The sequence below is a fragment of the Balearica regulorum genome, chromosome 7 (assembly GCF_011004875.1).
Source record: "Balearica regulorum gibbericeps isolate bBalReg1 chromosome 7, bBalReg1.pri, whole genome shotgun sequence".
In the NCBI taxonomy this organism is placed as follows: domain Eukaryota; kingdom Metazoa; phylum Chordata; class Aves; order Gruiformes; family Gruidae; genus Balearica; species Balearica regulorum.
Window position 1 is genome coordinate 17,303,161 of NC_046190.1, and position 121,896 is coordinate 17,425,056.

At 36.1% G+C, this 121,896-nt stretch overlaps 1 protein-coding gene across 1 annotated transcript; it reads right to left on the bottom strand.

Annotated features, from left to right (window-relative positions):
- Positions 1-27,029: 27,029 nt before the first annotated feature.
- DNTT (DNA nucleotidylexotransferase) lies at positions 27,030-121,179 on the bottom strand. Its single transcript, XM_075758203.1, has 11 exons — positions 120,977-121,179; positions 117,378-117,552; positions 110,922-111,047; positions 100,178-100,348; positions 98,859-98,930; positions 95,726-95,849; positions 94,883-95,015; positions 63,986-64,088; positions 54,433-54,693; positions 52,917-53,000; positions 27,030-28,228 (listed from the first exon to the last, which is right to left on the bottom strand). The coding sequence occupies exons 1-11, from the start codon at positions 121,177-121,179 to the stop codon at positions 28,142-28,144; spliced, it is 1,539 nt and encodes a 512-aa protein (XP_075614318.1). The 3' UTR covers positions 27,030-28,141.
- Between the last annotated feature and the right edge of the window lie 717 nt (positions 121,180-121,896).

Genomic DNA, 121,896 nt, shown 5'->3' on the forward strand with positions numbered 1-121,896 from the left:
GCTACAAAAGCTAATCTGGAATGGATCTTAATGCAAGTGTATTTTTACAAAATCATCTTCTTTATGTCAAATAGTCTTGAGAAAATAAAAAAGAAGCAGTATTCCTAATAACCCTGCACACCTAAAAAGACAGAATACACTAAAGTATACAATTCCTAGTTTAAAATAATCTTGCTGTAATACTTACTAAGTCTAAAATACATTTTGTTAAAAGCAGCTAGATCAAATACAATCAAGAATGTTATTATGTCCTCTTTGTTATTCTTTATGACATTTTTATTGATGTTTTATTTAATTTGCATTTAAAAAATTCTTTTAAAAGGTATTATTTGTCTAATAGGTATATATTGTCATGTTAATAAATAGTTATTACTTTTTTGTTATAGAAGTATTACAATGCATGGCTCATTAGCATTATAATTGTCCTTAAAAAGGGACCATACAATGGAAATGAACACAGAAAATATGGAAAAGGAAAAGCTTAAACTACACATCTATAAAGATTTCTCTAAGTCTAATTTTTTTCTTTGAAAAAAAAGCAACAATGGCAAATGGAAAAATTTATGATTTTAAATTCTAAATTCTTATTCTATTCTCAGCATGTTGAAACGTTGAGCTTTGCTAGGAAAAGATTGACAATATTGGAAATACATGCTTTAGAGATGTAATGAATTAAAAAAAAAATTATGAAAGATGTGAAAATACAGAGGCCCTTCTAGCAGTTGCAAACAGGCTTGATATCATTGCAATAGCTCATTTTTATGTCTGGATGAGAAAAAAGGCTGGAGCTATAGAAGACCTCCAAAATGTGCTGTAATACAGAGTCAGAACAAGGAAAGTTTTGTGAAATACGGTCACAAAGGCAGGTAGGTGGTATTAAAGAAGGCACTTCATGCATTCTTTTTCATTCCACAGTGGTAGAAAAAGATAGGAGTATTTCTAGAACAATGGAGTACAACAGCTAACGCTTCTACACAGTAAACAAATACCTGATTGTCAGTACATATAAGTTATCAAAACTGTGGAAAGATTAAAAGTTTCCAGACTTGTTTCTATTAGACCCAATGAAAATGTATTGTATTAGAATCAGATATTAAAAAAAAAAATAAAAACAAAACAGTATCTAAATAGGTGCAATATGTACAAGCATCCTAACAACCCAGACCAAAACATTTTTTAAAAGACAATAGATTTTTGAGCTTCACTTTTCTGGTTTATTTGGTGTTTTGAGAGCTAAATATGAAGCAAAGCACTGAAAGCTTTACTATGTCAGCAATTAGTCAACAAGTAAAATAAAAAACCTAAGTAGGTATTCTTAATAATGTATTTGTTTAATCTTTTACAGTAGCAATAAACGAATAATGTAATTCCTTAACTTCACTTTTTTAATTATTCCTTGATTTCTGCTGAGATTATCTTCACTATATAAGTTGCCACATATCCACGTTTACAGATTTCTATAGGCCGTGTTCCTCTAAAGTGTTTATGTGAACCTTCTTCCTTTTTTTCAACTATAGCCACTGCCAAACTATGCATTTTTGCATGCCAAAAATAAAAATATTGTATCATCATATAGTTTGTATGCTACTCTAAAGCTTAGTACTTTTCACACACCAAATTTCGAACGGCAGTATGTGAGCCAATGTAGTGCTTCCTCAGACCTGTCTGCAGAAGACAGGAAAACAACTGTATGACCAGTACCATTTGCCACAAAGACCAGGTACTGTCAGTTTACCAAATTCGTTGTTTTTGTGTAACACGAAGGCTGTGGGAAAATCTGAAGCCAAACTCAAGTGTAAAAACAAGTCACCATCTATTTTGTTTTTTCTTTCCTGCATACAATTTTGACTACAAAAGAAATGTACTGCAATCGTGACTATTCACTGCAACAACTATTTAATTTTCTTTCCATTTATATGGGAGAAAACCCAACCCTTTAACTACTGTCCTCTCTATAGCATGATGCCACAGATCCTAATTGCAAAAGACTCCAACCTTCATCTCCAGTGAGTTGGTAGGTATCATTTCCACAAGAAGTGAATATTACTTAGTTTCTTCTTTTAGAATTCTAAATATTCAGTGGTGATATTTAAATAATTCTTCCTTCCTAAAAAGATTATGCTTTGCCATATGGTCAGAAACAAGTTTCATAGCCTCTAGTAATCAAATCTTCATTTATTGGACTCCATAGAGAAGAAAAAACATCAGTAAGCTAAAGATGTAAAATTTCTTTCAGACTAGTGCTTGTATACGTTACAGCCAGAAAATCAGTCAGCTCATTCTAGATCCTAAAGGTTCTCTCCATTTGATTCTCCTAAATCATCTTAAATCAGTTTTTCAAATTAAACTTTATCCAGAATCTAATACCTTTGTCAGTTCAGAGTGGTACGACATGACTCCTTGTCAAGTTTTCAGTAAAAATCATTGTTTTTACAGCTTCTCTCTGCTGCCTCTGGTTTATCAATGATTTATCTTTCCTTTCCAAGCAAGGAAGAACCATTTAAAAGTTTGGTGTGAAAAACCTTTTTTTAAAAAATAGAATACATGGCTCTATACTTAATTTTCTTCATCTATACACCTGGGATAATACTATCTACTCAAACATTACTCACATATTAAGAAGCTTTAGAGGCAATGAAAGTCCCACTGGTCATTGGTATTGCTGCTTCTACTGCTGCTGGTAAGAGAAAGAAGTTACTAGCCTATCCTACAAGGCAATGTCATGTCTGCCAATTTACAGAACCTGCAGCAGCTGGAAATGGTAATTGTGAATCAGCAAGAGGAATTTGCCATTATAAACTGTTTCCTTCTCATGGTTGATCAGTATTAGTAAAGAGGTAAATATGTATAAGCATGAAGTCTGGCCCTTTAAAGCAACAAGAAAACGCCCACTGAACTCAATGAAGTTGACATTTCACCCTGGACATGACTATACACTGATGACTAAGACAGCAAAGTAGTCTTAAGTTATACAACATAAATGTAACGCTGCACCTTAAATGCCACTCAGGGCCCAGGTTTTAACCTACACAGCCATTTCAGCTATTGTAAATGAAATCATCATCAGAATGTTTAGCACCAAAGTTTTCACTTCTACCTTACTTCCACCATCAGATTTCCCACATGCTAACTTTCTAGCTTTTTATTTCATTTCCCTACACTTATCTATTTTCCTTTTTTTTCCTACTCTTTATTATACTTCACAGCTTTGAGACTGAGGTTTGCAAAATGTTAGTTATTTTTACAGAACAGTATGTGTAAGTACACACAAGTAACAAAAACCCACAACTTTCTACAATTTTGGATTGCAAAAACCTGCCTTATTTCCCCACATGTAAGATCTTTACACATCTAAGACTCATCAAAGCTGACTAATCTCAGCTTTGCTTACACAATCAACTCCAGAAGACCAAGCAGAAGAGGAAGTATAAGTACAAATAGTAGCATGAGGGAAAAGGAAACAACTGTTCCTTGAGCAGAAGGAAAGTAACCTTGGTGAAGGATCAAGAAACAGTTTCCTGACAAGGTCATGTTATTTCTTACTTTTAAAAGCCTTTTGACACAATTTTTGAAATAATTCTTATTTTATTTTCAGAATTCTTCAACCAACACCTCTGTAGATATGTTTCTTCATAAGGAAGTCAGGAACAAAAGAGACAATATATTGCAAATGTCTTTTAAAAAAAAAAAAAAGGAAAAAAAGCTGTTTCTATAAGCTCCTCATTATAAATCAGGTCTAAATAACCTCTAAAACCCTACATGATTGTATGGCATTACATGCAGTTTCTTTTGTCATTTGTTGGGTGCAATTGGCAATTCACATCTCTTCTGGTAATGATATGCCACGTAAATATTTCATGCCATAATAATTATGCAATCTCTATTTGTCTGATAGTGGTTGCTTGGTATATAAGTACAATTTTCTGGCACTTTGTAGGCTAATTTGAACAACTCAGTATACCTTGATCAGCATAGGAAATACAAGTGGTTTATATATATCTCCGTGATATAATTCCCCTCAAAACAGACAAGCTTAAATTATCCAATCTGTTGCTAGCCAGGTTTCTGAACAAAGCAGAAATCCATACCATTATTTTATATAAATGTACACTCTGTTTTTGTCAAACGCTGCTCTTGAAAATAGGTATTTGAACATCATAGAAGTTTTGCAGTCGGTACATTACACATGAAGTAGATGAATTCCCATAGAAAGACTTCATTATTTTCTTAATTTCTACTGGGAGTCACAGAGGTGCCCTTTTCTTTGTCTTTCACAAACAATTAACCTTTTGCCATGTATGCAATTGGCTGAGAGCAATCCTAAGTGGCTCAGAAAATAATTTACAGCAGAAACTCTACAAAGTTAATTAGTAGTAGTCTAAGAAGGTTATTCATATATTATCAAACTGAGAAAGTGGTCAGCATGACCCTCATGGAACTTTAAGCTACAGCTGAGTTTTGTTTTCATCAGCTGCAGAGTATAAATGCTAATCAGGCTGAAGTACAGATATAGGTCTTGTAGCCATGCTTATTTTAAGTCTGAATGTTACTGCTTCTGAAAGTACAGGTAAGTATAAGCGTGCAATGTAAATAACTCTATGCTATTACTCACTTTTTATGTTGCAAAAAACACCCAAAAAACCCCCCTCAAACAAAACAACCAAAACCAGAAATATTGTTCTTTCATTTTAGTTGAGAACTGTTTTTCTTGTTACTGTTTTTCATAGATCAGTTCATTCAGGTTTTTACAGGTTCTTTCTGCCTAAAGATAAATACCCTTTAGAATTAATTATAAGCATGTATACTTCCAAAGGCAGAATCAAGGCATGGAGAACAGAGTCTCAATTTTAAGTTTGGCGAGCCAGAAAGGGAGCTCTCAGTGCGGTTACTGCATCTGAAGTGCACACCATTAGATTTCCAAATACCTGTGCTGGTTGCCATTGAAAGCTCACCATTAATTAACAGTTATTTGATACTTCCTTTTTGTACCTCAAGTGTGACTATTAGCAGTTGGTCTATTATATGGAATCCCTTTCTACCCTTGCATGCCTTATATGCTCATTTAAATTTAACTGACAATTCCACTTATAGACTTACATTCCCCATTTGGGGACATAGTTGTGTAAGTTGCTGAGTAATTAAAGGCAACTCAGAAATCTTAAAATCTAGCTCCAATGGCCCACCACCTTCCCAGGCTCCATCCAGACCACAATGTCCCCAAGTAGGGCTCCTCGTTTAAGGGAGGACCTGTTTTGGTGTCATGTGGAGCCACTTGGCTCCCACACATGGCCACAGGTTTGCTGGAAGGACTGAGAGAACAGCTGGTCTCCCAAGAAGAGCCAGGCCCTGACAGGAATTCAGCTACGGCCATGGCACCTCCACACTGCTAAATATTGTAAAGGCCCTGCACTGCAGAGCCAAAAGGTTGATACCAAAATTGTTTCTTCTGAGGGCGGGGAAAAAAAGAAGAAAAGTACCTTCTGCATGGGCTGCTCCCATCCTGGAATATAAGTGTGGCAGCAGACTGTGCAGCAGCCACCAGAGCACAGGGAACCATGTCTTCACAGAAAGATTTTTTTTTTTTTTTTTTTTTTTCTCCATTTCACTCACCCATGGCCAGCAGAGCCCACCAGCTGGGCCTGGAAACAGCCCACAGTGGCTGGGGCCTCGCCACGAGCCTCGCCAGCAGGAGACAGTCCTGTGGGCAGCTGGGCCTCCCCAGGCTCTGGCGGCAGGATGAGCTCAGGGGCTGCTTTGAGCTGATACAAAGCTTCGGGTGAAGAACATTCTTGAACTTAGGAAACGCTGGGTCAATGGTACTATGGGTTACAACTCATCACCAGAGTTCTTACAACAAAAATGGATACCTGACTAAAAAGACTTTTGTTCTTGGAATGGGGATTTATTCAGCAAAGGTCTCCAGCCCGTCCTGCAAAGGAGGTCAGCATGGATGATCCCAATGGCCCCTTTTGGCTTTATAATCCATCAGTCTACAAAGTCTAATTAAACTTAAGCATGTGATGAAGTGAATTTGGGCAGCTGCCCAAAACAGCTCTGCTTGTGGCTCGCCATATGAATGACAGTTATCTAGTGAACAATTTCTCATCACTTAGCAGAGAGCCTCTTAGACTCTTTCTGCAACTGACTTCCTATCTCAAAATCATTTATATTATAGTTTAAATAACTTCTACTATAAACATTGCCAAGCTGGGTCAGCATCTCTGTGGTTGTTCCTTACTGGAAAGTAAAAAAAGACTGATCCCTGGTTACAGAAAAACTCAAAAGATCTGCCGTATTAAATCATTGCTTTAGAGAAAGAATTAATCGCTTTTAAAAAATACTGAACCCTTGGAGATTTCTTTTCTGGCTCTGCTGAGATTTTTAAAGATTGAGTATAATAAGCATTTCTTCTTTCCTTTTCCCAGTCACAAACTGAAGAGGAAAATGTGTTAAACTGATTCTAGTATAAGAATTGCCTTCCACTAAAGTTTAAAACACAAATGAACAAAAAGACAATACAAAGGAGAAAAATCTAATATAAAATAAATCTTTAAAAACATGGGGAGAATAGCAGATATACAGGGTATGTGAAAGGAAAATGTTGGTTTGGAAAGTAGGAAGACGACGATAAAATTAGGTCTTGCATCTACAGACCACATAGCACTAGATTGGAGGTATTTTTCTGCATTTGGAATGGTATAATTTCTTTTTTTTGCTAGAAAACTGATCACTTGCTGTTGACTTCCAGAAGAGTATGAACACTTTAGCAACAAAGGTAAATGGTTCATCAACTTGAGTTAGTTTAATGAATGCCCAAAATAACAACCTGCTCTGAACTTGGTATAATTAGGTATTTTTCTGGTTTCACACAGTATTTTCTTTTGTGAAGCTGATTTTGACACAATGTGCTAGTATGCCAGTGGCAGGGGACTGGCTAGGTGCAAAAAGCATGTTCAATGGCCAATTAACAGTCCACTGTAAGCATATCCCACTGATTCGAGTGGCTTTGGCTCCGGTCCTAAGGCTCTAATCGTACCATTTACAATCTGTGCTTGGACCTCCCATCCCCTTGCACATGCCCAGGGTCAGCCCTGCGAAGTAAAAGAGACTGCATATGTTCATACATTTTAAGATGAAGTATCACTGCCTAATTTATGGATTTTATTGATTTATATAGGTGCTGAGTTTGACACCTGCCTGTTTTGTCTGCTTTTCTGAGCAATTCATCATTGCAGATTATGACTGTGTTATGTACTCATCTAGGGAATTAGCAGGGGTTTTAAGCTTCCTTACCTTTCATGTTTGCTTTTTAACACTCCATCATACATTTATTTTACCTCCAAACAAACATGTTAAGCCTAAATTTCTTTTTTTTTACATAGTAACACAAAAAGAAAATATTATTTATGGATACTAATGTTGTTTCCTGGCAAAATTATGGTAGTGCTCTGTCTGGACTTCATTGCTAATACTTAGGAAATCCTTGTGAAGTCAATACAAATATTTTAAAATATTTATTAAAATACTCAAACATGCCACAGATTGTTTTGTTCCACTACATTCCATCGTTCAATCCATTCACATCCAGTGGAATCAGATGCAAGGAAGATATGTGGCAGGCTTTCTAAATTACCTGTCAGAATGAGGGAAGGAGACATTAGAGAAAGAGCAAAAGACATGACAGGACATGACTGGAGTGTGTACTGTAGTCCTTGGAAGAAGATTGAGGCCAAACTACCAAAGTAATGATCTGGATTAAATATACATTAATGTCACAAAGAACTCTCCTTATCTGCTTAAATCAGGGGACAAAGGTAACAATAGAGAAGACCTGTTTGGGAGGAAGTTGGCTAAAACCTATTGGGAATTAGAAACTACAGCATAAATGGATAGACTGCTAAATGGAACAGAATGCTAAAAATTTAAGAATTAAATTATCTTCTGCTTAATTTTAAGCATCTTTCAGAACAGATTTCATAATGAGTATTTTCTTTCATTCAAATGCACTCGTGCAATGTGTTTTATGTACACACTTAGAACACATCATGTGTAGCAAAATGTACATAAAATATATGTAGAAAAGTTACTGCAGAAACACTGAAAATGAAATGGAAGTGCAGTTAGTACTAATTACACCTTCAAACGGATGAATCTGAAGGGAATTTACAGTTTTACTAGAGCTCTGTAGAAGGCACTTCAATTTTCTTCATCTTACCTAAGCAAGCTGTCATCAAAACAGACCATAAGCCAGGATGTCAGTTCCTAGCCAGAGTTTTCTGTGGATTCACTAAAATCTGCGAGTTTTAAGGAAATTAAGTATTGTAAAGGCTACGCTATTCTTCAGGTTTTACTAGTACTTGAAATCTGTGAAATCAGTTAATTTCCTATTGTGGTAACAAATTGCAAGTAATTTTTTTTTCCACCTATTGTAGCTCTTCCTTTTTTCTCCTAGCTGTTTTAACATACAGGTTTTTTTTTTTTTTTCCTCCCTAAAGCCCTAGACAGGATGTACTTAATCTTAACATGTAATAGAAATGGAATTCATTGCAGTATTTTTGAAAGTAATATAAGCACCTGGATGACTTAGCAAAACAAAGCTCCAAGATTTCCATTCATAACAATGCACAGGTATTGGAATGTCATGCAAAAGGTTATATGCAGACTGTCAGATGCCATTTAAGCAAGCAGTTTCTTTCTTTCTCTTTACTTATTGTAAGACAGTCACCAAGTAGGTCCTCATGTTCTGAAGCACTGCAAGAGAGCAGGTTGGTCCAACTCCTTCAAAGAATTGGAGCATGCATACTTGATGTTTGACAGTATTTGTACCTCTCTGGTATTCTCTTTCCATCCATCATTATCATCAGTTCATTGCCTCCCCTCAAATGTGAGAGAGTACATCTCTTGTCCGTTTGCCAAGAAAAAGTCACTGTACAATGTATTCAGAGTGATTTATGAGCTAAAAAGCAAAACAGAGGCACTGAATAACCACACATACACGCAGCAATATCATTTAATCAATTACATTATCCACTTTTATGATACACTTGTGAATTATGTTCTTTTTGCATGTATAATTAGAAGGTAGAACAGATGGTGAAAGCTTAGTTTAAAGGCCTTAGATAAACTTTTAAAATAACCATTGCTGCCAAGTGATCATTCACTGTAACAGGATATATTTTTCATGAAGCTATGTTTTTGCCGTGGTCTAATACACTAGATAGTAATGAGACTGTAAAAACATTACTCTCCAGGGTCTTACTCTACCAGAGTTCATTGTAATGGCATGTGAACATGGAGTGAAGGATTAGGGGTGGCTCTAAGGTACATTGTCATCTCTCATTTAAGTGTACTCTAAGGAATCATCACTCTGAATAATCAAGAAGATCAGCTTTGAGAAGCCAGCACTGCTTTCAGAGAAAGGAAAATGATATCCTAATATGTAAGTATTAATGGTTAATCATATTTAATAATCATATTTTTGGTTAAATCATATTTGCTTCTCTCATCACTGTACAGCACAGCCTACATCTGGTGTGAAACATGAATCCCAAGATATAAAATACATTCTGAAAGCAAAATGATATTCTGGCACTTCTTTATGTGGACTGGTTTTTTCTGCTTTATACACTTTTGGTAAAACAGAAGTATCAAATTGTGTAATTTATTTTATTTTCTCTTATCAGCTGTTCTTCACTAGTTTATATTGCATTCATGCTCTGTGAAAGCTTTAGTTTTAGTACTTGTTCATATCAGAAAGCATTTGTAAAACAAGTTTGGTGGCAGTTTAAAGTATAACAGCTCTTTGTCGCTGGCTTCATTTGAAAGCAAACCTGTGCTTTTATATGGTTGTCTTTTTCTGTTTCAGTATAATCTACTTCCAAAGCAGGTTAAATACATTTTTTATAGGGAATGAATGCAACAATGAGCCCATGTAAAATAGCTGTATGGGATATTTCCTCACATACAGAATGCCTGGGACAACAATGTAGTAGTAAACAATGATTTAATCTTTCACTTGCTTCTAGGTCATCATGGTAGTATGTGACCTTGGCAAAGATGCAACCACACCCTTGGAAAGTTCAGCCATTGCTGCAGATGCTGACTACCTGATCAATGTGTTGGTGCAAGAGAAAGGTGGCAGGGAATGGGGGTATGAAATGTGTTGATTTTCAGCAAGCATTATTAGATACTAAGCCAAAAAATGTACAAAAATTTTTGCATGCTTACTTAAATCCCAGGGGCATATCTGCGAAAAAAAAGATACTTTTCCTTTAAAATGCTTTAGAAAGCATCCAACTGATACCTTACAAAACACTCAAAACAAACACATTTGGGTGAATCCTCTTTTAAAATAAAGCCCATTATATCTTTGCATTGATTACAGAACTGAGAAAGCAGCACATTTGGAACCATAATACTTGCCAGTTTGCACTACTTATTGTACAAAACTAGGAAAGTTATTTTAACAATTATTTAAATATTTACAAAGATATGTCTTAGATATTTATACAGTTGACCATGATTTGGTTTTTGTACTATAGCAAAGAAAAAAAAAGCCCAACCAAAAACCAGCAGATGCTGATTCTGTCATTTTGTTATTTTTAAGATTATGCTGATGATGCATTCATTTAAATGGTCCTCAATATATCTAAGCACAGTCTATGAAAAGACCAATAAATAACTAGTCCTACTATTTATTAATTTCACTGAAACTACAGTGTAGTGGTTGTTCATTAACATCCCAGAAGTTTCATAGCCTATAATAAACCAAGATCTTTCCAGCCTGTAACTTTTCTTATACCTCTCATACAACCTGCCTAGTGAACAGAGTCTATCTTGATGCCATGCCCCCAAAATGTTTCTCACAGTCATATTTCTCATATCATAGGAATGGTGAAATGACAGATGTACCACATATTCCAGGAAAAAAAAAAAAGGTTATTTTAGAAATGTTTTAAATACTAACAATCATTAAGTAAAAGATTCTTACTGCCAGTTATTGCCTTGTTGGGCATGTTGTACATTCAAGGCACTCCTGCCGCTGGTAGCTGTTCTATATTGTATTATCTAAATATCATGTAAAGCAAGCTGTACACTATTGGATAAAAAATAATTCCCTATCTCATTACTAGAAATCTAGCTGGTTAATTTCACAAAACAAACAATTAAAACCCCTTTGAAATTGCTGAACTAAATTATCTCCAGCAATAGGAAAATTTGCTTTAGGAAGCCCAGACAGCAATTGCAGTTCTAGATAAAGTTCAATCTGAGGCAAGTATGCAGAGGATGAACAAATGCTGCAGAAAATCACCGAATTATTCAAGAACTCTTCAAACTTGACAGGATCCTTCCTGTTCCTTTTACTCTTGCTGCATACATCAACTTAGTTGTGTCCTTTTTATTCCTGATTCAAGTAAGAATTACAGATCAGTGGATCCTCTACGTGCCAAGAAATGAACTAAAAATACTATTTTTCAATATTAGGTGGGAAACCAAATTTGTGGCACTTCAAATTGATAGAATTTGTGATAGATATGATAAGCATACCAATGTATTGAGCAAACAAGCCTCTGGAGCAAAGAGTTCTCGAATGGCAAACCAAGAAAATCATAAATCTGGAATAATCAAACTTTTTTATTTAACTATTCTTAGAACCGTTGCACAAATTTTTAAAAGCTGTTTTTTAAACCATTGTTCAAAGGCTTATTCCGTTTTTCCCCCCAGTCCATTCACCTGCAAAAGCTATGTTCTGTTTGTTCTGTAAGTCTGAACATAGAGGCCTCATGAATAAAAATGCTAACTAATATGTTAAAGATCACAAAATCCTTTAATCTATCTGAAACCATTTTCATGTTTTATTCAAAACCTTGCTGTGGATCAGAGAGAGATTACTACTTGTAATGGGAGATTCCCAGGAGCCTTAGAGTCATCCATTTCTAACCCTGAAAGTTCACAACCTTTTAGCCTGCAAAACTGTCTCAGACCTTAAAACTAATTCTAGTCTGAATAGTCACTGATCCTTTAGTGAACAAGCATGACTTTCTGTCGGAGGAGGTAAGGGAAGAATATGATAGTGGAATGTTTTAAAGACCATTGTGTCAGTTGTTTGAAGCTTCTCAGATTTTGTGTACATTAGTACACATCCCAACAGATACGGATTCATGAGCCAAGAACACACAGCACGGTTGAAGTTGTCTTCACCGCTTGAGTATCTTTCTTGTCCAGGTGTCGAAAGTATTTTTGATAAAACTGAAAAATTTGTCTTACAGAAAACTTCAATGTAGGTTTTAATTCATGGTAATTTAAGTGTCCGAGACATGAGACTATGAGTCTTCTTAGGCTTCTGGAATAATTTGTTTGCATTCTCCATGTTTGATGGGTACACTAAATCCCAGATGGAGTTCCATCCTGCCTTCCATAAGTGCAGGCTCATTACATCTCAGGAGGCCTTTCTACAAGAACAAACCAGATACTGCAGGATAAAAGAAAAGAAAAGAAAACAAAACAAAAACAAAAAAAAAGCTAGTGCTCGCTCATAAAGGTGATCTTTTAACCCAATAAGTTTGGGGGTGTTTGAGGGGGAGAGGGCAAACAGAAAGGGCTAACTAGCACATAGAAGTCTTCTCATACCTTTTGAGTCCTTGGGTGCACCTACACTACTGGATTAGTCCAGCTCCAGAATGACTTTTTGGAGCAAATTTCCTACTCACCATACCTCATCTTGCAGGAGATGCTCTCCAGAAAGGTACCTAATACATCCCACCTCTTAATGTGGATTGAGTCCAAGGGAGCTAAGCCAGCATATAGTTTCTAAGAAAGATTCCTTCAGGAATAATTTTCAAGTATATAAAGTACAGAAGAAAAGAAACAGAAGACAACTGGAGAGCACAACCATAGGAAGAACAAAGGTCATTTCCTCTGGGACAAGGATCAAAGTTCTGTTTCATATGCTCTTGAAACCCTGTGATTAATTTTCAAAGAAGAAAATGACAGCTGTTTTTGTTCCTGTGATTTAAGTGATTGTTCCTTCGGTAGATTTAGAAAATAACGTAAGCATAGAGCACAAGCAGGGAGTTATCAGCACAAAGCAAACTTGTCAGCATGATTCTGTTCAGGATTCCTTCCCACAAGGAAATAGTAATCGTTTTCACCATCATTTCAAACATTTTCAAAACAGTAGCTATCCTGACAAAGTCTTAGTAGTATGGTCCAGACAAAAAAGACTTGGTCCAGTCAGAACAAGTGTTTTCTCAGCATGGGCTAGTATGTCAAAGACAAGACTAAATTTCAAGCCCTTTTCCCTGGTTTGCTGCTGGATACCTTGAACAACTGATTGTTATTGTGTGTCTCAGTTTTATAATGTATGTAATGAAAATAATTCCAATTACACTGTAAAGAGGTTTAAGTATTAGTGAGCTCTTAAATGTCATCTGTTATCTTATAATGCCCTGGAGAATAGTCCACATGTTTAATGTTTTGACAATTCAAATTTCATTTAAAAGTTTCAACTGTTACCACAAATGAAATGTTTAAAAGTATACAACACTGTTAGGACTAGCATAGAGAAGATAAAGAGAAGCAGAGAAACACAGCACGTTTTGCAATGTAACCTTTCTTTCAGCTTCCTATTTTAATCTTCCCCCATTTTAAAATCTCTCATTCCTCCTTCCAGACCTATGCTTCAGCTCTTTCATCTCATTGAGAACTGCCTTGTGTCTCCATCACAGCTTCCAATTCTCCCTGCGTTAGACCCACTCTAGGACCATCAGTGCATATGAACTAGAAAATAGTTTGCAGATTTCTGAGATACTGTGGAGGACTATAACCAGCATCTAAATCCAGGAGCTGGCTGCCACTGAGTTCTAGCAATAAGGAGACCAAACAGATGTTTCGTATTACACATTATATATTCATATTGCATTCATATTTTATTGCTTCTTTTAACAATGTTTTAAAAAAATGAAATGAGAGTGACCTGAAAATGTCTACAATTGATAGATGAGTAGAAAGAAGTAGAACATAAGCCAAGAGGAAACAAGAGCAGGGCTAAAACCATCTCTTGTGGACACCAGCTGAAAATGATAGTTTACCATACAGCCAGATTTCTCTTTATTAGAAATACAATCTACTTAAGTATTAAAGCCAGAAACCATGGTATTGCCCATGCCAAATAGCTCATAATAATTTAAATTTAACTACTGGGTATAATACATGCACAGTTTGAATACGTATGTAATATTCTCACCAGTTTCTCAAAAATATTTTGGTAAAGAGGAATTGATGTTCTGAGGTAACTGCTGTTCTGTTTCTTCACCAGTTGAAAATAACATACTGTATTATTTATGTTATATTCTTAGCTTTAAAAGTTGTACAAACAAAAGCTAATCAACCTGTCATCTTTCACATTTTAAATATCCAACAGTCTATTAGAACCATGATCCTCTGGAAAAAAAAATATGTAAATTTTAAATATACTCTTGATACAAATCAAGGGAGGTAGCAACACTCATGACTTCAGTGTTTGCTGTTGGTGTGATATCAAGAAACAGAACACGCTGCCACTTCTTTTTAATAAAAAAGCTCTTCACAGACCTTAGAGAATCAAGTTTTATGCATACAATAAATAATGCAGCATTTTCAAGTGCAGAATGTAACTAAGATGAAAGCTACAGAAAAATCCTCCTCCATAACTAGAGGTAAATTGCATAATGCTTATTAATTTCTTTGATCCCATTTTAACCACTGAATCTCATATTTGCAATGGAGGCTTCCAACAAGCCTTACATCTACTTTGACTTTGCAATGTGTCATTTTTATCTTAAAACAAATTGAGAAAAGAGAAGGATTTTTGTGATCACATAGGAGGAGACATGGCAATCTGCCATACCAAACCATATCCAAAATCTCATCCTATACTGGATGAGAACTGCCCCACTGTCCCATCTGTTGCAGCCCTGCAAAAAGACAGGCTGACACCTTGGTGAATTGAGACCTGGAGAATCACAGCCGTTGCTTTGATTCCTTATGAGCCTTTCATTTACTTCACATTTTTATTTGTATTTAGCTTTATAGCAACTTGCTCTCTTCAGGCCTGATTTACTAAAGCATTCTTTTTAAAACTTTTGTTCCTCCAGCTCTTCTATGTCCATTTTCCACTGTTGTCAGCCATATAAGACAGCCCTTCATCTTGGCCTGTCAACTGCCAGCACCTCTGCTCTCTCCCAGGAGAGAGCAGCTTCTTGTGAATTCTATTAATGCCTCACTCCCCGCATCCCCTTTGCTTCTTGGATTTCACTCCCTTGTCTGTTTTCTCAGACTTTCCTCCTTCATTTTAAAGATTGTCAAACAAGATTTCTGACATATTCTACAGATTCACAATGATCAAGTTGTATTTTGCATTTCCACAGCAGTCACCAACACCTACTATTCAACACACACTTTCATGTTTCCTGCCAATGTAAACACCTGTTTAAGAAGGTCCCCAGATTCAGAGTGCAACTTACATTAAGTAGTATAAAAAACACAGATCATATAGCTACAGTTTTATTCTTGTTTCCTCAAGCTGAAATATTGCAGTAATAATTTATAAACTTTATTGCTGATAATTTTTCTATACCTTCTAAATTTTTGTCAAATGTTTTTGATTACCATTTTGCTTTGATTTGCTCTTAGGACAATCACCAACTTAGAAATCTTCTATATTGTGTAAGCTTTCAATTAGTTGTCTTTTGCATCCAAAGGCTGTATCTCCTTTAAACCTGCTATGAATTATTTCAGAATTATATGACTGAGCAAATAGAAAAATTTTAAAATACTTTGATTTTTTAATGCACTTCTTTGTGTTCTATCAGTCATCACCATACCATAGGACTAATGAGGAGATTTAAAGTACTTTCTTTTTCCTACACTGCCTATGTTAGTCTCATCTAGCTGCAATTTGCTGTCTGGTGGTCAGTTTCTGACCTTGGGCTGTTGTGGGAATTTTAATTTCCTACAGAGCATAGGCTCAGCTCTAATGTCCCTCAGAGCATTCCATTCTTGGCCCAGCACGGTTCCTAATCTATATGCTGGCACTTAGAGGCCAAATTCTTTGGCAGTGTTTCCGTGCCTCTGCATGGATGCTAATACTCAACTATATCTTTCTTCAACACCTTCTGTCCCTCAGGCATTTTTATTGTTCTTACATCATTTGTCTGATTTCTGCTACTGGATGTGCTGTAACATTTTCCATCTAAATTCAACAATAATAAAAAAGCAAGTTATTCTTACCGGCAAAGGTTGTTTTGCTGCTATTTTTCTCTTTAGTACATAGCCATTCCAACATTCAGTCCAAACATGAAAAAGAGAAGAGAGCTGCTAGTCTGGTGATTGATATTTAAGGCTTATGTCCATTCTATGAACTAATCTTTATTTCAACTAAGATAGACAGACCACTCTTATTATGTGGGTATTGATATCTTGGGCTGTGCTTTTATTTCTTACAGCAAGATAGCTGTGAACCTGTCCATATTTCCAAACCTATTTTTTGACAAATTGGAGCTTATAAAAAACACTGTTGCCTATGTCTTCTCTGGAATTTTCTAAACCATTCATTTGAACAGTAGAGTTTATCTCTGTTTGTACAGAGGAGACCTGAAAACATATCTACACCCCAATATTTTAAAAGTGAGTACAGAATAAACTACAAGTCCCAGGAAAGATTGACAGAAGAAAAACTTTAAGCTAGGTCTACTAAGAGAAGATGCATGGCTCAGTTACATCACAGATAATGGGTTAAGAGTAGGTACTTGAGCTAGAGCACTGGTAGTACAGCTGAGGAAACCATGTGTAGCAAAGGGTTTAGTTCACACATGGATCCCTTTTAGTACTTTGCATATTAATCCATTCATCGTATGTTTGGTCAGTCAGTTCTGTTGCAGGTGACTAAAAGTGCTAACTTACACTAATACAAAGATTTGCAATGCTCGCTTCAGTTGACATCCTTAAGGATAAAAAGCACTCTCAGATAATGGATACATGGAATCAAGAGTACCACAGGTATTAGCAGTACCATGAAGAACAGCAGACATCAGTTTCATCCAAATAAATAGTTTAAACATATTTTGTCTGCAGCTGTCTTCCATTGCTACCTGTGGCCTGAATATGAACAAGCAGGAAAACTGAAGAAACGGAACAGTGGCATGCAAGGACAACACTGGATTAAAAAGCTTAAGAGCTGTTTGAAAGCACTGTGGAGACTGACTATGAAAGCATCATAAGAGTTCTTGCAGAGAAGAATTATAGAAGCCCAAATCTCCTTCTTGAACAAGGGTTCCAAATCTTTTGGATTACTCCATGATGGAGTAACGCCAGCATTGTGCATACCACAGAATGGCTTTTATTCCCTGGCAAATAAACACCAGCAGTTTAAGATGCTTAAACAAGCAGAAACTGCAAACTTTCACTAGAACAAACATTAGTGTGACTTGTTTAACAACAGATTATGATAAATTCCTTCTCACAATGGGGGGGGGGGGGGGGGGGGGGGAAGAAAGCAAGAAAGAAAAAGAAAAGGTTTAAACTGAAACAAATATCCAGATAATTTTATAAGTTTTCTGCCTTTTAAATATATGTTCAAATATGCATTTCTGCATACTTAAGAGTTTCTAAATGTATTATAGCCCTTTGTGCTTTCCATGAGCTGACAAGGAATGAATGGAGAGTTGTCAAGGAAATTTCTAAAGTACTGTTGGTGCTACCCTCTTCTATGACAGCATATGGATGCAGAACAGTGATGTGCCGAGACTTTCACCTCTACCTCAGCTGTCCCACTCAGTCATAAAAAAAAAAAGAATTTATTTGTCTAAGCACTTAAAATCAATTGAACAAATGAATCTGAAAACAGGATACTCTAAATCAGAAAAAAAATTAATAAATTAAAGCATTAGCTTTTACAAGAGCTAGGTTTTAGATTTTGTAAGATTAGATTAGATTTTATAAGGGTTAGCATGGCCCTTAGAATTCTAAAACTACTGCCCATTTTCCGTTTTAATATTGGTGCATCACACTGAAAATATATGGTTATATTTATGTGTTGGTGCTATTTATCATTATTAAAATGCAACAGTCTTCTTTATCATTCATACACATGAATATACATGTTTCATGATCATGATTTTCATCTTATAAGCCAGAAAATACAGCCAATTCCAATAATATAACAAATTGCAGTGTCATCACCATCATGAAAATTCAAGCACAGAAGCTTTTACTGTAGAGGAGCACATTCACCTATGTCCATGCTATGTTAAAGCATCTCATAACCACAGATGATGATTGCAGCAGCCTGTCAGTGACTGGCTTCAGCAAAAGCCATCTGGATGGGACATGGCGCAATAATTTCCTTCACCATCTCAAAAACACTTGCAGCTGAGCTCTTCCTCTTTTCAACATAAGAAAGTAGTTGAATGCTTCTAACACAATAGATTGTCAATGTCCAATTTATTTATTCCATACAGTATCTGAACATATTGCATAGCACATAAGCTCCACAGTTTACGTTTACCAACAGATGTTTTTCTTTCTGGAGCAGATGGTATATTGAGTGTACCATGACATAATTCACATTTGCATTATCAGTCATGAATGCTAATGCATTCCATAAACTGAGGTCTGTGTTTTGATAAGATATTTTTAATAGCCATAGCATCTTTGTAAAAATCAATTAGTTTGATAATACAATCAGGGAACCAAATTTTTTTTCCTCAGTTGCAGAGAAAGGTAAGATTTTTCTTACTTAAATGTAAGATTTATGAAAAGAACAAGAATAAAAGAAAGGGGGCAAGAGACATAACACTTTGTTATTACCTTTGTTTGATCTGTGCATACTTATTCTATTTCTGGTTGTTAAATATTCAACTTCAAAGGAGGAATTACTTTTGTAAGAATTCCTAATTTTCTAAGCTATGAGCTAATTCTGAGTAATGTATTCTCAAAAAGAAAACTTGACAAACTTACTTCATGAAGTCCTTACAGGCATAAATAAAGTGAAATAATTGCAAATTGATCAATATGTTGCCAGATAAAGTTACTCACTTCACTATTCTTGGGTATGATGATGGTCCTGCTAAATAAATAAATAAATAAACAAACTAAATTATTTGGATTTTATTCTCAATTTACATAATTTTTCCATTATTTTGGGACCCTGGAATCCAGAATGCTGCTCAGAAGTGTCTGGAATACCCTGCTAAGTAACTTCTAAAAGGGTTATATCAAATAATATGTGCAGGTCCCAACAGTATTCTGTTTTTACAGTATCCAAGATATATTTTCACATAAATGAACTCTGTTTGCTTCCTTTCTGATTATGATTACAGATTTTTCTTGATTCAAACAAACTTCTTATTGTCAGATTACTTTTTTCTTCCATAAATTTCATCCCACACAGACCTTGCAAGGGTAATCCAGTTCTTTCACTGGCATAAATGAGCCCAGCCTTCTTTAAAGACATTAAGCCTTTCATCAGTCTAAAATTGGCACAATGTGAGCTGAAACAGGTCAGAAGCCTAGAGTCTGGTTTCTGCTGGGTGAAAGCAAACATCTCCTCATACATCTAAGTCAATCATTGCCCAACACTCTGCTGCTGCTGCTGCTGCTAGGTGTCTTAATATTTGTTTATACAGTTTGCTTGGATTTGCACAGAAATTACTAGCATGTCTAACTAAACACTAAGGAGTTAAGGAAGTGTTATATTAATTGTGAAAAAAACCAGATCAAAGAAAGGACACAGGAGGGGAAAGACCACTGGTCTGATGCGGCACTGCAATTCTTAATACTTTCTCAATCAGCTTTGTATGAAGACCAAAAGCTAAAAACATGACTTTTGCAATTTACAATAAGAAATTGATACAACGGCAAGAATATGAATCACACATATAGAAGGCTAATAATTTTAAGCTTAAACTTCTGTTCCCTTAGAGGACTGTGTGGCATCCTATGATTAATATATCACTGTAATTATTTGAGATTATGTTGTCTCCTCTCTGTCTGCTTTCAGATAAACTATTTGCAGGGAAATTAAACTAGCACTTAACATTATATGCAGTTTGTGTGATCTTTTTGAAGAGATAAAAAGGAAAATGAGCAGTTTTCCCCATCTACACAAGCAAAGTTTGGAGAAAATAAAGAGAAGAATTTTGGAGAGGGAAAAAAAATAAATTAAAGTTGTCATGGGTGGCTAACTTAAAATGGTGATGCAATTTTATTTTCACCCAGTCTAAATCACATTTAACATGGCCTTGCATACAAACTATTGAAGACATTTCTCTGTTGATAGAGATCCAGTGTCTCTAAAGTAAATTTACAATTTTCTTGCTCTGTTACTTCAATCAAAATCTCCATAGACCTACTAGTTTTCAACAACTCCTAGCTCTTGCTAGTATGGTAATTTAGATTTTAGTATCAATATACTAGCTAGTCTGGGGGGATTCTGGTGAAGAATAAAAGGTCTTGCTACAAATAAGAGTTACACATGACAGTATTCCTTTTCATATAGTAAACCTCTGCTTATAGAAATTTATTTTCTCTGCTCTTTTCTTACAAAATTCATGTCTTAACATGATCTACTTCTTAAAATAAATGCTACTTTTGAAGAGACTATTCCCCTTTCCCACCAGTAAAAAATAATTACCCATAACAGTGGTTTGTCACAACTAGCCCATTAAGACAGATGTTTATCATACTATGACATTTTATGTCATTTGTTTATCTTGAACTCAATTAATCTAGTGTAATTTACTTCAGCTCTCAGGTGGGCCTCCATTATTGTTTTACAAATATTACAACCTTATCTTAAAATTTGTAACCCGTAATAGCTCATCATTACTCATTTTCATTATTCTCGCCCATTTGTCTGTGGCTAATTTGTCCTACCTTATGCATCAAAGTTTGGTTTTGCAGGATTTAGTCTGTTCTCATGCTACTGGGCATAAGAAGTACTTGCTTCGAGGGGGATTTACCACATCTCAGTGAGGTTCTTTTGATTGCTCAGGGACTGGAATAATTGTAACATTAAGTTCATCTCCGACATCACACCTGTCCATCCCTTCCTTATGCTAGAAGAATGTTTATTCTATGTTCAGCCTTTCTTCTTTTTAACAGCTTATAATTCTTGATTAGCTAGCAATTTTGTATGATCATTAAACTTCAGTTCAAATGTTTCTTGGAGGCATGTTTTGTGTTTATTTGTGGTTTGTTGGCTTTAATGTATAGTCATTTATCATCTAGTGAGGATTGTCTTAGCAGCCATCTGTCACTAAAATTCACAGTGGAGTGGCCCGCTCATCTACACTTTCTTTCTCACCTGGGTGCTTTTGAAAATCTTTCCCTGTATACACACATGTACCAGAGTGGCTTGCAGCATCATTTTTTAAATATATGGTTCATTACGCCCCACTTATTTGCGTCCGACAGAAATTTGCTTAAAGATGTTCATATCCCACTTTCTGGTCATATGCAGTCAAAGGGAACCTCTGGATCCTTCAGGCAAGTAGGTGAAGAAAGGGATTGTAAGCCCCTTCAGCAAGGAGTAGGAGGACAGCACTTGTTCTGTAGTTGACAGTGGAGTTCCTCAGATACATGTCCTCTTCCCCTAATGAAGTCACATCTGTCCTGGGGCAAGGAGCAAGACAGATCAGGAGAGAAATATCCATATTCCCTTTGTAATTCTGATGTTTTTTCCAGTTACATACCGATATTTGTGGTATTTGGATTCTTTTTTAGTGTTGGTATCAAGAAAGATTCAAATTATATCATCCATCATTTGTCAAGTGCCCTGCAACAGCTACAGCCCAGCAACTAGTCTGGAGGGTTTCCAGAACAACCACTTCCCACTCACGTACCACCAACACAAAAAATAATTTCTAGCAGCCTTTAACACACTTAAAAGTGTAATGGAAAAGGCCCAAAGGCACCAAATTATATTTCTGATACCATGGTTTAGTTTAAAACATAGAAAAACAACTCATATATCATAATATAGTTTAAATCAGAACACAAGGAATTCAGGATCACTAGAAGTAGATCCTAGCCATCCTGCTAAACAGTGTCTCTTTGATCTTTTGCTTTTCAGAGTGTATTTCCTGGCCATTGCATATTGAAGTATGGGATTCGTAGAATATAGTTATGGAATCCACAGGACCATATGGTCTTTCAACCCATCCTTAGGCTACCAAAATTTGAACACTTTCAGACTTGTATCATCAGCAATAAGTTTCCAACTGCAGAAACACTCCTACTTAGTCACACAATTAGCTAACCTTGTCAAGCTCCATTTTTGAAGCTATATAAACTCCTCAGCTTCTTTACCCAGCTGTGAAGACAATTCCAAATCATCTCTCTTTTAGTGGTTAAAAACATACAAAGATTACCATTTTATTTTCTAAGTGCTGGGAAAAGGTTTTTATTATTTGCTACTTTTCCCTCGATGTTGCAACCACCAATTTCTGGAATATAATCTACACTTCCCCTGCCAGAGAAATTACCTAGTCTTTAAAAATGAAGACTTTTCTTTCTATTTTATATTATGTCTTAATGCATAACTTCCTGAAGAGAAAAAGACACTGAAGCTGACAGAAAACTTAGGATAATGTGGATAGAGTGTGCATATATATATATAGCAACAAACACATGAAGTAATACTACTCCTGCTAGAAAGGCTTGCTTTATTTAATAGAAATGCTTCTGATTTGGTTTCATATAACTGTTTTTCCTTTCTAACTTCAAAAATAATGGTAAAGGGATCAGGAAGCTTTGCCATTTCCAAAAAAACATGAACATGTTGATTTTGGATAGAACACAACACAAAAGGCAGTATACGGTTTAGCAGTATTTTTTTGCTGCACAGTCACAAAGGAATTAGAATCAAATGCCTAAAACAATAAGAAAAAAAAGTAGCTTGTTTCCCAAATAAAGTGTGTTTACTTACTAAAATACAGCAAACTGGGAGCCGTCATACTTACCCAACTCATGATCTCTCTCCCCATGGTCAGTCACCAGCTGCAAATATGATTGATCCTGAGCAACCAAGTGATGTAACATTTACCCAAAGCACCTGGGATTCTGGGATATGTAGTTCAGTATCCCCCACAATGCAGCTCAGATGGATTGTCTGTATTTCCAGTAGTATTTGAGAATACTATTTGTTTGGAGGTATTAGGTGAAAAATAGTGTTAGATTTCATGAGTGTTGCCTATAATACACATTTATTGAAGAAGTAATTAGATACATTTTTAAATTAAGTATTCTGCGGGGGTATGAACAGCATTCATGGAGGAAAACCTTTTGTAGTTATGATTTGACATTGTATGAGGTGATACCAGAAGAGAGAATACTTGGCTCCAGCAAAGCACCTTAGGCCAGGGTGGCACAAAGTACATTTTCACTGCATTCCACACAACCTTCAAACAAGGAAAAGACCATGCAAACTGAAAGAAGCAAAGGTCATGCAGAAGATGGGGGACAAAGAGAAGTTGGTGAGATCAGCTAATTAGCTGAGTTTAGAAGTGGAAAGCTCTGAAGCTCTGGCTCAGCCATAGCTATACACAAGACGTTTTTATGGATATGGCCCCTATTGGGCCCTTAAAGGCAAAGCCAGCAGCATTGTCTCCTAGCTAGATTGACAACCATGCCAGCAGAAGCTTAACCTCTATGGAAGGTTTTCAGAGCTCCCTGTCTTCATTTGTTTATGTGACTTCTTCAGTTAACCTTTTAAACCCAGGACTTGATTATTTTAACTGCACTTGTTGAAGGAAATTTTATCATGTTCAACAAGTGAAAGAATACTTTTCATGCTACCGCATAAAATGGCCTCACCTGAGAAATCCAAGCAATTCTGACCATAAGCTATAAAAACCACATTTCATTTGGGAATCATAAGGTATGCAGATCTTTGGGTTTAGGGTTTGGTTGGGGTTTTTGTCTGTGTAGTTTGGTTTGGTTTGGTTTGGTTTTTTGTTTGTGTGGTGGTTTTTTTTAAAGTTCTGCAGTTATTTATGTAAAATAGCAACATTTCTCAGATTTCCAGAAAGTCTGTGTAGCTTCAAGTTTATGCCAGCTGTATGAATATTTAGGTTGCCTAGATTTGCAATTTTGTAGAGTTGTGTAGATGCAATAAGCTCTTCCTTCAGCATATTATACCACCTAGATTCACTGATGACATCAACTACACTATTACCCACTGATCTAAATATATCTCATTGCTTTTGCCTTAAGAGATTTGTAGAAAAGCATTTGTATGATTGTGCATTTGGGTTTGGGATTACATTATGTTGCCTATAAAATGTATCTTCTACCATGTTTGTCACTGGAAAACATTATCTGGGGTATTCGACAAATCACAAGTTCTCACAAACCATGAAAGAAATACAGTGGTTTTCTCTTTAACTTTTACCTGGTTTTCCCAGAGATAGAGTCACTGATCAATTTTTAGAGAGTTAGTATGTAGATGCTTATAAAACCAATCATCCTTCTCCTCTTACTACTTGCCAAATTGCCTTCGTGTAGAAGCAGGGGAGGAGGGACAGATATTTTAAAAGTCAGCCTCCAGGGACTTTACAACTGAATTAGTTTGATATGATTTGTTTCTGATTAACAAGTTACCAATAACTTATCACTTTATTTTCCTCTAGGTGCTTAAAAAATGAAGTCTATTAATCATTCTAGCAATTTAAGAGATACTAAGTGCACTGATCTGAACTTCTCTCTTCCCTTCCTCCTATTATAAACATTGGTCTATTCTTTTTACAAGTGTTTGCCCTTTTCCAGGCCCTCAGGCCTCACCTGTCCTTCATGAGTTCAGAAGCACCGTTACCATTGATTCCAACAGTTCCATCACACTGTAGGGAGTTTTCAGTACTCCCATGGATCCAGATATGCTCGACTGATAAAGGTTTTCTTTCCTTTAACCTCTTCCATTCCAGTTCTCTCACATGACTTCTGTCTTCTCTAATTATAGTCTCAGTTGACTAGCACCATCAAGAACAACTGAAATCATTACAGGGCTGAGAGTGTTCAGAATTGTAGGAGTAGATTTAATTGATGCAAGAAGCATCATGTTATGATTCAGAGTTTGTTTACTAAAAACTGAGTTTATGCTTTTCTGGCTCTGCCACTGCATGCACAATGAGTTTGGCTCCTTGGCATACAGTAGCTATGGTAGTGACTGGGGTACCACCTTCTTCAGTGGAGTTGTTCATAATAGAAGCTATCTTCTTTGTAGTCAAACCATCTTGGTCATCTAATCTGACCTTCTGTTTAATCTAACTCCTCATTTAACAATTCGGTATTTTTTATAATAATTGATCCAGTGAGTAATGCTGGTTTTCATTCTCTGTAAAATATATTCTTAAAAAAGTTCAGAAAAATTGAGGGAAAGAAAAGAATAAAGTGATATGCTGTTTTCTTCCAATCTTGCAGGAGTTGACAGAACTTGTGTTTGGTATCTTCTCCCCCACAGGTGGTATAATTATAAGTGATGCATAGGCAGGCAAGATGGGAGTTATGAATTTCAAACATTTCTTTATGTGGAAATCAGAATGTTTCATATTTCCTCTGTGGCTTGAAGTATGCAGAAACAGCACAACTGGAATGTATAATTCCTGATAAATGTTGGCCAAGTAGTGAGTATATTTAGATAAGGTACTGTAGGTTTTGTTCTCTTCCACTAGGACTGAAAAATGTCATTGCTACTTAAGTGTCAGCATCCTGATGCAAAACACAGAGAAGGTGCTTCATACATCAGCACAATAAAGCAGGAAGCAATGCCAGTGCTTTCTAGTTAGAGCAATTTAGAAAGTAGTGTTATATTTTCAGCTCAGTTAGCAAAACTGCACTTAAGAAGGACAGTTTTATTGGCACAGGCAAGAATAAAACTCTATGCTGTTATCACATTTCTCTGACTGAGGTTTTAGAATAGTTTGTGATGCAGTTCTCTTAAAAGTCCATTCCTCAGTTGAATGGAACGAGTAAACAAAATCGGCATACTTTTTTTGCTTAGTACCAGAACTGTCATGTAACTCTATCTGGTAGAAAAAGTCTTGTCTACATTTCTACTAATGGCATCAACTTAGGTTTAAATTACAGAATTTAAATTGCTTGTACCATAGAATTAGGATTATCACATATTATAGAATGGATTCATAGCATAGCATGCATTTCTTGCAGTAAGTCTGATAAAGCCATTCTTGCTTAGCTTTTATTTCAGGTTGTTTGCTAAAGCTTAGGAAATCTCCCCACTACCTGTGAGCCAGATGGATGTGTTTATTGAATGAGATCCTTGTAGCAAAACCTGATCCTTTGTTCAGAAATATGCTTCATTTTCCTACAATCACTTTTGGACCTGGTCCTGTAACATTTTACCCTGGCGACTAAATGCATAAAATTGGATAAGAGTATTTTTCATGAATACAGTGGAGGAGATAGGAAGTGGAATGATAAACTGTATCCTAAAAGATCTAGGCAAAAATAATTATAATTTAATGTGAACTGATATTTTCAAAGTGGTTTTATAGTACCGAGTGTAACCACAATAATGAATTAATACATCTCACAAAAATACAGCTACTACCTGTTTTAACAACCAGAAAGAGGTGGTTGCATATAAAACTGTACATTGGAAGTTTTGCTAATACTTGTACTATCCTGTCTACTGTACTAATAAAATCATTCGTTGGGGAAGCAGCTTCTCAGAAGTTCCTATTTAATTTTCTCTTACCAGCAATAGCTTTGGCACCTGCACTTTAAGTCATTCATCCTGTAGTTAAGCACTACATTTCTAAAAATTGGTATATTTTATGTATGTGTAGAAACTTCAAGTCTATGTTGCCGTGGAGTATTGCCATTGTTTGAATATGAGAAGCCATTACTGTCAGTAATAATTGTTGTGCACAGTCCTGCACTGCGTTTCTCCCCCTGTCATGCCAAGATGTGAAATCAGCCTTAACAGGGAAAAAAAGTTCAAGCTTTTAAGAAATAAAATGATTTGACCACTCTTGGTGTTCTTAATCACCTTTATTCTACAAATGACAAATGAATGGTCAGTAAGTAACTTCATGTACTAAAGCACCAAATGACCTTGTTCATTAAAGGATAAATGTATTACAGATTCTTCATCATCACTACAGTCACAAGAGCTACCTGGAAATTTTCTGAAACTAAAATCTCTCATAGGATTACTTTTATCAGAAAGTCTCTCACATCTCCAATTAATTTCTGACCAAAAAAAAGAGGGAATACCATCCTAGAGCAGCCAATAGTCGAACAGCTCAGGTAAACTTCCATTCCAATGCATATATATCTACTATATAAATAAATTTCCAGCTACCTAATTTGAGCACAGACAATTAAAAGCTTTCACCCCAGAGCAGCCGTGAGCCTGACAGCTAAAGCAGTTGTTTTCATGCAAGTTATAATGCAAATTCCCAATTGAGGATCATCACGTCACCACTTATATTTTCTTTAGTCCAAATCAGTAATCCAAACTTACAGTATGTTTTCTTCTCAATTCAAGATTGCTGCTGAGTTATTCCACTTTTACTTCTCCAAATCCCTTCCTGTGAAATGTTTTTAACTCGCTGCAACTTGTTTATGGTTTTTGTAGAGAGGTGGAAAAATATTACAGCTGAAACTTCAACTTGCTGAGACTGCCAGTCTAATTACTGCCTAGGTCATTAAGCCTTATATACAGCAGCAATTTTATATATGGATTCAGCAAAACACTTAAGAAATACAGTTAAAGATAAGCATGAGTTTCAGTAATTTTTTTAACTCAGCTCAAATATTTTGTATTATTTAGGTATTGTCATAGCTGACAGTATTTTAACAGGCAAGTATTATTCACGGGAATGTTAAATTCCTATCACAAGCAAAAATCATACCAGTTTCAAGTTTTCCCCAAAACACAAGCTCTATCTTGTTGTTCCCATGTAGAATTTAAACTCTTCTTTTCTACAAATATCAGCATGTATAATAGCTTATAACTAATATATTTTAAATTTTTTTTAGTTGTCATAGAGATGCATATAATATATATATCTAAATCAGTCTGCAAGATAGGCAGAAAGACCATTGCTGTCAACTGATGAATGTACTCTGGCAAATCGTTTTAAGCATTCCTTTCCCATGGTTCAACATAATCCAAGCCAAGATGTGCAAAGATTTCTTCCTCACTTCCAGCTTTGAGAAAGATCCTCTGTGAAAGAATAAAAAAAAAAAAAAGGAAGTCAATAGGGATGTTAGAGGGAAATTTCAATTAATGTATTTTACTGTTTAAAAGGAGTTAATTTTTGACAGTTCTTCCCATTGTATCCTCTACAGAATACAATGTCTTCATCAGTGTGCTGTCCTTGAAATGTGAAGGCAAGTTAAAAAATAATTCTAATGCTGCTCGATGCTTTTAGTTCTAATGACTAGTTTAAAACTCTCTGTTTTGATTTACTTTTTCAAGACTCTGTGCCCAAGTATTAGGACTAGAACTCAAATAAAACCTACATTTCCCTTCCATGAGGGTCAATAGCTTGACTTTCTTAATAAAATCATCATTGTTTTTAAAATTAATATAGTAATGGTTTCCATAAATGAATTCAACCTAATTTAGTGGTCACACTAATTATTAATAGCCAAGCATTAAAAGCATCAGTGCTTTCCAAATTTCTAATACTTACAGAAGGCTTATCTGAAAAGACAAAATATTCCATCTGGAAAAAAAAGCAAGCTGAAAATGAGGGATCAACAACTGCAATTGTTGTTTTACACACACACACACACACACTCTCTCTCTCTCCTAATGAACATATTACAGTAAAAATCAGTTTTGTTTTTTCATATCTGTGCTTCTGATAATGCAGGATAGTATTCTTGTGCAGGAACCTCCCACAAGCTGTACCTCCCCTAAGATGACTGATATAGTGAAGTGCATGGCCTTATGCATTCCTTTCGTCACTGAAGTATGATATTAATTTAAAAAGCTGCTAAGGTAGATGAACATTAAAACAGTGAAACCTCACTGTTTTGAGGAGTTTGGAAACAAGAAAGAACTCATTTCTGTTGAAAAAGAATACTTAATATTTCAGCAGTTCCTGAACCATTTGAAGTTAAGTCTCTGATTGTTCAGCTCTGAACAATCTCAAACTCCACTGTCATGAAAACTTCAGGGTTAAGGTTTCATAATCTTCTAGATTTACTTTCTACTGTGAAAGAGGAGAATCTCTCTAGACAACTCCCCACTGATGAATTCCACGTAGTTGGGAAAATCTGTGACTACTGTAAAGTTTAGGAACGTTTATGCCAGCACTACTGCTTTCTCAGCTGCCAGCTGCTGCATCCAGGTGGGCTGTGCTGTCCAGCATACCCCTGGGAATGGGTCAGGAAGAAGAGTCCTTAACTAGATCAGAGCAGGCCCATGGTATGATGGAACAACTTCTGGCACCAGAGATTCATAACTTTTCCTTCTTATTCCTCTGTGTTCTCTCCTTCTTGCTCTCCTTCACTCCCTGATCTCTGTGGTGCTCCCTGTCTCTTATTCCCACTGAGATCAGATAAATCAAGGGACTCAGAAAGCAGCAGGCAGGCAGATTATTGAACAGGTACATACATCCTGCTTTTGGTGACTGAGACTCCACTCTTTCTCCTTTCAACACCCCTGTTACTTATCAGTCACCAGAGAAGATGATCAACATTGATAGGAAAGACTTAAGGATGCACCTTGGCCGAGCTCTATGGCACCAGAGCACGTGAAGGCTACATAATGCTGTCTAAGCTGCTGTACCAATGGAAGGAAAACAGAAAGTATGGTCAGCCAGAAAGAATAAGCAAAACCACTGGGGCCAGGGCAGCCTCATGCTACCCCTGAAATATGCTTGGGCATCAATAAAATTCACCTCATCAGTGGGTACCTACTGACTTACTGTTATTCTCCACCAGTCCCATTCTTTTCAGTGCCTCATCCGTATCGCAAGTCCTGTCGAGAGCCACTGTTTTGCCAAGGCATAATAAAGAAGTGAACCCCTGAAGTTAAATGTAACATTGACTGTCAGCTGGACTCAGGGATTCAACCAAATCAGAAACCTGTTTCCATTTCATTGTAGGGCATTTGAAATTTGAAGTTCTAAGTCCAGTTCTACAGAAAAGGCCCATCTTTCATTGACACTGTTCAGCTTCAACAGCCAGAGTAGTCAGGCTGGCAGCTTTCCTAACAGCTATTTTTCAATGCCACAAAGTAGAATGAAAGCCAGTTTAACTATGCTAGAAAGGTTATGAAGACTAAATTGAATGGTAGAGGTTAGATGCTCCTGAGTGAATAGAGCCAGAGGCCATAAGTGTTCCCATGGGCTTGGGAGGACAGAAAGGACAGAACGCCAGGTTCCGATTCTGCTCTTCCAGAGTTCCCAACCACCACAGTAGGCATTTAAGAGCAGTTCTGGCTGATATCCTCTTGAATCCATTCAAAGTTACTAAGACATTAATCTTTCTTAGCAAATTATTGCTACACAGTGAATTAATAAAGAACATTTTCACTATTTTATTTGGAGACAGTTCATCTTTAATTAGACAAACACAATCTTAATAGGCAAATAATTAGAGTCAATGGTAATTATGGCAACATGAAGTAATGTTATGTGTTATTAATAAAAATGTATTACAGAATCAGAAAGTAACTTTTAAAATTGTATCTGTTTCTGTAATGTCCTGTTTCAGTACCTACAGTGCAGTCTTCACAAATAGTGCCTTGCCGTGCTCAGAAGCTACTTGCTTATCACATTAACTCCTTGGCATTTACATTCCCCAGATTTGCATTTGCAGAACTGTTGTGTATCAATCACTCTTTACCCAAACCAAACCCACCGAAACAGTCTTTCGCTGTAAGGTTAGTATATATTGTATTAAGCTCTATTATAAAGGCATTGATTTCAGGCAGTGAGACATTTCATATGGATCAGAGATTTGTTACTCGAGTGCACAGTAAAAATACTTAACAAAGTCTATGAAGTTGTTTTCACTTTCCATAATGAATTCCACTTATATAAGATAATTTTCATATTCAAACACACCATATCAGAAATTTCAGGGAATAATGGCCCATTGCTTCAGGTACTTTTTTTTTTTTTAAATCAAATCAGGACAAACATGGTATGCCTTTTTGCTTTGACACTTGCACTGTAAAAACAGCCTCCAGTTTCCTAAGGTATTTTATTCTCCACCATAAAGTTCTCAGCATATGAATATTTAGACTCTGAGACAGTGCCCCAGACAACTACAGAGTATTGCTGGAGCATGAAAAGCTGAAAACAATCGCATATCCATAATGAACTGTCAGTTCAAAGTTGTGTCGGCAACAGCAAAGATTGCTTATAAAGCACAAAAAATATTCCTTTTTCCTAGGAAGTTCAAATGTCAGATTCTGGAATAAAAGGAACCTACAAAAAAACCCCAACTACTGACCAGGGGAAAATTGATCCTTTTTCATATAGACAGGACTAGAAAAACTGGTAGAAAAGAAAATATTGAACAGAATAAAAGAAAAGGAAAGAAGACATTGATAATTGCCCATCAGGTAACATTACTGGAGATATTTTGTTCCTAGAGTATGTCCTGAGAAGACAGGATTTTAGGGATTTTCTTGGGTTGGGGTTTGTTGTGGTTTGTTTTTTTTTTCTTTTGCTATTACTCAGAACAAGAGGGCAATCCATACACGTACATTATTGCAAAAAAAGTAAAACAAGAAAAAAAGATCTTACACTTGCAGAGAGATGTTATAGATACTCTTTAATAGAAGCTCTTCATATCTCTGGGACCCCAAATTGCATCCCATTTCTTTTGTTCTGTCACTTTATGTTTTTCTGCAAGCAAAACTCATTTCAATTGCTTGACAGGGAAAATTTCTAATACAAAGTATCTGATGCTCAATACCATTCTCAGTAGCTACAAGCCATGTTTCTAAATGAATCTCTAGCTGATATCTGCCAACTGCTTTAGCAATGTGAGTGTTATTAATGTTAATCATAACCTATGATTTTGCTTCTTTGTCAATCTATGCAGAGCTTATACAGTGATGCAAATTTGATTATTGCATTCACTACTGTTCTTTCTCCCTTTTTTCTTTTCTTTTTGCTCAAGAGAAGTAATGAACTGCTTGCCCAGTTGTGAATTTTTTTCAGCTTCTTACTGATATTCAGCAGATCCAAGACATACCTAGTCAACATCAATCAAACTTACAAAAACAATGCTCTGGAGCAGCTGGTATCACTCTGCTCTCATCCCATTTAATCAATTATGTTATTTCAATGGATGTAAATATTACATTTGTGGTTGCAAACATGACCATTAACTACACCTAATGTAGAACAGCTGCCATCCAAATGTTTTCTTATGTGAACTACTACCTCTTATTTTTCATTTTGGCATTAATGATCAATAATACTTTTGATAAAAGAGAATCAGAGAGTGAAGGCACAGAGCTAGCACTGCTTGATGATATCCTAACTGGCACTGCCAAAGTTCAAACAGATGTTATACTATCATTGTCACTTGGTTTCTTCTCACATTTTAATACGATGAAGCTAGCAAAACAAAACCATTACTCAATAATGTAGAATTCTATATTTAGTTATATAAATCAGAATTAGCCAACAGCACATATTTCTTGGGGGGGGGGGGGGGGGGTGTCAAATAACAGTTTTAGTGATTTTGTTTAAATGTCATTTAAATAATTGGAAAAAGTTGAATGCACTGGAAAGTACCTCAGACCCCTTTCTCTCTTCCATTTTTGGAGTACCTCCATGTGTCTCTTTAACCTATTTCTTGAGTTCAACATAAGTAGGTTGACCCTATACATCAAGATAGGAAATCTTAAAATATGGTTAGCCATTTGTCCAGTGAAGATGCAGAAGAAAAGATCCAAAAAAAATCAGAGGTTAATGGAAATTACTATGCACAAATTCTTGATTTTCATAACACAAAGGATCTTGCTATTATATGAAAATTTAGACCACTGGATATGCACTGTTCGTGTATTAAGCAACCTGTACTTTCACTGAGCCTAAATAAATTCTTTAGGCTTTTGAAATAAAACTATACTGCTTAGACACCCAGCCCACACTTGTCTCTACTGTGGCCATCCATCGTCCTTTCCACTGTTTGGTCAGGAAGGAAAAATACTGCAGTGATAGCAACCTCCTGACACCGCATTGAACAAAACAATACTTTGCTGAGGTTGCTCACTCAGGAGACGCAGAAGCTGTTGCTCTGCCCGCAACTGCTCTGCCAGCTTTGTGTACACGAAGTTCTCGAAAGCAAGTCTACTCATGCTTTCCATCAATATTCTCTCAGCCTTCTTGAAAGGCACACATTTAATCAGATTCTAAGTAGACTGATATTCTACTGTTTATTCCCAAATAGCTTGGTAATAATTGTCCATTGCAAAATACCAAATTGAGTAATCTATTATAATTGAGTAATACTATAAATAACTCTCAGCCTGTCACCATGGCATTTCATTACTATTTTCCCCATCTCAAGATGAACTTAGGAAGTTAGTTTGAATACAAGTACCTCAAAATAAAAGCCAGCAGTACCGCGTGGTTAGTTCCAATAAAATAGGATTTAATGGTTCTGAACCAGCGGAATCTGCTGGAGAGCAAAATACTCCAGGTTGGTATGTACAACGTATGTACAGTATGTACATGTGCAACCCCCTGTTCTGAAGATGAGACACATGGAAATTTGATTCATTTCTTTATTTAAATCCTTATCATGCTTGATATTAGCTGAGAAACTAGAATTAACTATGAAGTTTCCTAGTTGATTACTGGCCCAGCTCCATTTTATACATTATTTGAGAATTATTCTTGAATAAGTCATAGCAAAATGGTGCCCTTTCAAAGACCAAACAATTTTCTTCCGTATTCCATTTTTCCTACTCTTCTCATAGTGCTGACTTTTATTTGCTGTACAGGTCTAATTCAGAAAGAATGCAGTCATACTCCAGTGGATTTCATTATCCCTTGGAAAACTATGACATTGTGCAGGAGGCACCCACTGTCTTTTTGCAAAAGATCCTGAAGGGCCATAATCATTAAGGTCTGTCTGGACTCCTTCTGACATACTGTTTCATCAAATTAATTGGGGGAAGAGGAAGAGGAGACACAGAATATTACCAACAGTATATTGTTAACAAATTACAAAACTGTTTGATACAACTTTGCTTCTCAACGAGTATCTGGGAATGCCGTTAACATATACATTTATTCTAACCTTTTCTTTGTATCCTGATAATGTTGCATGCTTTAAAATGGCAAAGTCTTACATAGGGTAAGTAGGGTTGTTCTCATTTAATTTTAGTTTTCTTTTACTAATTTTTGTATGGTGTTTCACATGTGACATCTATTCACATAAGTTTATAATAATAATTTTAAATTATTAAAATGAAGATATAATGACAATATGGTAATATCTAACTTTGTAGTAATTCCAGTATACTGAATGATATATACCAAGCAGTCCAAACCCCCATCACTTTACATGTCTGGAATTATTAGTGGCAGTAAGCATGACAATGATAAATGAACAACAGAAAAGAGGAGGACAGACTGTCATTTGCAAACTTGGAACTTAACTGTTCATTGTGCTTAGACAGAGACCATTCTAAAAATAATTTCTGTGGGTGAAGTCAATTGTAAATGAATGATGGTAACAACAGGACTTGCTCAATCAACCATAGTATAAGATACCATAATGCCCCTTAAATTTATCTTAACGTGTGAAGATGTCATTAACGTGACAAATACATATGTCATCATTTGTGCCAAGTCAATTAAAGATTTTTAATTAAAGATACTTGGAACTAATGCAGAGATGATGCTACTTACATTGCTTGCAATAGCTTCTAAGATGTGAAAGCACTTCTCTAGGTATGAAAGGCCACCACATTCAGTGAAGCAGTGCACCTTAACACAAAAGACCTACAATTTACAGAATATACTAAGATGGCTTATTAGATTAAAGGTGCAAAGCTATTAAACTGCTCACACTCCCTTTTTCTCTGATTGCATTTGCTCAGATAACACTTATACCCTGTAAAAAAAATAAATAGCTATTAATTAAATGAATAAAATGAGCTTACAGAAAGAATTGTGAAAGCAGAAACATAAGTCATCCATCAAATAACAAATACTTTCCACGTGCTTGGCAGTGGGAATGTTCACATATGTTTACCTGACCTAAGCATTACCCTATCTATTCTCTGCCACTGGGACATATTTGCTAGAACAAGTAAGTGTTGATGCTCCAACACTGGACACAAGTCATACCAGTACTGCAGAAAAATTTAGGAAGATGCCACTTTCAATAAACCAGCCTTTTATAACATATACCTTACAATGTAGGTATATTTTTCATTATTTTATGATATATGATTTTCAGATTGTATTGACCTAAACTCCTGCATACAGTGCCGAAGATATTCAGCTAACAAGGGAGTCTGATCATTGTATCAAAAATCTCTGCACAATACACGTCCACAAAACAATACATTGAAGTCTTTTTGTTGTAACATTTCCTGCAATTCTTGTATTGACTGCAGCTATCTTCTGTACACGATGTTCATATTTTGTTGAGTTCAGAGCAAGATTCTGACAATAAATGTGTATAGCATTAAATTATTTATAATCTGTGAAAATGTTAGAAATAACAATAATTAGAAATAAGCCAAACAAGTTGGAATAGGTCCAAGTAACTGTCAATTTTATGGGAAAATTTCTATAAATGCTAAAACAATTGGTGAATTTTTCCTAAAAATGTAAGAGTAGTACATAAAATTGTTTCTTGATATATGATTAAGTGTAATATGTGACAACAGCCTCAAGCAGTTTCTTCTAACCCACAAGACTGAGGAGAAAAGAAATAAACAGACATTTGAAAGCTTGAACTAGTCACATTTTCATTTTTTGTATGATCAGAATTGCAAGGAAAAGAGTTTTGGGGCTTGCACTACAAAATTCTTTAAACACAGAAGTGAAATGTGCCTGAAAGGTAAGAAAAAAAGAAGGAACAAAGAGGCCAGAAAGCAAGCAATATGTTACCTTAGCTGTTAAAATTTTGAAAAAAAATAATAATTATTATAGTAGAAAAGCATGCATATTTCTGGCTCAATTCTATATGAAGTTCATATGATTCAATGATTCAATTCTGCTGTATGGATTTCATCAACTGGAAATTAAAAGTCCTTAGGCACACACCTGATGGTTTATATCAATATAATTCCCATTGTTTCCTATTTTCAAGAGTTAAATGTTAGTTCCTGTGACTGACAGTACACAAATTTAGTAAGAGGAGAAAAGAAATTTCTCAGTGCAAAATTAAAGACAGTCCAATGTCACAGGCTTTTTCATTTGACTACAGTGAACTGCATGGATTTCTGGTGAACCTTAGCAAACAAGCCTTGTGAAATCATGCAAGTTTACTGCTGCTTTTCACCTGGGAAGCCTGCTCTGCCTCACTAGTCTAAATATCTCCATTAGCTCACAACCAAAAGAAAACTTGAAAACACTGAGGTCACAGAAAAGTCAGTTTCTGGAAAGGAAAGCATATTTTTCAAAAAAAAATGTCGAGTTCCAAGGCCAGCCACTCAATGCACTGAAAACAGATGTCTAGGAATTCTTGGATGTAACAAGTACAAGGACCACTGTCAAAGAAACTGAGTCAGGAAAGCCCAAGAGAAGACAAGACAGGCAGGGAGAACATATGTTCTGTTTTAGCTACGCACTTACATCTTCTCTCAGAAAGGTCACTCGGAAGAGAGGTAATCAGATTATACAGACTGATTGATGAAAAATTATCCAAATACACTCCATGGCACAAGTAGTTGGATGTTCTATTTATTGACAATTAAGTTATAGCAAGGCCCAAAATAAACACTTTGAGTTGATTATGTTCTTGATCCCCATCAACTTCAATTAGGTTTATCCTGGAATCATAAATATGGAGATGCTAGTAACATTTTCTAACAATAAGTAAAAAATAAAGGAGAGAAGGACAAAAGGGAGGATGTCAGTAACAGACTAGCGAAAGACAAAAAACAGGGTGGAGGAGAGTGTTACTGAACGATTGACTTAACATGACCTCCTAATGGTGCTTCCTGTGCTAACACTTCTTACAATACTGAACGTGCCAATGAGCTTCTGCCGTTCAGCACTTTCATACTGACAATGAGCGCAACACATATAATAAGTCAGGGAGGTTAAACTGAAGAAAAGAGTGAAAAGAAATTTTCAGTGGAATTTCAGTTCTGAACTGTTTTTTAACTGTAAACTCAGATTAAAATCTCCAGTAAAATAAGTCAGAACATTTAACTCCAACCAAAATTTACAGAACCACACAAATTTACTCCAACCACCAGCCAGTCAAAAAGCAAGAACAAAAGGATGCCTAGAATAGAAAATAATGGAAAGAGAAGGTGGGGGAAAAGCAATAGCCTAGATAAACTTCTTTGGGTCTTAAAAAAGCCCTGCAGCAGATTGAATAAAAAACATTAACCTGTTTTTGTTTTATCTTAATGGATTTCTGAGAGAGTGGGTTTCTGAGAGGAAGGTGCAGGTAGTGCCTGCAAAGTGACTCAGCAAAAATAGCAGCTGCAAGGAAGGGTGAGGAAGGATGTTGCAAACTTAGTGTTTCAATCGCTTCCTATTCAAAACTTGTTTACGCGCAAAAAGACATTTCCACCTTCCCCATTATCAAAAGCAATCACTTTCTGGAGTGATTTCTTGCAGACAGAGCTTGTGCGTTAATTGGGCCAGCTAATAGCTCTGAAAGGTATAAGCCACAAGGTTTGAAGAAACCTATGAGAAAATGCATGAAAACTCTCCGTGGCAGTAAAAAGGAACAGATTTCAAAGAAAAGAAACATTTTGCTGAGGTTATTACCATATGCTTGTGTCTATATTTGAATTTACTAACAAAGCAAAATTACTTGATTAGTATGATTTATAATAATATAAATGATGTGAGCGAAAGCTAGCCTCTCTCAAGCATATTTCTTTAAAATCTTTCTTGGGTGTCTAGCTGCATGCTATTTTCTACCCTTACTATGTATAATTCAAGTCAGTGAGCATAACCCTAGCAAAGATGGGGCTGTGATTTTATTTTATGTGCTATATGTCAAAAAGGAATACACATGGTACTATATAGAGTGCTAACTAAATATCTAACAGGAGCCCAGTGCTTCCATAAAAACTTAAAAATTATTGACTTCAGTAGCATAATTTGGTGATATCAATGTTTACCCACATTATGATTCTATTTTCTTTCAACAGCTAGACGTGCGCCTCCTCAATCCATGTATTTATGGCCATCGATAAAAGGGTGTAGCCCCTGCACCAGGATTTCTATCTGTCATTCAAGTCCATCATGTTGTGCTATGTAGCCTACCTTCAGCATTGCAACCAGCTCCACTCCCTCTTTATTAAATTGTAATGACCAAGATGAAAACATACTTTGCAAGCACTGTTCAGGAAGCCAGCTATCTTCTTTTCCTTCTCTACGCTACTGTTATACTTTACAAGAAATGTTGTACATCTTTGGTGGAAAACATAAATCTACTCAGAGCTTCAGTGTAGCAAATAGCTTTGCATTTTACACCAGTTACAGACCCAGAATTGTGTAAAGTAACTGTAAAGAAAGTGTTACAGAAGATCCATAAATTCCTGCAGTATACTGACCAATATGAGGTAGAGAACCTTCAATCTACAATGAAAGTGTGGGAATACAATGTAACATCAATCCATAAAATGACGGCTACTTCTCTGAAATCATTAGCTGACTCATTAGGGTAGGCAAAGCGCTAACAAGAATCACTGTAATCAGTAACTTTCACAGGGAGTTAAAAGATTTTATGGAGAGGGAGGATAGAGAATAGAGGAAGCAAAACCAAAAACAAAAGTCTAAGTAAAGCAATTTCCAGATAAAAATGCATACAATCCTGTCACTATAGAAGAGGTTTCAAATCATCGTATTCTATGGTTATCTTGTGCAGCATGAATGCTGTCAGAAAGTAACATCGACAAATGAAACTTCTCCATGGTCCTGAAATTCCTACTGTAGCCACCCTCAGGGGGACGGCATCTTATTCACCACTAGTCGATGGGACAACGTTCTCAGAATAAGACACTGCTTGATAAAAAAAAGTGACAGAATCAAGCCCTAAGGAATTGTGTAGTAATTATCCATTAGAATATTTTACTCTGAGTAGTATTTATCTTCATTATGGTCAACACACACTATCTACATTTTGTGGATTGCTATAATATCTGAGCATCTATCTTCTAGTACTTTCCTAAGCAATACGACTAACAACTTTCAGGTGTTTTTCCTTTCTTGTTCTATTTTTTTTTTTAAGACGTTTTGTTTTAAGACTGGGTGTTGATGATTTTTGTTTTGCTTGTAATTAGACATTTTACTAAATATTTATGCTATGTTTATGAATGAGACCATCAACAGTACAATTTCATGATAATTATAGAACATAAATGCTGAAGTACTAATTGTGCTAGAAATGTGAACTATTTCATCAAGTTCAATAATAATATTCCACAGCACTGTGTAGACACTGTGCATTTTCCCTTTGATGGTATCATAACGGTTTTCAGTAGCAAATAACCTGAAGTGCTTCTGACATTATATTATCTCAAAATGTAATTTTCATGTTTAACTGGTATTTTCTGTAGCAATATTCACATCACCCTGTCTGCTTTAAAATAAAAATTAATCTGCTCCTAATCCAGCTACAAATAAGATGATAAATAAATCAGAGAGAAAAAAAACGACTCTTTGAAATGACATTATAACAAACCATGATTGAAAAAGCAGTATTGCAAGCATTACCCATTGACTCAATACCCTCAGGCAAAATCATGTGTAATGGTATTGATGCAAAATAGTGCAGTGGAATTTATTCTAATAATTCTGGGTATGAATAACTTTTGAAGGTAATAGAAGCCAAAATCATAAATTCTCATTTCATCTTACCACTGGACATGACCTGTGCTTTTAATCAGAAATTCTATACTTGAATGTTTCTCTTACAGCTATTCTCTAACTCTAGTTATAGGTTTATTCATAATAAATTTCTGAACAACAAAAAGTAGATTCACTGATTAAAATAGAATAATCAGACTAATATTAGGATATTCTAGGCAGTTATTCTATTAACTATTTTATAACATGAGTAACAAAATGTCTTCAGGCTTTCTACATGCAAAGTGCCTGTTACAGGTAGGTTTGATGAAAGAGAAAGAAAAAGACCAGTGCTGAAGAGCTGACACTTTGGAAAATAAAATGGTAAAAAATTTAACATTATTTATTGACTTAACAGAACAAGCACTTTTTTATTTGCTAAAATTTAATTTGCAAACAAGACCATGCTGTGCATAAAATGGGATATTCTATGTTTAAAATGACAGATATGTAGTTACTTGTTGCAAAACACTATGTGGCTATGCATCCAATCTCCCATTACAATTTTAATAATTAAAAATATTCTACAATAAATAGTGTAATACATTACAATCCAGACTACAAACTGTTTTCAGTTCTGGACACTCAAAGTGAAGAGAAACTTGGAACTTCCTATCTGACAACCCAGGCAAAAAAATTAACATGTTAAATAGCACATTGTTGTAAAAAGAAACAGAGCTTCCTTGCAGATAATAGGAATTCTCTACTTATTGCCCTCTGTAGTTCTCTGACAGCCTGTGTCCTACCACAAAGTCACTGAAAATATTAACAGGGATTACTTCCTTTTCCACTTTAGCTATACTTCTGTTTTGCTCTAAGTCTGTAGTATTTACAGTAGCCTGTTAAGTTGGCTTATTTTATTTTTCTTTATAAAGCTTCATATGAATGAATGGCAAGAAAAATGCAGTATCCTTGATTTTATGAAACAGAGTTCAGTGTAATTCATATGGGATTATAAACAAACCACTTCAAAAGAACATTATTTAGATTGCAAAATCAAAGACCTGCAATTTAAGCAATCCCAGAATGTGGTTGTTTGTATTTTAACCTTAATTCAGTTTTCCTATGTATATGCATTGAGACTTCTTTTTCTCCAAAGAAATACTGCTTTCTTCAACTCCTGTAACATATCTAGGCTTCTTTCACTAGGCAGGAAATATACTGTGCCACAGGGCTAACGAGTATTTGCTGACAGCACTGACATTAATCTCGGGTTGCTGACCAGTGTGAGATCAATCAGTCTTAGCAAGTTGAGCTTTTACAATCTGTATCTGTTCCAGCTCCCTCTCTTCCCCAGTTCCCTATACTCATTTGTAGCCTTGATCTCTCCCCTCAGATTTCTAATGTGACTTCAGGCTCCACTCATGCCATATCCAAAATGAGATAAATACAGTTTACTCAGTTATTTGGGGTAATTGAAAGTTTACCTGTTTCTTGTTGCCAGCTTAGAGCATTAGCCTCATGAATTTTAACTTATTTTTTAATCCATCAAACTTCATATCTCTCCCCAGTCATTATTTTTTCATGCCCCTTTTATAGCTCAGTCTCTTCAACCAACTCAGACTCTTTTCCACAATGCAGCTGCTGATCAAATATACCCTTTCCCATCGCTTTGTTCAGCCACTCTGCACTTCCTTATCAAATCTATACATCTACCACAGACTTCCCATTTTCACTCCCACTCCATACCCCATTTTCCTCTCTGGTCCTTGGCTCTTTCCTTTTCCATATTCCTCTCTACCTAGCTTCTTCTCAATCAGTTTCTTTTTTCTTTTAACAGAAAATCTGAGACTGCGTTACCTGCCCCACATTTAAGAACTTACCCAAGCATACTGATGGAATAATTGAATTAAAACACTTGAAAATGGTTGGCTCTGTACTGCCCTAGAAATTAAAATGAATAAAAAATACAGCCAAAATATTTTGGATCTGCGCCTACTTATGCATTTTGAGAGGTCTCTTTTTTCATTAGCAATACAGGTTTCATTGAACTGTTCAGAAAACACACAGGGCAAAGGAAGCAACAATTAGGTGCATTTATCTTTGTGTTAGATGTACAGCTTGCTATTACAAAGGGGTTAAATTTAGCTAAATATATATATGAATTACATGCAGATTTGTAAAAACAAACTATCATATGCTACATGTGAAACATTTAAACTTTTAAGATTTTCCCCAGAACACTGGGGAGAAGCACACTTTGAAAGAAAATGCATAATCATTTTTTAATTTACCAAGAGGTAAGAAATGTAGATTATTTTACTTCCCAATTTTTAAAAATAGACCAGGTGCAAAAAGAACAAATCCTCCAAATCACATATGCAATTTCCACTTTCCTGAGAGAGAGCGAGAAGAATTGGAATGTAGATGAAAGTATGTGCATCTGTTTACAATGACTCAGTGTTTAATTGTAGTAATGATTGTGTGAACAACTGATCACACTGGAAATCAATATTATAAACTTTGGATCTTTATGTTTACTTTAGCTTTAATCCAGTCATTATTGCAGACATCTAAAGTAAACTCTGCAGCTGCAGCATGTTTAATTCATCAAGATGTTCTCAAGGCTGACTGTCTCACTGTTATAACTTCATAATTTTAGAGCAGCATCTGCCAAAATAAGACTATAACATCCAGTTTTTAAAGAATCATAAAAAAATGTCTCTTTAACTGTGCAAGTAAGCTTCTGAGGGCATCTTTTTTCAGTGAAAAGTAGTGTGGAGTAAACATTCTCAGATGACACAAGAAAACTGATTTTGAGGCTATTAACTGTTGAATACACAGTTCAATGTGTGAATATTACACATCTTTATGTTATAAAATGAGGGTATAGAATCATAGCCAGGTCTTCTTCCTAGTGATACCTGGTTTTAAGAAATAACAATTTGGGTAGTGACAGAAAAGAATCAATGCTTGGAAAACAAAGCTGGTTTTTTTATTAGGAGACCTGTTTACAAAATTCTGGGAAGTGCAAGTAACAACCCAGGCATCTGCAATCAGTCTGGCTTCCTCTGAGCTGTTCCCATCCCCTAAGCCAAGCCACCACATGAATATAACTTTTCCGACCAATGTGGTCAATGTCAGGTGAGACATTTCAAAACAAAATTAACTGGCTAAGTAGTATGCCAGCAACACAGACTTATACTCAGCCAGAGGAAAATTTGAATGTCATGGGGGAGGCTAGAAGTTCAAGTATGTTGCCAGGCATGACTGGATGGGCTGCCTGCTGCAAACACTGTGGTTGTCTGTGAAACAACTACTTGGGCAAAAGAGAGGCAGTAGCAGAATTCAGCATGCTTACAGACCCCCTCGAGCCAGCTCATAAGATCATTACAGTCATATAATAGTCATTTACCTGGTCTGCAATCTCATCTTCATTTGGCTCTGCAGATGCAAAGACAGACAGGACACACCCTGCCCGAGGAGTCAGTTAAGGATTTTCCTAAATAGGAATGCACTCTGTAGGCAAGTGATTAAAGACTGTGCAATACTGATGATGACGATTGCATGCATGTGAGCTTCACAGTGTGGAAGAAATCCCACGATAAATTTCCCCTTACATGCTTATACTGGTTTCCCAGGAAAACTGAATATTCTCTTAAGAAAAAGTTGGGAGCATAGGGGTTTGCTGTTTTCATTGTAACTGCACAGCACTTAATGTTTTGCAAAGCTGGATCCCATTATGAAGTTTGCAGAGCATCTTGTGAATTTACTATTCAGAGCAGTTATATAAACTGCCTCTCCTGCTATTCAACAACTAAATAACATTTAATGCCATTCAAATTCACACAATGGTTTTTAAATGCAAAATTGTCATCAATCATATACAGTCTTCTGCATAGTGTCATTTTTTTCCAATATTTCTTTAACAATAGAAAATATTAAGGCAGCTATTTCCCATCTTAAATTTTCATAGGACATAAAACTAATAACTGCTTTCTGCTCCAATGACTCTTCAAAATAACACTGAGCTTGCGACCCTCCTCTTACAAAAACCCAACAACCTACAATGTTAGTACAAGAACATTCATATGCTAATAATTTAATCAATCTATTATACCCTAGGAACCTCAGCTACTCTTTTACAATAAAAAGCAATGCTAATTATTTACATCACTTCATTTTGCTGCCTTGAACTACATAAAGTAATAATTGGACTTAGAAGTGATTTTCTGTAATATTGTGAAAACATATAGGTTTCTACAAGATAAAAATCTAAATCTACAAGACATTCAATCCTCAGATCCCACAACCAGCTCGAGAATCTCCACTGGGTAGTGGTGTGATAAAGGTGCAGGAAAGAGACACTTTATACATGGCTGTTGTCCAGCCATGAAGCTGTTCCACATGCCACCCCTAGAAATCTCACGCCATGAAACAGGAATAGAGAAAAGTCCCTGTGGCAGCTTAATGCATCTAGCCTATGCTACCTCTCGTTCAGTCTAACTCCCACACGCTCACTTATACACTGAAAAGATAACGATGTAAGGAAATATATCATTCAGAACTTCTGGTGCAGAGCAGTTGAAAGTAGTTCCTGGTTTATGCAGAGTCTTCACCTATGAAATGGGAAATGATTACAGCTCTGACACTGAATACAACAGACTTCTGCCAGGCTCTTTGGCTCTAAGTAACTGCTGAACAGCAAATGGCATCAAGTATAGTGAATATAAGAAAGGACAGAGGAATAAAGAATCCCACCACAGCTGAAATTGTGTGAAGTACCGTCAGGATGTTTTAAACATCCTTCTTTATTGTAGCTACAAGGAATAGTTTCCAAATAGTTACCAAAAGGTAAAAACAACCAAAAAGCAGCTTATTTTCTGACAATATGAGTTCTGAAGTATTTGGTAATGGTACTAGTTTGAAATTAATTCAAACAAGAGAGTTTAGTTAGGAGGTAATAGTAAAAAAGTTTGATAAATCCTGCATTTTAAAACCTGACATTTATCCGTGATATAAGTGGTAGGGCTGGGCTTTGCATAGCGCAATAGATGTTTTAAAAGCATCTTCTGTACTTAAGTTTGGGCATCCTCACACCAGTCTCTACAGAGAAACATGATATATGGATTCTGCTGGCTGAGAATCACTGGAATGCAACTTCCTAGAATTCCCAGAGAAAAGACAGTTCTAGGGAACATTATTTCTACTTAACACATGTATAGCCAGACAGACACAATATGCCATTGCCTTGTGAACAGATCTATTCAGTAAAACACTAATGATTTTTGTTTTGTTGGAATTTTCCTGCTCACTGAAACCTGGGTGTTCCATAAAAATGCTGTAATTATCAAAATATTGCCCTGGAAAGAAACCCAAACAATAGAATCTAGTTTACCAGGCACTTTTATTGAGCTCCTGCCAGCTTGCCCATCTTCTCAACTTACTTGACAGGCTGCTGGGAGCCTGAGTTCAAATAAGTAATTCTAATTACATCAGAGCCCGGGTCCCCAGAGCATATAGGCTCCACGAGCGCAGAGCAGCCAGCCAAGCCGAGTGCCTCTGAGCTTGCAGCCCCAAGAGCTGTCTGAGCTTTGGAGGTTTGGAACAGTCTGATCTGTGGATTGTTTCCAAAGTTGAGATTCAAAAAGCATTTCCCTTTGCAGAAAGTGTCAACATTTTAACTTTCCCTCTGATTAAGAGAACAAGCAAATTTTGAATTACCAAAATTCTTCATTAAACATTTATTCTTTTTCTCTAGGGAAAAGCAAAATGCTGAGTGATCAAAATCTTTCATTTGTTTTTGTGACTAGTTTTTGTCACAGTGGTTAACTGCTTACCCTTACTGTAACTTTGCATTGTGAGAATTAGGTTTTACTGTTGGGAAGTGAGATCAAGGAAGGTTAAATGACCTTCTTAAAACTACAGAGAAAATTTGGCTACATGCAGGACCCAAGTCGCAAGCTAACAGTCAAATCTCTGGACCATCCTCAGGCCATATTACATCAAAGCATGTGCTCTCTTCATCTCACACAATTGTCACTTCATTCTGAATGTCAAAGTGCTTTCTTCCTTCTCATGTCACCTTTTCACAAGTCAAATCAGGATTAAAAGATGGATCAGAAAACATTCAGAGAACATGAAAACCTGAAAATTGTTTAAATCCACCCACCAATGTCACGTGTCTGAACAAGTGCACGATCCTTTGGCTGACTGTAATCATGTCGGTCTACCAGCCTGACATGATGCCCTGTTACAAAGTGATAAAAACCAAGACATATGTACTAGGCAAGAACAGACCTACTGTAGAGTAAGAAAAGGTACAAAGAGAGCAGGTCATCTCCAGACGTTATTTCCAGTCTGCATGCGAATGCCTCCCACACCTGCTAACAGCTGTTCTTGCTTCTGTTCTCTGTTGAGCCAAAATACCAGCAGTATGTGCAAAATTTTACACACACATTCTAGAGTGCTTTGGCTGTACGTTGGACAGTGCACAACCCTGAAGAATCAAATGGATAAAACATGACATTCTTTTCAGCCTGCTCATACAACCCTTCCTTTATGTGCTAACAGTTATCCAGGCTGCACTTCCTCAGCAAGAATGGAAGTTTGTGGGACAACTGTCTTCACAATCATCTGTATAAACACATCAGATACCAATGACAGACATAGTGTCACAACAATCATGTGTGCCAGGTCTTTTGGAAGCTGAAGAAGGACCTTTTATATCCAGTGACTACACATAAAGAACCAGAGAGAGCTTCATTCAGCCAGACTGCAACAAATCTACAGCTGTTTATTAGGTATCTGAATTGGATCTTCGAATGGATGAGCTATGCAGAAGAACAGGATCACAACAATCTGGTATTTATGAACTGCAAGCTGCAACCTCAGATAACATCCAGGGACACAGAGTCAGGGGGGAAAAAAAAAAAAGAAGAAAAAGGAATCCGTATGTTCCTATGGATTTCTAAGAGTAACAAGCGTCAAAAAGGTTTTGCAGTAATGCCAAAGAGCAGTTAAAAGCAAATGTCAGAATAACAGAAGTTAAAACAAAATCAGCTTAACGGAAAACCACAGCTTTTCTTGATGATGAAATTTTTAGAACTTGAATTTCATTTTAGTACTTACAGTCTGGAATCTAAGCTATATTTAAAATGGGTTCATTTTAATTTCTGTAGAAAAACATAGGTTATGTCTTCCAGAGCTACAGTAGCTCTCTAGGTAACTCACAAGGACCTACTGGATCCCTTTGGTACTGGGGTAAGGAAAGTAACTTCTCAAACTGACATTTTACAGTTGTAGCCACACTTTTTACAGTCATTCCCTGGATTTTGAAGTGGTATTAATAGCACACAGGAGAAAGCAGGCAGCAAGATTGGAGTCTACAAAACTGAATGAAACTATGTCAAATTAAGAAGAAATGGAGACTTGAATGAGATTAGTCATAGAGACAAAGTAAAGGCATGGAGAGTACAGACAGATAATAAGGCATTATATTTTGGTGAGGCAAACAACAAAGTTAAAGATGATGCTAAGTTTATAAGCCAGCTGGACCGTAGCATTTCATATTCTGGAGAATGAGGATGTTTTTCCTTAAGTAATATTCTTACTGAAGGAAAAGAACACACTTGAATCTGAGCGCCATTTCATGGGAGAAGGGGCATGCCACATTAAGCATTACCCACCCTCTTGGTGAAGAGTGCAAAAATCCAATACCATAGAGTCAGCTTCAGACACTCTCCACAGTGCCCTTCTGCATGACAAGGATACTCTACTCCAGCTAACAGTGCCAGAGTTTGGTAAAGGAGCAACCAACAACCTTTACGGTTCCTGAATCTTATTCCAGGTTGCTGACACTGTAAAAGGGGAGAAGCACTCATGCTTCAAGGACAGCTACTCCTTTAAGAATAAAAAGCCTATGGTTCGCCAGCCAATTTAAAAATCACTTTAAAAATAAGAAAACATTAAAGTGAAAGTAAATCACACATTTATTGCGTTCTCCTGCAAGCAGGTGATAGTTACTCAGCTTAAAGGCAGGTGTTTAAAAATAAAACAGGGTTTGGAGCTGTATCTTCTTTAGTTAGATCCAGTAGATCTCTCTCCATTTCACCCAGCTAAAAAGCTGTCAGGATGTTGTCAAAACTGATTAATGACTGCCCTAGTACATCACAAACTTTTAATCATTGCAAAGAAAATGCCATTCAAATCTCAGTATGTGGCAAACCGTATATATACAGGCATACATAAAATCTGCAGTTCAGACAGTGAACTGATGACCACATTACGTAAATAAGTAACAGAGCTCAGTGCTTATGGTCTTATTAGCTCCTGGTTAAGTCTAGACACAATGCATGTTGTAACTAAAAATTCTTTATAGTGGGGTTCAAGGGATAAATGACCACAAATCCAACATGGAGGAGTGTAAAAACAACCAGTGATGCCATTGTTTCCAGCTTAAACACCTTAACTTTTCTAAGGAAAAGCCTATTCCTCAGCTGACCTGATTTATGGTTCACGCAGAAAAATGAAATTCTTTTTTGTAAAAGCACTTCTAGTTTACCTAGAGAGCGTATTATTCATTCATTCATGAATCAGGGAAGTTTTACTGTGAGAATTTTATCGGCTTGGTTCATAAATTTGTCATGTCATTTGTAACCAGTGCAACAGCAATAAGACACTGGGAATATACAATTTCTCTTTCTTCCTGATGGCTGATCAATTAAATCCTTCATTCCATAAGTGTGGGAATCATTGTAAGATTTGATCTCCAGCTGATGTAAATCACAGAAACGTCATATTTCAAGCTGGTGTATACAAATGCTGATTCTTGTAACTTTAGGATACAGTTCTACAGAGACACAAATTTGGGCATCCAGTCATTTTTTTATGAAAAAGAAGCTGACAGATAATTAGTAGTAAAGTTTCAATTTTTGTTGTCACAATTTTACTACCAAAGAAAGATCTAAAAAATGCCATTTTATAAATCATTAGTTCGATAGTTGGACACTATCTTCCAAAACCCACAAATAAATGAAAAAGATTCACACTAGAAAAAAAAATTTAAAAAATCAAGGCTGCAGAATAATTTCACAGTGTAACTTTGTAACGAGTCCCTGGAGGAAATATCTGTTCCTTTTGTTCCCCTCTGCAAAGCTATGTAATTGATTCCTAACTGCGGTGTTAATGTTCCCTATTCCTGTCAGAATCCCTTTGGAAATACATTAAAGTAACCAGGACTCCCTCCTGGTGCAACCCCTTGAACGCTGCAATCTCGGATTCTCTGACATGCATCACATTTCAGGCAGTGGGCCACAGTGGAAGCTCCAGTGCCAAAGGGCTGATAAATATTAATACAGAAGAATAAAGTATGCCAAATTATATACAGGAACGTAGAGCAAACCAGGAAACTGTTGTCTTTCATCATAAAAGACAATCTCTTATAGGCACTGTTACGTCCCATCAAAAAAAGAATACAAAAAAAATCAAAGTATATTTGCTATAGCATGGTTTATTAACTTCTTATACCAGCTTGCAAAATTTTAAGGGACAATGAAGTGTTTTCAAAGAAAAGATTTGGTCTTCATCAGGATCCAGAATTAGTTTGACTCCCTCTGACCTTTCTATTGCTTTTGCTGTACACACACACAGAGAAATAAAAGAAGAATGAAGTGGAAAGGATTTGACCCAGCTCCTGAATTATACCCCAGTGACTGTTACAGAGTCGTGCATGAAAGTTTGTGTGTCTGGACAGAGCCAGTGACATCAGCTAATGTCTCTTCAGCAAACAAGGAGAGAAAAATGGAAAAAATGTGATTCAGTTTTTACCTATGGTGCCTAATTAACCTTAATTAAGGTTGTGTTGAGGGATCTTGAGCAGCTTGCACAAGGGATATCTGCTGCCTGCTTGTTTTTAGATTTGAGAAAGCTTTCCTTTGAGAAAAGATTTCCTACCGCAAAGACAAATGTTCTTATGAAATACATATGTTCATGTTCCAATCTAAATTTAAGAGACAGTAGAGATGAAACATCCATGGTTTTATTGTTCGCCCCCTAGCCAAGTGGTTTTTAAATAAAAACAGAATTACAGTAAAGAAGATTCTCTAGTCTTCATAATTAAATTCAGAAAAAAAAACCCCTAAACATTTCACAATTTGGTTATATGTTCCCTGAAACAGCACTAAAGCTACTGATTATTTCCATCACTGATTTTAAGCTTACTAACCTTGTGACCCTAAAAATTAATCAACCTTGGCAGCCACACAACTTACTACAAACTTCTCCCCTTCCACTATGGCTCATCATCTCAAGTTTCACAGTTACAGACACCATTGCTCTACTATGCACATTCTTGACCTTATTACACACTGGGTGGCAGTATGGAAGGCTTTTTGTTCAAAACGTCCTTTATGACAATAACTTAATACAAAATAGCAAAGTTAAAAATAAGAAAAAAAAAATTTGAATGTAACACATTAGATTATAAATAGTAGAACACTTAGACAGAAGGGAAAGTTGTGTGTGTCTCCCTGCTTCTTGTTGGAATGACACTACTTGATAAAAGAACTTGGTTTAAGTAGATTATAACTTTAGTGCTGCCTGGTCTGAAATTTCTCATATTGCATATCTGTCTTAGAATTTTCTATCTTTATGGAAAATTTCAGCTAATGCAATTTAGCTATTTCTGAGAATGCAGCAGAGGCAAGAACAGTATTCTGCTGTGTCACCAGATTAACGTGACTTCTTGTTTTGAAATCTGTAGTACGTCTGTGTTTTGCAGCAGAACATAAAATTTGGAAGCAAACTGGTTATGTCTGGGATTAAATGAGAAAAGGGAGAGTTAGATATTGTTGGAGGGGGATGACAATGGACAGACATTCAAAAGCAAACAGAATCCCCCTAGAAAGGTACAATTGATCCATTCATGTCCTTCATTCGATACATGGAAGTCCTAGATTAAGGATTTAGTGATCAAGACAGTTGAAATTTGCCCTGGAGGTTTTTTGGTTTTGTTTTGTTTTTTCCCCTTGCCTTTGTCATAGAATTCCTGCATTATAATAAGTAATAAGGAAAATTCTGTATGTCTTGCTTGTCAGTCCTCTCACTAATTCTGTTTCTTCAGTTTTGGTCAGTGCAATCAGGAAATGTAAGTTGAGACTCAGACACGTAGAAGGTCTGGAGATTTGGTTGCAGCTACAGCTGATGGCTTTGAGAAACATGTCATGGATATATGTACACTATGTATTTTTCAAAGTCCTGAGGCAGATATTCAACAGAGAATATTCAGGCTAGACACTGCAAAAGGGGTCCTTCAAATCAATGGATTTTTAGGGCCTCAAATCTTTCTGTGATTCAGTTCTTTACTTGAAAATTTGGGAAGACAAGAGCATCTTTCTTCCCAGAGGGCATTGGCAAGATAAATTCATCATTTGTCTGTGAAACATCTTGGCTAGTCCAGTGAAATACACATGGAAACTCACATTTTCTTCCCCAGAAGGATTTGAATGGTATGTCAGATATAGAGTCTAAAGACAAAAAGAAAAATAGTCCCGATGCTGTTCATGAATGAACAGTGTCCATTCTGCATCACTGAATGCCTTGGGGTTCTGGGTAATATATATACACACACATATATATAAAATCATATGTATTTGTATACCAGGCAGGCAAATTTTGCTGCACACGAAAAATAACACCCACATTTCTTAATAACTTTGTATTTCCCTAGTGCAGTTATCTGTAACACCCAAAAAGCTATTTAACAGAGCACATATTAACTTGCAGATAATAACATTTGCTATATTATGTTGTGGCAAAGAGTTTATGTTTTGAATGCATACAAAATATAAAAGACAGGCAGAAAGACACTGACATCATTCCTTAGTTCATAAAGAAACTTCCCCCTTAGACATTTGATAGCTTATTCATCTATTATGCAATTTTATATTTTCTTCTGAAGCATCTAGTATTGACAATTGTTGGAGACAGGATATTTGACTAAATGGGTCATTAGTCTGATCATTTCCCCAGGTTTGTATGTGAACTGAGTGAGGATGCTATAGCATCTGAGCCTGACAAGCACATATGGAGACAGCTGAAATGGAGTGAGGCCCTAGATCACTGCTGCATCTCACAAACAAACAATAAGGCAACGCTGCATGTAAGCAGAGATGCTAAAAGCAGTCTCTGTTCTATAAGGAACATATAGGAAAGATTAATGTAAAATCTTGACATGTACTTTTGCCTTCCCCTATAATGATATCAATAAACATCTTCAATATTGATTTTCCTTGTTATTAAAATGGCCTAATACAAATACAGACATCAAGCCAGGTAAATGCAGAGATCAGTATAACTGCAATCAAGAGCATTTAGACCAGAAATACTACCAAGACTGTCAAGCCTGACTAAACAGAACTCCACATAGACTTCTGAATGCAGGATGATCCCTGATCTCCGCTCAGTATCATACTCTACAAAAACCTTCTCAGGTCTTCTAGCTGAGCCTGTACCACTCAATATTCCTTCTTCCTTTGAAGTGTCAGTATGATGCCTGTTGAAATTGTGCCTGGGACAGAGAAATGACCTTTCGTTCTGAAATAGGACAGTAAAATACTTTTTTTCAAATACTTGCAGATGAGTTCTCAGTTTTGTGAAGGTTGCACAGTTCCTTCCAAACACCATTGTCTAATGTATGTTTCTTGTTAAATTTCAGAAATTACCTCAGCAATGCCAAAAAAAAAGATTTCTAGACTTGTTCAGATTTAATCAGGCTCTGCCAGTGAAATTAAATCTTGTGAAAGTGGGACTGTTTTACCACATAACAGATAAAGAATCAAGATAAAATATTCTATATACTTGAATATCAAAAATAAACTGAAAATATAGACTCAGAAATAAAAACACAATAGCTTTATTTCTGAGAATAAACAGTACCTTTCTCCTGTCATATAAGGCATGGTTATCCAATATCATCTTCCTTTCATGATTAGCAAACCTCCGCAAATCACGTCCAAATTGCTGTAAAAAACATAGCAAATATCAGCAATTCTGACAAAATTGTTATCCTTTGTATAAGAGTTCCAACACCTAAACAAATAATAAACTAACAGGTAAAAATTACCTCTGCTAAAAGATTATAGTCTGAAAAAAATGGATCATCTGAAAGGACAATATTTTGATAGGCGATGGTCCATCATTTCAGTTGGTTAGTTTGAGAATAGTTGGGTAATGTATGAGAAAGTAGGCCTATGATGGGCTCCCACAGTCTGTAGGTGAATTATCTCAACAGGCAGTAGGAGCTGAGTGAGGCAGAGAAAGATGGAGTCATTGCCTACTCAAACAAAGGGCCTCACAAAGTGCATTTTTAGTGTAGACACCCACCTACAGAGTTGAGAGAAGGGCTTTTAAGTAGCCAAATGCTTCCAGGATAAGAAGGACCCCAAAGTCTGCAGAACTTAAACCAAGGTCCAAATAAAGACATTTTATTATCTCAAAATAGAAAAGTGACTGAAGTAACTCATCAGCTCAGCAGGAGAAAACATCAATTGCAACATTTTGCCTGGTCTAAAACATCCTGCTTCCAATTAACCTGAGTAGAACAGAGTGGCAAGGCACCTGTACTGCTTCTAGCACATCAAAAAGATCATTCAGAGCAGGCTCTGTTATACCATATAATCACTCCCTAAGAAAATGAACATCAGAAGGCAAGCATGTAGAATAGATTAAAAAATAATTCTTTCTGGAGAGAGATTAATCATTTGAGGTTTGAGTTTGCATTTAGACAATTTTTTTTATTTTGAAAATACTGTACTATTTTATATTATACCCAATGACTACAGTGTCTATTGTGAAAGTAGCTACCATTTCAAGTTTTCTTTACTTATTTAAATATCAATCAAAACATATTTTATTCTTGTTCAAAACTAATGTGTAAATTTTAAAATTTTCTGGGTTTTTACAATTTAAAACACTCAATTAAAATACAACTGAAATAAAACATTTTATCTAATCGAAAAAGAAAGATGTCAAATTGTTTTCAATTTCCTACAAAACAAATTAAGTTCCAATTCAGAACATCTCTTCCTCAAATGTTTAATTTCCTGTAAAATTCTGTGACACTTTTCAAATCATCTCTCCACACAGTAACCATTTAAATTGTATCTTAATACCAGTATGATGTAAAAAGACAATGCAACCGACTGAAAATATAGCTCTTCAGTCCGTGAACCTAAACACTGAGCTTTGAGGAAAATAGATGTTAACTCCTCTAGAGAGACATCCATAAATGTCAGTGATCAACTCCAACCTATGATCACAGGTTGATGACAGCATGAAATGTGACGTGTGGAGAGAAGGAACATTTTTTGTAAACCGTGAACTCTGGGTGGTCCTGCAACAGCAAAAATAGGTTAGCAGTGCTAAGAAAACATAGACTGTTGTGGTTACTTACCCTGGAGCCTGTCCAGCCTAACAGAGCATAGGCATATTGCTCAAAGGGGGTTATGACTAGATCCACACGGATTGCCTTCCAGTCTTTGACTTCTATATGAAATTTTTTTGACATGTTGTAACTGCTGTTGTCTACTCTTGGCTGATATAATTTTAAAATTGCAAAACACTTCTGAAAATTATCCATGGCATCAACTTTTCTGCTTGGTAGCTGTTCCTTTACGAATGTTGATTCAATCATATCACAGTATAGGAGTAAGCCCTAAAGAGAAGACATTGCTCATATTGAATTGCTGGACTGCTTTTACTGTAATTCCAGAGTTTCTATACAGTTGTTTTAAAAAAATCATATAAAATGCAGTTTTAGTTAAAACAGTACTGTGCAGAGCCAAATCTGAGCTAAGCAGAGAAAAGAAACAGCTGTGGCTTTTGGAAAAATATAGCAGATGCTTGGATGGAAATCTGCAGTGGTAGCCATCTGATAGTGGCAATGTCCTGCCCTGTACTGAGGAGACAATATTTGCAATTCTTCCCCTCCATCCTTTTGCAGTTGATGTCAACAGAAATTTCTTGGTAGGGATTGATGCTTTCCCATTTGAAAGACATCTAGAAAAACAGATTAGTCCGAAGCACAGTCTTGCTGACAGATTCCAAACAGAGCATTCAGACTTTGTCTGTTGTGTAAGATTTCCTTGTGACAAGATCTGGAGTCTCCAGAGACGTGGAATGGCCCTGCTTTTACCTTTTGTTTGAAGTGAGTGCACCAAAAAACTATTGATCCTCAAGAGACAGATTTTACTAAAGCATAAACGAGATTTTCTTTTTATAATAAAGAACACTGACAATGAGAAAAATGGAAGTAATAGAGCATTGTAAATCACTTCCTTCTAACCCAGCACTGTAGGAAGGACTGGGTGGAAAGAGGCAGTACTTTCTTCCATCCTTGCTCTGTAGCCAGCAACTTTTCAATGGCTCCCGGGGTTGCCATAAACTCTGCACTATCCCTTCTAGGCCCTTAGGAAAAGCATCTTTCTGTCATTCCTCAGGCCTGTCTTTGTGCCTGTTCTTTGCATTTCTAGGCAGCTTCCAAGGCTACTGATTTCCTGGACATCTCAGACTTACTCTGAATTCTCAAAGCTTCTTAGAGCTCTGCATGCTCAGCTGCCCTCAGGTAAAGGGCAATCTCCCCTCACCAGCCAGAAAACCTCTCAGCACCCCAAGCACAGCAACTGGGACAAGGCAAGGAGCACCATCCCTTTCTCTGCTGCCTAGCACATCCATTTTAAAGAATACAAAATGTTGAATACACAATAACAAAGAAATAAAGCAGATATTGTCCATCGCACTGCTTCTTTCAATCATCCTTGAGTCTTCAGAATAGAAATGGAGCTTGATACGTAATAATACAACACTGCTCAGTGTCAATGAAGCCATCTCTAGCAGTGTCGTGGCTTAACCCGGCAGGCAGCTAAAACAACCACACAGCTGTTCGCTCACTCCCCCCTCACCCCCAGTGGGATGGCGGAAAGAATCGAAAAGAAAAAGGTAAAAATCATGGGTTGAGATAAAGACAGTTTAATAGGGCAGAAAAGGAAAATATTATTATTATTATTATTACATAATAATATACAAAAATGATGCACAGCACAATTGCTCACCACCTGAAGCCAATGCTCAGCGAGTTCCTGAGCCGCACCACCTCTCAGTCAACTCCCCCAGCTATATACTGAGCATGATGTCATATGGTATGGAGTATCCCTTTGGCCAGTTTGGGTCAGCTGTCCTGGCTGCGTCCTCTCCCAGATTCTTGTGCACTCCCCACCTTCTCATTGGCAGGCCAGGATGAGAAGCTGAAAAGTCCCTGACTGCCTGGCAACAACTGAAATATTAGTGTGCTATCAACATCATTCTCATCTTATATCCAAACCAGAGCACTATACCAGCTGCTAGTAAGAAAATTAACTCTATCCCAGCCGAAACCTAGACAAGCAGGAGGGCTCAGCTGGCATAAAACTGCTTTCAGTGAGCAGTTCCACATGATGAAAACATTTGGATGTGTGCCTAAGTCCTGGGACACTCAGCCTTAATTTAGATTAATAAAATATAGGAGACCACTGTGACTGCCTCCTCTAAGCTCCTGATTTCACAGGAAGTAGAGTCTTCTGAGATTTGCCTTTGCAAAAAGAAATTTAACTACATTATAATGGTTAGCAACAATAGTGCATATCTCCTTTTACATTTCTTTAAACCTACGCATTGATCAAACCCACTTCTCAGATTGCTCACTGATGAGATGAATAGACTCAGCTTCTTAAAATTTCCATAATTAGGATTTCTTTAGGTTCTTGGATCAATTTTTTGTCTCTTCTTTGAAGTCCCTCAAATGTTTACACATTCTCCTTCCTCTGGACTAGGAATTCTTATACTAGTTTCACCACAAAAAAGCATGGTGAAGAATGCCTCCTCACTTTTCGTTAACATATCCCTTAAAATATGGTAAAGAATCACATTAGTTTTGTGGGGGCCTTTTGGGTTTGGGGTGGGGTTTTTTTAATTGCAGTATTGAACTGAGAGTGTATACAAGTGCTTTTATTTGATGGCTGTTGATTGTTAACTACAATGGTCTCCCGGTCAGACCTCTTATGAACACAAGTGACAACGACCTGATTTTTGGAAGAAAATCTCCATATAAAACACCAGGTTTTGATTATTTATTTTATATACTGCAAGTGTGGTAACTTTACTTGATAATATGTTAAATACCTTAGTGAATACTTTACAGCAATAAAATTACTTTTATCACTCAGAGCTATAATTCTGACAAAAAAAAAGCATAACAAAAACACTTAAGAAGATATGATTTCCATGAAGAGACATTGATAGGTATTATTATACTTTCAGCCTCCAGGTTTTTGTTGATGATAGTTCCAAATTAGTGATCCCATTATTTTACTGGGAATCAGTCACAGGCTGTTTTATGGTCACTGGGCCAACTCTTTTTAACGATAACTATTTGACTTGCATTGACGTTCTTTCACTTCTTTGGAATTTTTCCTGATTTTGAAGATTTATTATAAACTAATATGAGAAAACTCCTTATGTAGCTCATTCTCTTGGATTACTAGTTTCCAAGTCTGCTGATTTGAAAATGCTTAATTTTAGCAGGTGCTCTCTCACATCCATCTTTAAAGCATAGTAATTTTTTTCTTAATTTTACCCCAACATCACAAGGCACTGATGCTTGCTATTTCCAAATATAGACTCAAAACAGCTTTGGAATGTTAATGCATAACTGCTTATTATCTCACTCTTTTTGATGAAACTATGCCTGCCTTTAGGTTAATTTTGTTGCTTTTAATGCTAAAAAATGCTTTAATCTCATTGATCATTGACCATTAATTGATGACTTCAAGCTTTTATTAAGGACTTACATTCTTCCCATTCTCTATAAAAATCATCTAGCTACTCCATCAGTGCTTTCTCATCTTTTGCTTCATTTTCCTTTTTGCTCTTTGACACTTGGGGCATCACACAGCATATCCCAGAACAAATCTATTAAATAATTTATTTCCCGAGGCAGAATCCTAACTAGATTTTGGTAAAATAATAAAAAATACAAACACATTGTGCTCAGATCACCACATTTGCCAGTCTATAGCGGTGTTTGTGTCCTCTTTGTTCAAATGAAGTTGAAATCTCCTCAGTTTTGGTGCAAGAAATTAGGAATCAAAGCACATCTTTAGATAGACTACAAAAGGAATGGAATTCCTACTATAGGTGGGAAGTCTTAGGAATTTTGTTTCTGACCACCTGAGAAATCTAGCAAGAAATCGCAGCCTGCAGTGGTTTCTCTCTTCACAGGCGAGCAGATCAGCACCTAGGGAGTGTTTTATCTCAGTGAGGTCTGGGGATAGTTGCACATGGCCACCAGTACCCCATACTTGGATTTTTAGGCTGTAAACTCTTGAGGACATATGACTATGTATTACCTGAGTGTGTGTAATAGATAAAATGGCCTTGCTATAAAATACTCGGACCTTTTCAGACATTCATTTTTAACTTTTAGTCATACATTGTATCCTCTGCTTCACCAATATTTTCATTCTAACACAGCTGTGTTATCATCTTATAGATGATCTCTTCTGCATCAGCTTTACTTAGTTTTCAGAGTATTTTTTTTTCCAGCTTGCTACTCATTACAGGAATATATAGTTGTAAATGAAAACAGGGTAGATTTGAAATGTGTTTGCTATATTGTCCACATTAAAAATGAAGAATTTCCCTTTACATGGATACCACACTTATAAAAAAAGGTCCTTCCTCCCTTTGAAATCTCTCAGCTGCTTGAAGAGTACAAATTCTGCCTGTTAAATCACAGCTTTTAAAGATGGGTCCCTTCTCTCTTTTTTGTCTCATCCTATTTTCATATTTAGGAACATCAAGGGAACACTCCCTGGGGTCGCCTAGAGGTAACATCAAGCAATCATGAAGAGGTTACATCAGATCATTATTGTAGCCTTCCTACTGCCATTTTCCCTTGCTGACTAGGCCATGTCTTCTACATTTTGAAATGAATGAAATGAATACATTTTAAGTATTTGCAGATGGCGACAGTTAGCAAGTGTGTCTAGAAAGATATTTCTAGTTATTCCTCTGGGTTACTCTGTAGTGTTATTTCATAGTTTGTTGGCTGGGTAATTTCTAAACCTAATAGGAATTAGTAAACATCTACTTCAACTTAAAAAAAATGCTATCAGGCAATAATTACACAAGTGCTGAATTCAACAAGAAGTTGAAACCTGATTCAAAGCCAGGATACCACCTTGAAATAGGAGCCAAAGCCTAGGTCATATCCAATGAGATCATATTTCCAATTAACTGAATTTGATTAGGCACTGGACATCACCATCACCCCATAAAGTAAAGCTGAAATGGCACTTCTGTACACTTCGCAAAAGTATTGCCTGAAGGGGCAGTCAGCTATGAAGATTGTGTGAAGTTTTGACTACTGCTACTGCAAAACAGCAGCCTTCTCATTACTCTGTGTCAGGGAATCTGCAGTTCTTTGCAAATTTCAGGTTGATCTATACACCATAAAATGCTATAGATCTTGTTTACAATCAAGTTTTAAAATGTGGGTATTTTCATTTCTCAAATTTACAACACAATCATAACCAAATGTATTTTTTTAGGGCAGTTATGTTAATACCCACAACAATTTTCCTTTCTTAGAATAATTATGCACGTAGAAACACTGAGTGCTGGCACATCAATAACATTGATATTGGAGTAAATCCATGATCAAACTGAGGAAAAATGTGAATTTTTAGAAAAAATATGTAATCGATAGCTGAAAAATCAATCCAAATATGGTCATTAGCATTATTTATCATTTTTAATTGAATTAAGTCCTATCCTATTTTTAATGTTACAAACTGTCATTATTCGGAATGCTAGTAGCTGGATTAATTCTGTTAAAGCGAAGTAGGACTATTTTATACCACCTGAAAATGTAATCCAGTATGTTGTTCTGAAATCTGTGTATGTTGTTGCTCTTAATTTCCTTCTCAGATGGTTTAATAAACTGAAACTGGATTATTTTTTTTTTTTCCAGTGAAAAACCTATAGCTAATCCAAGATAGGATATAGGCATGTTAATTCAGAAAAATCTCTACCTAGATGAGACAGGTGGAAATCTATAAAGTGAAACAGCTCAAGGAACTGATGCCTGGGAGGAGTCAGGTTTGTTAGGGTGAGGAATCATTAGCAAATGTCATCAAAGGCTTGATCAGCAATACAAAACTTCGCAGCATAACTATGCTGCTCCCTTAGTCCCTTTTTCATCTTGAAGTTTCCTGTACCTTGGACTGGTCTAATTCTGGGCCTGTCCTGAACAGCCTGGTTTTGACAGCAATGGAAAGACCAGCACCAGAGTCCAGGAATTAAGATGTTTCCCCCTCTCTATGCCATGAGCATTTGCACTGGTGGGCAAGATGGATAGATACCCACATACAGATAAACAATACACACCAGAAAGATCAGATGTCGTAAGAAATGCCACAGCTGCCTGGACCTTCACTTAAAACATCACAGGATGTGGACACTTCTGCCTACTTTATGCAATAACCTCACAAGCAGGACAATCAGATTCAGCCCCATCCTCTGCCTAAAGTGATTTCAGCCAAGTTCTCTCGTGTCCAATGGTCTAACCACCACACAATAGTCTATTTTAGGTGAGAATGTTCTCAGCTCCTGCTGAAGCTGAGCCAGAATACAACAAAAAAATCATAACGCATTGAGTCAAAAGGTGAGACAATGTGTTCAGAACGGAGTTCTGCATCCTTATGGACAGGGCATTCATCTGAAAAAAGTAAGTTCTCTGTTCCGGCCTCTTAACCATTTCTGTATCTTGTCTTAGAAACAGGTTTTGTTGCTGCTGGAATCCAGCTGTCACTCAATAGTGAATGTCCTTCTGTTCTGTGAGCTCTGTTTACAAAAAACTGTGTCTAGCAATGAAAAAGTGAGACTGGTTACTTGCTTCTCACCATCTACCTTAATGGAACATCAAGCCTTCCCCTTCCTGACCTGTTCACCTCGGCAAGGGTGAATAATAGAGTCTAACCCAGACCACTAATATACTAAAATAAGTAAGCACAGACAGACATCTACATTCCTCATTTTCCTAATAGCCAAAAGAAAAATGCAATATTGTACTTACATGAATACAAAGGAGAAAATGAAGAGTACAGAGATGCCTGTAGTAATGTATTTCTTCCTTTGTTGAAAGTACATATATAACAACAGGAACAGTGCTAAATATAGCTATATAGGATTTAGCAAAAAATGAAATGTCTTTATACAGTATGTGAATGAAGCTGCATTGACACAGATGGCTCAGCCTGTTTGTCCACAGACTTCCAAGCCCTAACCCACAGAAGTAATTTCTTACTTTCATTATGAAGTTTTTTGGAACCATTAAAACCAAAATCTGTGTACTGCATTGCAGCTTTTGCCACTCTAAAGCTCAATGGAGACTGTGTTCTCTATGCCTTGACCCATTTATCCCTCATGATGCTGCATCAAAGAGCATGATGATGTTGATTTAACCACTTAGTTTTCGACAGCTTTCAATAGAATGACCTTGCTACATTAAACTTTTCAGCGAAGAAAAAGGCCCTTTTAAACTATTTAAATAAGGCTGAGGTTCATAGTTTAGAAGTTAAACATTGCAGAATCCTTCACTAAGAGCTGCCAAAAGAAATTCAACATCATGACCTCAGTGATGTTCTTTGATGAATTTGGGTTTTGAAGCGGTAGCACAAAAGTGGAAAGCTGTGAAGCAGACAACAGGTGTTGTCTGTCAAAAAGTATAAAAATGCTTTAGGTTTGGGGGTTTTTTTGTATCCCCTTCTCCCCCTTAGAAATCAAAGGTAATAAAAAGGCAAGAGGAGTATAATTCCTCTCTTTCTTTTTTGCATTTTGATTTTGCTGGCAGCTTATTTTTCACTAGTGTTGGTAAAAGCCTGTATATTACAACTGCCACAGTAGAGAGGCAGTATAGCTAGTAGTATAAGCCATAAATATTCTGGAGGACAAACAGAACACAGAAAATATTTGTCCATAGTTTTAAATAATCCCCATCTTGTTTGCGTTTGCTTTCTATGGCCATTGTGCATCTCCTCTTCTAACATTTTCTTCATGCTGGGATCCCTAGAGGAATCCTAATATTTTCATCAAATCCTTGGCCGCCCTTGACCTCCCAAACTCTCCCTTCACTCACTTCTCCCAAATTTTATCCTTAAGAAAAAAAAAACAGCAAGAACAATTTTTCTATTTCTTTCCTTTCAATTCCATTTAACGAAAGCAGCCTAGAGTGACCTGAAAAGCTTCAGCAGTTGCCAGACTTCTCCGATCACAGCCATTGTTCTCATTAATGTAACTGGAGTGTGATGGAATGGGAGAAGGAATGAAAAGCTGCACTCGGGGCAGGCTGTAGCCTCAGCCTGTCATCAGTTTTCCTTTTTGCTGTGTGATAATAAAACAGGATTTTTGAAGGACCTGCACATGGCTTCCTCAAGGTTCAAGTCTGCTTAAGAAGGCAGAAGGAGAGCATCCAAGAAGAAATGTAAGTTTTCTCAGAATAAAGGGAGTAGAATTACTGAGAAAGAAACTTTACATAAATAATAAAAAGATAAAAATAGAGTAGCTCCTCAGTGCTCATTAATTACCACAGCTTCATTGCTTTTCATTGGAGTATGATAAATTACACCTGCTAGCAATCTACTTCAATACATACACTTTCTGTAAAGAATTATGATGGAAGTCACAGAAATCTAAGAAATTAATAACCATGTGTTAACATGTCAAAGATCAAAAGTCAGCTGAAGGAAGCGGAATTCAGCTAAGGTTGTATTTTACTAGGAAAAAAAAAATTTTAAGTCCTTTCATTAAAGCCAACGTGACCAGCTTGAAACAGACAACTTTGTACAGTTGATAAGTTTTGTCTGGTTGGATGTTTTTAATGTCTTTCATATGTTAGCCCATTATACAGTAATTAAAGTACATAGTTCAAGAATCAATTCAAAAGCATTCTCTTTAGGCTATATGCACTGAAAGCTGACTTGACTTAGCGATGGAGCATTTGCTGATTCACCTGAGACAGAGTGTTGACCTTTTACTTGTTGAAACGTACTCAATTCCTTTGAACAGTACAGGTAGTTAAAGTTGAAAAATATCTTAGCTGGCTAGAAAGGTAGAAAGAGAAACAAAAGCTTATTATTCCCAACATACTATATTTCTGACCCAGGAATATTTTGAGATACCTGCACCTGTTATAATTCAGACTCTTCCAACTTCAAAGCTGCCTCAAACTGAAGAAAGCTGAAGAGAAAAAAAAAAAACAAAACACCACAACAACAACCAACCAAACAAAAACCAAAACCCTGAGACAAAATATTCCTCTCTGAAATGTGTGCATTCTTCCAAACCCAGACATAATGGAAGACTATGTCAATTTTAACAATATTCCAATGGAAGCCAGGAAAAAAAGCTAATCTATGGGGTGAAAGGAAGCCAGAATTCCAGGGCTTTGGTACCTAAGCTTTCAGACTTGCTCACCTTCACACCATAAGGTCACCCAAATCCACTACACTTAAAGCTGGAGCTCCCTGAAGTAGTTCCTCTTGGGAGAACCTACTCCCATCTCAAGGAATAATTAAACAAATACAGATTTGTTTCAAATTATAAGAACAGTTTTGCTGTGCCACTCAAAACTCCCCCTAGCTTGATTTCTTACCTCTGACAAGCTGCATATTCTTAGGGTAAGATATAATAGAATGTGTATAGAGTACTTCTGATACAACCTTCAACTTCAGCATTCAGAGCTGGAGGATTCACCTAGGTCATCATGATTAATAACCAAATAGAGCAATATTCAGTTTCAAAATATTACAGTCATTTGTAAAATTGAGTCAACATTCTTTAAGCACTATGTAGGCTTAATTCAGTGCTATTAGAATATGTCTTTCTTTGGCCAAATATTATTTAGTTCATACCTGCTTTTTCCATAAGTCAACAACTTTATGCAGAAGTTCATCATCTTCTCTTGGTCCTGGATTGGTGATCAAAAAATCTATATCATGTCCAATCTCCTTACCCCTGGAAGCAATAAATAACAAGAAGAGTAAAAGAGTTAAGTTACTGTTGAATTTCACACTACTTTCAAAGAGAATATTTTTGCTGCATTCTAAAATGAGTTTGCAGCATAAAGTGATAACAATGTTTCTTGAAACATAATCAAAATGGAATCTTCAGTTTCTTTTATCGGGTCTGTCTGTTCTTTGTTAAGCAATAATTTAAGGTTTTTGATGTATTTTCTCTGTTGTTCCACTAGATACTGCGGATCCATTTGGTGATGTTAAATCTCTCTCTCTTCCCATTAAGTCCCAGAAAAGAAGGTTTCAGTGATCTTTGGATAAAAAACATAATCAAAATACCATAGTACATATTATGAATCCAGTGCAGTAACAGCACAGTCTGACTACTGCAGGCTTAAATATTCTTCTTTAGCTTTTGATGGACACTTTAATGAACAAAACTGTGATTACGAATAATTTTATTGTTTCTTTTTACAGCAGACATAAAATCTCTATTTTACATTTCTTTTAAAATATAAAAACGCTTTTTGCAGAGATTGAGTTTGATATTTTTTTGAGAACAATTCAACTTTAATGTGACTAAAGCTTGTTTATTACACCCACTGTGGATTTCACAATTAAATCCATATACACAAAGTTTAATTGTAAATGTTCTTAATGAAATGAAGAAAAACAAGAGGTTATGACATCATTTTTAAGTCTAAGCATTCAGTTTGCCTTTCATCCATTTACCAAACGTGTTAAACCTAAGTCAGGTTAAGATGTAGCTATCTTGAAACAGGCAAAAGCATGCTATCAGAATGTTTCTCTTCAGAATTATAAAATGTTTGAGCACATCTGAAAATTTATCTTAGAGTGCAATTCACGTGAGGACTGTAGAACTGCGACAAGGTTTTCATTTTGGTCTAAATACTGCAACAGGGACTGCATACATGTCTATTTATTGACTGTAATCAGGCCATCTTAAAGAGAAAGGAGCAGAGGAGATATTTCTGCAACTAGGTGCAGTATGCAAAAGGTGGAGTAAGCCCTCAAAATCTGGAGTAGCGACATCTAAGTGTAGCGCACCTTCAAATCCTTTTCCTGTGTTCACTGGAAAGTCTACTCTTGCTGATGTTCACAAGAGTATGTGATGTTATATCTCAGTTGTGCTTCAGTTCAATGCTGTGTCCCGTGTTGAGAGAACTTGTAAGTTGTTATACAAGCAGTGAAAATTGGAACTGTACAAACCAAAAGATTTGCTTTTTCTTATTTAATGAAATAGTTCATTCTCTTAAAATAGTGCCTAAAACTGAATCTGATTTCTTAAACTTGGAAATTTGTAGGAACAGAACTGATTGGCAGACATGTCAACGGCCATTTGTCTGACAGGAAATCATCTAACTGATAGATAGTTGAACAGCGTCAGCAGCGAAATGTAAGGAAATGAAAATCTAGGGTTTACGTTTGACAAGCAGTCTAACTCACTGTAAAGCAACTATTGTGCCGTGTCTGCAGCAAAGTCAAAACTGCTGAAACAGGTAGAAATTATTTCAAAAGAAGTTTCAAACAAAGCATGTTGAGGCTTAGAAACCGAACAGCAACTCAAACTCAAGAATTTAAAAAACATTTAGTATTCCATGTAATACTTTCTGAGTTATTTTGCAGGATGACATTCATTATCTCTTGAATTACCATAATAATCCAAAACTCTTACATAGCACTTTTTACTTACATGTCTCAACATGTTTTTTCAAAGGGAAGGAATTTACTATTCCTATCTTAGAGATGCAGAAAGTGGCATAAGAAAACGTCTAAAATTATTTAAAAAAAATTAAAAAAAAATTAAAAGAAGACATCGGAAGCTGATGGAATTGGGAGCTGATTCCTGATTCTTCCTCTGGTACTTAGCACATGCATATTTTAGATTAACCACATCTACAAACTCATGAATGATCCAGCCATAAAATCTCAAGAAATTCAAGATGTTTCACTGGCCAACTACTTCCCAAGACAAAGAGCATTTATTGAAATGCTTTTTATTTGTGAAGTTAGAGTGTTTAAATCTGATATAAAACCACAAAATATAAAATCATTGTTATTGTCAGAGTTATATTTCAGCTTCTCTTTGAACTAATTCACATTGGATTAATTTCTGATTGAATTTGTCTGGCTGTTACTGGAACATTTAGTCTAATTTCCACCGGTACTCTTTACCAAATAATACATTTGATCCTAGAAAAATTTATTACCTTCCTTAAAATATAAAAACAATCTAATAAATTAAAAAGCTGTATAATATATATTTCTCACGGCTTGTAAATCATGCAAAAAGATGCAGTAAAGTGTACACAGATTCAGACCGTCATTTCTATTGAAGCTGAAAGGAACGTGGCCATTGATTTCAGCAGAGTAGAGCTTTTCACATATATATATTTATATATGTGAGTGTATATACATACAAACATACAACCATGGGTATTCATAAAGTTACATAAAGGGCACATAGGATGGGATAGTGCCCAAGTGCTCTGTCCCCAGCTCAGGAAGTATGTAACCATATGTATTCATTTATCAATGATTAACTCTGCACATCCACAGTTCATTGAAGCTGAACCTATCTACACACCTAAAGACTAGACATAATACAGGATTTGATTATATACAATTTAAATGCCATGGTGCCAGACATCTGGTCTTCAAACTAGATATGAAAAGTCAGAATTCATCACCTGATTAAGTGCCTCAGAGATGAAACCACGATCTCTTGTTCATTCCTGAAGCTCGCCAAGAGGAGTGCTGCACGCTGCAGTTTTTTTCAAACCCCATCACATTCAAGAGAGCAGATTCCTTACACAGGGCTACAGATGGGCTCCACCATGATCTAGAGACTAAAGGGGGTTAACTAAGCATCATTCACTTAAAAATGAAAAGACTTTTTTTGAAAAACAAATGCCAAATTGATGCTGTGCATGGTTTTCTCTTGCATTTGGTAGCCCAATTATTTGTGCAGTGATTCCTCATCTTCATATTGCCTTATTTTTCTCAGTTAGGAATATTGACAATGTTTCTGTTTCACAAGAGGCATCTTCTCAGTCTCCTCTCTTTCTGCCTTCCACTAGCAGGGTACAGTTCCAGGACCAGAGTTCTGAGACAACCTTTGGGTCCACACCAGTGTCCACAGGTTATTTACTTACTTGTTATTAGCTATTGGATTAAAACCACTCAGCCAGGAAGGAGAACACTGATGTTTTCACAGCCAAGTTATTTGTCATCGACTGGCTGTTGAACACAAAATGCAGAGCCAGTGCTTGGTGCAGGGAGCTGAGCCTCAAGAGTTGTCCTTTCTAAATGGGCACCCTAGTCAGTACGCTACATGATGCTCTCCCTGGCTCTACAAATCTCCCATTTTGTACCACAGGGTGGCACAAATCCACTCAGGCTAGTGATTTTAGCACACTAATGGATGGCAGGAGATGTAGGCATTTGATTCTGGCATGCCACTGCCTACGTACTCTAATCACAAGGCTTTTATATAAAATTTGAGTACAATTCTAAAAACAAAACCAGTTGCAACAACATTTTAGAAAAAATTGTATACATACTTTTAATGTGTGTAAGAGTTGCTCAGAGCTTGTGTATTTTCTAGGCCTCCTATGAGATGAGAGTTGATAATCTGTCTAGTTTCTAGATTCCAGATGGGCACAAGCAGGATCTGGGAAATTATTTGCTTATACTTGGAAATGCTGGGGCTGTTATGAAGCAAAAGTGCAGGTGCCCCTAGGAGCAGAGCAATCAGTGACATAACTGGGGAGTTCAGGTTTCCAAGGCTTTGAACAAAGGGACATGGACTCAAGTTTTGGATTTGCTATTCAGATCTCTTTACAACTTCTCTTTCTTTTCTTTAAATCTAAACCTAGATCCTTGTTGGACTGGAGCTATAAGAGAATCTGCACTGTGCAGAACTGAAATTGCAGCTCAGGTTTTGTCCAAAAATTTTATTCAAGTCTGAAGACTATAAAAGACAGAACACTGTTAATTAACTGTGTTCAATTCTTGGCTGACTAAACTTGTATAAAGCTATAAATGTTTCTTAGTAGTCAATTAATTATCTTTAAGGTTGTTGGAATTTTCTTTTTTGCTGCTGTTTTAATATAAAATCTAGATTCCTGCTCATCAAACATAATTACCATTATGACTAAAACTTAAATATATGATTGTATGGCAAAGGATAATCACACTATCTTACTCTACAAAGACAACATCTGCATGATTAGACATTTTATAGTATGTGTGCAGAGTATTTTGAAATCCCAGGCTATTATATAATGGCTATGCCATGTCAATGACAATTCTGATAAACTGACTTTAGCTGAGGAAAGACGGACTGACATTTCTCTCCCACTTACAAAACTTCACTAATGAAGGAGCTTGAACCACTTTTTTTGCAATGAGTTATGTGTCAAAACCCTGAAAACCATTTAGCAATCTTGAGTTTACACAGAGTTCAAATGGATACAGAAGATGATACTGTATTTCCACATCTGTGCTTGCATTAGGTAAAACTGTAGGCTTTTCTTAATCTTGCAAGCCCTTGAAGTGCATGAAATACAAAGTCAACATCAACAGCCTGTGTTTGTAAGAGCAACTGCGTCTCCTCCTCAGGCATATTTCTATGAAATACAAGCATCAAAGTAAAATCACAGACAGTACAATACCTTTGGATGGATCTGTCATAAAACTGATTTATTATTACCTTTACTATTGACATTGTATTGTGCGAAGAAATATTACACACTTCTCCGTGTTGCCAAAATATTCTGGGCTTTGCCTGCTAACCAAAGAAAGGCGTTGCTCCTTTGAAACGTTGCAGTCTAAGTCCTAGATTTGTTCACCTCCATCTTCGCTATCAGCTCCTTTCAGGTGTGAGGCCCCTTCTCCAAGAGAGCCCCTTTCTGCAGCTATGGTCAGAAGTATCCAAGTCTGCCATTACTCGCGGTACATACACAGAGCCCTGTATTTTCGAACAAAGCCTGCTGTACTGTAGTTTTTCTTCTCTGGCTTCCTCTATCTCCAGCTTTCTTTCAGGTCTTTATAATTTTGCTTTACAATATGATTCCTTTTTTTCACAATATGGATAATTTATTTTTAAAAATACTTTATGCTTTACCGTACAGATATTCTCACTCTTGTTTGCTTAGCATTCAGAGACTGTGGGAACAATAAGAAGGAATACTCAGATCTAGGTGATTTTTTTTTGTTTGCTTTGTTTCCCTGGAATTCTTTCCTAGGTTGATTTTATAGTCTCTGTATTAGATTTTTTTCTTTTTTAGGTGCACCTCATTCTTTCTACTGACAGCTCTTTAAAATATACCTATTAGTTTTCAAGTTCCTAGAATCATATTCTGATAGACGTAAAAGTTTTCTCTCATTTGACAATCTAACTGTTACCCTGCTGGGGAACAAACCAGAATGAATAGGATAAAACCCTCAATAAGAGTCTTCTGTGAAGTTCTTCAAACCATTGAAGTGATTAACTGAATGGCCTACCTGCAGTACTAGATGATCATAAAAATGACTTCTGACTTTAAAACCTTGAACTCTGTACTAGATTGGTCTTTGGTTTATTTAGGTTATTTTGTAACACATCACTGTGATGTTTTGCTTTACAGACTGCATTTTCATGTTTTCAGAAGTTCATGCTTCATTCAAAGGGGATTATAATAGTTTTTACAATTCTTTCTCAAGCAAAACTCTGACTTCACTTCTGTGTGAAAACAGTTCTCAGGTTGAATGGTTTACCTCAAATCTGTCCTTGTCAGCTAAATAACAAATGATTTGCCTGACTTCTGATTAGAAATGCAAAGTGAACTTTGCTTTGTTGGCTAGAATTTTGGACGAGGAATCCAATTTAGTATCAGGCTTTCCAGGGCAGTCTAAAATACTTTCTTCACAGCTGCCATATTCTCTAATTTAATCGACACTCAAAATCATCTTACGAAGGGCACTTGAACACTTTTTCTGGGGAAAAGGTACTTAATATTCAGAAGAAGAAAAAGATTTTCAATAGCTACTTTGAAAGATCAGAGATGACTGTGGCCCACTGGCTCTGCCTTCTCAGAGCCCAGATTAGAGACAAGTTGGCCAACTCGCATTTCTGTTTCTCAAAATACAGATGGAAAATTTTCAAGTTTTTTTTTTCATTTTGTCACAATCACAGCATATCCAAGTCTCGATTTATTAAGCAAATCCTATCTATTCCTTATTCAGACAAAATTCCGGCATAACGATAGCACTGTAAGTGTCGAACACGGTTGTATGTGTGCTAAATCCTTCAGCGTTTACACATGAGAACACCACCCCTGGTATCAGAGGCATTAATCACTTGCATGAAGTCAAGCATATATATTTAAGAACCTGGAGGACTAACAACTAACAGGTGCTCATTTCCAATGTCTGATCAACTAAATTAACCAATAAAGAAGCAGAAATTTATGTGGGGTTCCTGGAATGCAGCAAATTAATTGCATATAATTAATTACATAATAAATCTTCAAATCATACACCCATTTGACTGCCACAAAATATAACATAATGAAATGGAAACAAGTAATGGAGAACAGAAACAGATTTGGCATAGCTGTTTCAGGCTTCTCTCTCTTTGACTGAACTTTTTTTTCCCCTGTTAAAATTGTGGGAAAATATTGATTGTGGAGGAAGGCATATGAACTCTTGAATAGTGGATATTGGTTAACATTCTGAGTTAGTCTGATGAAACTGGATTGTATTTGCTAGAACAGTACAGTTATGATAATATTAATATTCAGATTTGGCAGATTGAAATAGTTTTAAAAAAATGTTACTGGATGTTTTACCCTTATAATTTGCAGCCTTTACATTAAATAAGAAAAAACCCCATAGCTGTGAAATAGCTTCCTGAGAATGACTGCTATCAGGAAAGACAGCGAAAAAAATCAGGCCATCAGGAATTGCTATGCAACCAATATTCACCGTAAAACTGGTAAGATTTTTAAACTCTCACTTTCCTGACCAGTTTATTGTATAGTCATTTTGATACAGAAAGCTAGAAAAATCAGTAAAAGTAATCTCAGACCAGAACTACATGGAGTGGGCCTTAGATAGCAAGTGAAGAGTGTGCACAAAATATCAGAGGATATAACTCTCCCTTCCTTCCAAAGAGCTCAGATTAAAAGCAATCCAGCCAAAATTCATTTCTATAGCAAGCCGGATACTACCTAAAATGCTGAAAGCCAATACAAAAAAATTACAAGTCCTTTATTTGTGGAAAGAAATATGGGAAATCATTACATGTTAAATTAAGTCTCATCATCTCTGCATTCTTCTTTTGGGAAATGCAGGGAGGACAGCTTCTAGACAGACATCCCCAAGTGATTCAGAAATATGTGAGGCCATTTGAATTTTTTTTTTAATATAGATGAGTAATATGCATAAACATCTAGGAAGACCAAAGGCAATTGCTGAAGTGATGATTGTGTGGCAATAGAAAAGGGATTAAATGTTGCAGAAAATTACACATAGCTGAAGGAATGGACAAACTGAGATATAGCACAATGAACTTTTGTTTAAGAAGCAAAGAGAAAGCTTGGATAAGTAGCAGAATCACTACTTTTAGATATAGCAAACAAATAATTTATAAGTAACATAAAATGCATGTTCCTGAGGGAAAACTCCAGTAGCCTCAGCATGCATGCATAGTCAAACACATAATTATAGCTATAATCAAACCATGCACACATATGCATACATGGTTCAAAGATTTCTTGCTGACTATTCTGATACTGATGCCATGCTTTTACTCTAGGGAGGTATCCTCTATGCTGCATCTGATTTAACTCCCGCTGTACTGGCAAGGTAGAACTATTATTTGACATTAGTTGAGTATGACCAAATATAAGTAGTATGGTAATTCTTTCAGGTCTGTAATAACTGTAGTCCTGATTAAGGTACCTCTATTACCTGTCTCCAACCAGCACATGCCTTCTCAGAAGAACAGAAATTTTTGTTCCAAATCCTAGGTAGCCTGCATGCTTGTGGACATGATTATTAAGCAGTCTTTCCTGAGACCTTGAACAAGAGATGGACAATTTCTTACAGTTTAATTATTATTAAAATAATTCTGAGTTACTGTCACTCAAACTATGAAGAACTATATCTTTTTCTTGTATAAGCCCCATTACAAAGAGAAAAGAATCTGTAAGCTGGAAGTACTGGAGTGTGACAGTGCTACATCTATTACATAGAAATCCTGGCTTGTTTAACAGCCAGAGGAGAAAAATTCCATGGATTGCAAAGTAGTCACAGATTTCATTCAGCCAAGAATATTTCTTGGATGTAATACTACAGATTTTCAAAACCTTGTTCCATAATATTCCATATTCAGGTATAAGATACTAGCAGTTTAATAAAATATAAATGCAAAGTAGACCAATAAGTAAAAGTCTCAAAATATTTTGCCTGAATGAATTTACAGAATTCAGAATTTAATCAGAAATTAATTATTTTGGCACACTTTCTTCTGATCTTTTTTCAGGTCTGAAATCTGGACCTAAAGTAAGTGGGTTTATTGACTCAAATGGACTTTTGCTAGGTATATAATTAGTACACTGACAGGAAAGAACAAGGCACTTTCCAAGGAAATGAACAGAACGATATCTGTGCAAGGGTTTCTGCAACAGTGATTTAATGTTGAAGGATTTTGTTGGATGGAAGAAATTATAATGTTTGCAACATTCTCATTTCATCTGTAACAAAAACTAGGTAATAGCTAAAAAAAAAGTTAGAAAATTATCGTTTGTGGCAGAAAGGGTCTTCTAAATTACAATAAAATGCTGTAACATTTATTTGAAGTTATTTCCTCAGAAACTCTCAATTACATATTCTGATCAATACTGTAAAGAATATTAACAGCCTAAATAGCAGCATAATACTATACCAGTCCATTGCTATCATAAATGACTAGCTAAACCCTGTACACCACACATAAGCTGTTCTTCACTGTCAGCTTTAGCTCAGCAGTTTTCCTTAATATTCAAGTCAGCTCTACATTTTCAAAACAATATTTGGATACAGTGTCAATGCAATGGTGGTTCACATACATATAGAGTAGGTAGCAAGAAAATAAACGCTCATTGAACTGCAAAAGCAGCTCAGCCAAAGTTAACAATCCAAAAACACTGACACAGAGAAAGCAGAGACAGCAGAATGCAAAAAGTAACCGTTCACAAGCCTGACTCGCACTGTGCAATGATTACTTTGTCAGCAGAGGGAGGGTAGAAGAGGGCACGTTCAGCCAGAATAAACTAGGGGCACTCGAACATGCCAGACTATACCACCAGCTTCACTTGCTTTCTAGGTGCACGATCTTTATACCTCCACCTGAAACATGACAAAGACATAAGATTGATGAGGATGCCAGAGGCAAGATACCATTTTACAGTTCATCAAATTAGTCAGAAGGCTCATCTATACCATTTATCACATGAAGACGTACCAAGCTTCCCAAAGGTAGTAGTTTTTGGAATCACAGACTGCTCTGATGCCAGAACTGAAACTCAAGGAAACCTTCCATTGCAGGACCAGGGTGGTAAATAGGAAGAGAGGTCTGCATTGCTTATCAGGTTATTTTATGCAATGGATAATTACAGATCATAATTTTCCCTGTGGTTATTAAAAAATAAATAACTGAGAAGTATCCTCCCTGCCTTACATTGCGAGTATCTATAGCAGATGTCATTTGTTACTTCACCCTGAGTAAAGGAATCCCAACATGGTCCACGTACACAGTCAGTCCCTGCTTTTGAAAAATAAAGTAACATGTCTGAAGTAAGGAGGAAAAATAAAGTAAGATCTGATCAGGGCTCTGTGGAAGCAGGTGACAATATGGGCATGGGAATATCTGGCTTCTTAGGATAATTTCTGCTGTCCTGTCATTTAAATTAGATCCTACCTGCCTTTGAAAGTAGTTTGGTACTAGTAGTTACCAGCCAGTGTCAAAATTCATTCTCTTTTCTAACGCCATATAGGTGGCAAGGTACTATAAAATACCTGTTGAGATGAGAAGTGCCAGTGTGGGAAAATGCTTGCACAAACATTTTGTAGTTGGACTCTGATTTTAGTGCCCAGCCTGTCCGTCATCCTACTGGACTTCATTTGCACAAGCTGATAAAAATTGAGAGTTGAATATTTCTGGAAATCTAAACCCAAAATGACTGAAATTTTGTATTCCATATCAAAGGTAATTCTGGAATTCCTGTCCCTTGAGGATTAATTCTTCCCTGACTGTACATCACAGGGCTATTTTGGAGCATAATTAATATCTGAGAGATGGTTTAATAGGATGCTGATTAATGTCTGAAATAGCAATAATCAAATTAACTGAAATAAATTCTGCCACCAGAAAAGACAATTAAAATTAAAGCTAAATGCATTATATATTTAACTGAAAAGATACCATACAGTTATAAGAGGTCCTCTGACTCATTTTGAGACAATTTGTGGGTAAAAAAAAAAAAAATCCTGTTGTAGTTTTGTCTGAAGAATTACTTTTCCCACTGATTTAAGAATAAAATAATTTTAGATTAGACTGTCTGTGAAATGAAAACATTGTGAAAACTGAGCCAGCGTCCTCCTGGGCAGCTATAAATCAGGTTTCTACAAAGGTTTGAATTGCCAAAGATAGCATATAGCAGCTTCTTCAGCCAGCCAAGTAATTCAACATAAACTCAGCTGAACTACATAAGTATTTGGCAAAGATTCACAGGTGTCTTCTCTGGAAGAGGTGCTTGAAGGTGGACACTTCATTAAAATGCTACTTTTCTTGCCCAGTGTAACACTAATTCTAATTCACCAGGGGCAGAACTCATTTTCCATAGCTGTGGAAGCTATTTATTTTACTTTTTAAATTAATCCAACTCTGCAATGAAGCAATAGAAAAATGCTTTTTCCCTCTAGGAGCAGAAACTTTACTTGTACAGCATAAGGGAATATAGCTTTATAGCAGCAAGATGTCACTGCTATGGAGCATCAGTAGCTGCTGTTCAAGAAGACTTTCAGGGGAACCCATAACAATGCAGAGCATGCATTACTTAAAAGATCTTTCTTGTATCAAGTCAGGATAAAGAAGTGTCACCTGCTGCAGCAGAGAGGATCACATCTCTGGATATTTCTGTGAATTATGCTCTGAGGGTGAAAATCACTGAAGTGAGGAGAACCAGCGCAAAACCTGCACGATACCAGTTAAATCTTACTTAAAACCTAATTTCACCCTCAGTGACTACATTGCCTCAAAAAAGTATAGTAATGCGTGTCATCCACCTAGTCTCTTATTAAATGTGCTTTCAAAGACCAAATGAATGTCATGCTATGCTTGACTGTGTGTGTCTTTTATGACCCAAAAGAAACCTAAACACTGTTTCTCAGAGTACAAGACACCTGGGTACTCCTCTTCATGTTGTGCTGATGTCTTTTTTCAAGCTTTGCTTTAACAGATATTTGATGTTACTTTAAGGCAATAAGAAGAAAAGATAAATCAGAAAATGGTTATTCAACTGAAGAACTTAAGTGACCAGTAGTACTGCTACATTTAAAGTTATCTTATCTGATCTTATAAAGCTCTATCAGATTATCTGCATTAAAATTATTTAATGGGTTAAAAAAAATTATAATGCAAAACCTTGAAAAGGTTTATTTCCCTGCCCTATGAAAGGAATGAATGGTGAATGACAGGTTTATGTATTGGCTTCTGTGGACTTGAAGCCACATGGTTATTTCAAAGCATATTCATTTTAAAATACATCTGCATAAGGATTCTTTTATACATGGGTATCGAAGAAAAACATGATGTTGTGGAACATTATGAAAAATGTAATGGAAGTCAAAATTTGAAGATCTAACCAAAACAAAATATGACCAGAAACCATTATTCCACAAACAAAAGCATTACAGACAATCTGATTGACCTATTTTTGTAAGCATTATCGTGAGGAGGACCACTCACATGCTGAAATTAATTCCCTTCAACCTTAACTCAACTTCAAAGCTGTTAAAAAACAAACAAATAAATCTGTGAAAAACAGCTACAAAATTAAAATTCAACTAAAATTATTACACACTACTAAATTGTTTATAAAACTAGTCCTCTACCAGTCTGGTTTCTACTGAGACAGCAAAATAGGATAATGGCCATGTAAGAATTTAGTCACCTGTTTCTTAATTAGAAAGCATGGCTGTCTCTATGTATTATAATAGTTGTACTGCCTAGATTGCATTATTGTCTTCCAGCTTTTCCTGACATAAATTCCTGAATGTGGCTGTCACCAATCATACCCTGATGTTGAATATTTATCCCTCCTTGGCTGGCACACAAGACGACTTTTTTGCTACTAACAGCTCTAGGCTCTGAATTCTATATTTGAAGTAAATTCACTATTCCACCAACCAAAACAAAACTATGCTTAAGCTTTGAATGACTGAGAGCGCTGTCTCAATTTCATGTAAATAATGCAACTGTACCTGGAAGCTGTCCATATAATTTCAAGCTTTTAAAGCTTATGAAATGTACCATACCAATCTGTCACAGTTTTATTTAAAGTCATGAAATACATTGCTGAAGTTTTGCTTTTGCTGTCTTGGCAAATCCTTTAAATTACACTCCATTCCAATCAAGCATTTCAAATGACATCATAGAAACTTCCTGCATACATAAATTTTGCTGAGTGCCAATCAATGGTGAAGCAAAATCTCTTCAACACTGTTTGAAAAAGATATACACTCCAATGAGTATTGATGTGGATTTGGGATCTCATGTATTCAGCTGAAATGTAAGCGTATGCAGATGATACTTTAGTCTTAAAACATCTATCTAGTTTCGTGTGTGTAAACTCTACTGTCAGCATATTCTACGATAACATGGAGCAAGCTTTCTCACTCTTAAGAAATGGTCTGTATGGCAGTGGTACATATCTTTGGTTACCAGAAAATGTAAAATTTTAATTATTCTGAAATCTGCAGGGAAAAAAGAACATATTCCAATATGTAATAAGTACTGAAGAATCAGGCTTGACTGGAGAGAAGGTACATTTTTATTATTTATAAGAGCAGGCATCTCAGACTAGACCTGCTCAGACATCTTTTGACCTAGTGTCTTTTGGCCTAATTCAAAGCCTTAACAAAAACTTTGGAATTATGCAAACTGAGACACAAGGAGATTCACTACCTCTACTTATGAAGGACACAACAAAAAGATCCATGCACTCAAAAATGCCAAATGCTTCAGTGAACTCTCAGAGAATCTGATGAACTTTAGAAAAAAACAAAGAAAAAAAAGGTAAAGAAAATGATCTCTCCCTCTGTCCAACAATAGATGAATATGAGATGATGAAAGGAGGTTAAGGTTTTTAGAACTTCCATCTGATTTCTCTGGAGGTAGTTGGTGACCAGCACTGTTCAGAACAGGCCACCACAAACTGGGAGAGAGCTGGACCCTTCTAGATCTGGATTAATATAGAGATATTTCTCTGAATCAAGACAAATTCAGGTACCATGTTCACCTTCCACTGGTGTTCTGACAGAGAATGAAGTTTGCCATCATGAGGTATTTAGATGGAGTAATCAAGACCTGGCTGTAGACTACACAGGTACTCCAAATGCCTAAAGGTGGAACTGAATGGTTGAACTACATAGACATTCTGGATCTGTAAGTCAGAAAGTTTTCCAGTTTTGTGTTTCCATCTCAGATCGTACATAATCTACTCATGTGCCACATTTCAAACAGCATTAGTTGCAAACGAAAACCTCAGCTAAGTTATATGTTGCTAGAACAATAACCTAGTGATCTCTTCAACATCATTAATAATGCAGCAGGGAAAACAGAAAGGTCAGCTGCATTCAAATTATTTACTGAAATAAGTAGACAGTCTGCATTATTAATTATGAAAGCTGTATATTTTAAAAAATGCTTTTGTGAAGCTATTTGTCACACAACATTTCTTTAACTAGAAAAAAAAATTATTTTGCAACTAAGGCAGTTTCCATTTACTAGTTTAGATTTTTATTGTGCAGGAGATAATTGTTTAGTTCAGAATTATATTTCTATTCTACTTACTCAGAATCTCATTAATATATATAAGCTAATACTTAAGATATGATCTTTTATTTTGAAAGAAGAAAGAAAAAGGTGTTTTTCTATACTGACACTATAACAAAATTAACAAATAGCTTTATAGCAACAATTTTTGCTGTATTGAAGCTTTCTGGTGGTAGATGGAAAACGTGCATTCAATCCCAGTCCATTTTAATTCTCTCCAGCTAATTCCCTTGAGAGTTTCAAATGCATTATTCCTTTGACATATCCCTTTGTCACAGAAACTTCCATCAAAACATTCTTTTTCATGCATGTCTACTTTGGCATTTCCAAAAATCAAAACATTCACTTTAAACAATTTAAAAGACAATATTAATGTTCATGCAAGGAAGGAAATGTGCATTTTCAGAATGTCTGAATGATATTAGATGTTCATCCTGGGTTTCACTTACTTGGCAGTGATGGCACAATCTGTAGAATCAATCTACCATAAAAATAAAGGTTTCTATTTGCTTCCTGCTCAGCTGTACTGGAAGTTATATAAACATGACAGTTTTTGTATTAAAATTCCTTGAACTGAGAAATAGATTGCTCCCATCCACTAAAGAAAAAAAAAAAAAAAAAAAGACCAAAAAAAGACACTCCCTCCAAATTCTAACATAAAATGGGATTAAGACTTCTGTTTGAGCTGGTGGTGGGATGGTTGAGGAGTGCAAGTAATTGTTCTTGCATTTGGGTTAGTCACAAAGACATGAGAAGCTGATTTATGAAGTTGAACTTTCTGTCATTTTGTGGCAATATGTATAATTATACTTTAGTTGTGATTAAGATATTTTATTAATTTATTCCATCTAATGGAATATAATATCTGATAATTTCAAATTAAACAGTTGTGCAGCTGCTAGCATACAGCTGCAGGATGGTGAGTTTAAGTCTAGCCTTTCTACCAAGACACTGAAGTTTTACTCAAGTACTTCTGAAAAAATTATGCACAGTTTAAACTTCAGGCATGTGTACAATCTGTTTAGTTTTAATGACATTCCTCACTCAAATTTTTAGAGTGAATTGTTAAGTCTTTCCACAATTGCACTAACATATGGGTTTTCCATAACTACACTTGCATACCCCTAACTACAAGTAAAATAGTTGAGAATTTTACAGAAGCATAATCTAGAGAAATGAGATTGATCTCTTTTGAGACCTAATTTGGATTGTGTAATCTACTAATTTTGTCTAAAGGAAGAGGACTTTACTGTTAATCTATGGGATACATTTAGAAAACTAGACTTTTACAAAGAAAATTATATTTAATATTAAAATGAACATATTTTACACTAGAATTATGGGATACAACAACTATGCCTGTTTTGCAATCAGTTGTCAAACATAAATTGAAATTCAAAATTTGTTTACTTTGTCTACATCAGTGTTTTGTGAAGATAGCTGTGTTAAGGGAAATCAGAGTTAGCCAGCAGTTCCCTGGAGCTGAAACAGTTATACTCTTTGGGCCAATATAGGTTATTCCATTTGAGAAAATCATTTAGACTAACTGGTAAAGGAACACTGCATCTCCACAGTGAAAGGCTGCCAGTATATTCTACAAGTATAGGCATACCAGAAAAGCCTTTTAAAGTGAAGACAAGCCTGTCATTAAATCTACCTTCTACCTTAAGTAAATCTCTCCATAGTGAAATCTGGTTACCCTCCTTTAGAAAATTCCCTTGCCCTGCTTCAAGACATGATCCTCCATGAGTCTAAGGAGCTCATGAAGTTGGCTTAGTTGATTTAATCCTAAATTGAAAACTTCTCTGATTATTATTAACAAACTGCCTTAATTCCCAAACCATTGCAAGGAGATACACTGTTTGAGAACGTAACTTCTGAGTGTTCTCTCTGTGCCCTTTTTCCTGATCCAGGTATTGTAAAACTTTAGTCATATATTTTCAGAGAGTCTCTCTAAGAACCAGTCATGTCATATTTTCTCTAAACTATTCTTTTGACTTCTTTCTGAATATAACCTCGACTTTTTCAGCCTTCATTGTTGTGTGACCTCAGGTAATGGGGCATTTTAAGGGCATGTTCAGCATAGCTACATATTTTTACTTCTTTAGGTGAAATGTGTCACGATTTCTTGCCAGTTCAAATTATCAAACAATCAGATGAAAGTATTCTTCTATTTTGTCATGATTCAGCTGAAATCAATGTCAAGGCTCCCACTGACCTTTTAGCTAGAATATACCAATAGGTTGTTCAAATTTCCTTCATGATATTTGAATGATGGAGATAAGACCTACATTTACTAAGTCTGGATGTAGTACTGTTTATGGTAGTGATACAAATGCATACTATAATATCAACATCAAAACCTTTAATAAGCAACAATATTCAATGAGGATATTATTACTAAGGAAGACAAAGTAGGTGCAATTGGACATAGTAACCTCTGCAACAAGATCAGATAACCAGAAATGTTTGCTGTGTTTACCTACTAGAACTGTGTCTAGGTGTAAGATATGCCAAGATAAAAGGCAAATTTTCTGCAGTCTTTGATCAGTAACATAATATACAGAGTGTAAGACTGTAAGTGTATTAGTTTATGAATATGAGTTTATAAACTTGCATGTGAGAAAATGGAATCCATAACATTTCAATAGTTTGGGTTTGTCTGGGTTTTTTTTTTGTTCTCCAAGATAGCCCCTAGTAGTATCCTAGAACAGCTATCATAGCTGATAATTATAACTGAGTCTACCTTATCAGGTTTTGCTGCTCTCTACTTAATGCTGATTTGCCATTCTTAAGAAAGATTGCCTGAAACATTTTCATCCAACTCTCCCACAGCACAGCAACAATCCATAATAAATTCCACCATTCCTAAACTGAAAGCAAATAAAAGGACTATTTCTGGCTATATCTTGTAATTCAGGCATTTCTTACGTGATTTGTTTTTAACCTTTTAAATCTTTTCCTTGTTATCTGACATGTAGAAAATGTCCTGGCTGACTCACATCCAAAAAAGAAAAAAATTTAGCTAGCAGTTACCTCCTCATTATCATGTCCCCACACCACTAGCATGATCATGTCACACTTAATTAAAATGTTATGGCTACTCTTGCTCACGGGGACCTGAAAAATGTACCCTCTGGTTGCTCTAAGCATAATACAAGGTCACCAATGCTTGCAGCTTTTCTCATGATTATCTGCCAGGAAAACGTCATTCTTTGCTTGTGCTGTCAACCATCTTTACAGCAACTAACTAGCCTATAATAAACTTTGACTTCTGCTAACAAGTAAATCAGCAATGAGTAAACTCTGCTATAAATATCCTGTTTTCAAGCCAGCTTTCTAGGAATATAACCATGGTAAAAGTGATGCAGTATATTACATATTATAATTAGAACTGGTTTTTAATCTCTTGACTCTAAACTACAGGCATTTGATCCTGCAAACCCTGGCTGTCTGGCATCTGAGCCTGCAAAATCTCTTTTGCAAACAGTGAATCACAGAATGATATTGTTCATCTTAGTAAATGTTCACTAATAGAGACCAAAATCTTCAGAACAACTTAATCTCTGGTGTAGATGCCCTGAAACACTTATGAGTAAAACATACTAACAAACAAAAATATCATGCTATATGAATAGTATTAAATATACTTGTAAACATTCAAGACATCAGAAGGTTCTCAGAAGAAGCAACACACATTCAAGAAGGACTGCAAACAAAACAAAATGTAATGAATTATTTCTACTTCTTTCCTCAATTACTTAGGGACAGGCATCGGAGTTCACAGGTAAAGAGATGCTTAAGTACAATTGTCTGAAACAAAATAAGAAATAGACACTTAGTTTCTGGTGCACCTATGCCTGACAGAAAGCTGGCTAATCATCATTAGCACTGTTCTTTCTTAACGCATTAATTAAATCTCTTAATCATAATCAGGCTCTATCCTTGGCCCATTAATGCTACCTTACAGCTGACTTTACTGCTGGGAACTTAGCTGTGGACTGCTGGCAGAGTTTTGTTTCAATTTGCCTTTGTGCAGAGTGTTTTGATTCAATTTGCTTTTAGACAAGAGTACCACTTTCTTCTGCAGGTGTCTCAGTGTTACCAAGACAGTGTTACTATCTGTCTTCATTCCATTCCCACCTTGGATTTTGTAAGGCATTCTCTTTTTAGCAGGCAAACCCCAATGAAACTATTTTATAGATAAAATCTAAGGAACAGAACTGTCAAACAAACTGTACATCCCTGTCTCATCAAGGCCATGTACGTCTTTGATTTGACCTCTTGTTCTTTATGTTTTTCTTTTATCTTATCACCTTATCTGAAATCTCCTCTTTTTCATTTTATCTTGCTACTTCATCTTCCCTTGAATATATTCCACTATCTTAATAGTCCTCCTTGTACCTAATGCTCTATAACTTTTAGAAGATTTTTACTTACCAGTTTTATGTACTATCATGAATATATAGCTCTATAGCTATTTATTTGTGACACAGCCTGTAAAACCCTTAGTGCTCATCCATTTACAGCAAATACTTCGCAAGTAGTATATTTTAAATATTCTACTTCAACATACTTCCTAGCCTGAGTATTAAAATCAGTCCACTTAAATTCACTGGCTGAGTGTTTCAGAAATCAATGCATGATATTAGCTGTCTTCATGCAAAATGTTTATAAAAGACACTGTGATTATTGTGACTTTTCAGAATAATACTTGAACATATGATGTCTCCCTGGAATATCCATGTAAAAGGCCAAAACCCCCAAGCATTACCAAAAAAATCACTAATGACTGGAAAATATTTGCTGGTGCTTGATTTTGCTACAAATTCTGAGTTATAGTTGATAGTTTATTCTCTCTCTCTAATCACTCTATTATTTACAATGAGGATTTAACAGAGCTGGTCAGGAAAATGAGAGAAAGCAGAAGAATTTGTGTGGACAGCTAAATATAAATGAGAAAGAAATGTTTTAATCCAAGTTGTCATTTCAATTTCTTGGCCAAAACCTGAATCAAAATATTTCAGTGATCTTGAAAAGGCATTGTAACACTTTACAGAGGTTTCTGTGCCTCTGACTATCTCTTCCACGATGCACATACCCCTGTCTTCAGGTGAAAAGACACAATATAATGTGAAAATTCTATAGCTGAGGCTCATCATGAAAGATAAATTTGGACTAAAGAACTCATCTCACTAAAGAAATACTAATCACTTGAGTTGTAGTCCCTACCAGGCAACAGAATGACATTTCTGTCCAGTTCTTCACTGAAGAACTGAAAATTTTCACAGAAAATAATACTTATAAACACTTTGACAGATACTTTCCAACTAACCCCAAATATAAATGTATGATCTACTTCATTCACTATCTTAGTTTCTGGTTATAGAGCTTTTCTATAACACCATTGATATCCTTTTTGCTTGCAATATTCGCATTGTCAGAATCCCCTTTCATCAAACTTCTTCCCCAATAGTAATATACAAATCTCCTGTCCCTCAGTATTTAAAAAAACCCCAACAAAATATTAATAAAAAGCCACTAAAATAAAATTCCAAAAAAGAGTTAATCAAATCTTCACTGAATGTAGACTTTCTTACGCAGTGGAGCGTGTGATAAAATCAAAATTTACTAAAAATTAAATATTCATATTCTATCTTTCTCATATTCCTATTGTAATATATCTAATATCAGTAGCATGAAAAAGAATGAGTCTGCAAATTGCATGAGTCCTATTTTATGCACTTCAAATTAACTACAGCACATATAACACAACTCTGCTACAGAACAGTTCTAAGGTTATCATCATTGATCTTGCCCGAGATTTTCTTGTAAAGAATTACTTGTAATTCTTTCTACAGATTTTGAAAATGAAGCTCTTTCAGTCTGTGAATACATCTCTGTACCTGTTAATGTTAGGTACCGATTATTTGTACACCTTCCTTTTAATCAGAACAGCTTTTATTCCCCCATGACGTATCATGCTAATCTACTCCCAAATTACCAAAACATTCAAAGAACAATAGTTCACTCAGTGTAGGAAGCAGATTTTTGAGCTTATAATATTATACTGATAACTCAATTTTAGTACATGCTCTGTATCACGCAACCTGCCCCCCCTGCCCCAGCCCCAGACTGTATGTTACAATAATGCCTGGGGCCATTGGACTTGATGTGATTTTTTTATTTTATTAAATGATATCCTATTCAGACTGTATCAGCACCAATGCCTGTGTTCTGTGCAAAATACCTTTTGTGAGTTTGTTTGATATGTGTTTTATGCTCACTTAAAAATTACATATTTTTATAGTGGAAGACTCGTGTATTTGGGAGAATTGCATTCAAGAAAAGGCAGAGTATTTCCCCTTCCAAAAAAACAGAGAAGTGTTTTCAATATAAGTCATACCAGATTAGTAATTTACGTGTTTCATTTTCATAGTGCTAATAGTAATCAGTACTGCATATGTTAATTGTTCTAAAATGTTGAATAAATAATTTTTAGTTAACCTAGCATAATAAAAATGACAACAGCTTTTACTGCTACCCATTTTAAAATGGGAAAGGTCAGCAGAATATAGATTATTAAGTATATTTCATTGATACATTGGGACTATAAATAGTTGCATTATAACACCCTTTTATAACTTTTCAAACCATTCATTTTGGCAAACTCGTCTAGACAACTGTGTAAATAATGCAAAATCTGTTTTAACATTTTGGAATTCTAATGGTATATTATCTTAAGGAGTGCCACTGCACAAGCCGCTGGAGTTTGGAGCTGGGAGTACTGTTATTCGTACTGACAGCTGTCACCACTTCTTTCCACTTAGGTGAGTCTAATGAGCCAGCCGTCATGATAGACTGCTATTTGTTTCAGAGCTAGGACTTTACATCAGGAGAAAGCAAGTTACTTGTGGGCAGGTTTATAATCTGACATACACCTGTGGTCCATATCATCCTCTACCCAGCTCTTCTACATAACAGACACCCCAGATTGCTTTTGTTGTATCCCATGCTGAGCAGTAAACCCAGAAGCCTCTTTCCCCATGCCTGCCCCCCATACACAGTGAAGGTTTTATCATTATAACAGGCTGTCTCTGTTACATAGTGAAGGTTTTGAGAAACTGTCATCTGAATATGAGAACAAACATCAGACAGAATTATGGAAACATCAAAGATGCTTCTGAACTAACTACGGTAGATTTCTAACAACTTCTATTACTTTTTGTATGTGAAAGGCATATGACATTGTAAACATTAAAATAATCCATTAAAAGATTAAATTAAAACATAGTACATTAATATAGAATAAACAGATTTTAAAAACATGGAACATTCATCTACTGTTTAGAGATTAGATTATTTGCAAGATGTCAGAATAAATTTATGAGGGGAATCTGCATTGTTAGCTCACTATTTTTCTCACCATTTCCTAAAATGTTTCCAATGTGTAAATTCTTGACAAATAATTTTCTTCACTTCTCACTCACGCATCTTTCTTAAAATCTTAAATAGATCTTTTTCAGTTCCTCTTCCTTAAATTCCATTCACTTACAAACTAAAGATGGTGTGATTTTTTTTTTTTTTTTGGTCTCATCTCTACACATTATTCACCAGCATAGCACAAATAGTTGTTCTTTTGACATTGCATCTCAATAAATGGATTAAATGAGCTGTGAATATCAGCATTTAACCAATAGAGAGAGATCTTTATTTATTTAAAATGTATCAAATCTGCTTCATCTAAAAGGCTAATTGAAAAGGCTATTCAGGTCAGCTGTGATATTAGAAGACAACTGAATCACATTTAATGCTACTTAAAGGATGTGAACAGGCTAAAAGAAAAATTAAACCATGGCCATTAAAATTTAATTTGACTTAGTGAAGCCATTAACATTTTGGTTTTATGCAGTGGCAAGCATTCTAAAAATATTTCCATATAATTCAGAAACCCATAATTGTCAAATGGCTGACCCTTATGTACCAAAAATGATTGAAAGTGACCTTAAAGGGCAAATCAGGAAAAAAATTCTTTGAATACCATTATTAGCTGTCATTCTGTTCTTTCTTTGTATATATAGTGTCTTTATATATATTATTACTGTATACACACATAAATATGCATACATAAATTATCTGCTCACACCAAGTTTCTCATTTATTCTGACTCCTATTTTATTGCTGCTGTTTATAAACTTTTGCATCTTACCACATCTATCAGCAGGATTTTCTTTAACAGGGTGTTTCAGCCTCTCATAATGGCCAAATTGATCTATGTAGTTATAACTTTTTATAGGAAAAGGCAACCTACTTACAATTTGTTGTCCTGTGAATTTTAGTTTTGTCATTACACCAGAAATAGTTGCATCTTTACTAGAAATTCTTGCATTTTTATATTAATTGCATGCTTTGGTTTTCATTTTAACTTTTAATATCAGATTTGGATATCAAATGAACAAAACTACTTTTATGTGAACTGTAAAGAAATAATCTGTTTTTAAGACAATACCTTATCTTACTCCTAGTAGTGTACTGGTAATGTGTTGTTTGCCTCTACAAGTTCATTTTTGTAACTTGAAAATGCTACTAATAATATTCCTTATACTCTGTATAATGACAAATATTGTAAATAGCACAAAGCAGTCATCAATGCAGTAAGATTTTAGCCGGTTTCATATAAAAACTTTGTCTAGAATTAAAATGGTAACAAAACTGATCATGTATCAGTACATAACTAAAATTTCAGATTGACTGCCTGACAAGGAAATACATTACCCTTAGTTTTGGCTTTCATTCTCAATTTTGCCAATTCAGTAAAAAAAAAAAAAAAAAATATATATATATATATAAAAAATTAAAAAAAATTAAATGCTAATGCAGAAGATTTTGCTGTAATAGTCCTAAAATAATATCATCTGGGATTTCATATCTTGCTGTATAAACATTACTTGTACTGCTCTGGCTTACTAGTAGTCATCATCAGTGCTGATAGGATATGGAAAATGCTAAACACTGTTAAGGTTGTTACAACTGCATTACAGGAGGTGTAAGCTCATTACAGGAGGTGTAAGTTATCACAGAAAGCGTAAGGATAATCCAGGGAGTTTCTAGCTCTACATACACAGTGTAAAACTTCCGGCTTCACAGAAATCAGTGGCATTGCCACCTCCACTCTGGACCCAGCACTTGAAATAACTTTGGAGAGGAGAGAGCTATATAACTAAACAGCATCCTTCTAATGAGCTGATAAACCTGTGAAAGTGGAAAAGGTTTGAGTAGAGTAGAACGTGCAAAAAAAATGTTGAATCAACAAGTTTTTGAAAGGCTTTGAAAGAATACACTGTGCTGAGTATTCAACTGTCTCATGGATTCTTACAAAGTTCTTTTTGTCCATGACTTCCAGAAAACTTATTCATCAGCTTCTACTTCATGATTCATCATAGCTAGTAATAGATGAAACGAGTGGAAAAATAATCAAAGCTCTAATGACAAAAGGAAGTGTCTGAATTACTCCAATAGATTATCTTCTAAATGGTCGTGGCTAGCCATTAATTTGGATAAAAATTATTTTTTCCTTTCTCAACTTATTTTTTAATAGGTTACGGAAAATTGGAAGCAGGAACTAGTGATGATCTCTGTTCTTCCCCAGTTGTAGTGCCCCTGACTCCTGCCACAGAATATTTTTATTCAGAGCATCCCAACACCTCAAGGTCAAACACTTCTAAACTTAGGGAGCTCGGTAAGGTGAAGCTGTTTTACTCAAGCTTTAAGACTAACCAGATCAGATTAGAACATCTCTGGGTTAAGACCCTCATCCAAAGTGGGCTGCAGTTTATCAGAGGCGAAGCTGTGCTCGTGAATAATATCCAAACAGTCTCTTCAGACTGTTGCTGGAAGAATTGCTACATTCTTCTAGGATCTGCTTAAATTAGAGATTGTGCAAACTACCATATCAGCCCAAATGTTCAGTAAGCAGCTTGCCTCACAGCTCCTTTATAGCAGATTTCTCCCTGACAAAATGAAATAACAGCAGATTAAAAAAAAAATTACTTTTTATAACAGCAGTGGGAGAAAGTGAGCAGAAATTACAGTATTTGGACTTGAGCAGCTGGGTACAGCTTATATGTTCCCTTATTATAGCTTGTGTTTTGCAGTAAAAAAAGCACAGAAATAACTATCTAAGAATAGTGTAAATGCAAAGATACAGTATAATGACAAGGTGTGAGTAGGATAAGGAGTCTCTGCTCAGGACTTTGTCTAAAAACTTAATGAAAGCAAATTTTGCTAAATTAATTATATTACTTTGAAATCTGGCACTATTTTAATCCCAGATTTGAGCAAAAAGAAAACAATTTGTGTAATAGAACTTCATATACATTTATTTCTCAGAACCTAACAAAGATTTGGAGTGAAGTCAGGTGTTCTAGCCTCATTGTAGAAACTCTACAGCCTGCTAAAGAATACTTTTATTAGGAGTAGCCAATATGAAAAGGTCAAAGAGAGCTTTTTATCAGGATTTATCAAGAAATTCAGTCAGAGGCCACATGACTACCTCAGTTAAATAAACCACAAAGTCTTGAGTATATACCAAGAGCTTAGGAAATACAATATTCTTCATACATTCTACCTCACATTCTCTCATTTATGAGCGTGTGTCAATACAGTCAGGTAATTGTGATTCCAGATGCCTTATAGAAGTCTCATTTCTGAAATGAAGTTGCCACAGTAACATTAGTTATTCATCAGTGTGTGAACCTGTAAAATAATCGCTGGAAGTGTTTCTTTGCCCATCTATTCCATTTTACTTTATTTGTGAGGTGGAAAGGAGGATATCTTCAAATTATTTTCTTTATACACAACAGGAAAGACCAGAGTTCTGTGCCATGTCATTTCTTTATGCATTCCTTTGCCTTGTAGGAAATGTCACTGCACACAGGAAAGAAACTTTTGCATTGTAACATACGAAAGCATGGCAGTGCTGCCTGACAAACACACTGACCCTGTCCTTTGCTCTCTTCACTGGTTTTCCATTAGCAATCCTTATCTTCGAACGTTACAGAGCCTCAAATCCCAATTTCTAAAAGATAATACAAAATTCAAGCAAGGAGATAGTGATCTACAATTAGGCTCATGTTAGAGCAGAATTCAATAATAAGAGTGTCTGAGACAAAACTTCCCTGAAGACCGATGCAGGACAGAGGAATTAGCCTCCCACCAAGACAAATAATACACAGTAGGCACTAGTTATTCTGCTTGATCCATTGCCCAAGATGCTTGGACACATTCTTAAGCACTGCAATATGAAACCTCACCTAAAACAAAGTGCCTCCTTAGTCTACTTCACTCTATCTTAAGGCAAAGATGGGAGAAGCTAACAAAAGTGTGCCTAAGTAAATCTCACTTGAGAAAGTCAGAACTGAAGTCATAATACCAGTTGGATGCCTAGGTAATTTCTAAAAAATAAGTTACTCTATCATCAATAGGCACTATGTGCTCATATCATAGTGATACAATCCTGCTGCTGCAGAGCTAACCACAACTACTGGAGTGTGCTACGTGGAACACAACAAAACTGAAACCTAATTTGTAAATCATTCGTGCACTATATAGACAAGGCACACAGAAAGGCTAACAGAAAGCCATACTGGAAATGCAGTTAATGAACATGATGATTTATTCTTGTTATTGTATTTAACTCTCATTCCAGATCCTTTTCTGAACTTCTCCAGTCAAATTTGGTTTTTGTGGGTGTGTGTATTGAGATATGGATAACCAGTACAGAGACTGAAACCATAAACTACATATAGTATATAATGTTTCCTCTAAGCATTTTTGTTCTTAGGAAGCCCTCGATCTAGATTACATCTTCTGGCAAAAGCAAATACCAGCAGCTAAATCAAGTTAGCAAAAAGTCAGGATCTTGCAGAATGTAGTGATAATGATTCAGCCCATGACAAACTTTTCTTAAAGTCACATGGAGCTACAGGAGAAAGGGAGAAACTACTCCTGTTTCATTGCCATGCCACCTAGTGTGATGTTCTCTGTCTATTTGCCATTACTAATGATCCTGCAACAATGCAAATATTATTAATAATAGCCTTAACACATTGCCAATAGATATCAAATTTTCTGTAACATGCAATAATATATACAAGATGAGATAATGCTATTACTGCTGAAACCCCCTTAATTCTCTTCATAGAATAAAATTACGTTTTTAATAACCAGGAAAAAAAAATGATCACATCCTCAGTTTAACTCTCATTTAAAAGTGATAACATACATTAGCCTAAACTACAGTCCTGCCTTGGAAATAGTTGGGACAAACACAGTACTAATCAGGAATGTCACATACTAAAATAAAGTTTCTTTTCTCCCCATCCCGGGGCTTCTCTTTAACTCAGTGTTGGAAGGGAAACTTCACCCTCAGTGTCTTTTGTAGCTTTTAATATGAGGTCGTATTCCCTACCTCAAATTTGTCTTGTTAACTTTAAGAAGAAAACAGCGTTAAATCTCAGCAATTCAAAATAAGAGAAGGTGAGCACTGAAAATAATGTCATGCCAATTCCTGATTCAAATAGACTGCATGGTAAATTCAGCCTTTCTGATAACATTGTCCATGGTATGCTTTATATTGCATTATCAGCATCTTCAGTACTTCCTTCTCTACAGTCGAGCTGATAGGTCTCACTAGATAGACAATGAAATGCATTCCACACTGTGTGGGTGTTATTTATTTATTTCATAACTACAATTGCTTAACTTCTGTATTTCCATGCATTTCAGTGTTGTAATTTCTGTTTCAAAATGACCCAGATAAGTGTCAGAAAAAGATACAAAGAAAAAAAATTCTCTCAACCTCTCATATGCAACTATACCAACTGAAACTCAAGGAATATGTTTTACAGGTGCTTAGCTAAGTGTTTCTGTAGGGGAGTAGCAAAGGATAAACAAACTCATCCAGACTTCATTAATTTATTCATTTCCACTCCTGAATGATTTCAGATTAGGGAGATACTGAAGGGCTGCCATCATGACCCTTTATTTCTGTTACTTTTAAGTCTTTATATTCCTTTACAGATTCAGATAGCTGAAAAGAGAGGCCTTCAGCCAAATGCAGTATTATTGCCACTTCCAACCAAAAACACAAGGAAAGCACTTCTGATTAAAGATGGTTTATGAGCTATTGTTTTGTGAAGACAGGCAGAAAGATTAAAGAATCATAAAGAGAAGGCATCAAGTAAGTATCAGACTGAAGTCTGCTTTAGTAATATGACCCTTGAGAAGAGGTAAGAGAGATAATTTGGGGGCTAAGCTGAAACTACAGAATTTCAGAGCAAAAGAGGAAATAAACTGTATGCAACTGGTCAGAGAAACAAGTCTTGGGATGTTCTCAATAAGATTGCATCAGCTTTTCCAATTGTCGTGCCTTACTCTAACTTGTAGGTCTGGTATTTTGATTAAACCACAAAGATCCAAAGTAGTAATTCGATTCTCACTTCCTGTCCACAGCCATTTTTTCCCCCTGAATCTTCCACCATTGTGAATTAGAAATACGCAGACAGTAGTCTCCAGTACTACATAATCTGCAAAAGGATAACTACTGGCTTGCTCTTGCAATCCTGCTTCCCCGCCACGAGCAGTAGTCAGTGTCCTTACTCAGTCTCCAGACTATCAACCAAATCTGTGCTTAAAATATCCTTGTCTCGTCTTTTCAAGACTCCATTTTCACTGTCCATTGTCCATCCTGCTCTTTGTTTTCCCGTTGCCCTCTAACATGCAGCTGCCAGCCAAGTGTGTTCCTGCACTTGTGCTTGCAATTTGACTGCTGAGGGGTTGATGCTTTCACGGTTTTGTACTTCAGATAGTGGCTTCTCTTGCGTTTGCTCTTAATCCTTTGAACTGCTCCTTCATTTATACCTGAAACATAGTTCATTTACCACCATCCATGATGATGGCTGCTATAAATACCAAGTAGCACTAAGATTAGTACAACAAGCAATACAGAAGGCTAAAGGTGAAAGCTAAATCAGACCAAAGAAAAGTCCATGAACAAGTCAGCAGCTTTTTTTGAAACTCCAGCAATTTATCTGAGTTTTACACTATGCTTCTTAATTTTGATTAAAAGAAATACTGCAACATCTGATTTCATGAAATTCCAGGAATCTAATGGAAAAGGTCTAGGAACTCATCCAGCCATGGGTTTGTCGGATAAGTTTTGGAAAATGAATGTAACTTTCCTGTAGTTCATCTCTACCCTATTGAATCTCCCTGATGGCAGATTGCTAATGGAAGTTCTGTGCCTTGTAATTCATTCAGCTCTCCCACATAATAAGTAAGGTTTATGAGACTCCTAACTTTCAACTCTCCAGTCAAATCTGGAGGAACACAATCGACTGCTTTTTTTTTTTTCCAAGTTATGAAACAAATATACAAACCAAGACAAATCTGGGTCCTGGGGAATTAATATATTATTTGGAGCAACCATGAGCTATTTTTTCTCTTATGTTAGCATACAAGATGTAGTATGGGGGAATCAAGTCAAGTGGTTTGATTAATAAAATTTGCCTACTTCTTTTATTAAAATATTTACATAATGATGAAAGAAACAAATAACAATTTGTTAATTGAAAACTGTGAGCTACTGTGCTTACACATACTTCATGCTGATGAATATTGCCATTATACGAGACAGGCAAAAAAGAACAGATGTAGTCAACTCTATTGCAGTTCAGTAATTAAAATACAGGTGCCTAATAAAGGTGCTTCAATCCATTTAATCAAGTTTTCTACAAATCCTACTCTGCAGCATTTGTTTTTGATGGGCTGGTAAAATATAATTTAGGACTGACATTTTGAAACTTAGGTTTTTAATATATTCTCTGTATATTTAAAGGCACGTACTTAATATACAGGATCACTCACTGAAGGCATCATTACATACTTAAATAATTTCTCTTCTGGTTTAACACAGCCATCTAGAGATACAAAAGCTTATTCCTTAAAAAAAAAAAAAAAAAAAAAAAAAGAGAGAGAGAGAGAGAGAGAATGGCTAACTATCATATTCCCCTGAAATAAGCAAAACAGCAGGCTTAAATTGGATGTGAGATTCAAACTTTGCAAAAAACTGTGCTGCCAACAAAGCTCACAAACACATCACATCAGAAGAAACTGGGAATTTTCAGTATGATAACAGTTCTGTCCCCACAACTCTCTGACCCATCTAGACATGTGCTAATCAGTTATATCCAAATTACTAACAACGCAAGGTCGCTGAATGATTTGCATCACTGTGAACAGATTGCCAGTATATGCCTCTTAAACAAGAACTCACAGAATAATGAGACTTGAGGATTTGAATATAAAATTTTATCTTGTTCTCATACCTCTGGTCAGGGTTCATGCTTGAGCCTAACACTTCTCATTCACCAGATTGTTTTATAGGAATTAGGTAGTTGATGGCTGCAAACATTCTTAAAATAAATATAGGACATACAAGGAATAATTATAAATATCATGAGGTGGCACAAAGGTGATACAGTACATTCATCACAATCACTGCACACATATATAGCAATTACAAATCATGTAAGGTCTTAATTTAGTACCGGAGTGAGTCTATGCAAGCCTGTCTAGGCTCACAGTAATAAATCACACAAGTGATACATTAATTATTAAACATTCTTCTGTCCTTTGCTTTCATACCAGTTCTAGTTTCATGAGAGTGATAAAACAGTGTATTTTGAGTTCTAAGAGAGTACTTTAAGCATTTTTGAAAAATATTTTTACATTAAAAATATAGTTAAAGTTTCACAAACTAGCAAATTAAACAGCAAGAGATTTATGGTGCTGACTAAGTTGGTTTTGGTTTATGAGTATGACATGTACTGCAAGTAGTGACAACAGGCAATTGAGCACAGAGCAAGGAACCCAATATTCCTGAAGACTATTCCCAGTCTCAATATTTTGCTGCATGGCTTTAGGAAAGCTCTCAAGTAAGTGCTAAAAGAATGAATTGTGTATGTCCTGAGCAACGGGTTTGAGTTTGGCTTTACAGAGCAAGACCAAAAGCTTTAGGAACAAAAATCACCCAGGAAAGAAATTCTGAGATCACCCTATCTATACAGAGGCTAGTGTATATTCAGTTCAGTTAAGGTTTTTTATTCAGTGTTCATTGCAATGTATACTTCTAACACTACAAACTCTGCCTTCACGCATTTCAATCTCATGTGACTAAGTTCTCGTAAAAAAAACCAACCCAAAACCCAAAACAAAACAAAAAACCCCACACATAACCCCAAACACCACAAAAAAACCACCAAGCACAAGACTGCCTTCAAGCTATTGTATTTTTTTCTCAAGCATGGCCTTACAATAGTCTCAGTCTTGGGAATTTAAATCCACTAAAAGAGAAAAAAAAAAACAAACCATGCTCCAGTACAGTATACGATCTAACCATCATTTTTCTAGCAAGCTATTCTTAGATTTTGTTCTGACAAGCCAACCATCTATACTAATGGAACCTGGGAATGTCAGAATTGCTTTCCCATTAAAAAGAAAAAAAACAACGACTGAAAACAATCTCTGATACTTTATCATGAAGCTGCTTTTTTTTTTTTCCCAAAGATACAAACATCAGTTTGTGTGTAGCTGAATAAAACAGCCAAATAACTTCATTTGTTTTCACTCACCTTCTGAAACCACCAGTTATGGTAACTAAAGCATCTGGTAGAAACCTACACACAGTATTCTTGACAATCAAGCTTACTGCATCCGCTTCTGCCTTAGATACACAGCTAACAAGGTCCTCATAGTAGAGAAACCCTGGAAATCAAAGGCAAAAAAGTGCTGATCACTTGTGACCAAAGGGATATTACATACTATATGACATCATGCTCAGCCTATAAAGCTGGGGGAAGAAGGCAGTGAGGGGGAGTGATGTTCAGAGTGATGGCATTTGTCTTCCCAAGTCACCATTAGGTGTGATGGAGCTCTGCTTTCCTGGAGATGGCTGAACACCTGCCTGCCCATGGGAAGTGGGGAATTAATTCCTTGTTTTGCTTTGTTTTGTTTGCATGCACGGCTTTTGCTTTACCTATTGAACTGTCTTTATCTCAACCCACGAGATTTCTCTTTGACTCTTCCAATTCTCTCCCCCATCCCACCAGAGGAGGTGGGGGGAGCAAGCAAACAGCTGTGTGGTGCTCAGTTGCCAGCCAGGGTTAAACAATGACATTTCCTAATGTTGTAATTTTTTCCCGACCTGTATAATAATGACCCATTAATAGTTTCGTGTGTAAGAGCCAATTTCGTTAGGTGTCTGTGTAAGTAATTAAAAAAATATGCATATTCATATGTTTTGAATGACACCATTTTTAAATTAGGAGCTCTGTTATTTTAACCTAATAATTTAATATTCACAAGACACTGCAGCAAGAAAATGAATGTATAAATGAACTTTGACTCCTCCTCTGATTCTGTTATCAAGTTCTTAGAGCACTGAGATACAAGTTTTTATGAGGCTTTCACCTTACCTGCTTTCTGCATTTTTGACAGCTTCAGGGTCCTGTCAGCTTTTACCTCTTCCAGAGTTCGTAAACCCATTCTGTACCATTTCTCAGATGTCTTCACTCCCACTCCAAAGACTGAAGTAAATTGCTAAGGTCAGTGGAAGAACACACATTTCAGTGTTGTTTTCTAAAGGACCAGTGAATTAACAAGTAGGTAACAAGGTTTCACAGGGAAAATACTGGGCAGAGTTTATCCTACATTGAAGATAAATAATAGTGTGATACAAACATACAGATTCAGCTTCCTTTGCATAGTTACATTGAACAGACAATTGGTTTTGTACATAGGCAGTTCTCATTAAAGTGAAATCTAAACAATAACACAGTAGTATCCCCAGTATCTTTACATGATTTAGCTAAACCTTTCAATTAAGGTTTGAAATAAAGATGGTAGTCTTTACTTTTACTGCACAATTAAGCAATGCAAACAATACTGGTAAGTAGTTGGATTCCCTCACACCAACTTCACAGAATAAGAGATGTCTCAAGACTATCTTCCTAATTTGACTGACATTATGACTTTGTATTACATGGACTACCAGCTCTCAGTTGTACACGTGGCATTGGTGTTGCAGCACTCCTGAGAGGTGGTGTCAGTGGGAGCCCTGGGGCTCTTGAAATTCTGCACCGAGGGCAATGGGTCTCAATGGTGCATGGAAAAGGATGGTGAGACAACTAATCTATTCTTCTACTGCAATCTATAATATACGTATGTTTGGAGGTCATGCCAAATATTGTTTTCCAAAATTGAATTCAATTTCAAGTACAAACAGCAATTTTTGTTTGCTTGCATATTATAAACAGCCATACAATTCTTCAGTCTTCACGTAAGCCAAGTTTCTACATGTCTTATTTGGAGCAAAGATTTCACTATTTTGCCCACTGGGGGGGGAAGCCCAAATCTAACAGTCTCTAAAGCTTTAGTACAGTTATATTCCATTTATTCCAAAGTAATTTTGTACACTATCTTATTCCCCAAGAAAGGATGTAAAGCAAAAATGTCACAGTTGTAAGCACTATTCAGTAGATCAATATCTCAGATGAACAGTGATATGAAAGCAAGAGGGAAAACTTTCATGCTTGCCCAAAAGCACGTTCTTTATGTTCAGTTTGTCAATACTGAAACTCTCAATAGTTTCTTTGTACTTTTATAGAATTCAGTGAGTAGCTGTGAAAGTCATGAATAACTGCTGTTTTCCATTGAGTCTACAACTTCTGAATTCCAACCATGTTAGCTTTATTTTGTGTTTTTTTCTAATGAGTTTAACTGCTTGGAAATAATTAAGATAAAGAAAACGGAAGAATGAAAATCTTGGATAATATTAAATAGGAATTATGTTACATTTTTAAAATAATGGATGAAATTACCTATTCTTTGTCTGAATTGTGGGTGTTTATGAAATATTGTGATTTTTTAAATACTTTTAATTTTTTTGCTAGTGCTAAAAGATTTTCAAAAGGCTTTATTACTAGGTTTAGAATGATTCCAAGAGAATTGATTAATAATGGGATAGAGAACTAAAGAAAATGTATTCTGTGCAACTGTCCAGATTTTTAGGGGGGAAAAAAACCACCACAAAAACCTACACGGCTCACTTTTTTCTTTGCATACTAGATTCATTATTATTCAGTATATTTATAGGTGTCAATTTAGAGACACTGCCAAGAGTTCATTGTGAGCAGCAGATAGCCATTTCGTCAATTGTGAATGCAAGCATTGCTTTTTTTTCAGCTGGTGAAAGTGAATTATATGAACTTGTTTCTCTGCAGCATCCACGTCCATAAGGAGGCAAACTGGCCATGTCATGCACGTATCCAACATCTAAAACACAGACTGTATAATTTACTTCAGTTGTTTGACAACTGTTGTTCTGGGAGCAGCAGTGATCTTTTAAGTCATGATGAGTGATTTGTAGCAGTTACCAGAACCACGCTAAACATTAAAATTTGGGAGTTCACTAATATTACGGGATTCTTCTTGGCTTTCTTAGAAACACATTAAAAAATTGTTGGGAAAAACTGGCTACAGCAAATTTCACCAAAATGTTGAGACTGTACTCACCTAAAAAGAGTGCCACATAAGTTTGTTGTAATTTTGCATGTGAAACAAGGCATAAAGCATATTTGAGATAATCTGCCCCTTGATAGATTTTATTCTTACCTCCAAGAAATTTTCTTAAACTCTGAAACATAAGATTTAATGGCTGACTCAATCTTTATTACCATTATTAAGCAAGCTGTTTCCTGGATACTGACATACATGTGAATCTACACCTCTTCGCTGAGTATTCCTACAAATAGGATCCACAAATACCACTGAACATCCTTTCATACTAGTATTATGGGTCAGAGAGAACAGAAGAGCCTTTCAATAGCAGAAGTAAAATTGAGTAATGCAGGGGAGAATTAACCAGTCTCATTCCTTTTACTCTCCCATTTAAATTTTTCTGAAGGCAAAACCAGGATATTTTAGAGATTAAAATTGCAGATAAAATTGAAAAAAATATTTTTCCAGTATATATTTTCCAGTGAAGAATTCACTGGAAATTTAAGAAATTGGAACTGCAGTATTTATGTGGTTTAGGTTCCCTGTAACTACAAAGTGCAACCATGACTCTGAACCTACAATCTGCCTAACAAAGAAATATCTCCAGTCCTTTTCCTTCTGCCTCACACAAAAGAGAATTAAAATAGATCTGAGTCATCTTCTTCACCTGGTATTTTCTTAATGCCAGAAAAAGATGGTGTAGTGTTATAATGATAATCAGCCAAGGGAAAAATAAACCCAACATCGGGTTAAGCTTACAGCAAAGAGTACACATTACATTAGTTTTCAGGAAGAAGAGATTGTTTAGTTCAAGCTTAAGAGCAACTGTATATGTATCACACTAATTAGAAAGGTAACTGATTTCACCATTATTCCTTACTCTATCGCAGTTTCTCTCTCTCCCTTTCTTTTTACTGAAGACCTTTCTTTCTTTATACTTGATATTGGATGTTCCTTTATAGTAAAATTGGTGGTTTTGTCCAAGCTCTACTAAACAGAGAAAAATATATGCAAATTTTAAACAACAGCAACAAAGCTCAAAAAATTTACCTTAAATGATTGGTATCGTTCATCACTTAACACTTCTTTAGCTCTAGAGCTCTCTCCTTCTTCAATAATCTCCTAAAAAAGAAAAACATTACTTTAAAAAAAAAATAGTCAAGATTATGTAAGATAGTAAAATAATCTAAAAGAAAGTCTTATCAATCTGTAAAAACATGAAGAGCATCCTTAGCAAGCATATGGTTTTATTCCATTAGGATCAAATTCTGCAATCCTTTTTGAGACAGAAAATTACTGAAGGATGAAGGAGAAACTGGAACCACAGAATAAATTTCACAGTACTTATTTACTCATAAATTTACTCAAGGATGAAGTAGAAACTGGGACCACAGAATATATTTCACAGTACTTATTTACTCATAAATTCACAGCCAGAAAGAAGTTATTTATCATAAGCTATCAATGAGTTGTCCTGAAAATTAGATTTGATTATTTGGTTGAGTTTAATTCTCTTAAAAGTAAGAGCATTGTAAGAACAGATATATTTTCTCTTGAGTGTACAGTTCCTTCCATCTTTCTGATAAAAACTAACAAACAAAAAAGAAAACACTAATAAAACAAAAAAATCATCCTATTTTCTGTGAGATCATAATTGAATTCCAGTCCCTAGATAATAGGTACAAAGAGCACTTCAGGGGCTACATTCTTAACTGGTGGAGTGAGGCAAACAAGGAGCCAGAGTGAATCACAACACTCAGCAATGACCTCTCCGGACAGCTGAGACCCCCTGATCAGCTGCCTGCTGGAATAACAGCACCCGAGATGTGGGGTCCTGAAAAGGCTAAGAATTAAAGCAAGATGCAGGGAATACTCAAAGCTCCAGTAAGAATGTAAAGTTCATCCATCACCTAGATAAAAGGCTCTGCTGTAACTCACAGCAAGGTAGGATTTAACATTAAAGTACTAAAATATTTACCAGTTTTGCAAAAATAGTATTTCTAATAAAGCATTCAGGTGAGCAAAGCGATGTTGCCAAGGGCAGAAGTCACATGAACAAAACTATTAACAGTTAAACTGTCACATCAAAATCAGAGTGAGCCTTTAAAAATTACTTACAGAGATGATAATACGTTACTTATTCATTTGTATTTATTCATTAGTTACCTTTGCTCCTAAGGGCAGGTGTTCCATGACAGAACCTTATGTTACTATGAAGGGCTTCCAGAAATCATTGCACTCTTAGTAACAAGGACAATATAATGTTATCACAGGAAATGTAGGAGGTTGTGTAAATACACACAGATATCAATGCTGCACTATGTGACCTGCAAAAGAATCAATTGGCAGATAATTCAGAGGTACATTACCTCAATGACATCTCTGACTCGATCTCCCATGCAGGGCAACCCTTGTATATCTTTCATTGTGGTTACTGGAAACGGAAGAAATTTCAGCACAGAAGCTGCTCTCAGAAATTCCAGGCAGAATATTTCATTTTCTTTGAACTCATAATTTTCAGCCATTATCTCAAAGGCATCCTAGGGAGGGATGAGGGGACAGGTGTAGAAAAAAGTTAAAGGTTAGTAAAAGTTTAAATTATTCAGTATACTCCTTTGAAAGGTTACGTTGTATGCTAATTCAAGAATGATTTCTTTACACGATGTGGGAGAAAATTCTGATCTGTAACAAAGCCAACCTTTAAAATCTTTTGTGGGATCGACTCTCCATGTTCTATGCAGATCTAACATACCAGTATGAAATAACACCATAATTTTTAGAATTGTAACCAAACATAAGTAATCCAGCAGGTCAGTACATGACATGTTCATTTTCAGACACAACAAAATAGGAGTCTGTGACAATACTGGAAGCCACCTTCTTATTTTGAACTTGTAGCCATGTATTTGGTAATTTAGGGAATAAACTTGCTTTTTCCTAATTTTTCAGATCTATGATCCATACAAGAAAAATACATTTTCTTCACGGTTCCTCAGTTATCCATGCCTTGGTTTATTCAACATTGCACTCAAAACTACCTAGAGATTGCCAGTACTTTTTTTTTTTTAATATATTTTAATTTATTTATTTAAGTATCCATATGTCATTTATGCAGCTCTGGAATCTCCCTCCCTCCCAGAATATACATATATATCTTAATAGCGGCAATTTTTAGAAACTAAATGCAGGGAACATGGTGGTGGAGAAAAGGCAGGTGGTTTTGTTTTCCCACTATAGAATACTATATTTTGGGAGAGAACAAATGCTGCAAAAAAAGTTTATGAATAACCTAAGAACTTATGAAGACTTGCAGCTGATTAGCAGCTGGAAATTTGAGTTCTTGCTGAAACCTTGTACAAGACATCAAAAATTTTCCAGACTGCAACATTAAATGGTTACTTCAGAGATTTTTAAGAGTGCACCATTTACCAGAAGAGACTTTCACTGTTCAAAATATTTACCTAAAATGCATCCCACACCTGGTTGTTCAGGAAGCTTTTGTGCACCACGCAAGTGGCACAGGGCAGGCTGGACACAGCCCATAAACAAGCCAGCTTGCAAAGCTCCTGCGCTGCATCGTGCCCGGCAGCCCTGCCAGAGATCCCGTTTCTTACTCGTCAGCCAGTCTCTCAAGAGCAGCTAACAGATCCCAGCCTCAAAAGGGCCATATGTCCCACCATATCAGTTGCTGCACATCCTTCCTCTTTTCCAACTTACTCCTGTTTCTTCTTCAACCCACGAGGCATTACAAAATAACAAAGAAGTGGCTGTCACTGTGCATCTGCCTGCAATTATCACTTCACTGAGCTGTAGTCCAAGTGTCTGCTCAGAAATGGTTTCAGAATAAGGATGAGTACCACCCTGTGATACAGATATCAAGAGACAGCACGTGGCTTACTAGAACAACGACTGCAGTGGATAGTAGGAAGGAATCAGATTAAACAGCTTTTCCCTGCTCTGTGTCTATGGGATCACTGTTCGTGTTTAGGCTCAGATTTCATTTCATTTGTAATTATATAGTTTAAAGAAAAATAATTTTAGATTTTGCTTTTATTTTTATTTTTGCATTAATGTGCTTTATATTGGAAGATGAAGCCAAGTAAAAACCAGCAGGCCTTGCACACCCTAAATGCTACATGCATAGTGGATCTCCAGGTGAACTGGAGTCAGTTCCAAGCCCACTAACTGACGTGACCGCGCATCCAGTGAAGTTGTCTCTTTACTACGTCCGTGGAATTGAGAACAGCATCTGTCAGCCTGCATTGAAGGAATACAACCTGACTTAACAACAACAAAAAGATTTACTTGAGTGATAATAATTTAGATCATTAAAATAGAACAATTTCTTAAAAATAAATGTAACTTTCACAAAGAATGTAGTTTATTTACATATTACATTTCATTGTTTGGTCAGTTCTAGAAAAATAGACCATTTGATACATTGTCTTGTTCAGATTATAAACATTATAGTCTCATTGAAGAAAAATGAACGTTTTAATCAAAATCTTCAAGAAAATGTTGTCTCTACTGACCCTAGGATTTGCAAAACTTTCGTCTTAACAAATAAAAAATACGAGATCCTAATTGGTTTGACAGTATCTCTTTAGATGAAATAGTTACCTTAGCTGAACCAAACCACTTCAGTTTCCTTTTTTTTCCCCTTTGCTACCATGTTAAATTGTATAAAAATAATTAATTAGGCCTAGCTACAGAGAAATTGCTTTGCTCTATATCACCAGTATAACTTCACTCCTTGATCTAAGAATTAGTCACTTGTCCATCTCAATGGTACAATCCTCCCCTCAGCTACCCTGATTTGTAATGTGCAATTCCATTTTCATAACATTTCATGACAGATCTCTTGAGACAGACAGCTGTTTAGCAAAATTCATGATCTGAAGTTTCTGCCACTATTTACTGGTGGCATTTACTATTGACTAGCCCTTGGGTATAAGGAATCAAAGACAGCGGGGAAAAGGCTCCTTTGAGGAAAAAAATAAAACAAAACCAAACCCCCAAACTTTCTATTACAAAAATAGTGCACAAAACCTTATCTTCCTTACAGCAGTCTCTAAAGCTCTTGCAGTGGCTAATTGTTGGATTTGTTCAACTGCTGTTCTCTTTCCCCACACACATTTAAGATCTTTATTTGCTTGACAGATTAACTTGTATTTAATTACATACTTTTTGGTTAAAGACAGGTGCACATTATAGATCCTATTTAGAAAGAACATTAATGCAGAAAAAGGGGAAAGTACCGGTTTGAGGTCACAAGTAGCACGGATTCACCCCAGTTGGCATATGGAAGAAAGAACACAGCACGCATAGTACTGCAAAGCAAATGGGGAAATATATTTTTCAAGTGGGATGATAGAGGTCGGATAGTTTCCTCTGCTGTGGGTTTTTTTTTTATGTTCTCCCAAATTCTTATTCTTTATCAGCTTCAAAGATTCTTTCCTTCTATGCAAGAGAAGATGCTAACTCTTGCTTTAGGTGAGGTTTACGGTCACAAAATTATGATTACTTTGGCTTTCTTTTTCTCTCTTTACAATCTATGCACATGAATACTCAAGAAAGCAGTGTTTGACAAGAAATTTCTTACTCCAGTTACCACTAGCAGAATTAATCAGGGGATAGAACCAAAGAGATATACTTGTTACCTTCTTGTTAAAAGAGACTATAAAGACAAATACATAGACAGAAAACAGTTCTCATAAGTACCTGCTCAGCAGTATGGAGCAATGAGAGAGGCTGGCAAAGTCGTCCTTGATTAGGAAGCTCAAAAAGTCTAGGAATGTTTTTTCTCACTCCCAACAGGCAGCCTCTCACATGCACATTTAAATAGATGTATTCTACACTGAAAAATCAGCCGTCATGGTAAACGTGTCTGCATATACCTGTACCACTGCTGGTTTAGGGAGGTATTAGCCCCTTCCTGCTAGCGGGAGGGCAGTTTTCAGAAAAGCTCTGTCACCACCATTATTGGAAAAGACAACAATGTGTAACATTTTACTCAGAGGCTGTTGACAGTCAATGAGAAGATAGAATCAAAGCTTTTTTATCATTCTAGTTTGCATTTTTTCAGTGTTTTCCTGCCTTTGCAAAGCTCATTAAGCTGTTTTAAATAAACAATTAAATAGTATTGAATATCTATTATTCCCTATACAAAACATTGCCTGCAAATGCTGCAATTAATTACAGATCTGGGTTTTTTTACATAAAAGTGCTTTTGACATTCTTTTTGATGAAAATTTTTCTGCTTCAAAAAAAGAAAGCAACTGATCTCCAAGTCTATTGAATATTATAGCCTATATTGAATAACATTCCAGAGGGGAAAAGCACATGAAACTCCTATATTAGCTGAGAAAAAGCTTGCAATCTATTAGATCTGTAGTGAAATCTATTTATGGTGATATAAAAAGGAAAGTTACTGACCCCTCATTTATTCTAAACCTTTGTATTTCTTACATTAAGCATCTCACCACCTTCTTATCAATCAGATCAATACTCAGGTTGCCTGTTTAAAAGGTATTTTAACAGAAAACTAAATTTCTAGCTATTTCTAGCAAGTGGGATTTTCATAATCTCTAGGGTATTCTGCAGGGGCTGCTCTCATTAAATGTGAAAGATAGCTAGATTACATTTCAGTTCTTCAGTTATTGCAAATTTTCCATCTGTGCCTGAAATTGCGGAACATATGCTGATGAGACTTGGGCTATGGAAGAATTTGAGGACGGAATGGACTTACAGATCCCATCAGATCAGATACAAAAGTACACAAAGATTTTGCTGAATTATGTTAAAGATAAGGAAGAGGACGGGTGTACCGACAGAAATTTTGCAGATCATTTAATATCTGGTATTTAAGACCTAATAAGATAAAATATAATTAACAAAGCAAAGTTACCAGGAAGCATCTTGCACATGTAAAAACGCACACTAAAATATTATGTTATAAATGCTAAAGATCACAAGACTGAAATCAACACAAAGAGCAAGATTCTCAACTAATATATGAGAATGATTCTCAGGAAAACAATAATTAATAAGGTTATGCTGGTTTATGCCTGCTGAACAGCTAACCCAATACCTTCCAACGTGAAGTACATGAGTCCACTCACATTCAGAAAAGCAAAAGCAGCTAATGGTCCCATGCTATGCTTCATACCAGCCTGCTGGTTTCAACATGATTGTCAGAGCAGTTCCATTACTACTTGCAAAATAGTCTTTAATAACCTCAGTTTAAGATTCTGTTAAAACAGACATCACCAGTATTATACTACCAAGAACGTATTTTAAACACAGTCTGTTTTGTAAAGAAAGCATTACAGCTTCATGGACAGGGCACTTGCCTTAGTGCCATGCCTACACCCACTGCTCCTCTGCTGTGTGACCTTGGAAAGCTGCTTCAGGCCTCCCTGCCATTGTTTCCCTTGCTATCTTTCATTTGCTCTCTATTAGGGCTATGAACTCTCCAGGGCTTGAACTGTCTTTTACAATGTATTTGTTCAGCATCTCTTATTAAAAAGGCCTCTATCTTACTTGAGCCTGCAAATGCTACTGCAGCACAAATAAAAAAAAAACCACAACAAACCATTGTACAGATGAATTTAATCCGCCAAAGAGCTAAATAGCAAAGTGTGCTTAAAAAAAATCCTACATGATACCAGGTTGAAGGACTGTTATACTCAGAACAGCAATTTGAGTTAAATTGCTTTTCCTCTCGATCACTGTTTTCTACTTGAAGCTTATTTAGTAAGTCATAAATCCAAAGGGTGGGTCCTAGCTCTCATCACATTGCTGTTTCCAGTGTTTGGTGTCCATTCAAAACTGACCAAAGTGATTTTAAAGAGATTTAGAACAAACCATCTGTTCAAATAATATTCTTCTCACTTTCCCCGGTGTAAATCCTAATTTCATGTGTCAGTGGGAAGAGACATGGGGCACGTGAATACCTTTTGTACACACCAAGAGAGAAAAGAAATACTTTCAGGTGCTTATTTCAAGGAGAATTAAGCAATTTGAGCCAACCTATAGTGTTGACTAAAATGATTTCCAAATAAATAAAATGAACCATTTTTGTTCAATGTGAATTTTTGTTATTTTACATTTGGTATCTGAACTGAAAAGCCTGAGACTTGTCCAGGTCCAAAGATATTATCACATCATCTTACATCAGCTGGAGAAACAAAGGAGCTGAGAGAATAACAGCAATAGCATAATGTGTGTGATCTCAGGGTCCTTGTATACACACTTATTAGAAATAAATATCTGTTAGCTCCAGCTGCTACTCGTATTAACCAATAACAAGTTCATTTCTTACAACAGAGTGGTACTCTTGAGAAGTTTCCATATTTTTCTACATAATGTGAAAGAGAACAAGATTTGCTGACAGAGCACAAAAATGCAGTTAGAGGGTCAATCATGTAACACTGCCTTAGATAAAAACGCACAGGGTACTAAGAAACATAAAATGCTAAATGTGTATTACACTTATTAATGAGGTCAAAGAAAGCAGCATAGACTTGATATATACACACAAATTTGGGTTGCCAAAAAGTGCAAGTGTATTTAAATCCTGTCTGTATTTTAGGGACCACCCTCCCACTTACTTTAAAAATGAGAAGAGAGATTTCCTCCTTAGACCAAACCAGGAGTTCATTTTGGATAGGTACACGCTTCACATACATTTACAAAATTTGCAATTTTGATGTACTATCTGGAGAATTTTTACTGAAGTAAGCTATGTCAGTAAGGCAGTACGTGTTATTAAGGGTATGCATTCTGTTAGTGGTTTTCTACCTATAGAGATCCCAAGTTCTTTATAAAATTAAAGTTGAGGCTCTCCTGAGGTCTGTTTTAAAATGGAATATTAATAAATGCTTGCACCACTGGCATAACTGATACATGTTTCTGTAGGTAAAAAAGAACAGAAAATAAAAAAGGATTTTTTTTTTTTCTCTAACAGAGTGGAAAGGAAACCAGGCATCTTTCCCATGCTAAACATCCACATTCTCATTACCATGAGTAACAGCCAAAGCAGAGTAACGTTCAGTAGCATTAGCAATAAGCCTCAGAATCACAGAACCATTTGCCTCTGACTTAATTAGTTTCTTCTGTAAGAATTAAATTGTAGTTTCCTCACAGAAGAATGTCTTTCTGAATTTTATGGCAGTCTGGTATTAATATTCAAATCCAACAACCCCTCTCGGGCACAGCAGAATGACTCCATTTATTTTACCACATGAAAACACAATGCAGTCCCCAAGCGTATATTTTCAGTGAGAGAGGGGGAGGACGGCTAGCTATTTACTAAGGAGCCAGAGAACAATTTGTAATATTATATTCCATAATAACATTAATGTTTAAGACAAACATAAAGGAAACATGCCAAGGTACAGCCTCTGGTGAAATGATTTGCCCTTTTGTTTTGCATCTTTACCCATCTGAACAGCTACAGTTCACCTGTGGAGTCAGGGCCATGCATTCAGGTGCATTCCTGAATCATCCAAATCAGTGAAGCCCGTGGCACTGGTTCCCAACTGACGTACCAAGAGGCCACAGTACGTGATGCACAGTGACCCAAAGGCTGCATGACGTTCCGCAAGTCTGAAGCGGTTGCATTTCTCCTCCATGAACTCCCACACAATGCCACTGTCTCATCCTTGGAATGCAATTTGACATACTTAATCTATTCTTCACACAACACAACAGGCCTTGCTACTACTCAACAGCTCATAAAAAAATAATTTGGGTAGGATTTGCCCCATACTAGACATAGTCATGAAATTTCACATCTGCAGTCTTTGCCAACCCTTCTGCAGCTTCTTCCATGATGTAAAACTGGTTTGTTGCACCTTTCTGTAAGTTATTTTCTGGCTAATACAATAGAAAAGAAGCATGGGAGCGTTGAACATAGAAAATGCACCTAGTGTGTTAAATCACCACATTGTCCTCATGAGCTCTCATCAAATATCTCTGTTATTTGGTTTTAATAAATGGTCTTTCATGGTAGAATACATACAGAATAGGAGTCAAGACTAAAATAGATCACTAATTACCATTTTGTCCAGAAATCAAACGTCCAAAAGCATCTTTCCCAAGAAATCAGCACATTCAAAGCCTCGTACACACGTCACTGCCTATCAGTGACTGTTTTCCTGTTCTTCTAAAGAGACTAAAAAGATGTGAAACATTACTACTACTGTTTCTCACACATAATTACGACTCATCTGAAAGAGGAATTTGATACAGGGTACCAGGGCAAAATCCAGTAAAAAGAGGAATCCATGAGTTCATCCAAGAATGCATAAGCAAATTAGAGCTTTGTGCCCCGTTATAGGTGAGATCAAAAAATGTTATTTTCAAGCTAACCAATGAAAACAGAAAATCTGTAAGAAAAAGGAACAACCCTGGCTCACAGAATATAGTTGTTATAACAAAATACTATCATCAACACATAATTCAAGATGGTTTGGACATAATTTTCAGGATGTACGGCATTGAGCCAGGGAAAAATCTGTCATTTAATGGTTGGCTGACCACAGCAGGCACAAGTGAATTATACCAATGCTTCAGTGCATTTGCTAAGTGCTCACAGTGAAAAATCTGTTGGAACGCTTTTATTTGACAACGTGAATTACAGGTTTAATACCAGACTGACAAAACAACAGCAAATCTGAAAATCAGGCTCCTGTGACATTAGGCAGACTAATTGGCAGGCCTCCAGGGAATGGGCCAGCTCTTGCAGTCCATAAACGCCCAAGCCTTCAGCTGTCCTTGCAAGCTTCGGTTGTGAGGAAAAAGAGCTACAGCCCTAAGGAGTTGCGTTACAACTGTCAAGATGCAGATGCTAGACAGGCTCATAGGCGTTATCAACTTGTCCAGTAGTACCACCTCCAGAAATAAAATACAGCATGAACTCAGAACAGTTACTCTCAAAGTACAAGGATGAAAAACTGCCACCTTTGTCACTGTGAAACCTAATTTCTACCCAGACTCAGAAATGTTTGATATATTGGATAACAGAAGGGAGTCTCAGTGCTTCAGTCATCGAACTGCCCTGCTTCTAGTGCGTTCAGCTAAATTCATTTATCAAATACAAGTTGTACTCTGACATTAAGACTGCCACAATGATAAACCTGGAAGTAATTTAGGGACTGCCTCTCTGTGAAACACAGGTGTAACAGAAACCACTCAATGAATATGTTGCTGCTATGATAGTTTTCATTTGAACTGAATCTTGGACTAAACTCAGGAAATCAGCAGCTAGAAGATGAACTATATATTCACTAGAGTTATAGTACTTGGTCTTTAAAAATGGAAAAATACTGTGCAACTTTACAAATAAAGATATTAGATGTTTGAAAAATTAAAAATAATTTTTCAAGGTATCATTAAAAAGGAACTACCTTATTCTAGACCTTTTTGGGCTCAAAATTTTAATGAGAATTAAAAATCAGCAACAACTTTGTGACTTCTAGGAGTAGCCATTGTACTTTGCCATTATCCATCGCAATTACTTTTAATTTTTTATCTTCAGAATGACTGACAAAATGTCCTACCACAGAAAATTCACCAAAGAGCCAGACTCCCACATTCCACTTTTTCAGGAAGTGTAGAACTACAGGACTTAGCTCCTATTTCTCCAAGGTTGGTATTTTACAGAGTCTTCAGTTTGTACTATATTTGGTCCAACATCTTCCCCTACAGCAGTGTGTATTTGATATTTGTAAACAGTGAAGAAGAATGACTGCTTTCAAGAGGTTAAATGATAACATTCACAGCCTTGTTTTCCTAGCAGGAGGTGGGGGATGGTAGCCATTTCAAAAGAAGCCGTTTTGGGAATGTTGGAATCACTGGAGTTGGAAGGGACTGCAGGAGGTCTCTAGTCTAACTGCAGGGTCAAAGTTCAATTCCCATCAGGTTGCTCAAAAAGGGAAAGTTGGTTTTTTTAAATAAGCAAACAGTTTAACCTACATGAGTACCATAAGCACTATTATATAATGAGTATAATTCATTATTTCAAAGCATCACTACAAGGCAAAATTTAGGTTGTTTAATTTTTAACTGAGCATTCCCAGATCAAGACATTTCAGAGTTGCTTTTAGGTTTATCTTTAGTTTTGAATTCCAAGCGGTTTTAGTGTTTATCTTGTAAATGTTTTTTATTCGGAAATTACTGGTATCTGTTGTTATTCTTTTTATATGGATCTTAGAAATAATATTTACTTGAAAGATTTCTGTGTATTTATAGGCACACACACCAAGTAAAAGCATTAAAAAATATAAATAATGAAAAAACAAATAATAAAACTTTAGGAAGATGAAGAGATGTTTCATGTTATAGTTGAGATATATGACTGTAACCATGCCAGATTTATTCAGACTATACTACATTAGAGTCTCTGTGTCAAATGTTTCCTATTGAATAGTTGCTGCCAAGTATCTAGAGCCAGCCAAGAGGAGCCATTAGGCACAATAACTTAAGCGGAATTTAGACTGGATGACTTGGGCTCTTCATACCCACTGAACTGTGTAATGTTATGAGCATTAAATAGGACATATGATAGTCTATAAGATTTCTATTTAACTAGACAATTTAGGGGGTTTTACATCACGTTAAAGTAATTACATTGATTGCGCAATCTGTTTTCATAACAAAGCGATTGTGAAAATCTGAACCTTACGGCCACACTTTGAAGAACCGAACACCCAGGCAAAAGAGATGGCAGCACAGCAATTGTGAAGTACTTTGGACTGACCTAAACCAAACTTTTGCTTACCATTGCTTCCAACTTCAAATAACTCTGATGAAAGGCTAAAAGACATTTTCAGAATGTTATTCTATCATTTATTTTAAAAATTCATGTGTTTACAAGCTATTAGTGTATTTAAAGATCCACTGTGTTAAGCTTTCAGCAATACTAAAGGATGCAATTAAGCTTGCACTCAATTTTAATTTAAGTATGGCAGATTTATAACTTTTTTAAATTGTCATTGTGCTGCCTAACTCATGAATTTGCTGAGGGTGGCATAGAAAATATTGATACGAGTACTGTATTAATTATTTTACTTATTCTATCTATGGGATAAAAACTAGCATAAGTATTACCGTGAATTTCTGGTTGTAGTTATTTAAAGTTGTCTTCCTTTGACACGAATACTGAGATACTTTGCTTGCAATAAATGATGGCACTTCTGATTCAGGTGCATTCAGAGGAGGAGACTGATCTTGTTCCTAATAAGGAAAAAAGAGGGGAGAAGGGTTGGTGGTACCCCTGTCAAATAGCTTAAAATACCAAAAAAAACCATGTAATGAGTCCAAAATATATACCTTTAAAGAGAAGGTAAAAGAATAATAATGCTTCTACCATCTTCCCAGGAAAAAACATTTAATATCACATTGGCTGCACTGACAATGCCAGTTTATCTTATGATTACTGGGATTTTTCATTTTCTGCAGTAAGTTTTCGCAGGGAGTTTTCAATGGCCCTGTCATTTAGCAAAAAAAAAAAACTCTCTCTACATGGCAAGTCTCTCTACTACTACTCTTATTATTGCAGTAAGATTGAAAAACTACAAAGCTTTAAGAGCAGATAAGCTTGAAAGAACAGAGAGTTTTCCCAGAAAATACTAGATGATTCAATATAAGATCAGGGATGTTAGACCAAGGAGAGAGGAAAAAATAAATAAATAAATGCTCAAATATATGACACACTCACTCTAGCTAAATTCAGTGGTGGAGAAAAAAAATGTTTGTATGACTTTAAAATAAACTTTCCCCCTTCTTCTAGGTAAAATGAAAGAAAACTTTTTTGGGTTGGATTTAATTCATTAAGCTAAATGTTCTATTTTGGGGTCATTATAAAGCAAAGGAAATATTTACAAACAGCCATAGAAGAGTCATCTCCATCCTTTCATCCAACAGCCAATGTTCACCTTATGATGTGATTTCTCATTCAGCCCCTTCCATACATGCTGACTGAATTCAGACATCATTTTTAGGTGTTCACTGGAGCAAGGAAAAGGAGCCAGGTGCCAAATCTTAAATGGGAGTTTCCCGAGCACTAGGCTAGGTACATGCTTGTTCACTTTTCTCCTAATTTTGCTCCATGCAAAATCGACTAAGATCCAAAAAATGTCTGTGGGCAACCCACCTCAGAAAGGTCGGATGGGAATTCTCCTGGAAGGCAGGATGCACAGAGTCCTGTCCCCATTGGCAAAAGAGAGTCCTGAGTGTGAGCCCTCAACATGTGAGTGTCCTGACCAGAGAGCACTGGGAAAAGACAACCTAGCTCCAGCTTTTCTGCTCCTTTATATGTGCAGTCCTTTAATTCCTTTGCTTTCATTAAAAGTGCTCAAATCTGAAATACTTTGGAAACACCCAGAGTGCTCTCAGCATTTCTGTGTATTTTTTTTGTTGTTTGTCATTTTGTCCGAAAATATTTGGCAGATGTGTCAAAAATATATTGCATTGCGCTATCCAAAAGCCACAGGGAAATGGTTCAACAACGACAAAAATATATCACAAAGATACACAGAGGAAATTTTCACCCCAATAATGGAATGGTGAGCCCCTTCTCCCCTGTATCCAAAGTCACGCAGACATAAAGCTAGCATCTGTGCTAGGCAAACCTATAATATGTGTATGTGCCTTCACACGCACTCCCCACATATAATTTCATGCTAAATTGCCTTTATATTTGATACAGAGTAGTTAAATAACAGTATTCACACACACACACAAAAAGCGTTTGCTTGCACAGCTGAAGGAGCAGTGAATTATACGGCAGTTTTCACAGTATACACTAGAAGGAAGGAAGCTATTTTACGTTTAAGACCACTCTTGGGAATAACCGAAATGGGTTTCAGCCAGGATCAACAGCACAACTCATCCACTTTTGCACACATTCATGAATTATACTTTAAAATTGATTTTAAATCATATAAACTATGATTGATTACAGCTAATATACTGCTTGAAATGATAGTGCCAGCTGCAAAGACTGTGAACAAACAGAACGTTACTGAATAGAATATATAATAAGCTGTTATCTTCATTAGGACGTAGACACACAAAGACCAAGAGTCCTGCATGTAGCATTACCTGGCATTCTGGATAAGAGCAAAATTAACACAGAAACTCTATGTGTTTAAGAAGATGACAGACTGGCACATAAATATCCTGTTCCTGCCTTAGTGAAGATATTTGAGCATTTTTCTTAATCAGCAACAGATATGCTTTTAATTAACAGGACTTGATTATTCCTAACAACAGAAGAAACTTCAGCTAGAAATCAACAGCGAAAAAGTCTAGCGAACAGTAATTACTATAGTCTGAATTTTAGGGAATATTACGATGACTGCATGAGAACTACAAAGATGATCTATCATCAGCAGAACATAAGAACAGGATTGATATTGCTTTTTGGTGGGAAGACCAGATGGGATAAAAATCATTTGCACAGCTTATGCGACAAACCTAAAGTTTCATCCAGTAGCAATTACAGTGTGGAACAAGCAATCCTCGAAACTCACACTACCTCAAAATAATTTGTAGTACTGGGAAGAAACAACCATGGACACGAGAAAAACATAAGCATTAAAGTTCCTTTTTTTTGCAGATAACTCCCCTACATTAAAATGAAATTACAATACACTGCACAGGGGCAGCCACTGAAAAACTATCCAAATGTGCAGGCTACTTAATTGCTAGAGCTAGTCAGAGTTTGTACCCCACATCCAGTCTGGAGTAACAGTGAACGTCACTGCCGCTCCTTCACAGTGACATTTTCCGCATGCCATAAGTGGGAAAATCAACCTGTACCACTAGCATCAGTTTGTACAGCAGAGAGGGTTAGTTGCAGGATTAATCTTGTAGGGGACTGCTTTGCTCTTTGGCAAACTTTTATTTTTTAAATACACAAAGAAGTATAATGACAGAGGGAAATAACAGAGAGAGAGAGAAAACAGAGGAGCAGTGAATAAGGTGCGCAGATACTATAGACTGTGTCAGGCCACATTATTCAACAGCCAGCAGCTTTGTAAAGTCCAGACAGCATTGATCAAATAATAAAGTCTGCTGATATCCAGCGTTTTATGAAGAGAAGGCAGCCAGTTTATAAGTTTCATTTTATTTTCTGGGGAAGTCTGACTGTCAGTATGAAGGATTTCTTCCATTAGTTAGAGCCTCTCTCTTTCATGAGGCAATGTAGCGAGACACTCCAGAAAATGTTAAATATGAGTTGCCTGTAACATGATATAGCAAGGGATCAAAAGATGTGGTACTTCCTTTTCCTAATGTGGAGGGAAATCCTTTATTCAAAGAAACAAATCTCCTTTTCCTTTCTAAAAAAATAACTAACAACTTTTGGGTTCTGACTGAGGAAAAGGCAGAAGAGATGCAGTCACAGCACAGTTCCTAGGCTGCTGAGGATGCCAACCCATTTATGGTCCTCTTCCTTTCTTTTTAATCCTCCGAAAGCTTCCCCTCTGCCTCTTTCTTTTCCATTACCCAGGAGACCGTGCTACTTTCTAGCATGTGGGGATGCCCTTGCGTTCAATGTCGATGTCCTGCTATTGTCCAGAATACCCATCTGCTTGCAGTGGGAAAGGTGTTGCATGACAAATGCATTCCTTTGCCAGAGAAATATTTTTATTTCCCTTTAAAGCGGATGTTTGGCTACCACACTTCCATAGCCTGTTAAATGGAACGATGGCTATTAACGATAAAAATCAACTGTTACTGAATGAATCAATAAGAATTCAGACCATCTTAGATCTGGTCACCCAACCTTTTATACTCTATAAATCACTAACATCAGAGCATCTCTCGGATCATTCAAAACCACAGAAAGATGTACTTTAGTGACAACTGTAATTAATATGTTAGCTGATGATCTGTAACTCTGACTTTATTCCCCGTGTTTTGCATGGAGAAGGACATTTCTTTTTAGTCATGCATTAAAACAAATGTTCTGAATGAAGAACAACCTTCCAAATACTGTAATTCCTGAAAGATGAAATCTTCCTACTATTGATATTAATGGGAATTTTACCACTAACCTACACGTAGATGAGATTTCAACCAAAACATTCCCTCACTGCAATCCACTCCTTTTACCTCAAAGCCTTCATGATGTAGCCTGAGTTCAAGGTTTGTTAATTCACTTTCATTTCGCATTTTACAAGACTGACATAATGGACCAAATTTATCTGCAGTGAAACTCCAATTAAATTGCATTATATACGAGTTCAGTCTAGTACTTAAAAAGAAAATTAACCTTTACTTCAAATCTTCCTCATTTCTCAAGGCAGAAAAAAAATAATCATGGTGACACTGCAACAATAAAATCATTTTTAAATTTGCTGAATTTCTAGAATCCTTTCTCTTCCTTCTTGTTTGCTTTACAAAACTGTTTATTACTTTATAGCCACTATATAATTAAGACTGGCCTTAATTATAAGCTTTAAAGTTAACAGTACAGCTGTCACTAGCTTATTGCATTCTACATTTATTAACATGAAATCTTTGTGTTTCAATAAAAACAGAAGCTCTTATTGCAGAACCCATCTCAAAGTATAATAATGATCTCTTGACAGTGCTGCTTTTTCAGAAGTTTTTGCTCCAGCAGTATTCCAAAAGGACTTTATATATAAAAGAAAACTAAGGCAGTTCAACTTGCAGTAGCCTTCTCATTGATTTAAAAAAAAAAAAAAGCTTCAGCATCATTGGAGACATTTTGGAGAAAGACAAAGGCATTTCTTCCTTTGAAAAGAAAAAAACCCCACCTATAAAAAGACATTTTCTGAGATATCTGAATCTATAGGTCTTCACACACTGCTGGAAATTAAAAACGTACAGAAACGGTAATTTGGTTTGCTTTTAATCCTCATGTGAAACTTTCAGCAAAGTTCACAGGATTTTGATCACATTTTGGATTTATTTCTTGTATAGAGCACTTTTTTGCATTCTGAGTATTTATATTTTTATGACCTGTTTGCCTGTGAGATTACATAATGCAGTAGTTACAAGGGTTTCAGGGTTTTTTCTGGTTTGCATTAATTTCTTTATTCTCCCTCCAGCAGATTCACTGAAAATATTATAAATATGCTGCAAGAATACTTCATTGGAAGGACTGCAAATATAAACGCATCACATATTCTGTCATGGAATTATTCTGAGTCTGAGAGTGACAGCTCCATCTGGTGTATTCAGTCCTCCCCCCACAAAGTGTTATTAAACAGTAATTCTTACATGTAAAATCCTGGAAAATAGTTTCTGGCAACGAAAGATGACTGAAAAAATTAATCAGGAGCTACAGTTTTTCTTGGGGAAGGGTGGTATTTATGAATCATCCTTCATAATCTAAACATTAAGATGAAGCAGCAGCAAACAGTGCAATATTCCTGTTAAGTTTTCAGACGTCTTCTGCCTCACAGGAAGGTACACGCCGCGGATCCTGCTGTGGTCCCAGTGTTTACGGGTTTCCCGGTTATCATTTTGCAGTGGGGTCACAGTTCACACGGAGCCCAATCCAGGCCCTCAGAAATCAGCAGGAATCCCTCACTCCAGAGAGCTTTAGATCAGATGTGTAATTCTCTTGACATATGAATTAATTTCTTCACCAGTGCATGTTACATCCATCACTGTGAGGCTCGAGCGCATGCGGAACAAGGGAATAGGTTCATCCCGCCGCAGCGCGGGGTCTATTTCATGGCCCAGTGGCATGTGCTGTCGTCGCACTGTGCCCGGGCATCCCTGCCACACCCTCAGCATTTACAGTCTGTACCGGGGGTATTGAATACCACCGTTTCACACCACGCTCCAGTTTGAGAAATTAACGCATAATTTTGTCAGATATAGATCAGAGGAAAATATGTCATCATCCATTGCTTCAAAGTCAAACACCATTCACCAAATAATCAGCTTGCCATTCACAATATCCTTTGACTTACAGCTCCCACTGAGAGATAATATAATATAATAAAACCTTTCTTTCTTAGCACACTTTTAATTGATGAAGCCAAGTTTCTAAATGCATGTCCACAGACTACAGAAGATTTCATTTCACAAGTCCTTCAAGGGCCCAGCGGTTAGCTGATCACTTCCAAGCAGCAAAGGTTTTAATATTTTGTATTGTTTTGAAGACACAAAGTATTCCATCAGGAGCCCATTAAAACACACTGCTCTCAGTGGGACATTTACCATGATGCTGAAGTACTTTGGAATACCACAAATAACATAACAGCAGTAAGTGCTTCACTGATGGATATTTCCCCTTTAATAGCACCCTTTTTTTACAAGAATGATGTATGTTACCAGTTTGTAACATGCAACAGCATAGTAACTTAGCGTTACCAGACACTGGTATAGAAAGTATGGAAGGTCTTTTTAATCTACTAAAACTGTATGAATTATTCATGTAAATGTTAGGGGAAAAAGTTTTTAAATTAAAAAAATTATATCACAACACAGGTATATATGTTTTTAGGTTAAAAAAAAAGTAATCACACACAGTTATTCATTTTGAATGTCACTGTATTCACACAGAAGGATCCATCTTACCATAAGACGATACTTCAATTCTGAATCAACTGGTCTTCCCGCTTCCATGCAGGCTGTGAACCAGGAGATATCCAGTAGTTCAAACCTGGAGCTGTCACCCACAGCTTGTCCTCTCAGCCAGTCCTGCACCTCCAGGTAAGAGTTGTTCTCAGCCACAATATGAGTGACAGAATCACTGTCAACAAGTGTACAAAAAGAAGTTTTCTTTCTTTCCTGAACCCAACTGTACACAGATGCAGAGCTGCTATTTCCATATTTACTTACCATGCACTTCTTGAAAACTGTAGTATATATTGTACGTTAGGATATGGGAAGCAGTTGCATTTTCATATCACAATATATCTATTCCAGAACTGAATCTGCTTTGAGGAAAGACTTTAGTCTGACAGCTCCTGTAAATGCAGGATTTTCTTTCTTTCAGCATCATTTGCCTTCCATAAGATACTATCCTATTACACATTTTTTGGTAACTCAGAAAATATTTGGTTTGCACGAGTAGAACCATAATGAAAAGGCTGCTTTACAATACCTGACAATTCTTCCCAATACTCCTGATCAATGAACGAAAGCTTTATAGTATTACGAAGACTGTTAACTATAACAAAAAAAGCTTTACAGCTAGTAATATCTTTTTGTAAACTTAACTTTTCTGAACTTACATTAAGCTCTTTACATATGGCATTGTCAAATGTTCATGACTTAAATCTTATTATGCACTCCATCTAAAGACCACTTCCTTGCTACTAAGAGACCAGTCTCTTACAAAACTGGTGTCTTAGTTTAGTGAATATAAAGTATACAGATTGAGTTATTGTTAAATAGATTATATGGTGTACCTTGCTTAAAAATACAGTAGCGCAAAGGTTATTACGCTAAATTTGGGTTGATGTACTAGAATAACATTGGAAAGAATCCTGTGATAGTTCGTGATTAAGACGACAAAGTTCTGCACCTTCCACAGGAAAATAATGGACAGGGACAAAGTTATGTTTCAAGAAAAAATTGCATACATACTGAAGATGATCTTTAAATTTCTACCTGGCCTGCTGATGTTCCTCAGCAAGTTTAGATGACTACTAACTTGGTAGGAAACTGATTCCTAGTGTTCCCCCTCCACACACACCTCAGGAGGGTGCTGTCACCCACAAAGACAACAACAGACAAAGGAGGAAACTCTTCATTGTCATGAAATTTGTAGGACCTCAGTATCTCTGAAATATATCAAAATTAACCGATATTAGTCAACAGATTCCTAAACTTCTTGGGGGAAAGGCACAGGCAGACAGTGTCATTATTTAACTTAGTTTTTATAGAAATAAGCCTAGAATTGGAATATAAATTGTCCTGATGGCAGCCGCCTCCATTTGCAAGCCTCCGTAACCTCCCACTAGCCCATGCTGGTGCCAGCCTTGTGCGCATACAGTAAATTTCAAATGGACCTTACAGCCCTTCTGTAACACCTGGAGAAGTTAAGCCATCAACCTGTTCAAGCAAACAGGGCACCACTGATAGAGATAGCTGGTTAGAGTGGACTTTAAAAAATGAAGTGTGATAACTGTTAAAGGCAGAGTGCACAACCTTTCAAAGCAAACTACTTTCTAGGAGACCAACAAAACCCCTTGGCCTATCCCCGAGACCTTGATTCATACCAATAATCACCGATTTCAATAAATCGCCAAATCCCGATGACTAATACTGGACTCACCCCACAGAAAACTTATCACATAACACTCCAATGCACTAAATGTACTATATTTTGCAAATATAAGAAATGTACCGAATGTATTATACTTCAGAAATATGAAAACTGTCATGGTAAAGCACTATTTTTTTTTTCTCTTCATACTGTGCAACTTGTAGAGCAGAGTCCATTAAAAAAAACCAAAACTATTTATTTTAATCTAAAAGATTACAAATCTAGGGTAGGTGAATCTCCATGAAATACAGGGTTTTATTAGCAGGGTTTTATTATTATTTAACCTTGCTAGGTTCTACTTTAATTAAACTGTCATATTTTTACTTGAGTTTAAAAAAAAAAAAAAAATCAGTTAGAGACATAGAACTTCTGCTTCCTGTGGTTTATTTCACTTTATATAAAATATTCATATGTAATGCATTTGTACCAAGCTGTAGATCTGGGAACGTTGCCATTGCTATGCTCGCAGCAGTAGTTTAGCTGCTGTGCACCAGTTTCCTCTGGTACCTGTACAGCTGTGCTTTTTTCTTGGCACAGAATGTAACAAATTTAGTATTTCCTTTGGCATTTTCAAAAAAAAAAAAAAAAAAAAAATCAACAGTTACATAGTTCTTTTTTATCCAGTAGAGCTAAGCTGAAATTAAACATAACACCTACCTTGCATACAACTTGCAGAAAGTCTGAAATATTAGTAATAAATACCTGTGTGTCAAAGCAGCCCAGATAAAGCCTCTACTCAGTCCTCAATGGATTGTTAATGTAGGATTCAGAACAGCCCAGTTCATCTTTTTTCCCTGAGAATTCAATTAGGTTTGTATCAGACGCTAATTGCCTATTTCTGTTCAATACCTGCTTGAATCTTGCTTTACAAATTATTTCATCCTCCCTTCTTCCTCAGGCTTTCAACAAAGTTGATGGGATTGAAAAATCTGTGGAAATGAGCTTTTATAGGGAGGACCCAGTTGTATACTATCTGCATACAAATACAGATAAATGATCAATACTTGGGTTTCTTCCAGCTTTTCAGAGAACCTACATAACGATGTAGTTTTCAGAACACTGCATAATGACATAACTAGCAGTCATGAAAAGCACTATTTGGAGGAAGGCTTCCTTCAAAATGAGTTGGCTTATTGAAACACCACAAGACAAATCTGCAGCTGGAGTATATTTTCACCCTGAAATGCCAGATCCGTGGTATTTTATTCCTAGGTTTTTTCTCTAGTGCTCTTCCAGATTGTACCAAAGTGTAAGCGAGTAACTTTGAGACTCACATCAGTGTATTACTCACAAGAAGATTAAATATTAGAACATCAGAGATGTTCTAAAGAAATGCCTCCCTCAACCCATCACGTTTTCCATTCCTGTACATTTAAACTTATTTTCATTTCAGGAATTGGCCATTAAGTTTAAATTACTATTAGCCTGACTGCAAGGGGAAATAAACAATGGCTGATTTAGATCAGCTAAAGACAAGATTCATTGATTCCAGTAAGACTACACAAATGCATGGAAACATATCCCGTGAAAAACATTTGCTAGTTCACACCTTACATTTTTTATTTTCCATGTGAGGAGTAACACACTGAAAAATGCAGACACATTAAAATTAACAGACTCAAGATAAATTAGAACCACAGATTTTAGAGGTAAAAAGTTAGAAATTTTGCTAATGTTTGTGTTCTGCCTGCTCTCTGCCCAGAACCCAATAGCAACAAACCATGCTTTAGGAACACCCTCTGAAATCCTGAAGCATCGTTATAGTGGGAAAAACAAAGTATATCCACCAAACACATAGGCAAAAACTTCAACCACAGTCATCTGTATGACTACATTTATTAAATTAGAATGCTTCAAGCAGCTTTACTACATGTTATTTCTACACATATAAACGTTTTCCTACCTTAGCTCATTTTCTACTCTGAAACCCTTTCTTCTTGCCAGCTCCATCAAAAACGTCCTTCTGGTCATCCCCATCTTCCTCTGCATAATGAAAATGACAAACTTATTGAACTTTATTTCATAACTGCAAGAAAGGTTTGGGGAATGTGTCCCTTTCTGTCTCTTCCTCTGGGAGAACACAGCTGGAGCTCTGATCCTATCCATGATGCAAGGTAAAAGTGTTTTCACTTGGGTAAAAGGGAGATAACATGCTTTCTGCCAGGCAGCAGCTGTATTTAATGTCACCACCCATTGAAGTAACTTTCTTATGTTTCCCCTCTGAAATCAAAAACAGGTGCTACACAAGCAAAAACATCACTTGCTTTCTACCAGCTGGGACTTCTTGCACAGAACTACTCCAGAGAGGTGCAAATATGTTTTCATTACTTAAAACAGCCATTAACTATAAAGACTTTATCCAAATAATATTGATCATAGCAAAATTATCTCAAAATATCAACCACGTCTTCAGCTGGTTTAGTGGCTCAGTTCCATCAATTTCTGCTTTCAAACCTTTTCCAAATCTCACTTTTCCAAATTGCATGGCACATTAATTTTCAATTTATTTAAAAAAAAAAACACCAAACCTTCCTATTGTTAGCCAGGAATTATGTCTTAGACTACAACTAAGTAACAGTATACAAATATGTTGCAGAATAGCCTGTACACTCGCTATTTCTGTGTAATTAATTTGATTAAAAAGGGATAGGGTTTGGGGGTTTTTTTAGAGAGCAAACAAAAAATAAGCTTTAGAAATTAAATTTATAATAAAATAAATCCTTTGCCATTTTGATACTAAGGCAATGAAAGACAAAGAGAAAGCATGTGTTTAAATATACCTTTGGTGTGCATTGCCAACATTGCTTTCTACTATTTGCCCTG

Bases quoted from the DNA above. Each gene is read 5' to 3' on its own strand.
- DNTT (XM_075758203.1), bottom strand. From the start codon at position 121,179: ATGGATAGGATCAGAGCTCCAGCTGTGTTCTCCCAGAGGAAGAGACAG. The intron at 100,349-110,921 runs GTAATACTTATG...ATCCCTCCCTAG, and splicing joins ACTACAACCAGAAATTCACG to GATGCCTTTGAGATAATGGC. The intron at 53,001-54,432 runs GTAAGTAACCAC...TGTTTTTTACAG, and splicing joins TAGGCTGGACAGGCTCCAGG to CAATTTGGACGTGATTTGCG.